Here is a 144,179-nt window from a genome sequence, read left to right on the forward strand (position 1 = left end):
TTTTTGTCTCTTGTAAACTCTATTGACTTAAAGTCTGTTTTGTTTGATATTACTATAGCCTTCTCTACTCTCTTTTGGTTACTATTTTCATGAAATATCATTTCCATCCTTTAACTTTTGACCCATTTGTGCCTTTGGATCTAAAATGATTCTCTGTAGACAGCACACAGTTGGATCATGTGTTTTACTCTGCTAATCTATGTGTTTTGATTGGAGAATTTGATACATTTACACTTAAAGTAATAACTAACATGTCTCTTTCCTGTGATACTAAAAAATAAAATAAAATAGAAATAATCACTAATTTTGTCATTTTGCTATTTGTTTTTTGTATAGCTTTTTGTTCTTCATTTTCTGCATTACCTTATTTTTTGATTCATTAATTTTATTGTAATGAAATATAATTCCTTCTCATTTCCTTTTGTGTATATGATATATCTACATTTTTGTGGTTACCCTGGGAATTTCATTTAACATTCTAAAGTTACAATGCTGTAATTTGAATTTATATCACATTAACTTCAATAACAAAGTAATCTGCTTTTTTTTTACAGCTCTATTCCCATCCTTTTCATTCAGTTGTTGATATAATAAAATCACATTTCTGTACATTGTGTTTCAAAAACATAAATTAATGATCATTTTGAAAAATGCATTAGTCTCTTAAATTACATAGAAAACAAAAAGTAGAGTTACGAATGGTAGTTATAATAGCACTAACTTTTATAACTGCCATGAATTTACCTTTACTAAGATATTTACTTATTATCAAATGTCTTTTCATTTCAAGAGGACTCTGTTTACCATTTCTTGAAAAGTTGGCTTAGTGGTTAAAAAAAAAAAAAAAAACAAAAAAAAACAACTCCCTCAGCTTTGTATATCTAGGAATGTCATGTTCGCTCCCTCACTTTTGAAGGACAGCTTTTCCAGATATAGGATTCTTGTTTTACTTTTCTTTTTAATCACTTTGAATAAATTATCACTAGAATGCCTTCCAGATTCAAAAGTTCCTGATGAGAAATCGGCTAAAAATCTTGTTGAAGGTCCTTTGTATGCAACAGGTCACTGATGTCTTGCTGCTTTCAAGATTCTCTCCTTGCCTTTCAATAGTTTAATTATTATGTGTCTTGGCGTAGGTCTCTTTGAACTCATTCTACTTGAACTTACTGGATGTTAGTATTTATGTTTTTCATCAAATTTGGTAAATTTTCAGCCATTGTTTTGTCAAATAAATCTCTCTTCCCTTTTTTCTCTTTCTCCTCTTTCTGGGATTCCCACAGTGGATATGTTGGTCCACTTTGTGGTGTCTCTCGGGTCCCTTAGGCTCTGTTCACTTTTCTTTAATCTCTTTTATTTCTGTTCCTCAAACTCAGTAATTTCAATTGTCCTATTTCCAAGTTTGCACATTCTGTCTTCTCCCTACTTCAAATCTGCTTTTGAATTCATCCAGTGAATTTTTCATTTTAGTTATTGTAACTTTATATGGAGTTACTTTATAACTCCATAATTTTTTTCATTTTAGTCTGGGTTTTCTATCTCTTTATTGATATTTTCATTTTATTTATCCATCATTTTCTTGACTTCTCCACAACCTCCTTTAGTTATTGAGAACCTTCAAGGGAGTTGTTTTAAAGTATTTCTCTAGTACATTCACCATCTATCTTTCTCTGGGACATCAGGAACATTTTCTGTTGGCTTACTTTTTTCTTTCAAGTGGCTACACTTTCCTATTTTTTCATATGCCTTATGTTTTTTTTTTTGTTGAAAGTAGGACAATTAATAATGTGGGAACTCTGGAAATCATATCCTCCCCTTCCACCAGAGTTTGCCATTTTTGTTTTGATTTTGATTTTTTAGGTTATCTCCACACTGAGGATTAGCCTGAGGTAACTTAAGGACTTCTCAGATCTTTTTAAGAGACTACAGCTTTCTACCGGAATGTACAGTGATGTTCTAATTTCCCCACATACATAATGGCTTGTGAATGTCTTTGTTTTTAATAATGATTAAATCTTTTTAAATTCCCTGCAAGTCACTGCAGTTGGAGGGAAGGAGCTTGCAACAATAGTTGCCCACCTTTGTGTCTGCACCTCTGTGATCAGACACAGCAATCAGTAATGAGGACACAGATTCCTGATTTTTATAAGTCATGGTCAGTACTGATCATCCTGGCTCCAAAAATCTGCATACAAGCTGCTTCAGAAACACATGTTTGGCTGCCTGCCATAGGGCTGAAATTGGGGGCTGGGTAACTACTACAGAGCTAAAAGTTGAAATTGACCCAAATTAACTGCAACTAACCATCCATGCCTTCCTCTGAAAGTTGCAAGTCTTCAATAGACTCCAGAGTTCTAAAATAATGACATCAGGCAGATTCTGCCACTGCAATTTTTATCTAAGTGGGGAGATAAATTTTTGATATTTCTTAATCCATCATCTATTTTTTTTTAAAAAATAAATTTTGAATGGAGACAATTCTTCCTGATATCTCATGGAATGATTGGCCCGCCTTTGCTTAAGCTTTCCAGTAGCAAGACATTTACTCCCTCACAAAGTAATGTGATGTGCTATTTATAGAAGCCTGCTATTGTAAGTGCCTAAGGGATTCACCTTACCTGCTGCCTAGACAGAGCTAATACATCAAGACAAGGGGAACTGCAATAGAGAAAGAGTAATTCATGCAGAGGCGGCTGTGTGGGAGACTGGAATTTTGTTATTACTCAAATTAGTCACCCTGAACATTCGGGGAGCAAAGATTTTTTTTTTTTTTCATTTTTCGTTGTTGTTTTGGTTTTGGTTTTTTTTTGAGACAGTCTTGCTCTGTCACCCAGGCTGGAGTGCAGTGGCATGATCTCAACTCACTGCAACCTCTGCCTCCCAGGTTCAAGCAATTCCCTGCCTCAGCCTCCTGAGTAGCTAAGATTACAGGCACATGCCACCATGCCCAGCTAATTTTTGTATTTTTAGTATAGATGGGGTTTCATCATCTTGGCCAGGCTGGTCTTGAACTCCTGACCTCAGGATCTACCCTCCTAAGCCTCCCAAAGGGGAACAGAGTTTTAAGGGTAGCTTGGTAGGTGGGGGGAAGCCAGTGAGCCAGGAGTGCTGATTGGTCGGAGATGAAATTATAGGGAGTCGAAGCTGTCTTCTTGTGCTGAGTCAGTTCCTGGGTGGGGGGCCACAAAACCAGATGAGCCAGTTTATCAATCTGGGTGGTGCCAGCTGATCCATCAAGTGCAGGGTCTGCAAAATATCTCAAGCACTGATCTAGGAGCAGTTTAAGGAGGGTCAGAACCTTGTCGCCTCCAGCTGCATGACTCCTAGAAAATTTTTTCTAAACCTATGGCTAATGTTAGTCCTACAAAGGCAATGTAGTTCCCAGGTAAGAAGGAGATATCCTTTAAGAAAGGGATGTTACTGTCTTTGTTTAAACTATAAACTAAGTTTCTCCCAAACTTAGTTCAGCCTACACCCAGGAATGAATAAGGACAGCTTGGAGGTTAAAAGCAAGAGGGAGTCAGTTAAGCTAGATCTCTTTCACTGTCTCAGTCATAATTTTGCGAAGACAGTTTCAATTCCTCTGATTTGGTTTTATAACATCTTAATCTTAAGGTGTAGGCTATGAAGTGGGAGGGAGAGTGAACCCCAAGGCGTGAAGACTGGAACTGCTTTGCCACTGTCAGCTTGCTCATGCAGGCCTGGCTGGGCTTTCAAGTCTTGCACAGTAAAACATTAGCACTTTTATCTATCATTTTACTACCATATTAAGTGAACAGCCTAGTATAAGGTAAATAATGAGTCCTAGGATGAGGAGTACAATTCCCAATTTTAAAAGCAAAGATTTGGGCCAGGTGCAGTGGCTCACACCTGTAATCCCAGCACTTTGGGAGGCTAAGGCTGGAGGATAATGAGTTCAGGAGGTCAAGACCAGCTTGGCCAATATGGTTAAACCCTGTATCTACAAAAAATATTAAAAAATTAGATGGGCGTGGTGGCAGGCATCTGTAGTTGCAGCTACTTGGGAGGCTGAGGCAGAAGAATTGCTTGAACCGGGAAGGCAGAGGTTGCAGTGAGCCGAGATCACGCCACTGCACTCCAGTCTGGGTGACAGAAGAAGATTCCATCTCAAAACAAAAACAAAAGCTAAGATTTGAAAGCATTAGTTTGGGGACTTCTAACTCACAAATCTAAGAATTTAGGATTTAGTCTAAATTGCAGAAAAAAATTCAAGAACAGGTATAACAACAGTGTCCTATAGTTTTTCTTTTGAAGGATAATTTTTCTCTCTCCAATCCCCGTTTTTATTAAAAAACAAATCATAATAGAACTGATTTGGAACTTCAGACATGGCCCTTGAGCATATGTTTGAGGTCTCAGGGGAAGAGGAATGAGATAAATGCTTGCTTACAGGAGGGCAGTGATGTTGAGGGCGTTACTGACTCTTACCTAGGGAAACAGTGTCAGAGACATTCAAAGCAGAGCGACTCCATCTTTGGAATAGGGGCTGGGTAAAACAAGGCTGAGACCTACTGGCTGAGGTTAAGGCATTCTTAGTCATAAGATGAGACAGGAGGTTGGCACAAGATACACGTCACAAAGACCTTGCTGATAAAACAGGCTGCAGTTAGGAAGCTGGCCAAAACCCACCAAAACCAAAATGGTGACGAGAGTGGCCTCTGGTAGTCCTTGCTGCTCATTATATGCTAATTATAATGCATTAGCATGCTGAAAAACGCTCCCACCAGTGCCATGACATTTTACAGATGCCATGGCAGTATCAGGATGTTACCTTATATGGTCTAAAAAGGGGAGGAACCCTCAGTTTCAGGAATTGTCCACCCCTTTCCTGGGAAACTCATGAATAATCCACTCTTTGTTTAGCATATAATCAAGAAATAACTATAAGTCTCTTTAGTCAAACAGCCCACACCACTGCTCTGCGTATGGAGCAGCCATTCTTTTGTTTCTTTACTTCTCTGATAAACTTGCTTTCGTTGTGCTCTATGAACTCACCCTGATTCCTTTTTTGCACAAGATCCAAGAACCCTTTCTTGGAGTCCGGATCAGGAACCCTTTCCTGTAACAGCAGTGCTCAGGAAAGGCACGGGAGGTGCAGGAACTCCCTGCACAGGGAGACAAGCATTTCCCACTGACGGTGAGCTTTGGGCCTGCTGATATGACCTGTGAAACACCCCTGCAAAAGCAACTCTTGGGACTCACTCCACCTTGTCCTTTGGTTTGTGCAGCAGTTATGTAGGCACAGACTGTTTTGCCTAACAACCCATAGTCTGAAATCTGGCTTAGCCCACACTTCTTGGGCAAAAACTTCTTCAGAAAAGTTTCAGGGCCTCTCCTTTTAGGATGACTAAAATATTGCTTGGCCAATGTTACTGTGCATAGAACACATGGAAATGTTAAAATACACATTCCTGCACCTCACTCCAGATACTCTGGTTCAGTATGTCTGAGGTGGGGCCTGAGAATTCGCTTTTTTTTTCTTGAGATGGAGTCCTGCTCTGTTGCCCAGGTTGGAGTGGATTAGCTCTATCTCAGCGCACTGCAACCTCTGCCTTCTTGGTTCAAGTGATTCTCTTGACTCAGCCTTCTGGGTAGCTAGGATTGCAGGAGCAAGCCACCATGCCCAACTAATTTTTGTATTTTTAGTAGAGACAGGGTTTCACAATGTTGGCCAGGGTGGTCTCAAACTCTTGCCTAAGGTGATCTGCTGGCCTCAGCCTCCCAAAGAGCCACCACACCCAGCTGAGAATTAGCATTACTAACATTCCCCAAGAGAAGCAGACGCCTCTGGCCCACCTGTCGCCCTTTTGGTAACACATATTTGAATTGTGTTTCATCATTAAAATCAGTTATATGGTGACCTTACTTTAAAATGTTAGTGAAAAATGGTCTGTGACAAATCCCAGCCTATTCTGTGATGTTTATAAATTGAAAGCCATGAGCTTTAGAATTGGGTGTATCTGGATTTCTCTGCTGTCCTGACTCTTACAAGCTGTGTGCAACTCACCTCTCCAGGCTTTCAAGTCCCTCAGTTTTTAAATTGGGAATAATTACTTACCTCTTAGGGATGTGGTGAGAATTATATGAGGGGGCAAGTGAAAGGCACAGAGCCCTCATAAGAGATAGACTTGGTATGTCACAGTAGATGCTTGATGTATACATTTTAGAAACTCATCCCCAGCAAATGTGCCCTGACTCCTCCTACCCACAGCCTTCTGTGCCATCTCACACACTCACTGTACTTCTAAGATGTGAAATCTAGTCAGTTTCAGTTAGCTCATCTCTCCCCTATCCAATGTCTTACACGGTGCCTTTGGGACATAGTTGATGATGAACAAATATTTGTTAATTGTGTGAACTACATATAGAGGCCGTATTAGTAGTCTTCAACCCAGGTTACACATAGAATTGCCTGGAAATTACCTGGGATATGCCCCAGAGATTCTAATTCAATTAATCAAGGGTAGTGTTTCTGAACCTTGGCTGCATATTAGAGTCACCAGGGAAATGTAAAACTGCACATGCTCTGGCCCCATCCCTGGCCAGTTACACCATAATCACTGGGGCTGGCACCCAGGCAGTAGTATTTTTGAAAAGTTGTGCCAGGTGACTCCATTATGCAGCTGGGATTGGGCACTACTGGGCTAGATGGGGAAACAATTTAAGCACATCAAGAGTGGACTATTGGGCGGGGCGTGGCGGCTCATACCCATAATCCCAACACTTTGGGAGGTTGAGGCTGGCAGATCACTTGAAGTCAGTAGTTCAAGACCAGCCTGGCCAACATGGTGAAACCCTTTCTCTACTAAAAATACAAAAATTAGCCAAGTGTGGTGGCACATGCCTGTAATCCCAGCTACTCAGGAGGCTTAAGCAGGAGAATCGCTTGAACCCAGGAAGCAGAGGTTGCAGTGAGCCCAGATTGTGCCACAGCACTCCCCCCGGGGTAAAAAGGGGAAATTCTCTCAAAAAAAAAAAAAAAAAAAAAAAAAGAGTGGACTATTAATGTGTTCTTGGGTCAGACAAATATGAAATTAGGAAGGGAGTGAGTCACTTTTGGCGTATGTCTGATAAAATCTAATTTTGTCCTTTCCAACTCTGTTGATTTAATTTAATTGCTGAGTGTACAGGGTTGTTCTCTTCCTGGTCCACTTCTTTATCCTTCTGGCTAGTTGCTGTTGCTGTAGGGTGGCTGTGCTGGGTTGAATAGTGTCCGCCAAAAATTTATGTCCATCTGGAATCTGTGAATACGATCTTATTTGGAAATAGGGTGTTTGTAGACACAATGGAATTAAGACAAGGTCATTCTTGATTAGAATGGGCTCTAATTCAATGGCTGGTGCCCTTATAAGGAGAGGGAAATTTGAACACATGTGTAAGGGAAAACTCCCTTACAGGGATCAGAGTGATGTGTCTACAAGCCAAGGAATGTCAAGGATTCCAGTAATTTTAAGAAACTGGGAGAGAGGCATTTAACAGATTTTTCCTCAAGCCCTCCAGGAGAAACTAACTTTGGCAACACCTTGAGGCACTTCTTACCTCCATAACAGTGAGATAACACATTTCTGTTGCTTTAAGCCACCTAGTCTGTGTAATGCATGATGGCAGCCTGAAGAAAATAACAGTGACTTAATGGATATTCATGATCTCTATAGCATCTAGGTGTCGAGTTTGTTAAGAAGATTAAGGTAATATTTCTGAAATCATTCCTTTATTTTGCACACACATAGCTGCTATTCACTGTACTTTCTCTAACTACAAGTCCATGCTGCCATGCAATGAAATGTGACAAATTCACTTCTTGCTTAGAAGGCTGAACTGGAAATTCATGAATGTGGTACATATTTAAACTTTCATAGAAGGCTCTAATCAACAAAGCAAAGCTTCTACAGCTAGAATGTAGATGTGTATGTTTGTCACCCTTGGGCCTGTCAGCTCCTTCCAGAAAGGAAGTTTTCTTTTCCAAACTTCAGAGATGCTGCAGATCAAGAATTTGCGCAGGTGCATCTGATTAGAAACTCCCTTCATCCAGTGTGAAAACGTTGGACTGAAAGCAGCATAATATAAAAAGAGGTTGTTCTCTGTCAGGGAGAAGTCAGCTCTAAAAACAAAAATAAAAAAAGCAAGGTATGTGAAAAATTCTTTGTTAGTTTTTATGGGCTGAGTGGTGTCCCTTCCAAAACCTAAAATCCTTAAATTGAAGGCCTAACCTCCAGTACCTCAGGGAGTGTTCGTATTTAAAGATAGGGGCCATTAAAGAGGTGGTTTAGGTTAAATGGAGTTGTTAGGGTGGGACTTCATCCAGTGTGACTGGTGTCCTAACAAAAGAAATGAGGACACAGATCCACACTAAGGAATGCCAGTGAGAAGGACGCCATCTGTGAGCCAAGGAGAGAGTCCTCAGAAGACACCAATCCTACTGACACATTGATCTTGAACTTTCAGTCTTCAGAATTGTGAGAAAACATATTTCTGCTGTTGTTTAAACCACCTAGTCTATGGTATCTTGCTGTAGCAGCCCTAGCAGGCTAATACAGTAGTCCTATGCAGCTTATCTGCCGGATCAAGATACTGTTTTAAGCTTCAGCCCCCTGCATGCATCTGCATATAAGCTGTGTATTTGTCCGTATCAATATGCGTAGATGGATGTCTAAATGGGTACTGTTCTAACTGTTCACATTGTTTACCTCTTTGTGGTGGGATTATGAGGTTTTAAAATTCTTTGTATTTTTCTGTTGTGTTTGAATTTTAAAAATGATTTGTATGTCTTATTTGTGGAAAGACCAAAAAAATCGACTTTTAAAAGAAAAAAAAAAAAAAGGACCTCTCTTCAATAGTAATTTATTCTGGCTTCAGTGGCCCCTTTTCTCCTCTGGGACAGATCTGAAATATTAAACAAGCAGAAAACCTCCAGCCCAGAAGAGCAGATACTAAACCAACTCCAGTATGACCCAACATTTCTTGCTGCCTGGGCATTTTTAGAAAAAGCCTTATTTGTTTTGTGGTATTAGTTATCAAAGTGCTTTTTATCAAGAAATCTGCTTTTGTCCTATTTTTTTACATAGATAATATAAAAAACCTCAGAAACTCTCCTTTTAAACTCAGAATGCACAAATAAGACTAGAACTCCATGTAAATGAACTCCTTGCTGGTGTATAAAATTAATGAAAAGTGCTGCATTCAAGGATAGAGATCAATCATAAGTCTTATTTCCACAAGAAAAAGTTTGGCCTTTTAAAAGCAACACTTCGGGGTTTGGGCCCAGTGGCTCACATCTGTAATCCCAGAACTTTGGGAGGCTGAGGTGGGTGGATCACGAGGTCAGGAGATCAAGACCATCCTGGCCAACACGGTGAAACCCGGTCGGTACTAAAAATACAAAATTAGCCGGGCGTGGTGGCACATGCCTGTAATCCCAGCTGCTCAGGAGGCTGAGGCAGGAGAATCACTTGAACCCGAGAGGAGGAGGTTGTGGTGAGCAGAGATCGCGCCATTGCACTCCAGCCTGGGCAACAAGAGCGAAACTCTATTTAAAAATAATAATAACAATAAAATTAAAAATAAAAAATAAATAAAAGCAACACTCGAGTTGATTAAATCTGTTATTATTAACTAGATTTTTTCTTCTGCAATGAAAAAAAATGATTAAAGTCTTTGAGAGCTGTGAGAAAGACTGAAGATTATTTGACTCAGACTTTCCTCCATGCAAAACATCCCCCCCACCCTAACTCAACTCTGTAGGAGGGGAAACAGAACAAGAATGATGAGGTGACACCTCCACTGTGACATAGCACCTCAGCCACAAACAACTGCAGCCAAGGCTTGGTGCAGTAGGAAACATCACCAAGCAGAATTCCAAACGCCTCAGTTTAATAGTGAGGTGGTCCCATTACAGGGAGATTCTCAACCTTGGCTGCACATTCAAATCACTTGGGGGAGAGTTTTAAAAGTACAGGCTCCTGGGCTACTATGTTGGAGACACGGTGAAACGGTCTGGCGAGGGGCCTGGGCATCAGCATTTTTAAATCTCCTTGTAGGTGATTCTTGTGCATCACCAGGGTCAAGTGCCTCCTGATGAGCCACTCATCTACTCTGCTCTGCAACAGACAGCCCCAAACCCACCCACAAACACATGCTGACACTGATGTGGTTGCAGCAGTTGTGAAAGAGCTAAAACACATGCTGACCCTCTGATGTGGTTGCAGCAGTTGTGAAAGGGCTAAGTGCCTCTCGCGTACTTTCTGTATATGAGTAAAGGAAAGGGTGTTACCTGTAGGGGTCTTTCACCTGTCACCCTCGGAAGAAGCTGATGAGAAAGGCGCACAGGGCCTGGAAGGGTTTCCAACAGTGTTCCCAGGGCTGCTTCTTTGCTTCCTCATTCCCTCCGGGCCTGGGTGCAGGCTGGGTAGCTTTGGCTGTGAGTTGGGTGGTGGGTTTGGCTTTTCCAAGCTCTTCCATCGAGTCCTTTCCCAGCTGTCTTGCTTCTGTGGGTTTCACTGAGGCCTTGGGACTCAGAGATGGTGTCCCAGCCTCGGGGTGCTGGTTGGGCACTGGGCTGCCCTTGAGGCTGGAAGTCACCTGCTGCATGTGGGCCTGGGGCCCAGCCTTCCTGCACACGGATGGCCTCAGCACCGGGGCCCCCTGGCATGCATGGTGAAGGCGCCTCAGCTCCTGCAGGGCTTGGTTCCAATAAGGTTTGGGGTCAGTAGCGAAAGCCTGGCACACGCTGGGCTGCCCCCTGTACTCACACCAGTACGTCTGATCTGTGTTGTGGCAGTCTATGCGAAGCCAGACTTCCCTGGCACCTTGCCCCAAGCTGCTGGGGCGCATAATGCAGGAATCTCTCCCTCCAGTTTGGAAATGGAATTCCTCCCCAGTGATTCCTTGCTTTTGCCTTGGGGCCTCACCCAAAGTCCCCAGGCAGGACAAGGTCACCAGCAGGAGGCATGGGATGAACTTCATGGCGATGCTCTAATTAACCCGCCTGCAACACTGCACCAGGAGAGAGAATCCAAGTGGGACGAGTCACCTTTTAAAGGGTGCTGCACAAAAGACTCTTTCTCTGCAAGGGTGGGAGGGTGTTTTGCAGCAAATGCGAAACATGACCACACCTTGGACACACAACACTTGGCAAGGCAGAGCAACCACCAGGGGCTGCCTACCACGAGCAAAGGGAATGGTTTTCCTGAGTGCATCAGAGAGCTCTGCCCCAGCTCTGTCACACACAAAGCACTACACACAGCTTTGGGGTTGAGGGTTTTACAGTTTTGCAACCATGGGGCGCTTGCTCTAAAATTGGCCCTTGTATGGGAACAGCCTTCTTTGTCAACATTTGGTGTATGCCAAGGTGTGGCAATGGAGTTCTGGAAAGAGAGGTTTGCAGTTCGGAGTCTGGGCTGCCTCGAGGCTCCCTCCCGCTCCCCATCTTGGGGAACCATGGGTTTAGTTAATCCAAAGGATGCCAGAGTTTTGTGAGCCTAGGTCTTATAAGATGGTCTAGCAAATGCAAAAAATAATCTGTGAGGTTTAAAAAAAATGAATTGTATGAGGGTGTGTGTGCTAAAGGAATACAGAAACACTTCCCCTCCCACCCACTGAGCTGAGACCAGGAAGACATGCAAATGTATGTTCACACTGGGATTCAGTCTATTTTAGACCATGAATTCTATTTCAAATTCAATTGAAATAACAGTTTTAATTATAGCACAGAAAAATATGATTTTAAATATTATCATTATTGTGCTAAAATAGGAAAAAAAGCAAAATAAATTGAAAATAACTTCTGGTTCTGTGTCAAGAATCATATTTGCTATGGTCCTAAGTGTCTTTTGGTGACCCTTCCAGAGGGCACAGTGGAGTGGATGAAAGGTGGCAATTTGTTGTTAGGGATAGGATTGACAGACACTGGGGGACTAGTTTGAATGTGAGGGATTTATCTTGGCGATCCCACCTTCAAGACAAATCAGTCAACTTGTCAGGTTAAGAAGGGATAAAGGACAATGTGTGTGTGTGTGTGTGCGCGCGTGTGTGTGTTCGGGATGGGGCCTCACTGTCACTCTGTCACCTAGTCTGAGTTGCAATGATGTGATCATAGCTCACTGTAGCCTCCAACTCCTCGGCTCAATCACACCTCTTGCCTCAGCCTCTAAAGTAACTGGGACTACAGGCATGAGCTACCACATCCAGCTAATTCTTAAATTTTTAGTTTTTAGGGACAGAGTCTCATTATATTGTCTAGGCTGATCTCAAATTCCTGGTCTCAAGCAATCCTCCTGCTTCCTTGTCTTCTGGAGTCGCTGGAATTACAGATATGAACCAGCTAAGGGTAGGTTGTTTTTTGTTTTTTTTTTCCCTGGAGACAATCTCACTTTGCCACCAAGGCTAGAGTCTAGCTCACTGCAACCTCCGCCTCACAGGTTCAAGTGATTCTCCTGCCTCAGCCACTTGAGTAGCTGAGATTACAGGCACTCACCACCATACCCAGCTAATTTTTGTATTTTTAATAGAGATGGGGTTTCTCCATGTTGACCAGGCTGGTCTTGAACTCCTGACCTCAAGTGCTGAGTTAGCCTTGAGGACTTAGCCTTCCAAAGTGCTTGGATTACAGGCATGAGCTACCGGCCTGGCCAAGGGCAGGTTCTTAAGGCAGGACCATGCTTCCCATAAAGGAGTGCTCCTGGAGGTCAGGTTTATGGACTGCTGAAATGTCAAGGGCAAGGAGGCAGCCATGAGAGACAGGCTGGAGAGGTGACTCAGGGTGGAGTCTGCAGCCCCAGCATCACTCCACAGGATCAATTCTGAGGCAGAGGTTTGGCTTTTGTGTGCTTCTGATTCAGAAGGCCCTGGAGTAAGCAGCACTGCAAGCCAGGCTCCAAGTCATGGCCAGAGGAAGGCGGGTGTTCAGCTGCAACCTGCTTTCCCCCACCCACCACAGTGTTTCAGGAAACAGCTCGCTAGACCCATCCAGCCGCCCTGAGTTCACGGCCAGCCCTTTTCAACGCCCTAGTGAGGTTGAGTTAACCCTGCAACGGGAACATACCATAAGAGTGCTAATCACGCTCTTCCACCTTTCGCTTTTGGAACAAGCCAATCCTCAAGACCCTTGTACTAGTTGTGCCCACTGTCTGAACACGGCATACCTGGTTTTTTCCTGCCACCTTCACAGAAACCTTCCCTCACTATACAATGCAAAGGAGCTCTTCTGTTCCTCTATCACTTCATCCTGCTTCAACCCTCTTGAAGGCAGTGATTTCTTTCTCATTTGCTTGTCCATCTTAAATGTGGAGTGTCATGATCAGATCTGCACTGTAAGAAACTGCAGTGTTGAGGAGGGATTGGTGGTGGCACAGGCTGTGCACAGGGACGGTAGTGGGCAAGGTGGCTGCGTACAGGCTGAGTTGCTGTAACAAAAAGACCCTCTCTACTATGAACCAGTCTTCCAGGTTCATGCTCAGCAGTTCTTCAGATTTAACACATGGTTTGTTTGATTGCTGCCATTTCCAGTGGAATAAGTCAAGGATCTGCAGTTTTGTCTTAGTAGATACTTCACTTACTTACCACTGGCCAAAGCCTAGTTACTCACCACACTTGCTGTAAGGGAGTCTGGGAAATGTAGTGCCCAAAAGATAGCCGTATGTCTAGCCAAAACTCAGGGGGCTGGAAGCGTAAAAGAAAAAGGAAAATGCCTCACTAGCCAAGAGACATTATGAAAACTTTAAGAGGGTATTGTCAGTGAAGATGGAGAAGCAGCTTGGTGACCAAGGGTGGATGGAAGGGAGAGGGAAGGCTGACTTAGATTCCTCTGGCTCCAGTGATATGATGAAGGTGGAGCAATTCAAGAAAGGGAACATGGCTAGGAGAGCTGTGGGGGTGTGCAGGTCAGGACAGTGGTTTAAGGCAGGGGCCATAAACTGTGGCCCATGTGGCCTGCTTTTGTAATTTTTGGAGAACACAGCAGTGTCCATTCACCTACTTATTGCCTATGGCTACTTTTATGCTACAACAGAGTTAAGGAGACATAGGCCACATGGCCCAGAAAACAAAACATATTCACCATCTGACCCCTTACAGAGAAAGGTTGCCAACCTCTGGTTTAAGGTGCATCTGGGTGGAGACATGTCATGAATACAGGGGTGGCTGGAGCTCTACTGTGACGAGAGAACCAAAGGGAGCAGGTGAAGCAATAAGCAAATGAAATCGCCCAAGGAAAGAGTAAGGGGTGGGCCAAGAGAGAACCTGTGAATGCCACCTAAATTTAAGGATTGGAGAGATGAGCATTGGAAGGAGACCGAGAAATAGACGGCCATGCTCCAGGAGGACACTGGAGAGAGATGCTTTGGGAGCCTAAAGGGAGATCTTTGTAAAGGGCTGTGTTCACAAAGGTGAAGTCCTCAATAACCCTGAAAGGAGCTCTTCAGGAGTGGTGGAGACAGAAGCCAGGTCACAGGAGCTGAATAACCAATGGAGGTGAGAAAGTGGATATAGAGATGTGTAGAGAATTCTTTTACAGAAGTTATTTGTGAAAAGAGAGGGAAAAAAGAAAACATGTTGTTCTACCAGGCTGAGTGTGCAGTGGGGTTGAGGAAAGACTGATTTTTTTTTTCTTTTTTTTTTTTTTTTTGTTGAGACAGTCTTGCTCTGTTGCCAGGATGGAGTGCAGTGTCACGATGATGGCTCATCGCAACCTCTGCCTCCCAGGTTCAAGAGATTCTCCTGCCTCAGCCTCCTGAGTAGCTTAGACTACAGTTGCATGCCACCACATCCAGCTAATTTTTGTGTTTTTAGTAGAGACAGGGTTTCATCATGTTGGCCAGGATGGTCTCGATCTTCTGACCTCATGATTCACCCTCCTCGGCCTTCCAAAGTGCTGGGATTACAGGAGTGAGCTGCTGTGCCCGGTCAGGCTGATTTTTTTTTAGGAAAGATAAGAACTTTAGGACCATATCCTTCCACTGTGTGTTTGGTGATTTGAGATACTGAAAAATAAATAGGTAAAAGTTGCAAGAGTGACACTACTAACTTGGCTTGAATAACTTGAATTATTTAAATGGGTGATGGAAAAATCAGGTTTTCAAAAAATGGGAAGAGATAATTTCCTCCAAAAGAATTATACACTATATAGTCTTGTTTAAATTGCAAGCTTCTTGTGTGTAGTTTTTAAAAAATTCATTTTTACTGATGTATGTTTAGGAGTGTTGTATTTGACCTGAGCGTAGAAAGTTATCACAAGACAAAAGTATGCCAGGTTGCAGGGTCATTTATTATGCCGGCGACCACAGAGGACTCACGTCTCTCCAACCTGTGGTGGCAACAGGAGGGTGCCACGATTTTTTATACCCGAAAAACCACCTTGGGAGTAGGGGTGAGGGGCAGGGATGGGGATGAAAAGGCTTCAGACATTCCGAGGGCCAGGGGATTCTGTAAATTACCTCCTGGGCAGAGATGAGGGTGGGGGTCCCCGGACATTCCAAGGGATGGGGACTTTTGTCATTCCGTTTGTTACTTAAGTGGTTTACAGAAGTCAAGATAAACATTTGTTTACACATTATCTGGTTAAGGTGGAAATCACAGACCTTAGTTACTTATTACAAGTCGCAGGAGCCAAGATGGCATGGGTTAGGACTGCTTGCCTGTCACATTAGGGCCACAGAGAGCAGTTACTGATAAGAAAAGGTAAGCAGCTTTACATAGTTTTGAAGAACAAACTGGCAGTTCTATTTACAGAGGCCAAGGACAGTAGTTATTGTGAGGAGAATGGGGCAGCCATTTCAACTTATCTAAAAACAGTTTTGCATTTTATAAAATAGTTTTGCTCTGGTTCTGGCTCTAGGCCAGCACAATATCACAGGAGTACATCAGGCAAAGTAGAGTTTGCCTAGAGTTGGTATTCAATTGTGTATATTGTGATCTGGACAGTTCCCTAAGAAATGATGACTTTAGATCTGAGAAAGGGAGGATCTGAAAAAAAAAAAAAAAATAGCCCGCTTTGACCATGACCTTGAATTACTTCTGTATAATGGGCCCTTTAACAATAAGAAAATAATGGAATGCATCACAAATAACATGTGCCCAAATTTCAGCATCTAAGTTGTGAGTCTCTGGATCTATTCAACGAGGCAACATACAGATCATGTTTTCCAAGATCGTTTTTATTGAAATAAATCAGAACTGCAATCTGCACATGAGAAGACGTGGGGGAAAGCCTACATCCGGAATTTCATTATGCCAATGTTAAATTTTGTCCGACCGGTTTTTACTGTTGATTTTTGATAATGACAGATCCAACATGAAAATCCTAAAGCAAATGGATATTTACCTTGTGCTTTCATGTATATTTAGGGACCAAACACAAAGGATTCATCCATGCTGGACACCAGATCTAAGAATTGTGACAGGATCTTCTCATATGTCATTTTAGAACCCTTGCCACTAATCAGGTGATATTCATGGTAGCTGCATTGCATTTAATGTTTACCCTAATGCAACAGAAGACTCTGTTAAAGTATACACTGTAATTGGCATCTGTTAAAACAACTCCACTTTTGAACAAACAGCATTTCTTTCTCTCAAGATCTCTCTTTCTATTCTGAATTTGCCAGATGGAGTTACACAGGTTTACCTGTGATTGCTTTTGCATGCCATTTCCAAATGGAACACAATCAACCTTTGATAAATAATAGAAGGAAATCTCTGAACAAAGAATATGCTGTAGATTTCACACACTTTTAGTGAAAATGGATTATTTTCAACAGCACCAAGAAGTCAACGGTGACTTATTTAGCTCATTTAGAAGAAAATCCTATAATACTCATTTGTTTAAAAAACTCTGTGGTAACAAAAGGTATATACACCATTTACTGCACACAAAATGCATCTTTCCTGTAAACCGGTGTGTATTTAGCACACTCCACACATGGCAGTATGTTAGAACTGAGCCATCACATTTGAACAGCGTTTTGACAGAGATGCATCCAATGGGAACAAACACCCCATATGTTGTAGTGTCTAAATAGAAACTTGGTGTAAAAAAGTAAAAAACAAAAATAGGGTGGGAGGGAGTCATCCTTGGAGAGTGATGGACTGTGGACTGTAAGTGTGATTGTGTTCATTCTTAAAGCACTACCCAGAGACCAATGGCACCATTTTCTTGGTGCCTGCCTGAGTCACTACGTCACCACTGGCGCTCCTCCTGGATGTGGAAAGTCCTCGTAGGCCCAGAAACTACCAAAAATCGGTGATCCTCCCCACTTTGAGTATCCTGATGCTGAAATGAAAGTTAAACAAAATTTTAGAAATTGTTTTTGAATTAATAAAAAGAAAACCAGGAATGCATAATCCTAAAATTTTCCCCACCAGGAGCCTAAGAACTAAAGAAAATATAAATTCTTTCAAGAGGCACAGAAATATGTTTGTTGTAAAACAATTTGTTAAAATATAGAAATATAGAAAAAAATTTGTGATTTTTGTTTGTTTGGTTTTTGATTTTGTTTGTTTTTTCAGATGGAGTCTCGCTGTGTCACCCAGGCTGGAGTGCAGTGGCACAATCTCAGCTCACTGTAACTCCGCCTCTTGGGTTCAAGTGATTCTCCTTCCTCAGCCTTCCAAGTAGCTGGGATTATAGATGCATGCCACCACACCCCACTAATTTTTGTATTTTTTAGTAGAGATGGGTTTTTGCCATGTTGGCCAGGCTGGTCTCGAACCCCCAACCTCAAGTGATCCTCCCACCTCGGCTTACCAAAGTGCTGGAATTTCAGGCATAAGTCACCATGCCTGACCAGAAGAAAAACTTTTTTTAAAGTCTATAATACTCAAGGTACATGACTGGTACACAGATTTCAAGATGTTTGTTGGTTTGTTTTTTAAGAGATAGGGTCTTACTACGTTGTCCAAGCTGGAGTGCATAAGTGTGTTGGCAATTCACAGGTATAGTCATGGTTCATTGCATCCTTGAACTCCTGGGCTCAAGCAATCCTCCTACCACAGCCTCCCACCTCAGTAGCTGGGACTACAGGCAGACACCAGCATGCCTGGCTTACTTTTTTATTCTAAAAAATCCTTTTTTTTTTTTTTTTTTTTTTGAGACGGAGGCTTGCTATATTGCCCAGGCTGGAATGCAGTGGTGCGATCCTGGCTCACTGCAACCTCTGCCGCCCAGGTTCAAGCAATTCTCCTGCCTCAGCCTCCTGAGTAGCTGGGATTACAGGTGCCCGCCTCCACAACCAGTTAACTTTTTTTGGTAGAGGCAAGGTTTTACCATGTTGGCCAGGCTGGTTTCAAACTCCTGACTTCAGGTGATCTGCCTGTCTTGGACTCCCAAAGTGCTGGGATTACAGGCATGAGCCACCACGCCAGGCCTTATGTTTTTACTCTTAAAAAAAACTTATTTTTACACTATGCACACACATACTCATTGTGTGTGTGTGTGTGTACATATATAAATACACACACATTTATATAGCAATGTATGTATATACAGAGAGAGTGATTGTATAGTATATATACACACAGTCGTCCCTCAGGATCCAGTGGGATTAGTTCCAGGACGCCCACGCACATCCTCCTACATACTGCATATCATCTCCAGATTACTCACAATACCGAATATAATGTAGGTGCCATGTCAGTAGTTGCTATGCTATATTGTTTTTCTAATTTTTATTTTTGTACTATTATTTAAAATTTTTTTTTAGAATATTTTTGATCCATAGTTGGTTGAATCTGTGGATATAGAACCTGCAGGTACAGAGGGTAGATTGGATATATAAAATCATCATGTCCAATATACTGATCCAGATTTCTCACTTAATGTATTAGGAATAGCTATGCCTTGATGTTCTAAAAACTAAAAACTATAGTCCTATAGATTCTCTTCAGTGGAAGCATGAAACTTACCTCAAGCAATTTCAACATCAGCTATCAATGTTGTGCTGGGCTAAAAAACAAAAAAATAAAGAAATATAATACCTCCAGTAAAGCTGTGGGTGGTTTCATCACCTTTGTGCTAAGGAGGCATGTGACTAAAGGTACAGATGAATGTAAACCACGCCCCTTAAAGTTTATCAGGAAGAATGTGTCAAACAAAACATTGGTTACTCTAGCTTCTGTTTGCATTGTCTTTAAAAAGAGGATAAAAGATAAAGAGGATAAACAGTCTATGAAAAGTGGAATTGTGAATATTCGCAATCTAAGGTTAAAAGTGTTAAGAGTCACTAAGAATACGTGTTGAAGACATTAGACCAGCAGCAACGCAGCAGTGCACGCTAGTCTACCACAAGAGCCTTTCTAAAGTCTGCTTCTAGGACAGAAGACAGAAGCAAATGGAAGTTCTGCAGGGACCTTATTATAACTACAAATTCCCGGGTGTGAGACCAGACAATACACATGTCCTCAAAGTGGCTCTCTGGGTGAACCGTCAACAGAAGCCCTAGTGTCATCTAAAGTGACTCTGTGATAATGGCCTTGACAACCAAAAAGTTATACTCTAGGGGGTGACTAGTGAGCTCCACCTGGAAGGTCTGCAGTTTCAACTCTTTCACCACCCTCCCCAAATGTGACTTTGGGAGGATCACAACCCCTCTGAACCAGCAGGATCCACCCCATCCCACTGCAGTGCTGCGTCAGACACATGAGGCTGGGGGAGGATGTGCACAGAGGACATCAGGGCACCTGCCAGGTAAGACATTCCTTGTAAAGTGTTTCACTTTAGAAACTGCACACGCTTGGTTCTGTGTGCCCCTCCTTTAACTAGTCTTTATGCTTTCTGTAAAGAAACAAATTCTTTATTGAAAGGGCTCAAAGGGCCCCTGGAAAAGGATACAGGCAGGGGCTGGCTCGATCTCTTGCTACTGTCCACATCATCAGGACCTGGAGCTGAACATTATGAAGGACTGTAGGCTCTGGCGATCATTTCTAATAAACACCTACATTTGCCTTATTGAGCAGAGGGATACTGGACACACTAACAAGATCACTGGTTCTTCTCCTCCCGCCTAGCAGTGCCTCTCCAGACAGTATATCTGTCCTATTCTGGAAGAGAAGGAACTCTGGAGACCTCAGAAGCGGAAAATGAGCAAAACAAACCAATTTAAGCAGTGTCTTAGTCTGTTTTCTGCTACTATAGCAAGAATACAGGAGACTGGGTAACTTACAAAGATAAAAGTATGTTTTCCACAGCTCTGAAGGCCACGAAGTCCAAGAGCCTGGTGTTGGCATCTGGCGAGGGCTTTCATGCTGCATCACCCCATAGTGAAAGGGCAAATGAGCACAAGAGACAGACAGGGAATGGGGTAGAACTTCCCCTTTTTATCAAGAGCCCACTCCCATGATAATGGCATTAATCCATTTATGAAAGCAAAGTTCTTATGACCTAGTCACCTGTCCAAGGTCTCACCTGTTAAAATAGTCACAATGGCAATTAAATCTCAACATGAGTTTTGGAGGGGACAATGAAACTGTAGCAAGCAACTAAAACTAATCCTGGAAGCTCCTGATGTGAGAGGAGCAATGGGCCTTAGATGTGACCATAACTGGAGGACACATTTCTTCAGGCCATTAGGATTTGGGCTCTGAATGATAACTTCCTGGTGCCCAACACAATAAAGTAATAAAATAAAGAAGGTCAATACATGACATCCAAGACTCTCCTCTCCCCAGAGCAGACATTACACACTGATGATAGCACTTTTCAGTCAGTCTGGATTAAACCTGCAGATTTCAATTAACACAGGGCTCTGGGCAGCCTGACCAACAGAGAAAAGGTGGCCCAGGAGGTGGAATCTGTTTGCCACTGATGCATTGTCCCCTTCACAGAAAAAGGAAGGTCATGGTCCCTGAAGAACCTGAAACATAACACAAAGGAAGGGGCTCCAAGCACCCTCTACAAGACCTATGTAGCCAGAACCTACACAGCTGAGGGTCAGCTATTGTTTATGTAGAATTCCCTGGGATCCATCTGCTTCCTCCTCCAGGCTGCAGAAATGCAGCCTCCTACTTCTATCTAAGAACCTGGCTGTGCGCAGTGGCTCACACCTGTAATCCAGCACTTCGGGGTAGATCACTTGAGGTCAGGAATTGAAGACCAGCCTGGCCAACATGGCAAAACTCCATCTCTACTAATAACAAAAACTTAGCTGGGCGTGGTGGTATGTGCCTGTAATCCTGCCTACTCAGGAGGCTGAGGCACAAGAATTGCTTGAACCCGGGAGGCAGAGCTTGCAGTGAGCCGAGATCACACCACTGCATTCCAGCCTGGATGACAGAGTGAAACTGTGTCTCAAACAACAACAACAAATAAGAAAAAACAACAAAAGAAAGAATCTACAGCAGAACTAGCAAGAAGATCCAATGTTAGGGCAACATAGGTAACTGAGAACAGCTGTCCTCTGATCTTGAAATTTTCAGTCCATAAATACACCCTGAAGCATGCTACACCATGAAAAGGAAGGCCAGTACATTCTCCAGGCAACCACACTGTCTACTCTCACCAGAGCACAGCTGGCTAATCGACACTGAAATCAATCTTCAACTCTGTCACAACACAGCACTCTAGCCTTGCATCCTGGAAGTATTAGATGAGATAAAGTCAATTTGCCATTTCAGAACTTTAGGATTATTTTTTTTTTATTATCGCCATTTCTGCTATGTGCTGAATGTTTGTGCACTGCTAATATTCACACATTGAAATCATAATCAAAGTAACGCCAATAGGAAGTGGGGCCTTCTGGGAGGTCATTAGGTCACGAAGGCAAAGCCCTCATTAGTCTCTCATTAATGCCCTTAGAAAAGACACCCCACCAAGTGAGAATCTGGTAAGACGCTGCCACCTACGGGAAAGTGGTCCTTCACCGGACACCGCATCTGATGGCACCTTGAACTTGTATTCCCAGCCTCCGGAACTGTGAGAAATAAACTCTGTTGTCTATAAGCTCCCCAGTTTAAGGCATTTTGTTATAGCAGCTGGAATGCACTCAGATAACTTCCCTTCCCCTAAATGGAAAATTATAATGAAAGTTATGAAGTTTTTACAATGTTCAAAGTTTTAAGTTCGGGAAGCCACTTATCCTTCTGAAAGGACCAATTTTAATGACTTTCCAGTTCTGTTCATCTTCAAATCTGACCAAGGTGGAGCATCAACTGTTATTAGATAATATTGCTTGAGATAAGGATGTGCCTGACTGGTAAGCAGCTTCTGGTCTGGGAGGCTTTAAATATAAATACCTAGTGTGAAGCCAAAGCTGTGGGCTTCTCTGAATGTGGGCACTTTTAACTGGATGACTCCCATGTGGAGCGTGGGCCTTCTAAGGTGGATCTGCCACCCCATGCACCAACATGAGACTAACCCTTTTTTATCTGAGACATCACTGTGGGGAGCAGCGGGGCGGGGAGCACTGGGGGGCCAGTGCATGGGTGTGGGAAAAACCATGCCCACTGAAGAGGATAGCCCACTGCTGCCCTGCTGCCCTGCACACTATGGCTCTACCTCTTCTGAGCAGATAGGTCCCTGGCTGACGTGTGGGTCTGAATTCTTAGCAGAATCTCAGAAGAGAACTGACCTCTGGCAAGCAAAGCTCAGAGTTACCTGACATATAACAGATCCAAAACCACAGAAGCTCCTTAATTCTAGAGAATGTAAATTCATGAAGATTTTGCAGGAAGAGTTAAGGTTCTTTTTCTGGTTGGCTACAGTTAATTTATAGGAAAGAAGGAAGAAGAAAGGAAAGAAGGAAGGAAGGAAGGAGGGGAGGAAGGAAGAATGGAGGGAGGGAGGAAAAATGAAGGGAGGGAGGAAAAATGAAGGGAGGGAGGAAAAATGGAGGGAGGGAGGGAAAGAGAGGGAAGGTAGGAAGGAAGGAGGGGGGAAGGAAGGAAGGAAGGAGGGAGGGAAGGAAGGAAAGGAGGGAGAAAGAGAAGAAGGGAGAGAGGAAGGAAGGGAGAACTTTGAAAACTGTAACTATTCAGTTTATTTGGTGCGGGGAAATTCTAAATGCAAGGTATGCATGCATTTAATCTGTAGCCATACACAGCAATTTAAGATGACACCAAATTTCAGTTGCTGAACAATTCCATTGTTTAGAAATCAGTTGAACATTTAAACTCATGGCATCATGGAAAGCTATGTAGAGCATGAGTGGAGACTAGCATTGATGAAGTATCATACAGAGAGAAGTGAAGGCATCAATAGCATGCAGAAAATTCAGTGTTGATCTATAGGAGATGAGACAGCTTATCACAAGATAGGCATGCACTTCCAGACTTTGCTTTACCTTGTCATAACAGGATTGTGAATACCATATAAATGATCTTTATGATAACCATTATTACCATTTTCCATACTGTAACAAAATAAATACACCAAAAACACCATGTTATCTCTAAGATGAAGCATTTACACCATGGATTACAAAGACAATGTAATGGTCATGAAAAGTAACAATTTGTTAAATCAAAAAAAAAAAAAAAAAAAAGACAAATGAGTGATTTACATTTTGCTCCTTTTAAACTTCGAAGACCAAATGGCTACTTTATAGATTAATAAACTTAGCATACAAAATTTTCATTAATTCATCAAGTATTTCTCGAGAACCTTCTATGTGCCAGCCCTCTTTTTAAGAGGTGTTGTAATTTATTTTTGTCCGGACAGATCTGTTGTTTCTATGTAATTTTAAGACGTTAATAAGTTAATCTTTAAAGTCCATTACATAATAATATAGACCTCCCCCATCCCACCTAGCAATATAGTTTTTTTAAAAAAAAAAGTCTTACTTTTTCATGGGTATGGTTTCAACACTATAAAATACAAAAAAAGGAGATGAAATTAATTTTTTAAATTATTATTAAAGCTCAGCAACTACATCCCCCACATATTTACTTTAACACAGATACTGACAGTGCAAATTCAGGAGAGACCCATGTTGAAAGATGAGTGAAGTGAAAAATGAGGCATACAAATTCACCAGACACAGAACGAGGGGCAGACTACCCAGCCAAAATGGAAAGAGTAAAAACAGTTATCATAAAGTGAAATGCCAGGTCCCCGAGAGAGAGGAACTGCAAACAAGAAATAAAAAGGCTGGTTAGGGAAGCTGAGAGGATAAAGCCAGAGAAAAAAAGCACTTAAACCGAGTACAGAAAAATCAGTACCAAGAAAAAAAAATCCACCTGAACAGAAATGACCTAACAACTTAAAAAAAAGGAAAGAAATCAAGTTTAACCTCATCAGAGCTCATCTTTAGCAACTCTTTGAAGACACTACCACCTAAAAAATGACCCCCATGTCCGTGGAAGCCTGCATACTTACTCATCGTACACATCCTCCGAATCCATTCTACGATAGTACTTCGCCAGTTTTACCGCAAAAATTAGAGCCGGAAGTAAAAATACAGTAGCTTTTCCTATGCCAAACCAAAACAAATTCTAGGAAAAAAAAATTAGGAGAATTAAATGTTTGAAGATGAGAAATGGAAAAAACAGTTGTTTGGGGAATTTTCTTTGGGATTTTAAAAAATGAATTGTCATTTATTCTTTAAAAGCATTTGAGAATGTTGTGTGAACCAGGCACTTTGTGAAGTACTACTCACATTGTTAGGATTCATTTCATATTTCTAAAAACCTTGAGTAGATCCTATTATTATGCTTATTTTATAAAGGAGGAGCAGAAGCAGCAAGTGGTAAAGCCAGGATGTGAATCTAGTCCACTTCAACCTAACTTCTAACCACCCCAGATGAACTTTCTTTGTTTCCCGACTGTCCAGGACTCAGAGCGTGGATGGCCAGCAGGTTTGAGTTTCAAACCCTCTTATGAGTTGTTTGTTACTAAGATGACAATTAACCTTTCTGGCTTTGCTCTGCATCTGAGCAGTTGGGATGCCTGCATCTTCATTCCATAACATTATTGTGTCAAGAAGTGAGAAGGAATGTATACTGCATAGGGTCTCAATCAGTGTTCCACGTTTAATTTAACCAATCTTGAAGGTAGATAGAAGGTAGATGACCATCTTCTGTCTAAAGAGCAATGTTAAAGTATCCTTTTTTAAATAGCTGTCAACATTTGTAAGTCAGATTTCACATGTAAACCTGGATTTACATCTTTTCTTGAAAAATCTTTAGTTCCATCTCTTAACATTGAGCCCTTGTTCCCACAAAGCAATTGTCTGGAAGTGGTTCTTCCTTCAAGCAGACATTTGTCCTCAGTGGTGACACAGTCTACACCACTCACTTCTGCCAAGTGATATTCCAGTGATTTAACATTATGGACAAATCAGGACAAACACACAATGCATAGATGTCATGGGGTGAATGCCACTCTGACCAGCATCCTACACTTGACCTGCTGTGTAAATCTACAATCTGCCAAATTACTATGTAAGTTCAAGTCTGCGGATATCCCTACCTTAGGATAATGCTGTCAGTAACACTAGAACAACTCTTTCCAGCCCACCATGAGGCCAAATGCCACTTGGAAATAACAGCTGCTTGACCCTCACAGCTAGACCCTGCATTTCTGCTTTGCTCCTGGCTGAGTTCAGAATTACAGAGGTAGCACCTCTTGGCTCCTAATTTCCAGTCAATTTGTTCTCCCTTCCCTCTATGTTCTGTTATTAGTAGATTTCTGTTTTCAACCTTGTTTTGAGAAGATTTATAACAACCCTATCCTTTTTCTGGAAGCTACCTCAATCCTTTTGGGAACAATCAAGATACAAAAGAAACATGTTAGCCAGTCCGCAGTCTATCTTATTGACTAATCGATGCCCGAGCTCTTCCTTATGATATAAACCATCTGCTAATAGCTCCAGCCTACGATCTTCCTGAGCAGCCTCTAGGCCTCCCTTCTATCCCTGGTGATCTGTGGAGAGGCAACCCGTACCTAGGTGGTTCAACTGAATGAGGTGGGTGATGGAAGCTGGGCACTGACCAGAGATATGTCAACGTAGAATCAAGCAGGTTGGCTCTGGGACTCCCCTAATGAAGGCTTTGGCCAAAGCTGGTGGCAGGGGCCACCAAGCACAGGGCACAAAGGGTAGTTGCAACAGGAAGGAAGCATCCAGGAAGCAGGGCCTAGGGTCTGTGTGGTGTGACAGGAACAGAATCCTTTTCACTTGGCCATGAAAGTCCCTCCAGTAGACAGATGGACAAGTGAACAAGGGAGATGGACAGACAGGCAATAGGGATGAACCTTGATGGAGAGCTACCTGACAATGCATCAGTGATCCTCTGTGCCAGGTATGATGCCAGACAACAGGGACACAGCCTTGAATGTGCTGGTAACTCATGGAGTGGAGAGTCTACAGTGTGCTGCAGGTACAGGTCTTCATCAAAGAAACATATAAATATATAACTGAGACAGCAATAACATCTCCAAAGGAAAAGTATAGAGTTCTGCAGGAATGTGGAAAAGGGAGCCCAACATAGTCTGGGGGATCATAAAAGGCTTCTTGGAAAAAAAAAAAAAACATGTTTGAGTGAAGACCTGAAGACTGAACAACAATAGTAGTGAACTTTCACTGAGTGTTGATGTTCCAACCAGGGTTCAGGGCTTTACAGGTGACCTCTCACTGAACCATCAAAACAGCCCCATGGAGGTGAGAAACTCAGAAAATTTCAATAATTTTTCAAAGTCACAGATTTCTGAAAATGTAGAAGTGGAATTTTAATTCAGAGTTGGTGTTCTTTACCATCGTGTTACAAGTTCTAGAGGAGTTAAGTCTTACAGTGGGGTGTGGGTAGGTGGGAAGGGGAAGAGGAGAGAGAGAAAGGCGTTGTGTGCCCATCTCCAGTCCAGACAGAAGAAATGGTATGTGCAAAGGCCCTAAGGTGGGGAAATTGGCAGGTATTTGATGAAGTGAAAGATGAGTATGTCTGGAGCGCAGAAAGAAAGGCGGGCAGGCAGAGAGCACACAGCGAGATCTGGAATGGGGAGGCTCAGCCATGCAGAGCCTAGTGTGGCCTATGAAGGATCCTGATCTTTATGTAGCAAGGGGAAGCCACTGAGGTACTTTCAGCAGAGGAAGGGAGAGGATTTGCTCACAAAGAGGGTCAGCATCTGTTGAGGAGAGAACAGAGCCGATGCTTAAGCCTGATTAACTGGAATTTACCATCCCAACAATCACATTTCCCAGGGCTGTATAATGACAAATGAAGTTTGGTGCAACTTTGGGCTTGTATATGCAGTTGTACTGAGTATTCTTTTGAAGATTAGTGATCTGCACACCCATGACTGTCTTTCTGATTATTCTGAACTAAAAGAGTTTTCTCCCTGCAGGTCTCCTGAATTCTGTAAATATAATCCCAGTGAGGAATGAAGATAAGCGCATAGGACTTTGACTTTTCTAGTCTATCAGCATCTCAATACATTGACCAAAATGTTAGATTTTCTGTTTTGGATTCTCTCAAGCAGAAAACAAATATCATAGTGTAATAACATAATCCAGAAAAACAACCAAAGATGATGGATTCATTGTGTCTTCTTTTGAAAGATGAAATCTTACCAAAGGGTCGATAACATAGCTACACAGAAAGACATCAACAGCAGTATCTAGAGCGGTGGCCACAGGTTTGCAGGATGCCACTTTCTCACGGATCTGGGGGGGTGGAAACATAGGCAAACATTAAGCCACATCCAAAAAAAATCCACAGGAATGAGATGTGCCAATTACTTTTGACTTGGTGTCACAAAAAGGATCTCCATGTCCTCCAAGACAGGGGTCCTCAACCCCTGAGCCACTGATGGACCAGCTGATACCAGTCCATGGCCTGTTAGAACCCCAGCTGCACAGCAGGAAGTGAGTGGCAGGTGAGCGAGCAAAGCTTCACCTGTATGTACAGCTGCTCCTCATCGCTCGCGTTACTGCATGAGCTCTGCCTCCTGTCAGATCAGCAGCAGCATTAGATTCTCAGAAGAACATGAACCCTACTGTGGAATTGCACATGCGAGGGATCTAGATTGCGTGTTCCTTATGAGAATCTAATGCCTGATGATCTGTCACTGTTTCCCATCACTCCCAGATAGGACCATCCAGTTGCAGGAAAACAAGCTCAGGGTCCCCACTGATTCTACATTATGGTGAGTTGCATAATTATTTCATTATATATTGCAATGTATTAATAATAGAAATAAAGTACACAATAAATGTAATGCCCTTGAATCATCCCAACGCTACCTCTACCCCTGGTCTGTGGAAAAATTGTCTGCCATTAAACCAGTCCCTGGTGCCAAAAGGGTTGCGGACCACTGCTCTAAGACATGGAACTGACAGCTGATTTGCATGGATGAGTTTTACTGCATGTACAGTTGCAGTTAACCCTCTGTATCCCTGAATTCTGCATCCATGGATTCAACCAACCACAGATTAAAACATATTCAGAAAAAAAAAAATGGACAGTTGCTTCTTTACTGAACATGTACAGACTTTTTCTTGTCATCATTCCTGAACCAATACAGTATACCAACTATTTACACAGCATGCACATTGTATTAGGTATTACAAGTAATCTAGAGAGATTTAAAGTATACAGGATGATGTGGATAGGTTATGAGCAAATAGCTATACCTTTTATATAAGGGATTTGAGCACCCAAGGATTTTGGTATCTGCAGGGGACCCTGGAACCAATCGCCCATGGATACTGAGGGACGATTGTATATATTTTAAAGCAAGATCCTTACTCTCTCTGTGCCTTGGTTTCCAGTTTTCTCATTTGCTTTGGAACAATAAGACCCAACCTACAAGACTCCTGCAAGATTTTAAAAGTTCTTGTGCCCAGCATAGTGTTTTAATTCAAATTTGCTGCCTGACCCCTTTGTTACCTGACAAAGGGGGTGGAAGAAAATGGAAGAATTGCATATGGCAAAGGTGAGTGAAGGGGACCCAGGAGGTCACTGTCCTCTGACCTGGTGGGCAGCCCCGGAAGTCTTGGTCCTGCACTTCAACATCCTCCTACCAAATTACAGGAAATTTCTTCCAGACTTTACCCTAGAGAATGGCTGTCCTAAAACATGACCCCCATTAATGTTCATAAGAGATAAACTACTTACAGAGAACTCGATCCACCGCAGATAATGTTCAAAATATCCTATTATTGTTCTCCCATACTTCTTAGTTTCCTGGAAAGACACAAAAGATTAGTAGAAAATGAAGCGAGCATACTTAAACATTATGCATATTTAATCTGTAACGTTCACAGGCCCACTTACTGACATGCTTATTTTAAAAAAGAAGACTTGCCTCAATAATAACGGAGGAAATATTGTTTGTGATGAAGTTCTGAGCAAAATCCAGAGAAGTCAGAATCCTGGTCACTTTCTCCTGAAAAACACAGCCACAGTCATCAGGGTATCAAGTCATACAAAGATTTAATCAGACAATGTGCATATTGAACCAAGTATTGTAACTCAGCCCCACAATACCATGACCTGGACCTGCTAGTTAAGAGGAAGACAGAACAGACCCAGCCCCCTGAAGGCAAGGAAGGAATGAGCTGAGAGGGAGCATTTACTCTGGGCCAGATACCGGGCTAGTCCTTGATAGGAATGGCCTTATTGGATATTCACAATGAGGCAGGAAGGAAGGTACCGTTTTTTAGGCTCCCTTCACAGATGAGGCAGCTGAGCCTCTTCAAGGTCACTATCCTGGGGAAACATAGGACAATGCTGGGATTTGCAATGAACTTTGTTTTTCACCTCAAAGCCCACGCTCTTTGCACCACGAAACATGCAAAGACGAGTCCTCTGCCAACCCACATGGCAGCTTAGTGCAAATTGGAAAAGGGGCCTCTTCTGTCCAGGGACCTCAGTGCACAGAGCCTGGCGAGTGAGTCAATGACCAGTTTCTGCCCCCACTGTCCCCCTTGGCTGGGCCCTTCATGAAAGGCCTTGCACCATTGCACACCATTGCCCTGTGCACAGAGGGAGCAAAGCACCTGCATATAGTCACTGATGTGTTTCCATGTTCCCCTGGCAACACACACACACACACACACACACACACACACACACACACCCCACTCTTATGAAATGGGAACTGTGATTAGAGGCATAGCGACGGTCCTGGAGAAGAGTAAACATAACCATCTTCATAGGCACTGAGCCATGATGTTGGTCTCACTGAGAAAAGTGGAAGGAGGAACATTTAGTTTTATCCTTTGGGGCTGATACCCAAAACTCATGGACAGGCTATTCCGTTCAATTAAAAAAAAAAAATGTCTGAGTTGCCTATTGGTACTGTAGATACAGATGAATATGACACAGCCTTGCAGCTCCCTGTCAGCTGAGGGAATGCTTGCAGCCCACAGGTGGCCCCTGGGGTAGATTGCATTAGCGGTTCAGAATTTTTGACACCCTCCTTGGAGTGGCTTCCCTGAGTGTGGAGTATACTTGTCCAGCCAGATGATGATGGGCATGATCATTTGACTTGCTTTGGCCAATGGAATGCTGGTGAAGGGGGAGGGTGCCCCTTCTGAGCTGTGGCTTAAAGGGTAACCTGTGCCTCCATTCATCCCCTGAACTCCTGTCCTCCACTATGAGGACATGAGGTGCCCTAGACAGGAGCTGCTCCTTCAGACTGGGTCTCTCAATGGGAAGATACGTAGAGAGGCCTGCTGTCAAACCAGCAGGGAAAATGAACATATATATTTAGAAGGCACCAAGGTTTAGGATGGTTAGGCAGCATTATCTCTGTAAAAATGACCAATGTGCCTTCTAAGCTTGCATCCTACACCTGAAAACACAGATTTCACCTACGTATCTAATAGCTTGCTAAGATGAGCTCCGCACTTATAGAAGTACATGTAGAAAGGAAATAGTAGGAAAACCCAATTTGGTATTTAAAATGGTTAGATAACCGAGACTTTTTGTTAACTTAGAGTACCTACAAAAATCTGCATTTCTGGAAATCTTTGTGTGGTATTTTATAAGAAAATCCCATGACAGAAAACAAAGTAAACCCTTACCAACAATCCATTGCTTGTGCGTTGAAGTATCTTGACACTTTGGTATACAGTGCTCTGGTGAACATAGATAATATTTTCAGAATTATTACATGAAGCAACCAGATCACATACCTTGTGTCCTCCCCTCCCACAAGACAGCCATCAAATCTATTTTTACACTGTAATGGTTTCATTCGAGAAAAAATAACCAACACAATTAATAGTGTGTACCTTATATGACTCTGGTGTAAGAAAACCTGAAGAAAAAATTCAGCATACATATCCTGAAGCTGTGAGGGACAGCAAATCACATGTGAGGCAGCCCAGAAATCCCTTTGAATTAGGTTTGGTCAAAGTGAAAGGCATTATTTAAATGCCCTGTAAGAGTGGTTAACCGGAATGGTTTAGACAGGACATTGGCAAACTTTATCTGTAAAAGGCCACAGTAAACACTTTAGGTTTTATCTGCCATCGTCCCAGCTACTCAATTTTGCCCTTGTAGTCAAAAGCAATCACAGAGAGTTTACAAATGAGTGGGCATGGCTGTATTCCAATAAAACTTTATTTATAAAAACCCACACACAGTAGGCTGAATTTGGCCTGCAGGTTGTAGTTTGCAGGGGCCCTAGTTTGCCAACCCCTGATTTAGATCATAGGTCACATGTACAAAACAATTTGCTTATTTGTGGTCAGGTTTTCCTAGCTCTGAAAAGGCCAGAGTCCTGTGTAGTTGGAAAAAAAACATTTAAGAAAAATGCAGGCTGGGCACGGTCGCTCACACCTGTAATCCCAGCACTTTGGGAGGCCGAGGTGGGCAGATCATGAGGTCAGGAGTTCAAGACCATCCCGGCTAACATGGTGAAACCCCATCTCTACTAAAACTACAAAAAATTAGCTGGACATGGTGGCAGGCGCCTGTAATCCCAGCTACTTGGGAGGCTGAGGCAGGAGAATCGCTTAAACCCAGGAAGTGGAGGTTGCAGTGAGCCAAGATCGTGCCACTGCACTCCAAACTGGGTGGCAGAGTGAGACTCCATCTAAAAAAAAAAAAAAAAAGAAAAATGCAAAACCAGCTTAAAATGTTAACTAATTTGTGTTAGGCATAAGCAAGTGTATAGAAAATTGTAAAGAGCACAGGACACAAATTAAGAAAATTCAGTGAGAGGACTTTGTGAATAGTCTAATCAATTAGGAAATCAAGAGAGAAAAAAAGAGTATTGGGAACTAGTTCTGGAAGGTTTGGATGTTGGGATATTCGGATGCTGGAGCTGAGTGGATTTACTTGCTTCTCCAAACCCGAGCAAGCTGATTTAGTAATGCAGGTTCCACACACTTCTCTCCTTGACGGCTACATATACGGCCCCCACACAAGTATAATAATACTTCCTCCTCTTTACTGAGATCCTCTGAGGTCAGGTCCTTCATCTTCATAAACAGGTAACGGCAAGGCAATTACTGATCCCATCATTTTTACATGAGGAAACTGAGAAGCTACAATAGTTTGGAGAGCTGGAAGCAGGATTTAAAAGCAGGTCTGTCTGACTCCAAAGTCCACGCTCTTTCTTTGCGAGAAAATGTTGTTTATTGCATTAAGGAAAGAAGCCAGAAGATGGTGAGAAGCAAATGGAAAGGATGGAAGAGACTCCCATCGAGACAGCAGACCAGGCTAAGTGGATGTACACAGAGAAGCACTTAACCTCATCTTCACTTATTTCTAGACAAAGTTTGGAGAAAAAGAATGGAAGAATAAGTGACAGTGAGTCCTCAGCCCTGTAGCTAAATGTGGGGCGTAGGAGGGCCTGCTCAGAGCAATGGAAACTAGAGCAAGGTGGAAGAAATAGCCACAGATTTTATCTAACTGTTCACACTCAAATGAAAAAAGGAAGGGAATAAGCAGAAGGTGGTGGTGCAATTTTTTTTGTCTAAAGTCCAGCTCAACTGCTGGGGCTGAGGCCAGTCAGCTGGGACTTATGAGAGATGAGCATGTGTCATAAGGCTAAGTGAAAGTCAGCTAGCTGCAGGAGATTTGCTCATGTCACAGTGAAATATAATGTGTTGTTGACTGTTACCAGTGATTGCTCTATAGGAAGGACGCGTTGCTGGTGAATCATTTTAATAGTCTGTGCATCTCTTTTCAGGGAGTTCCTCAAATTTCCTGGGGGCTACAAAAAGAATAAAAACAAAGATCAATACTATCTTTCCAGACTCAAAGTGCTCTCTCTACCCTCAGGGCTCTTTGTAGCCAAGAGGGATGCTATGACATGAAGCATACAGCCTTCCTTATGCCATGATGGTGGTGAGCGGGCATGGGGATGGTATAAGGGACAGTGCCAAGACACTCCTTCAAATCACAGAACCATGGGCTCTCAGCAATAACCCACACCCACCCATGCACCCTTCCTGAGTGCCAGAGGCTGTGTTATCTCCACCTCACCATGATACAGCCACATCAGTTTCCCATTTTATAGGCGAGAAAACCAAGGCTCCTTGGCAAAATTTTTATTTAACCCACACTCAGTTAGTATTTATTAATGAATAACAATCCTATGAGGTAGGATACCATTACCCCATTTTACAGATGAGGAAACTAAGGCAGAAGGGAGAAATAACTTGCCCAAGCTCCTATCATTAATAAGAGGCTGAGTCAAGACTTAAACCCAGGTCTTCCTCAAAAGCCTAGGTTCCTTGTCACCACGGTGTGCTGCTTCTTGGACGGGACTAATTAAGGCCAAGTAGTCACCAACCAGCAGAGGAGTTGAAAGGGGAAGCTTATGGGGCTCAGGTGGTATCTCTGCCTTCCCTCATCACTTACTATCGGTAATTCAAAGCAACACAAGACATCTTCCTCTCACAGCCCCAGGTACTAATCCCTACACTGCAGGAAAACAGCCTGTGTACATGGATGTGTGTACTTAGAAGTGGAGGGGTTAACAGGAGTGGAAACAGATCCAGAGCTAAAGCAGTGAGGGTGCTCAAACTCGGAGCAGAGGGTGGGAGGCTGCAGTCACCTTGAGATAGAAGGCAGTTGGGACTCTGGACCAGATTGAAGACTGGCAGAAACCAGGAAGAGAAGCCCAAAGTACCTCTCCCTGTCCATCACCATAAAGCATGCTCACCACAGTACCATGACATTTCCCATTGCCATGGCAACACTGGGAAGTTATCACTCATTTTCTAGCAACTGCTGAACAACCCGCCCCTTAATTAGCATTATTTTAAAAGTGGTTATAAATAAGACTGCAAAACTGTCCCTGGGCTGCTATTCTCTGCACACTGCCTATGGGGTAGCCCCGCTCCAAAGGAGCAGTCTCTAAGCTGTACCACCACCATCGCCTCAATGAAGCAGGTTTCACCTGTCTTGCATCAACCTGATGTCATCCTGGCAACATTCAAGGCTGAGAGAGGTTTGGGCCACATGGCAACGGCTGCAGATGGAAACTTAATGACACGCACAAGAGAGGTGTTCATGAACAAGGGATTACTCGTGATGTGAGGAACCTCGTCAGTAGCTTCCCTAAGAATGGTACAGACATTTGACATCTACAACTACTACAGTATTTAACCGGACAATTTTAACTCACCAAAGGATTTGCTTTTGCTTCTAGGTCATATGCAAATGATAAAAGATTCACTCCTGCAGGAGATTTACCAGTCTACAATAGAAGTGAAAAAAATTGTGTTATGGATATGGGATCTTTAAGTCTTAACAACATCTAGTAGGCAACAGATTATACATAGATTGATAGCCATAAAGTAATCATGTAGGGTCAGAAACTCCTGAACAAGTGGCAACATTTGCATTCTTATTTATACATATAAAGCCATATTTTTATTCCATTATATTATTCGACTATGAAAAGGAATGAAGTATGAACACGTTATAATGTGGATGAACTGCAAACACATGCTAAATGCAAGAAGCCAGATACAAAGGTTATACGTTATATAATCCTTTTTATTTTTTTAAATATCCAGACTAGGTAAATCCATCTAAAGGGACCACAGATGGGTGGTTGTCAAGGGTTTGGGAAGGAGGAAATTAGGGCAACTGCTTTGGGGTTTGCTTTAGGGTGATGAAAGTGTTTTGGAACTACATAGAGGCAGTAGTGGTGCAATACCGTGAATGTACTAAATGGCACTGAATTGCTCACTTTAAAATGCTTAGTCTTAAGTGAATTTCATTTTAATTAAAAAAAAAAAAGCAAAACAGAAATACACATCTGAGGCTCTAATTTCCCCCAAAGGATGAAGTATGAACACATGTGTCATACCTGAGCCAAATAGGTGTCATAATTCATTCTGTCTATTCCACAAGCAGCAAAATCTTGGAGGTTTTTCCTTCCTGCTGCACCCAACAGAAAGATATTGAAATTCACCTTCAGATTTTCCAATTCATTGCTTATGCTTTCAGTATGCTGTGAAGAAAGGAAGTTACAAATCAATCCCTTATCCTCCAAGAATGTCACAAACTGAATGCTTTAAAAGAGCAAGAAAAGCTGGACACGGCGGCTCATGCCTGTAATCCTAACACTTTGGGAAGCTGAGGTGGGAGGATCACTTGAGTGCAGGAGTTCAAAACCAGCCTAGGCAACATAAAGAGACTTTGTCTCTATGTAAACAACAACAACAACTTTTAAACGTACATTTAAAAAATAAATAAAAAAAGAGCAATCAAACCACAAAGGACAAAAAAAATACGTGAGCACTTGACTACTTGACTGGCATCTCTTTCTGGTATTTCCCATCCTGTTCTTTTCCCGTCTCTTTCTTTATGGGTCCCACGGCTTCTAAGTCCCCAGCTTTGACAAACAGAGATGCTGAAAGGGACAGGTAGGCTGTCATTCCAGGGAAGGGACCAGCACACAAAAGGGCTGGGAGTAGGAAGAAATGAGAGACACCATTTGGGGAATAGTGTTTAGTTACTTGGGCAGATTATGGAAATGTGGTGGTTGATTCAGGGTTGTGCTGATAGTCGGCAGTTTCCAGCAGCATGGAGTGCCTGCATGTCCCAGGCAACCCCTCCAACTGCTACCCTCCCACAGCACATAGAGAAGTGACCCACAGCATGACGGGCATCTGTTTAGGGTTTAGTTTCAAAATTATGTATGTTTAAAGTACATGCATAGAGTATTTAGAGAAGATGATAAACATTTTATATGCAGCTTTCAAATATAGCTTTTCACATTTGAAAACCATCAAGCCATCACGGCCTCATTGTAACTGTAGCCGCAGAAGGCAAGCTGTGGGGGCTTGGGAACAGCCTCCTCCCTTGGGATTCCTTTGTTTCTGCTCTCATTCTGGAAACCCTAAAGAGAGAGGACTCTCTAAATTCTTTCTGGCAGAAAGTCAGAAGAGGCCTCTAGATATGGGGAGTGGGGTTGGTCTAGGCAAACGGCATCCTAGGCCTGGGCAGCCGAAACTCTTGCTCTTTCTTCAGGCCAATGTGCTCCGGAACAGCCTTTCCTCCAAGTCTTAAGACTTAAGACTGGGGTGTGGGCTCTGGAAAAGGAGAAGAGGAGGTTCTGTTGGCTTCCAGCCTTTGTTTTACTTCACACTGGAGTCCTGGGGCTACCCTGTGACTCATAATGAAGGTGGATAGTGTGGACCATGCTCCTCCACGCTGAGTCCCCAATTTCAGAACTGGCAGAAATGGAGGCTGGTCTTGGAATGAAAGCCTTTGTTCCCATAAAAACGTCTATACTGTACTCAGCAAAATGACATCTTTCCCTGTGAAGTGTCCATAGTGAGGCCCCTCTAGAAGCCCTTGCATAATCCACTAGAAAAACTCAAACCACAAGAAAGACAGCTGGTCAGGAAGTGAGAAAACCTTTGGAACCAAATAGAGGTGAATGTTACACAGCCATGTAAATAAACCAAACGTCGCTTTTAAATAGTTGATTTTATCTTCTGCAAATTTCATCTCAATTTCCAGAAAAGAAAGACATCTGGATTTGGTAAAAGAATGTGTTACATCAATTCCATGACTAGTTCTCATTACCTCATTAATGTTGAGTCGTTCACTGATATTGAAGCTGTTCTCCAGGTGAAGAGTGCCATAAGTGCCTCTATTATTTTTGCAGTCACTGTGGGAATAAACAGAGAAATTAGGACCTAGAAAATCTGCTGCAGCTCCCTCTGTCCACTGCTAAAGATGATGAGAAAGGCTCATTGTTTCTCTTTGTTTAATCTGTGAACCCAGAAGTGGGCCTGGGTGTCCCCAGTGGCCACACAAATCCCCCAGCACCCACCACTTCTGACTTCTGTCCTTGATTTACTAACAGTCCTGTTCTTGGAAGAGATGCAATAGGATTGATAAATATATCTTTCCATCTGTCTCTTACATGCCGTAGTTCTGCTGTGGACAACAAGTTTGCAGATTGGGAAGAAATAAATTCTCATTAAAAAGAAAAACAATATTGCTAGAAAGAGATACATTGCAGATTAGATTACGAACTTCATTAAATGATTCTATCAAGCTCTTGCCAAGAACATTTCTCCTCTGTATTTCCAGGGCTGAGTTGCACTGACTAAATATACGCTTAGACATATATCCTCATGGTGAGGACAGAGATAGCGAGGAGCCGCAGACATCTTGATGGTCAGCACAGTTTGGCTGTAACGTAACTCAGCCCCCTGGGTGAAATGGCCTCACCTCATCATGCCTCAGTCTTATCTCTAAAATAGGAAAATTTGACTTTTTTAGGCTTGACTGAGCTAGGAAAGGCAGGCCTCACCGAATGTGTATTCCTGCCACAAAAACGGCGGCATCCAGGAATGTGGCATCTCTTCCTTGCCACAGCAGCCAGGGCCCTCTAGGCCGGAGGGATGCCTGGGAGAAGCAACCTTCCCACATCCCTAGGAGGTGAGATCCTTTCCTCCAGAGATCAAGTGAGTTGGTGTTGTTGGAACCTAGGGCCTGATGCATGAACCACCAGAGGTGAAACTGGAGAGCTCTCAGTAGCCAGGATCACAGGGAGCTGGCATGCCCAGCCAAGACACTTGGCTTTGTCCTCTCAGCCTAGGGATGGCAGATGAGTTTAATTGTGTAGAGAAATGTCAATGGATTGCTAATGTCTGCCTAGAGTATGCTGTCCAGAAGGACCCTGAGGTTCCCTGGGCTAACCAGAAGACTTCAATTGACTATCAGTGTCTACCCTGAGTGCAGGGGATGGGTACCAAATACTCATTAGTTGCCTCTGCCAGAGGCAGTGGAGAAACAGGCAGGAAGTGACACAAGTGCTTGAGTCATGTCACATGCTCGGAGGTTTGGAGGATGGAATGGGAACAAGGAGACCAGCTGGAAGCAGAGAGAGACAGAGAAGGAGACGATTTAAGAAAGATTTAGAAGAGAACGGCTACAAGTAGCATTAATAATACAGGTTTGGGATGAAGTTCATTCTGAGTGTTGTCTCAGTGCTCTGGAAGCTCTGGTAAAGAAGAGGAGGTTCTGTTGGCTTCCAGCCTTTGTTTTACTTCACACTGGAGTCCTGGGCCTACCGTGTGACTCATAATGAAGTCAGAAGTGGTGGGTGCTGGGGGATTTGTGTGGCCACTGGGGACACCCAGGCCCACTTCTGGGTTCACAGATTAAACAAAGAGAAACAGTGAGCCTTTCTCATCATCTTTAGCAGTGGACAGAGGGAGCTGCAGCAGCTTTTCTAAGTCCTCCATATGGCTCACAGCAGAGACCTGCCCATGGGTCCATACCTAAGTTCAGACATGTAAGACTACCAACCATCAGAGTAGGCCCATTTCACCACTGGGCCAACACACACAATGCACAGTGAGTTAAGAGAAATGGGAAAAATGCATCTAGGTGAGATAGATAGATAGATAGATAGATATAGATATAGATATATTTTTTTTCCTGAGACACAATCTCACTCTGTCACCCAGGCTGGAGTTCAGTGGCATGGTCTTGGCTCACTGCAACCTCCGCCTCCTGGGTTCAGGCAATTCTCCTGCCTCGGCCTCCTGAGTAGCTGGGTCTACAGGTACATGCCACCATGCCCGGCTAATTTTTGTATTTGTTTTTTAGTAGAGATGGGGTTTTACCATATTGGTCAGGCTGGTTTTGAACTCCTGACCTCAGGTAATCCACCTGCATTGGCCTCCCAAAGGGCTGGGATTATAGGCATGAGCCACATACCCAGCCTAGATGAACAACATTAAGAACAGGTATTGTTTATCAAATCCAAATGATATGTCAGGCACCATTTGAGTCTCATATATCTTACTTAACCATAAAACAACCTAAGGGTCAGTTTCCTATGACCATGACCCCTATGGAACAGAGAAGATGTGGAATTGCCCAGGTGACAGAGCCTCCAGGAGAGAGCTGGGGTCAGAGCCCAGGAGGCCTGACTGCCGACAGCTCTCCAACTGCATTGCCTTCATCCCATCAGGGATCCAAATCACTGAATCACCCACTCACTGAACTCTTGTTGGATGGCCTTTACTTAGGGCAACATGGCTCTTGAACAAGATTTCTCGTGGGGTCCCATTATAGGTCTCATCATAGGGTCACCTTAACTAGCGAGTTCCAGAGATTGCTGGAGAGAGGGACCTTGAAACATCACCATTCCAAGGTCTCAAAGGCTTTCAGCAGAAGGAATATCTTTTGGTCTAATTTCTACTGTGCCTTTAAAATACTATAGAATAGCTTATCTCTGAAACTGGAAAGTCATATAATTAAGATTTAAAAACACTTCAAATGCAAAATTCTCATTCTGGAAAAAGAATATTTTAAGTAGCAAAACGTATACTGCATATATTGATACCTGTAAACTTGTTCAAAAGTGAGCTTTATCTTTGATTTATTAAATAGCTTTCCAGAGAGATAGTATTCCCAGTCTTCATTTAGTAAGCGGGGGGTGTCCAAAACCTAGAACACATTAGGAAGTATTTTCAAAAAATCAGGTTTACACTAACATACATACAATATAATAAAATGAATATTCTGTTGAATATATTTTTGAAATTTTTCATAACCTTATTTTTCTGGCTGATTTCCAACTTGTAACTAGAAAATAATAGTATAATTGGAATAAATCAATTGACCACTGGGTAGCATCAATCAGAATTATCAAAATTACTTTTTTTGAAAACTCTTTTTTTTTTTTTTCTATTTCGAGATGGAGTCTCACTCTGTCGCCCAGGCTGCAGTGCAGTGGTGCAATCTCGGCTCACTGCAACCTCCACCTCCCAGGTTCAAATGATTCTCCTGCCTCAGCCTCCCAAATAGCTGGGACAGCAGACACACACCACCACTGCCCAGCTAATTTTTGTATTTTTAGTAGCAACAAGGTTTCACCATGTTGGCCAGGCTGGTCTTGAATTCCTGACCTCAGGTGATCTACCTGCCTCAGCATCCCAAAGTTCTGGGATTACAGGTGTGAGCCACCACACCTGATCAAGAACTCTTTATCTTAATAAAACACATTAGAAATAGAAGCAGAATAGACCATCTGATTCAGAATAGCTAATATACAGCTTGAAGTGGTGTACCCAGTGCTGCGCTATTTCTCTCTCTGGACAAAATATATTAAAATTCACACACTCTCTGCCTCTGCACCATACATATTTAAGATGGGCAAATTAGTGCATGATTGTGTATGTGCTTGAGCAGTAGAAATGGTTTTGAAGTATCCCCTACTTAAGAACAATTATCTTCGAATGATTCAGCACTCTACAGGAGACAACGATACCTGGCTTGATTTGTATCTTTTATCAAAAAGCCAGATGGAGATCATTTGGCCTGCTGGTGCTCTCAATATAATCTCCCTTGACCAATGAAATAACTAAGATACCGTCACGACAATATTCACCTGATTTCATAACAGATTTTAGGTGGAAAAATGTATATACAATGAAAGAGTGAAATAGGAACATATTTTAAAAATCAGAATCTGGAGAAAAAACGCGGAAAAGCCAAAATTAGAAGCCAGACACTTAGAACAAAATTTCCTCATTAATGAAGAAAGCAAAACTGCGAACTGCCCCCTTGCCCCGCCACGCTGTCCCCAGAATCTGCGGGAGTCGGACGAGAGGGAGAAAGCGAAGCTTGAATTCGTTTCCTGGCAGCCTCACTGGATGTCCACGGGGTCAGCCTCTGCCAGGAGTCATGCACTTATCTGGCTCTTTCCCTTTAAATTTAGGGCTCATCTGTGTGGACACCTCTGTCGCCTGAGAATCTCCCGGGCTGTGTGGGAGGAACCTAGGAGCTCACCTTCTGATGTTCTCGGCCACATTTAAAAACTACTGCTGAGGAAAATTCTATTTTCCCCAAATACTGCAATCCACATTGATAGGCAGGACTTAACCCATGGCCCTGATTTCACTTATGAAATCTTAAGTGCTTATATGTTTGCACTTATATATCACACGAGGTATGGAGAAATCCAAATTTCCTTTCATAGTGGGTAGAAAATCATAGTTACCCGGAATAATTCCTTGCTCACGTAAGGTTCACAGATCATTTTTTCCACATTTGCACCAACGAAAAAGGTAAGAACCACAATGATCATCAATATCCAGCAAAAGAGGAAACTTAATCCAACTCCCCTGGAAAAAAAATATAAAGTTAGTAATTCAACAAAGAATGATTCAATATTACCTATGAGTACTTACTAAATCTACCTATACTCTATAGAGCCTTCACTGTTGTTGAGGTGAAACAGATCAGCCCACCAGGGAGTGACACAGGGCCTGGGGACCTGGAACGGGCAGCTCCAGGGCAGGCGGGAGTGCACTATATAGGGGCCTGGGGCCTGGGAATGAGCAGCTCCAGGGCAGGTGGGGTGCACTGGATAGAGGCCTGGGAACCTGGGGACGGGCAGCTCCAGGGCAGGTGGGGGTGTATTGTGTAGGGTCCTGGGGACCTGGCAACAAGCAGCTCCAGGGCAAGCAGGGTGTACTGTGTAGGGGTCTGAGGACCTGGGGACGGGCAGCTCCAGGGCAGGTGGGGGTGACTGTATAGAGCCTGGGGACCCATAAGCGGTGGCCAATAAAGGGCTGAAAACACAGGAGGACCACAATGCGACTTCTCTCTGAACAAGAGCACTCTTGGCACAGTGTAAAGGACTGGACAGGTGCCAGCATGGATGGGACATCATTCAGGAGGCTGTTATCATGGCCCACGAGGGTAGCCTGAGGGGCAGGAGTGGTGGAGAGTTGATGGATGACAGTGATGTAATACAGGAGGCACAGGAGGCATAAGATAGGAGGCAGCAGGGCTGGGGAAGCCCTGGACACGAGAGGGGAGGCAAGGAAGGACTCCAAGGGCAATGCCAGGGAGCAGTGATGCTCTGGAAGGAAAGAGAAGATGGGCTGGATGTTTGTCTTATTGCCAGAGAGACACTGAGTGGAAAGACTGTGTAGGAGTCAGTATGTTTGAAGCTCAGGTATCTGGGTTTCAGGTGTACATTAGGGAGCCAGCAGCTTAGCCATGATCATTTATCCCCAGGGCTGGCTTGGAGAGAGAAGCAGCCTAGGGCTGGGTCTGGAGGATTTCAACATTTACAAAGACGGGTGGTAGAAGGGGCCCAGCAAACAAGACCAAGATGATGAGGCAGAGAAGTAGGAAGGCAGTCATGTGAGTGTGATGCCACCTAGGGGACAAAAGCAGTGTTTGCAGGAGGAGGGAGTGGTCCGCTGTCATCAGCCAGCGTGCTGTCTACATTATACAGAGAGTCACTGCCAACTTAAAACAAGTGCAGTGATTGAAGGTGGGGGGGGGGGACCAAACTGGAGTGGACTGGGAAGTCAGCAGGAGAGGAGGGACAGGCAGCAAGCGCAGATCACTCCTCTGAGGGAGCTGGTGTGGGGGAAAGGAGAGCTACAGGGGAGAGGCAGTGTGGGCAAAGGGTTTCTGCTTTTATTTTTAAAGGAAGAGAACAGAGCATCATTAAGTGTTGAGTGAAAGTCAAGGAGACAGGAAGAGAATAAAGACATGGAAAAGATAGGGGATGGTCCATTTTATTCTCAGAATCAGGGGGAAGGAATGGGATTGAGAATATAGCTGGCAGGATGAGCCTGATAGAGGAGGCATCCCTCTGCTTCTGGCACTGCAGAGAAGGGGTGGGTGCGCTTGAGAGCAGGTGTGTTTGGAAGTTTGGCGATGGGAGGTTTCAGGATGGCTTCTATTTTCTCTGAGAAGAAGTGGGTAAAGCCATCTGCTAAGAGAGGGGTGAATGAGGGGAAGATGGATGTATCAGAGTGAAAAGATTGTTGCAGAAAAGTGAGGGGGCTGTCAAAAAAAGAGAGAAAGGGAAGGAAGAAAGCGAAAGAAATAAAAGATTTGTCAGACTATGGCAGGTCCATTTGAGACAGGAAATCCTAAGTTTGTAGGGATACCCGATGTAACTGCTGCGTAACTTTTCTCAGCAGTGCTTAGCTGTCCAGGTGTAGACGCAGAGACAGAACAAACTTAAATCAATCTAGGTGCAGTTGCCAAATCAAAGGCCCTCACTGATGCACACTAGGAAGGAGCCTCAGAAGGGCATGGGCTTATGTTTGCAATCGCCACAGCGTGCCCTCTTAAGAGCATGATTCTCCCCAGCTGCAGACACCAAAGTCATAATTACAGTATTTGCACATCTCACTAAAATAAATAGCAAGTAAAGTTCACTGGAAAGGCCTAGGTGAGCCTGACCTCCTCTGACCTACAAGCCTCCTGAATTTGGGAGAACACAAAGAAGTGAGCGAGGGCCACGCCAGGGTCCCTGTCTGAGCATGTGTGTCTGTGTGTTGGACTTAATCAACTCATAACAACCAAGTCAGCTGTCTAAAAAGAGCACCATGACTCTTACTCTAAATCGCATACAGTTAACATCTCCAGCCTTTATTTTCTAAATATACACATTCCCAGATCAGGGGTAGGGAAACCACTGCCCAAGGTCTGTTTTTCTAAGGTTAGTGCGATGATGGCGAATGTGTACTGAAAATATGGAAAAGGAAGAAGAGGAGGAGGAGAATAAGAGTAAGATGAAAGAGCAAAAGAAGATGAAAAAGAATAATAATATGTGACAAAGACTGTATGTGGCCAGGAGAACCTAAAATATTTATTACTTGGCCCTTCTTGGGAAAAGCTTTCTGACTACCCCCAATTTGCAGTTAGGGTAATACACACATCATTTTCTGACCCCTTTCCAAATGCGTTATCTTAGAAACTTTTGTCAACAAATCAGCACAGTCACCTAGTTATCACTTCAGGGGCACGTGATCGTCCACGCATGGATGTGTCGTAACTTACTTGCCCACTCCTCTACAGCTGGACATGTAGGTGGTTTCCAGTGCTTCACTAACTAATACTGCAAAAACACTTCCCTGTTCATGATGCTTCCTTCATAGTTTGGTCTAATTCCTTCACCTATATTCTCCCAAAAATGGAAATTATTGGGCAAAGAGCACTATTGTCTTTTATAGCCCTTGCTATATGGCCTGACAAACTGCTTTCCGTAACCTCAGAAACTGCCACCAGTCATAGGAATGTGCCCAGTTTGTGATACCTGTGGCTGTTCTTAGCATTGCTGTCAATATCTAAAATGGAAAGTTTTATAAGGGGCTTCAAAACATGAGATGCTTGTGCCTTTGTTAGATCCACTTATTTCTGGGAAAGCCTCCTACACCCCCCTGCAACAGATAATACATTCACCACTGCATCCTATTCAGCTGCTAAATTGCTCCTGGGGCCAGGGTTAGCGGCTCACAAATGTAATCCCAACACATTGGGAGGCTGAGGCCGGAGGATCTCTTGAGACCAGGAATTCAAGGCCAGTCTAGGCAACAAAGCAACGCTGTCTCTACAAAAATAAAATAAAAGTAAAATGCTTCTGGGACCCTCTGAAGATACAAGATCAGAGCAGAGTCAGGGCTCTCTGACTTTCTTCCTTCCATATCTTTCACTGACATCCTTTTGGGAGACAAGAATTCCTGCTTGGTTTTGAAACAGACGATGCTCTTGATTGGATGGTGTCACCATTTTTAAAGAGCAGGTGGTGTTTTGGTTGCAGCAAAACTACGTATACTCTTTCTGGTTTCTACAAGCAAGTAAACAGTGTTAAAAAAAGAAACTGCGTTCTTTTAATTAGTCTGATTAGACAGATGACGCTCATATCATCTCCCCCTTTTGCAATTATCCAGTTGTTTACCAGATACCTCAAGAAGTAGAGAATTCTGCCAAGCACAGCAGAGCGCCATGCTGACTGGTGGCATTCAACAATAAAGAAATCATAGCCACCCTAAGTCTGCAGACTCCTTGAAATGAATCTAATAACATCTGACAGTTACCAGCCCTTCTCCTGCTACTGAGATGAATCCTATGGCCTCCACATCATAAGTTTCCATATCTATAGAATTAGTATATCTAAACTAAGGTAGTTTTTAGCCTCCATCAATTTCTTGATAATTTCTCATTTTGTTTTTTTTTTCTTTCAAGTTGGAGATCACATTTTTTGGTTGTATCCCTTTAAAAAGTGTGAATAAAATTTTGATGAGTACACCATTTTTCAGAGCAATTTACCCTTCAAGTAGTTTAAAAAGATGGAAATATATGTGTATATATACACACACCACCAAACACTGACAAACAGCCAAGTATCAGGGTTGTTAAATTTGTAACATTAAAATTAAAATTAATTAAATATTAAAAGCAATGGCAAAAATAGCAATTATTTTTGCACCAAACTAATCTTTTTTTTGTTTAATGTATTTTTGTGTATCTGTGTACATTTGAACAAAAAGGCAAGACAAATTCAGTTTTCCTTGCTGATGTGATTTCTTATTTTTTTCCCTCCCTGTCCAGAGGTACTTGCAGCTTTTCCTTCCTTCCTTCCTTCCTTCCTTCCTTCCTTCCTTCCTTCCTTCTCTCTCTCTCTCTCTCTTTCTTTCTCTTGTTCTTTTTTCAGAGTCTCACTTTGTTACCCAGGCTGGAGTACAGTTGGCATGACGCTCACTGCAACCTTTGCTGAGTTCAAGTGATTCTCGTGCGTCAGCCTCCCAAGTAGCTGGGATTACAGGCATGCAACACCATGCCTGGCTAACTTTTGTATTTTTAGTAGAGATGTGGTTTCGCCATGTTGGCCAGGCTGGTCTTGAACTCCTCGCCTCAAGTGATCTGCCTGCCTCAGCCTCCCAAAGTGCTGGGATTACAGATGTGAGCCACTGCGCCCAGCCAAATATAATTCCTTAAGCGTTGGTCTGTGAGCATCTAGGCTTCTTCATATGTGGATTTCTTTGTCCAAGTCATTAGCTCTAAGGTTATTTTAAGACTCTTGTTAATAAAGACCTATACCATACTGGAGCCTAACTATTTCAGGAAAAGGACTTAGAATCATAGCTTATAAGAAGACTCAGTTATTGTTCCAGTGACCCAAAGTTTTGTTTGTTTGTTGTGTGCGTGTGTGTGAAAATTTGGTTTGAAGACCTGAAGTCTTAAAAAGCAAATTAATCAAATTAAGGCACACCGTCTGCTCTCCAGCCCGCTCACTTGCAGCCCCATGCTAGTGACTTCAGTGGATAAATGAGAGAACATGACTCAGGTTTTGGTTCTTCACTCCCCAAAGGAATTGTTTCGAACCTTAACCACCGCCCTTGAGCGCCATCACACTCCCTACTGCTGATTCTTCATGATCTCATCAAAAAGAGAATACTGACTTAGAACCCACACTGCTTCCTCTCTGCGGAACGTTCAAAGCCAGTACACTACATCCTAGCTGATGTTTCTGGCTCAGGCTCCTGTTGCACCTGGCCCATGCCTGTGATACTTTGTCATACCCACAGAGCCAAGGTTTTTGCAAACACACGAACTTGGAGGTGAATGTCATTAAAGCAGGGACAGTTGCTCCAGTCTTCGGCTGCAGGCTTACCTCTCCCTGCTACCTCGCACCTGTTCTCATGCCTAATCTAGGCTACTTGTCTAAATCCTAAGAGATCTGGCTTGCCTTAGTTCTAAACCAAGTCTCTAGAATTTCAAGGAAGCAATACTGATGTCCCATAGGAGGTTGGCTCAGCCTCTGGTAAGTCAATGAATGAATGAATAAAAAGAAGGAACAACAGAAATCAAGAAAGCAAGCCTAGCTGCTTTTTTTTTTTTTTTTTTGAGACAGAGTCTTACACTGTCGCCTGGGCTGGAGTGCAGTGGTGCAATCTCGGTTCACTGCAGCCTCTGCCTCCTGGGTTCAAGCAATTCTCTGCCCCAGTCTCCTGAGTGGCTAGGATTACAGGTGCCTGCCACCACGCCCAGCTAATGTTTGTATTTTTAGTAGAGACAGCATTTCACCATCTTGGCCAGGTTGGTCTTGAACTCCTGACCTCGTGATCTACCCACCTCAGCCTCCCAAAGTGCTGGGATTACATGCATGAGCCACTGTGCCTGGCCACCTAGCTGCTTTTCAAAGAAGCCTACCATATACAAATAGTGTGCTTAAGCTGGTCTATCAAAATGCAGTTAATTTAGTGTTTTTATTTTTATTTTTTTTACTTTTTATGCTGGTTGAAAATACCCAAATCAAGAAAGGTCCAATCACAGCAAGATCTTTCCTCTTCACGACCTGCGAGCTGGAATCCCATGCAAGTGGCCCAGAGGGTGCCCAGTTCATGTAACACCAGAGTCTGCACTCAGTCTCTCTCCTGCATTCCCACCCCCACGTGACAGAGAGGAGCAGGCACTCACACCATGAGGAAGACGCCCCCGGTGTTGGAGACACAGCCTCGGGTGGTTGGGGTGGCATGCCTGTCATAGCCGCACACGCCACACAGTAAGCCCAGGTAGTAAAAAATCACGATGAGGGTCAGCAGAGAGCAGATGACCAGACCACCCAGCCACCTGGAGAGGAAAGCACAATGTTAGCAGACATGGCACAGGCGACGCCACTCTAACACAAAAGCTGCTGGACTAAGGCTGGAGCCGATGAGTTATTCTTGACCTTCTAAAATCAGAGTCTCCCATCAATTCCTCCAAGGGCAATAATGTTGGGTGAAAAGATCCCCTCCCACCCCTAATCCTCCAATTCAACCAACAGAGAAACGTTTATTTTCATCCTAGGTTTGCATTGTTCTCGTGGTCATGGTCATTGTTCTGCTTCCTTCCTTTGCCTTGACTCCTACAGGTGTCACACAGGGTTCATAAGCATGGCTCACGGAGCTTCTCCAAGGCTACTGATGAAAACGTGCTTAAGATTTTCACGTTCTTTTAAGGTTTCTGATGTTCTAAGTGCCTTTTATAATCTTGATGGCATATGGCTAGATCATCATTAGACTACAGATAAAGAAATACTGGACTACTTTCCCTGGCCTTTTTCCAAAATATTTTGTGGTTGCAGAAATCTTTGGGGCCACTGTGTTCTTTACTGAACCAGATTACGTGGCAGATGCATTGGGTGTTTAGAATTTTATGAGCATCCTAAATCAAATGCCTGCAGAATGCAAATCTCAATTTCATAATGGTCCTGCGAAACATCTTAGAATAATGTATCCTCAATTAGGTCTTACTGGCATTCCCGGAAGGTACAACAACCTTTCCCAGCAGCGAGAGGCATTCAAGGGTGGTAATGCTTCCCAACATTTAAGACACTAAAAAACCAAGAATTTACTTCTGGTGCCTCTTGACAAAAGTCGCCACTGAAGCTTTTCATTCAATTAAGAGCAGTCTCAGTAATTATAGTAATAGCCACAGGCAGCCGTTCTGGGGAGGTTTGTTCCAGACAGTGAGGGCACAAAATTAAATAAACCATGGAGTCTGGCCTCAGAAAACTTTTAAAGAACCATCTGCTTAGTTCAGCTTCTTTTTAAGATAAGCTCATGGGGCGAGGGCAGGGGGAAAAGGAAGGGAGACGGATGGCAGTCAGGTAGACACGTAATGGTACGTTTTCTTCCTGTTTGTGAAGCTCTGATGTCTAATGAGATTGTAAGCTCACTGAGAAAGGGCCTGCCTTCTGTTTGTCTCCTGAGACTTGCTGGGGTGCCCTAGTCCCACAAGGGAATCATGGCAGGTACCCCCTGGAGCTTATTGTTTGTGGGGCAATGACAAAAAGCAGAGTTAGATGGAGCTTCAAAACCCACCTCTGCCATATGCTAGCTAGCCTTAAGTCTCTTCACTTCCCTGAGCCCATCTCCTTGTTATAAATGGAACACAACCCAGGGGAATTTTGTGAGCATTAAAAGAAATGTGTAAAACGTGCTTGGTGGGCACACTGAAACTGACACTGAAACCGTCCTCTAAATGGTAGCAATTGTATTATTTACTTATCTTATGGTCTTGTATAAGAAATAATCCACATGAGAACGAGTCTCTGGACTCCCCATGGGCTTGGGAGTTACAAAGGGTTTAGTGACAGGTCATGGGGCTGAGCTCTTCCGGGAGACAAGTGCATCTTACATAACAGATGATCCTCTAAATTTCTCCAAGTCCCTCCCTCCCCAGGGCTCTGGCTGGGATGTCCACCACCCTCACCCAGGGCCACACCCCACCACTCACATTTTCTAATGGAACAACCAGTGGGCACCACAGTCACTCACCTAAGCTCTGGGAGCAATTCACTAGTTTCAAGGAACAGCTAAGAAAAGGATGCTCCTTCTTTTGGTTGGTTGGTAAGAACCAACCTCTGCATATTTATTTTATAAACCAATGTGAAAAGAATATTTTCCAAATGTCCTTCTTGATTACTTTTAAACTTTAAAATCTCATTACATGTCTCGTTTGATAATTATAACTAATATTCTAGAAACCACTAATGATATCAAAGTTATAAATTATCAAATATTTGGCTCATGAAGGTCCAGTCTTCAACTTAAAATGAAGGTGGAATGCTTTACAAATTTTCATATCATCTGTACACAGGAGTCATGCTAACCTTCTCTGTATTGTTCCAGTTTTAGCATATGTGCTGTCTGGTCAGAGCAAGCACTTCAACTTTTTTAATGAACATAAACTGGGGTTAACACATATCAGGTCATGGCCTCTTGCACAATTTGCTCTCATAAGATTATCTTGAGCTAATGTCAGATTTTTATCTCGTTCTCTATAGAGTTCACTCTCATAGTTCACCAGCTCCAAGGAGACACTCACCAGTATGAATCATACTCTTCCCATGTGGGTAAATGTCTTTGCATGTAACTTTCGGTGTTATTAAGGTAACCAGAGAATTCTGAGAGTATATCCTGAATAGGAAGACGCTGAGTTACATTGTTGATATCTGAACCAATGGAATTCAAGACCCTTTTGATACCTGAAAACAAAGATGCCTTTGTTATGCATTTGCAAACATGGAGGAAATGGAAACTTTGTTTTGGAACCCAACAGAAAAGCCTGAACCACTTTTAATTTTTCCCATGTTATGTATGTGTTTAAAATATGGTAAGATTTTACAACAAGCACAACATAGCCAAGACCACCGAAAAGCAATTACTTAACAAAACAGCAAGCTGTGAGTGCCGACTTTAATGAGATGGTGCTGAAGTCAAGCCAGTTTCCTTTTTCTCCTTACTTTATTTAAAGTAGATCAAGTGATTAAAATGTATGGTGTGCAGACTATGTGCCAGGCACTTTTATAAACGGTAACTCATTTATTCTACTGAGGTAGATATTCTCATTCCTCATTTTACTAACAGTGACGCTGAGGCTCACAGAGATTCAATTAATTGCCCATGGGTCTTTTTAAAAAGGCTCTGGTAATGGGATTGAAACTCAGGTGTCTCTGACTCTAAAGCCCCTGTGACATGCTTTTGGGAAAATAAATAATAATTCCTCCATCTAAGAAATGATATTCGGGGCTGGGCACAATGGCTCACACCTGTAATCCCAGCACTTTGGGAGTCCAAATTGGGAGGATCACCTGAGGTCAGAAGTTCAAGACCAGCCTGACCAATATGGCAAATCCCATCTCTTCTAACAATACAAAAATTAGTCAGGTGTGGTGGCACAAGGCTGTAACTCCAGCTACTCAGGAGGCTGCGGCATGAGAACTGCATCAACCCAGGAGGCGGAGGTTGCAGTGAGCTGAAATCGTGCCATCGTATTCTAGCCTGGGCAACACAGCAAGACTTCCTCTCAAAAACAAAACAAAAAAATGCATTCAGGAACAGAGTAATTCTCCAGGCCCATTAAAAAATAAAACAAACAAAAAACCCAAGTGAATCTGGGTGATATTTTTGTTAAAATTCTACCTGAACAGATTCAAATTGAGACTTCTTAGGAAGTACGTCTGTGTCTTTTCTATGTAAAAATCAATAGTAGTCTCAGTGGCCAAACAGTTTCTTTTGCTCTCAGTCCTAATTTCTCAGACAGGAGTTAAGTTCAAAGAAAACCAATTTTCTGGAAAGTGTCCATCACAACAGGTCCTAAAAATCAAACTCACCTGGGGTGCAGGGTTTCACCTGAACCAATGCTCACACGAGTTCTGAAGCTGGCTTTATCCAAGTGATTCTTTTTTTTTCCAAGTGATTCTTGATACAGACATACTAAGAACACACTAATCAGTTAAAAGTCCACTGATCCTGCAAGAGAGGTAAATCTCTTTGCAGCAGCAGAGACAAGATTAGCAGTTCTCGAAATGTTAACCTGATGCTCCCAGTGAACTTCAGGTAGAGGGTAGAGATGATAGTTTGGTCCAAAATGTAATCACATAAACATGGCAGGAAACTTTTTGTTTTCCTTTTGAGACAGGATCTCACTGCATTGCCCAGGCTGGAGTGCAGTGGCACGATCATGGCTCACTGTAGCCTCAACCTCCTGGGCTCAGGGATCCTTCCATCTCAGCCTCCCAAGTAGCTGGGTCTACAGGTGTGTACCACCATGCTTAGCTAATGTTTTATGATTTTATTTTTTGTAGAGATGGGGAAGTGGAATATCACCACGTTGCCCAGGCTGGTCTTGAGCTCCTGGGCTCAAGTGATCCTCCCGCCTCAGCATCCCAAAGTGCTGCGATTATAGGAGTGAGCTACCACACCCGGCCCTGGAAACTCCTTAAAGTTTGTTTTCCACATAGCTGTGACATCTAGAGATCAAAGACACAGAAGGGAGCAACAGAGTGCCTTCTCCAAATGGCTCATGTGAAAACACCTGAAGATCCTAGGCCAAAATGACTCAGTGGGTCTCTTGGTTACTTCTGAGATTTTGAGATCGGGAATGTCACCTTCCCATCTTCTAGGAGCAGCTCGTAGGGCCCCGGCCTGCTTCTCAGCCTGGCTTGCCCTCACGCACAACATGACTCTAAGACCTTGCTGCTCTGATGACTCTCTATGTGGTTGGTGCCCTCCCTCAACATCTACCCTCTTCAAGCCTCTCTCCATGTCCCCTTTTCCAGGTAGCCTCCCACTAGCATCTCCTCACCTCATTTCCCTGGCACATACCTGATCATGGTGCCAGAGTGTGACAACGTGCTTGCGTGCACATGGCTGGCTAAAGGACAGGCAGAATTCACACCTTATGCATATCATAGCCCGGTGCCTCGCAGAGCCTGGCACACAGTCAGCACTATGTAATTTGTTCAGGTTGGGATGAGACAACCTAAATACGAGAGCTAAGGACATGAAAGTAAACTCCTGCTATCCAGGCTGACAGAGCAGCACTGGCCCAGTCCTAGGAAAATGCTGGCTTGTGCTCAAGCATGACCCCATGCACCATGGGCCACACTCACGCGTGCAGCACACTTTGCTGCGTCAGACTTACAAGGAAGGGCTGCACGTATGGGCAGGAGAGGTCCAGAGAGGGGAAACCGAAAATTAAACACAGACATTAGTGAGCAGGTGGCTGTCTGATGTATAGCATGCATCAGCCTTCAGACATTAGCACACGAAAGTCCAAACCCTGTCCTTAGCATCTTAATATTTTTAAGCAGACTCTTGTATTATACAAAAGGAAACCCACAAAACATCTAAACAGTTATGTAGCAGGATAAAACACTTTTTTTTACTCAAACTCTTCATAGGTCAGAAAACACCATTAGGGAAAAATAATCAAATATCTCTAACATAATATCTTAAAACCACTTACCAGATAACAAGTAGCACTAAAAAGATTTTTACAAAGAAATAAATGATAGCCTTACACAGCTTCAGTGTAAGGCTATCATTTTTCTTTTCTTTTCTTTTCTTTCTTTTTTTTTTTTTTTTTTTTTGAGAGGGAGTCTGGCTCTGTCACCCAGACTGGAGTGCAATTCAGTGCCGTGATCTCAGCTCACTGCAACCCCCATCTCCTGGGTTCAAGCAATTCTCTGCCTCAGCCTCCCAAGTAGCTGGGGTTACAGGTATGCGCCACCACGCCCGGCTAATTTTTGGTATTTTTAGTAAAGACAGGGCTTCGCCATGCTGGCCAGGCTGGTCTCAAACTCCTGACATCAAGTGACCTACCTGACTTGGCCTCCCAAAGTGCTGGGATTACAGGCGTGAGGCACCGCGCCCAGCCCGGAAATTTCTTCTCCAAGCAAATAACCCAGGTTGTTTCCATCCCTGCACAAAGAACTGCTTCTACTGCATTCTCTCCCACCGTATGTTCACCCCAAACCCCATAACCTGAATGCAGCACGATTCAGTAATCTAGCAGAATCCTCTCCCCATTGATTCTGTCTCTCCAAAATTGTAAGCAACCTTAGGAGCCTAAAATACTATTACATCAGCATCAGTGGACAGATTAAAATCTTCCTAATAGACAAAATAAGTCTTTTTGCACAGTATTCCTTTAAAAAGTTTGATTTTAAGTTTGTCTAGAAAATACAATAATCTACAATTTTTTCTTCAGTGAAAATCAGAATGAGTCTCCAAACTGTGGCTGCCGTAGGATCTGAAGGCACACACTCTGGGAACCTGGAGCACACCGTGGCCCTCAACCATGTGGCAGCTGCCGGCAGGGCTGGATGATGATCATCAGTGTTCAGTAACACGTTTGTTCTTGTTTTTAAATCAATGTCACTGAATGAAGTGACGTGATTCTAAAGCTCTGATATTCATTTAGTTTTGATGGTTTTAATGTTAAACTGGTTTTTTTTTGTTTGTTTGTTTGTTTGTTTTTTAAGAGGAAAAGAACAATGCAATACTTGGTAATACATTTCTCCACACTGACCTTCCAATCAGAGAGACACAAAATCACCTCAAATTGTGAATCTCACCTGCTACGACAGACGTGGTTTGGCTTTGTACTCTGTCAGGTATATCATTAAGGGATTGATAGTCCTGAAAAAGATTTCAAAATAAATGGATGTATACAGAAAGTTGAAGACTAGGTGACTAGTCACTCATTTTGCAACTTGGTATGAGTAGAGAAGTAAAATAAAAATACAACATTCATCATAAGGCTGAAATGATCATTATATGGCCATCAAGAACCTAAAAGAATCCCCTTTAGAGAGCATTGTCTTTAAATTATTTTAAAGATCATGTTAGCAGTCAGTCACATCGATCGGCCCCATAATTTTAAAATCAGCATATTTACAAAGAGCCTGGGAACTATGATGGGTACATACATTTATACCAGTGGTTCTCAACTAGGAGAAATTTTGTTCTCAACTGGGGTACGTTTGGCAAAGTCTAAACACATTTTGGTTATCGCAGTTGTGGGGTGCTGCTGGCGCTGTGTGGGTGGAGAACAAGGATGCTAACGAATACCCCACCATGCACAGGAGAGCCCCCACCACTAAGAGGCATGCAAGGTATCAGCAGTGCTGAGGTTAAGAGACCCTGATCAGTACAATATGCCACGTGCAGACAGAAAGTGAATTTCTAAAAACAGAATGTTAGTCTCTAATTAAATATAAAATTAGAGGCTGGGCACGGTGGCTCATGCCTGTAATCTCAGCACATTGGGAGGCCGAGGTGGGCGAATCACCTGAATTGAGTTCAAGACCAGCCTGACCAACACGGAGAAACCCCGTCTCTACTAAAAAAATACAAAAATTAGCCAGTGGTGCATGTGTGTAATACCAGCTACTCAGGAGGCTGAGGCAGGAGAATCGCTTGAACCCAGGAGGCAGAGGTTGCGGTGAGCCAAGGTCACACCATTGCACTGGGCAACAAGAGTGAAACCCCTTCTCAAAAAACAATAATAATAATTAGAATACAGTCAAACAGAAAAAAAAATTATGTCCCAAAACATAGTTTACAGTGGATACAAATTGTGGTGAGGATAAAACAAAAACAAAAAACAACCGTGACAAGCAATAGGGCTTTGGGGCTAAACTTATGAGAGGGAAATATCATTATTTCCAAAGAATTCAACTAAACATCTAGCCTTCCCGCTGGAAGAGGTTTAGTGGGTGTTTCTTCACTGTCCGCCGGTATACTTAGCCATCTGCCAGGGAAAAGTAAAGCACTTTCAACCTTCATAAGATTTATGGCACCAGCCAGTTTCCACCTTAGCCTAGCTACATCAGATGTCACAAAATGAACATCCATGACTCTGTCTCCTCCAAGGAGACTAAGCTACTCAGCATACCAATGCTTGTGTTGGTTTTCTGTGTCTGGACTTGCAGATGTCATGGGGGATTTCGCAGCTGGAAGGTGTCTTACAGATCTCCTGGTTCAATGCCTTCATTTAACAAATGAAGTGACACCAGAGTGCAAAGGCCAAGAAATTTTGAATAACTTGTTCATGGGGCCACTTACTTTGTCAGTAAGTGTCTAATAAACACAAGTAGTAGATAAGTGTTTTACCCATTTATGCTGAAGGTTGCAAATTTTTTTGTGAAAAATCAGAACCTGGCGATGACGTTGGGCAGTAGGATATAAATAACTCCCACAGCTTAGCATTCCAATAATGGAACACTAGGCATAAATAGGTTAATAGAGAGTTGAGATTTTTTACATCCGTGCTAAAAGACAGAGTCAAAAATAAAACTATTCTCCCGTCTTCCCATAGGCCCTGGAACTCTACTGAATCATAAGCTATAAAGAAATACTCAGTATCTATTGGTTGAATAAACAGCAACATTTGGTAAGCTACTGGGGAAGTCAGGGTATTCCAGACCAATGCTGTCCCTGCCTTTTGGGGGGTTTACAGTCCAGTGGTGGGAAAGGAAATAATTACAGTTATGAGGAACTTAACAGAGAATATTTCCAATGCTGTAAGAATGTATTAAAAAGGGTTTGACCTAGTCAAGAACCCCAGGAAAGCCCTATTAAGAAGGTGACATATAGACCGGGCGCGGTGGCTCACGCCTGTCATCCCAGCACTTTGGGAGGCTGAGGTGGGTGGATCACCTGAGATCAGGACTTTGAGACCAGGCTGGCCAACATGGCAAAATCCCACCTTTACTAAAAATACAAAAATTAGATCGATGTGGTGGAGGTCACCTGTAAACCTAACTACTTGGGAGGCTGAGGCATGAGAATCGCTTGAACCCAGGAGGCAGAGGTTGCAGTGAGCCAAGATAGCGCCACTGCACTCCAGCCTAGGCAACAGAGCAAGACTCTGTCTAAAAAAAAAAAAAAAAAAAAAAAAAAAAAAAAAAGGAGAAGGATGTGATATATGAAGCTTAAAAAACTAAGTAGCAGCCAGGTGCAGTGGCTCATGCCTGTAATTCCAGCACTTTAGAAGGCCAAGGTGGGCAGATCACTTGAGGTCAGGAGTTCGAGACCAGCCTAGCCAACATGGTGAAACCCTGTCTCCACTGAAAATACAAAACTTAGCCAGGCATGATGGTGCACAGTTGTAATCCCAGCTACTTGGGAGGCTGAGGCAGGAGAATCACTTGAACCCAGGAGGCAGAGGTTGCGGTGAGCTGTGATTGCAACAGAGCGAGATTCCCTCTCAAAACAAAACACACAAAAGGGAGTAACTAGGCTACTAGGAGGGAGGAAAGAAGACAGTGCCAAGCAGAGGAGAGAGCATGTGCAAATGTGTGAAAGCGGGAAAGAATGACAAGAAAACCAGCATAGCTGACCCACTAGCAGAGGGGGACAGCATTTCTTAGTAGAATCAGTGTGGGGTTCAGCGTCACACCCACTACGTTCTGAGGCTTAGGAAAGCAGAGGTCATGTTCCTCTTGATCTCTCCTGGTCTTAGCGTGGCACTTTACACATAATAGGTGCTTAACAAAAATTTTGGGAACTGGAATGATGAACACAGTTGCCTGGAAGGTCATGACTATCACCCTTCTTAGCAACCCTTCTCTAGAATTTCACTGCTTTTTTGCTATTTCCTATTTTCTTAAGTACTAGACCACCCTTTAAAACTATATAAAATCAGTGATTATATTTATTCCAAATAACATACCTTTTGGACCAGGCCATCCAAATCTGTTCTAAGAACGTTATTCACGTTGTTAAGTTCTGCATCCACAAGAGGAAGCTGAAAATTTATGAAACAAAATAGAAGATGAGGTTGTTACCTTCAAAACAATTCCTCATGAAGAAAGAAGTCATTGTATATCTAAGTCCCAAAGCATCTATACTATAGGGTACAGTTGCAGTTTGTATTTATTTTTCCCAAATAATACTCTATTATTAGCCACGTGTGGTGGTGGGCGCCTGTAATTTTCTTCTATTTCAGTATACATTTTCTTCTATTTCAGTGTACATGGTTAATAGACTAGGCATATCATTTAAAATATTTTTTAATTCTTAAAAATAATACTCTATTATTTGGCAAAAACACAGCTCAGATCCTCCTTGGCAAGCACTACTTTTTTGATGTCTGGAGGTCTCTTGCTATAATCAGCTAAAAAAATGAGGCAAAGAAGCTGGGTATGGTGGCTTATGCCTGTAATCCCAGCACTTTGGGAGGCCTAGGCAGGTGGATCACGAGGTCAGGAGTTCAAGACCAGCCTGGGCAATATGGTGAAACCCTGTCTCTACTAAAAAATACAAAACTTAGCCTGGCGTAGTGGCATGTGCCTGTAGTCCCAGCTACTTGTGACGCTGAGGCAGAGGAATCACTTGAAATCGGGAGGTGGAGGTTGCAGAGAGCCAAGATTGTGCATCTGCACTCCAGCCTGGGCAACAAAGTGAGAGTGTCTCAAAAAAAAAAAAAAAAAAAGGCAAAGAAATTTAACACAGATGTAATATATAGGACCTTACAATTTCAAATACTAAAGGCAGTTCAATAAAATTGTAAAAAACTTTTTTAAAGTGACTTTTAAAATCAATGTAGTCAGTGTTTACACTGGTGAGTAATCTGGAATAGTTTTTCCACTTACAGCATTATACATGGATTTGAAGTGCTCTAACTCTTACCAATACTGGAACAAATTCATATGCCTCTGACATGATATCCAAGGACCTAATATCACTACTGTAATATTTCCCTGGCAAATATGAGTAACTTTAATCCCATACTGAAGATCATTCTACAAAATAAATGGCCCATTCAAAAACGTCTATGGTTGAACTAATTTACACTCCCACCAACAGTGCAAAAGTGTTCCTATTTCTCCACATCCTCTCCAGCATCTGTTGTCTCCAGATTTTTTAATGATCGCCATTACCAATGCAAAAATTTTGCATGTTCTTCACGTGTACCCCAAAACCTAAAATGCAATAAAATAAATAAATGGGGAAAAAAAAAGTCTATGTCACAAAAGAAAAGACACACTCAGAAACTGTTCCAGATTAATGTGAATGAATAGAGACATGGCAATAAATGACAATGTTTGATTCTGGGCTGGACCCGGGACTGGGAAAAAGAGAAGATAGTTTTAAAAGGCGTTGTTGGAAAGATCAACATTTGAGTGGACGCTGTGGGTTCAGTGATAGCGTCGGGTCAATGTTATATACCCTAATTTTGATCATTATATAATGATTATGTAAAGGTAGGAAGGTCACTGAAATATTTGGGGGTAAAAAGGCATGATGTCAACAACTTATTCACAACTTACCATTTGAGAAAAGAACAAAATGCATATTATTTTATGCATATTAAATGATATGAACAGACAGATAAACTGATACGACATGATAAAGCAAATGGAGCAAAATGGTGACCCTTGAAGTATGTGGCCAGAGGGTGTGAACAGGGATCCATGCACTCATCTTGCAAGTTTTCCACATGTTTGATAGAACATTAAAAATAAAAAGCGCCCCCCAAAAGGATCTATCTCAAACAACTCAGATGCAACTAAGCTCTAAAAAGCTCTTCAATCAAAAAATGATTACAGTGATATTCAGACATGAATATTCAGATGTTGCATGTGAAATGTTTGAAAAAAAAAATGGAATGAAGTGTAAATGTGAGAAACAGTATATCTATACTAAAATGTTATTTTATATAAAATGTGAGGCAGCCATGCACGGTGGCTCATACCTGTAATCCCAGCATTTTGGGAGGCTGAGGCGGGCAGATCACTTGAGGCCAGGAGTTCGAGACCAGCCTGGCCAATATGGCATAACCACATCTCTACTAAAAATGTGAAAATTAGCCAGGCATAGTGGTGGGTGCCTGTAATCTCAGCTACTCAGGAGTAGCTGAGGCAAGAGAATTGCTTGAACTCGTGGGGTTGGAGGTTGCAATGAGCTGAGCATGCCACTGCACTCCAGCCTGGGCAACAGAGTGAGACTTTATCTCAAAAAAACAGTGAGATGGATATCTAACTAAATAAGCTAGACATCATTAATAGACACGGTGATTTTATCTACATCTCAGAACTTTATATATTCAAGTTGTTCCAAATTCTTTTTAAAAAATCTTTTCTTTGGGAAAATGGGGGTATTTTCTTCTATTTTAGTGTACATGCTTAACAGAATAGGCACATCATTTAAAATATTTTTTAATTCTTAAAGGCCTACATGAATATATCCTGTTTCCTTTTTTCTTTGTAAAGCTAAATTAATTCTAATATGTTTCAATCAATGGTAGAGAACTCCCACAAAGGGGTTCCCTTTTACCCCTTTGCTCCTGCTGTGGTCCAATATGGTAATCAAATGACCCAGGAAGGCTGACAGAGGCCAGGGGCTAACTGTTCTTCAAGTCAGGTCACCATGCACTGCATAGGTCACCCACACTTAGTCCTGCCCGGCAGTCCCCAGCATGCTGCCCTTGACTATGCCATGCTCATGGCTGCTCACCTGCCTCAGTTCAGGGTTGCTATTCAACTGGTTTAGAGACAGTCTGATGCTGTTGCAGGTTTCACTTGTTGGACGCACAGAGCACAGAGGGTCATTGAGAGAGCCCCGCAGGCTAGTTTTCACGCTGGTCAGACTGCTGCTAAGCTGGGTACTTTGTTGGTGCAAGCTCTTCAAGGTGCTGTTCATGTTCTCCAAGGCCTCTTTGGTCTCTTTGATTGCTGTAGAAACACAGCCCGCTTCAGAACAGACATGCAAGTCCCTTCTCATCTACAAAAGTGTGTTTAAAGGGACTTGGGATGGACTGGTAAATGACTTCAGATGGCAGTGAGGGGGCACACTGCGAGGGGCAGTCTGGGAAGGGAATACAGGAGCATTGCTAGGCTGTTCTAACAGCTGCTCCCACCAGCTCCGCTCTCCCACTTGGGGTCTCTTTCTGACGAGAAGCCGGGGGCAAGCACCAACCTGGGAGTGTGAGGGGACACCTCAGTGCAGCAGTAACTGGCCAGCAGTGGCCAGCAAAGTCTTCACCACCCAGCCTCAGAGAGGTCAGTCCAAACGAGCCAATCCCAGCAGTTTAAATGCACATCAAAATGGATTACACATCCAGACATACTTTAACTTTGATTATTCTAAGAGATGAAATCAAAACTAGCACAGTAGTTAAGTGCATGGTTTTAGTTTCAGGCAGGTCTAGGCACGGATCTCAGCTTTGATATTTGCTGTGTGATTAAAAATAGACTCCTGATCTGCTCTGAGCCAATTTCCTCATCTTCAAGTTCTGAAACACCACCGTATTCATCATGAAACAAGGGGATTAGATCAATCAGATGCAAATGCCTCAAAGGCAGTGGTCTATCTATTTAAATTTGGAAGCCCCACCACCTAGGGCACATTCTCATACAGAAAGTCCCCAACTAACAATAGTTCAATTTATAATTTTTCAACTTTATCATACTGGAAAGTTATATGCATTCAGTTAAAACTGTACATCGAAGTTTGAATTTTGAACTTTCCCCTGGCTAGTGATATGGGGAAGGATACTCTCTTGCAATGGCAGAAAGCCACAGCTCCGTCAGCCATGTAATCAAGAGGGCAAACAAGCCATATTCTACAGTGTATTAAAAGCATCTTCAACTTATGATGTTTTTAGTTCACCTTGAGTTTATTGGGATGTGACCCCATTGCGTATGTGGAGAGGCATCTGTACTAGGAAATCCAGAATAAGTGTTTGCTGTCCTGATTTCTCTGGATGGTGGAGCTCCATACACACAACTAGGGAGGTAGGGAATTATAACTTTTTTCTACAGTGGTAAAGATATGAAATTTAAATTAGAGATTGTTCTTCTAAGCCAATAAATCTTCTTGGTCAGGGCTTTGCTCTGTGGCTCACAGAACAAAGCATGGAGGATCAAGCTGCAATTGGGTGTTTCAAGGAAAAGTATGAATGTCCTTAAAAACTGGCTTCCCACCCTTTCCTGGCAGCCACATAACACATAATACTTGAGGGTTCAAACCACACACAAACACACACACACACACACACACACACACACACAAACACACACACAAACACACACAGACACACACATAAACACAGAAACACACACACAGACACACACACACATAAACACACACACAAACACAGACACACACACACACAAACAGACACACACACACAGACACACACACACATAAACACATACATACACGCACACAGACACACAAACAGACACATACACACACAGACACATACATAAACAAACACAGACACACACACACACACAAACACACACAGACACACAGACACACACATAAACACACACAGGCACACACATTTTAAAAATGTTTGTGTTGAGTCTAGCCAAAAGTAGCCCGAGGTTGCATCCCAGTTTTGCTGGTACCTTGCTGCAGCACATTTGGCAGACTCTCACTTCTCAGGACCTCGATCTCATCTATAAATTAGGGAGTGGGTTGGGTCCCCTCCTGGTTACTAGAAGAGTCTGATTCTAGGCTGTGCCCTAATAGCTTCTGGGGCTGAGCTCTTAGGCGATGGCATCCCCCATGCTAACTAGGTACTGCAACAGAGCTAGTTTTGAGGATGTACCCAGAGAGCTGCGGAGGCTTCCAGAATTACACTGTATCCTCCTTGGCCTCAAATTTCTATCAAGTTACCTGGATAGAAAAGCTTAAAATCTGTTTCAAACAGTATTTTTTCTTGAATTTCAGTCTAATCATAGCTTAGCAATATTTAAGATGATAATACTTAGAACTACCGAAGAGTACCCTGCAGATCAGTTTTGCATCTCGCCCACCTGTCATCCAGTTTTATCGGGGAAGCATGAAGCCTGGTATCTGACTTTTAGTAGAAGCTCAGTAAATACTGATCACAGCCAAACAAAAAGAGCTCAGCTGCAGCCAGAACTACACAGAAGAATGCAAACAGCATGCTAAAACACACTTCACATTTTAATGTTCTGTGGTTTGCTCCTCACAGCCCTTTCCACTTTGACTTCAAGATATAAGTTATCTTAAGGCTAGAACCACCACCACCACCAACAGAGAATGACAGATGATGAAATGAATGCATGGCCCAGGAAATGTGTGTTAAGCGCTGTTCACAGACATTCTAGGCTATGGATAATATTCTGTCATGTCACAGGGAGGACTCAGAAGTAATAAATACATGTTTTCCAAAAGCTTCAAAGCATTTTATGTCTATGAACTATTAACTGGGTTGTAACTCTGAGAGTCCTTCCCGGCCCATGAAGATCATATATATTATGAATCTGAAGTAAGTAGAAAAGATATCTCAGATTCTCTATTTTAGTTAATTAACCTTTTACTAGCCCATAGCATATTTCCTTTATAGGTCCTAATCTGCAGTCCAAATATGATTTGCACACCGAAATGACTACATGTTTCTGCTCTTTCTAAAACCCACTAAACACATAGGGCTGCGAAGTACTTTTAGCAAAAAAAAAAAAAAAAAAATTGCTTGAGTAGTTTATTAAGCATGTTTTAAGAAGTTCTGGCAACACCAGAGGCTAAATTTTAACTTATTCAGGCTGAATTTTAGGAAAAATAAAACAAAAAAGAACTTTAATAATAACACAGGAGGCACTGAAGAGAGAAAGAAAATCTTTGAATTATCTTTTATCTAAAAAGTACTATAATTTAGTTGTTAAAAATTGCGAGAGCATTGGACAAAAAGTAAAGGTATGCATCAACCACACCATCATTCATATACTTTTGCCCAGCCTTCACCGTTACTTAATTTGTGGCTGGAAGAGATCTTGGATCTCCTCAATACGGGAACACAGTATCTGTGATCTCTTCAACATTGCAATCACGTAACATATGTGATCTTGGTGGCCCTGGAATGACTCCCAGAGTTACAACCCAGTTAATACATTATAGACATAAAATGCTTTGAAGCTTTGAAAAACGAAAAGATCTTGTTCAATATTCTGAACACACTGATGCACGAGGGTTCTGGGGTGCAGGGATGCTTGGCATCATCTGTGGCCATGTGAACACTTGAATCCCAGATTTCCAACTCCCCTTCCAAAGGTGCACATGTTGCTTCCTCATGGATGTCACCACAGCACCCTCCATCTTAACACCCTTCAAGGTACTAAGTTCCATCTAGGGTGATCCAGGTAACACAGACTTTGGCTAAAATGGGGTCTGAATCCCAACTCCACCACTTCCCAGCTGTGCAGTTGCTATGAACTGAGTATGAATCCCCCATCCATATGTTGAAGCCGTAACCACTAATGTGACCTTTAGAGAGGTAACTGAAGTTAAATAAGGTCGTAAGGGTGGGTCCCTAATCCAACAGAACTAATGTTCTTAAAGTAGAGGAAGAGACATCAGAGATGAGTGTCCCAGACAGGAAGTGAGACTGGAATGACAAACAGGGGCCTGGTGCACAAGGGAAGAAGGAGCGGGAGAGGGAGGGAAGGAGAGAGGAAGAAAGGAGGGAAGAAGGGAAGGAGGAAAAGAAAGGGATGGAGGGAAGGAAGGTGGAAGAAAGAAAAGAAAGAATGGAGAAGCCACATGGAAATGGCCAGAACAGGAAGGCAGGAGGCAACAGTCTCTGAGGTCACATCCCTTCTCTGGGCCTCAGTTTTCTTGCCTGGAAAGAAAATGGTTGGTAATGAAGAGAACAGATGTCTAGAGAAATCTAAGGCATCAACAGCAGGGGATGTTGTTCGTGATGTTGTTGTCAATGCTGAGAATGTTATTGTTGGCTGGACCCTTTGCATGGTCAAGGACAAGGAGAGGCCCTTCAATTAGTTAGGACTTATCACAACAACTCCTGGCCTGTTATGCACATCCCCGTTTCCGCACGTTTGTCTCAGTTGCTGAACTATAAGGAAAGCCAAAAGGAACAGGAATAATTTTCCAATTTCCATGCAATTCTCTTCTTTAAGGACTATGTTCTCAGGAATGCTAGCTCATGAAAATAAAATTCATATTGGCAAAATCAACATTTTACATAGATGTAATTGTCCTCTTCATTACGTACCCAGCAGGGACATTTCTCTCAACATTTGGAAGGGCCTGGGAGGTCTTTTTTCATTACAGTGGAGCACGCAGTTTATTAAAATCGGTACATCTGTCATTGTGTCATTGACCATGGAGGCTTAAGATATGTATTTATATTCCTTGCTTCTAAGTTTCTCTTTCAAGAAGGAAAAAGGAATCAATTGCCTTCAAATGACCTGAATGTCTATAGGTTACTTGTCTTCTTTATTAGGGGTCAACAAACTTTTTCTATAAAAGGCCAGGTAGTAAATATTTTAGGCTTTGTGGGCTATACTATGTTCCAACGACTCAGCTCAGCCATCACAGCACGAAAACGGCCACAGATGATATCTAAACAAATGTGTATGGCTGTGTTCCAATAAAACTTTGTTTACAAAAACAGGTGGTGGGCCCCTAACAAATTCTGCCCCTGTCATCTCAAATGGCAACAGCTTTGGCAGAAGCTTTAATAAAGAACACAATCAAGCTATTGTAACACAGCGTCTTGATCTGAACTGCCTGCATGGCCATGGACGGTGGCTCTCCCCAAGCCAGCTCTCAGGGAGCAAGGAAAGAGTGAGTGAGGCTGCCAAGCGCAGGGACTTCTGGGTGAAACTTTCTTTGGTCATTTTTGCCTGTTGCTTACCTGTTGCCATGGACTTAATCTCATCGAGAACAGGGATGATGTTGGGTCTCAGTCGGTCAAGAATTCCGCCGCCTAGCACTGAATTGATACCTACATGCAAATGAGCACAGGGACGGTGAGGGTGGCCTCTGCTCGTCTCTCCACCCCAACCTCATTCTCTCCACACTGCCTCAGCCTCTCCTGCTGCAAAACCCATCTGCATCCTGGACCCTGTCTAGGGGTGGACTCGTGTATGGAGATTTCTCTTCGGGGTCTCCGCACCAACTGTCCCGCAGGGAAAAATTAATCACTACAGACTCACAGACCCAGCATTCACTTATACCAGGAACATGGTGCTATCATCTTGCCCAGTATGTAACTGCCTGTGTCTCTGATCTCTTCGGCTAGACCGGGGTTCGCACTGGGACTGCACTCTGGGCGGGGAGGGGAGCTGTCGTGCGCATTATGGGATGTTTAGGGGCATCCCTGGCTTCAACATGCTAAATGTTGGTAGAAGTGTCCCCACCCCACCTTCACTGTGACAACCAAAAATGTCTCCAGATGTCACCAAATGTGCCAGATGTCACCCCTCCAGTTGAGAAGCACTAAGCCAAACCTTGGCCTTCAGGGTTGAGCCCTCTCCACCTGCCATTTCTGAAGCCACTGGTTTCTCTGAGGAGCTCGCTGTGTCTGTGCAGGGCACCTGGCAGGAAAACAATCTTTCCCTCATGAAGGAAATGGAGAATGGGCGCTTGTGACTACAAGAATACGAACGCCTTCCAATGAACGTAAAATGAAAAAACAAAAAGTCCTGCTGCCTGGGAAAAAGACGCCTTCGATAAGTGATAGATTCTAATCGCTGAGTAACAAATGGTATGTTGGCAATAAGGCTAGGGAATCATCTTTCTGTCTTCCCCCGACTTTCACATATGTAATCTCTTAGTTCATGTTCTATGAGAGATGAATTAAAACAAAGAAACAAAAAAAAATGTGAAGCAACTTTAAATTTTACTCACTGTTCAGATCTAAGAATGCCTTGTCCTTGGTCGTGTTGTACTGGGCCAATATATATTTGATTTGCTGAAAAAGAACATTATGTTACACCTCCCCTTCTAATGTCCAAAGGCAATACAAGGACAAAAAGAGATTTAATATACAAAAGTTATCCTGAATCAGAACATTTTGAGGCAACCAAGTTCTTAGAGACTTTTCTACTTTCTAACACGTTGGTACCATGAGCATCACAAATTTAGGCTGATTCCTGCCCAGACACTTTTTAAAACAATGTCCTGAATAGGTAAATTCATCAACATGCTTCTGGAATACAGAAAAATATATCTGGGGAAAAAAGGGGACGTCCTCTCCAATCCCCACCCTTCAACCATCCCATTGCCCTTCTCTAAAGACAATTTGTGTGTCCATGAGTACGTGTGCGTGTGTGTATGTGTGTGTGTGTGTGTGTGTGTGTGTGAGATAGACAGTGTGTGTGTGTGTGTCCTTCCCAAGAAATCTGACATACCGATGTAGACATTAGCAAATGGATGTTTATAAAGCTGGACGGTTTCATTACAAGCGTAACTTTGTACAAGTGATGGAAAGTTAACTGTACCACCAAAAAGAAAGGATAATAGCACCCAAACACTTTTCTTTTAAAAAAAAATCATGAGAGCCTTAAAATGATTAAGTACTTTTATAATACACATTGTGATGTTATATCTTAATAAAATAAAAACCCCAATTCTGAAATTGGGCTTTTGTACTCTCAAAAATCACTTTCTGGGCCTTTATTTATTCATCCAGGACATTAAAAGGTAACACCAGTCTACGCTGATTCACTGCGTTTCTAGAAGGTTCGAATGAGATTCCAAATATACAAAGGAACTCCAAAAAGCCAAAAATATAAAGCATCGTGGTACATACAGATAATGGTTTTTACCTCTGGAGTTTCATTCAGGAGAGTTCGCAAGTCCTTGAAATTGCTGTCTGCCAGTTTCCGACTTCTTTTGATCCGGGTCCTTACCTGGTGATTTGCCACAAAACCATAGAAGATGCCAGTGCTGCAGGAAAAGGCAGAGAGAAGGAAGAGCACTTATTGCGCGGTCCATGGTTCTCTGTCCAGGTCCAGGCAGCTGAGCAGGAGTAGGGAGGGCCCCACAAAGGACTGGCCTTTCCTCTCCCTGGGTCCTCTCCTGCCACAGCCTTCCCATTGCCATCCCACAGTCCAACCACCACCCACATAAAGGCTACAAAACAGGACTCAGTCCTCTCAGAGGAGGCAAATCTTCATTCAGTTCCAAATTACTCTCATCAATGGAACAATGTTTATAATACATTGTGGAGGAAATAGGTGCAAAAAGGTTATAAGGCAGCATGCATGAACCAGTCCCATTTCTGTCCTTAGGTGAATGTGTGTGCACACCCTCCCATATGTGCACGTGCACGCACACACACACACACACACACACACACACACACACACACTTCTGTTCCCCAACTCCCCAAAGAGGCCTATAGAAAAAAAAACATCAAAATGATAAGAGTACCTGAGCCTTCTAAGGTTTTTGGTTTCTCAAATTGTCGGTTAGCACCCTTATTGTCCAGGTTGGAAAGAAACATGAGTTACTTTAGCATCAAAATGCACATGCAACAGAGCACCTGTGTATTATTTCATCCACAAAAACAAGTGAAACGGTGGTGCTGGAAGTCCGTGGTCATGCGCGGAGGAGGGGTGGAACGGCAGAGTATTCTGCTCATGGGTGTATTCACTTCATGGACATTTATGCATATGTACTTGTGAAAAGGACACTTTCCTCCATGTGAAATATACTTCAAAAAAAGGTTCAAAAATGCCACATGAAAGGCATCTTGCAGGAAAGCCTTCTCTATGTGGAAAAAAAAAACGTATTTTTCAAGCCATCTAAAATGTCTAATGTAATACTTAAGAGCTCTTAATGTTGACTAGTTACTAAGAATCATTTGACTTAAAGTAATTTGGCCAACTGGCTTGTTTTTGTGCCAAAGCCTTTGAATATTAAAACGTTAAATCACAAGGTGCTAATTGCCAAGGTTCTGTTGAACTTGGCCACTAGATGGCAGTAAGGAAATACATAAACATAGCGGAACTATTTTACCTACAGAAGTAAGTAACAAACTTGTTTGTAATAATCCAATGGAAGATGTAGATATGGTTTTAGAACTAAGTTTTGCAAATAATAGACAAGCTTTAAAAAATCAGATGCAGAAAATTAATACAGTGCCTCTTCAGCAAAAGCAATGCCTTGAGGCATTGTTTGTGCATATATTTACAGGTAGGATGACTAAACATCCCATTTTTGCACCTAAAATCCCATGTTCCCAGGAAACTTCTCCTTCCTGGGTGAATGGGAACAGTTATTCACCCCACTTATGGTATAAATATATAAATACATTCCAAGGAGCATTGGTTCATTACTGGTTTTGAAACATACTTTCCCCTAGCAGTATAATATTGGTCCATTAGGTTTCCCAAAATGATCCAAAAAAGTCTACATAATACAATGTTGAGGAATATGTCTCATGGTTAACAAGTTGCAGTGTACTGAGTACTAGACTAGGAGCAAAAGATGTAGGTTCTAGGTCTTGTCCTACCACCACCGCACTGTACAAGCCAGAGAAAATCACTTTCCTTCTGTGGGACTCCAGTTGGTATCTCCAAACTGAAAAGATCAGTGTAGATCTCTAGGTCTAATCAGGTAAATTAGACCCAATCTAACTTAGATTAGATAAGTGCTTCTCAAGCTGTAAAGGAGAGCAGCACTGGATGTACACGTTCTCTAAGACTTTAAATTTGGGTTAATTCTGATGATAATCTTTTAAAATAAATATTAACAATATTATGTGCCATTTGGAATGACTGCCTTACAATTTGTCCTAAATTTGCATTGGTATTTTAAGCCAATGCACTATAGCAATAAGAGTTATTAAATCAGACACACCTGCCAAAAGAAGTCAAATGATTCAAAATAATGATTTTGGAGTTTTGTGAAGAAGCGCGCGCACACACACACCACACACAAGCACAGAAGTTGAGTCACAGCAATGCACCTGGAGCTTGCTACCATGCCAAATTCAAAACATTCTAGACCATGATGAGTCAGGATCACCACCTGAACATACCCGATGTTCACAGTGGGGTCCCTTGCTCGCTCTTCCCAATGTGTCCAAATATTTTATTCACTCATCAGCTTCCAGATATAAGAAGTCAAAGTGAACTTGGGAGAAAAGAACCAGTCCAAGTCCACTTGCACTTGACCCTCACTGACCCCTCCACCCACCCCCAGAAGGGAGAAGAACCTCCTTGCCTTGAACTCCCAGAGGCTTTCCCTTCAATTCTGATGGGGCATGTCTCACTTCACACTCCAATTTGTCTTTATTCTTATCTATGTTTAATTTTCCTAAGAAGAGGTGGGAACTACTTCTTTGTTAACTTTGCATAATGCAGTCTTGTTCACACTGGGTGCTCCATGACGGTGAGTTTAAGGGTCGGGCTTTGGTTTCATTTGGCCTATTTAGAAGACTGGCCATATGTCTGGAGTGTGAGTCAGAAACTGTCTTTGTGCTTTATTGAATAAATGTCCTTACTTACAGATCACCAGTCAATGAAATGAATTACAATACCACATTTCAATACAACACTGAATTTCAATGCTACACATTTTGAAAGGCCTATATTTCTACTAATCAATAATAGGTCTAATTAAAATTAAAGCATTGATTAAAAAAAAAACTGTACTAAGCTGGGTGTGGTGGCATGTGCCTGTTATCACAGCTACTTGGAACATGGAGATGGGAGATTCACTTGAACCCAGGAGTTCAAGTCCATCATGGGCAATAGAGCAAGACCCCATTTTAAAGAGAAAAAGGAAAGAAAACTGTACTAAGCATAATTATAGAGTAGAAGTTAGTGATTTTCAAACTCATGCACAAAGTAAATTTTGTATTTAAATTCAAATGCCTATGTAAGAAGGCAGAATGCATTAAGGAAAACTTGGGTGGCATGGGGCCATAGAAGCCCGGAGATCAAAGGTGCACCAGAGGTCTCAAAAGTGCCACCACGATGGCAGATAAGTATCACCATATCTTCCCATTATCCACAAAAATCTGGGAATCTGGATTCTTATGTGAAATCTCCCAATTTTTAAATATTAGCAACTAATCAAAAAAAGATTTAAATACTTTGAAGACCAACTGATGGCCTCCATTTGCAATCTCAAATTTAAACCTTTTCAAATACAAATAGAGAATAAAGAAATTATGCTTTGTAGTATTGATTTAGACATTCCCTGTTGCTCTATGTCTTTTTTGAGCAAAAAAATAGTATGTAAATAAATATTTTTATTTTTAACAACCCCCAATTACTAGAACATAAAGATACTAAGAGACATTTACCTAACACAAAAAGGAAATAAAATTTCAGTGAATGTCAGTTCTCTGGCATTTGACATAAATGCCTTTAGACAATCAAATACGTGCTTTTAAGCAGTACAACAAAATCTCTTGGAACTTTTTAGCAGAAGATAGGAATTTTTATTTTTCTGGCCTTACATCTTCTATATTTTATTATAGAAAATTCACTTTTCTCAAATATATACTTACAAGTAAGTAAACTTTTTATAAAGTAAGACTAAACCTTTCTTTTAAATCTTAACTTTAAAACTTGTATTCTTACCAATTTCTACTGATTCAGTAAAATTAGTCAAAGGAAGCCAAATAAATGCTTTCAGTCTGTAACTGGTCTCTTATTTAAAAAAAATTATTTTACATTTAAACTGTAAGTAACCAGACTTCATTCTCATGAAGAAAGTTTCATGATTTTCAGGACTGCTATTGTAGCTCAACCTTTTTTCTACAACCTTGCAGTCTCCCAGTCAGGAATCAGCAATCACATCCTAATATAAAATGAACTTCGAAAATAACCAGCTTCCTGAAAATGGCTCACATTCAGTTCTCTATGGGAATTATTACCAAGTCTGGATTATCATGCTCAGAAACTTAGAAACATACAGAGGAAGTCAAGGCATCGTTGTTCTTTTTTTTTTTTTTTTTTTTTTTGAGACGGAGTTTCACTCTTGTTACCCAGGCTGGAGTGCAATGGCGCGATCTCGGCTCACCGCAACCTCCGCCTCCTGGGTGCAGGCAATTCTCCTGCCTCAGCCTCCTGAGTCGCTGGGACTACAGGCACACGCCACCATGCCCAGCTAATGTTTTGTATTTTTATTTTTTTTTTTTAAAAATAATAATAACCTTTTTGAAAAATGCAGCGGTGACAAGCAAAAAGAAAGAAAGGAGAAGAAACTTGGCTTTTTCTGTAGTAAGACCCATCTGCTTAGCAGTCTACAGTGAGATGTGGAGATTCGATCTTGTGCTGATGGTCAAACAGACTGCATAAACATATGTCAGTGTATACGGAATTCTCACATTTCACCGCTGCTCTGGGAACGCTCCGAGAAAGAACATGCCCACATAGATTCCACATCTGCTAGAGAATCTTTCTCCTTAACACTTATGATTTCCCATCACCCCCTTCAAAGAAAAGTTTAAAATAAAGAAGGGTGCTCAAAATTAACTTGAAAACTAACTTCGTTTAATTGTAAACATTTTGAACCACGAAATGAAATTGAGTCCAATAAAGGGCAGATGAATTGCTCTGGGTTTCCAAAAGAATTTTTTAAAAATCATACACAAAGACTACTTCTCAATAGTATCCAATCTCCGCCGAGGTCAATGTCAGCTACAGGCCCTGCATTAAACGAGAGAGAGTCCACTGTGCTAGCTTTCCTTTCTGCCTTCCAATTTTATTGACATTCTTTTCCTTCTTCTTTTTATCTAATCTTCTCATTTTGTTGACATACTTTCTTCTCTTGTCTAGCTACTCATAATACAGAAATCTTAACTTTCAGGTCTTTAATCCTCCTGGCTAGCTTTGATTACTTGCAAACAGTATGTAGGTATTACTCAACTAATGATGTTTGAGATCTAAACCAGTGGGAGTTTCGAAAGGAAGCCATCAAAATGTCATCATAAATCAAAAAGTTCATCAGAATTAAAAGTGAGAAAAAAATTCACATACTATTCTCATTTAAGCCTATTTATAATTTATATATCAATTCAACTTGCTACATGAAATCAAATTAGTTTTAGTTTTGTCACAATCTCAAACAGTTGATCAACTTTGGTTTAATTATATTGAAATCTAAAATTACAAGTTTCACATTAATATTTTACTTGGGTGGGAAAAAATTGTTTTAACTGAATGTATAGGAGGCTATAGAATCACAGCACGCATTTTTTAAAAGAATTTTCTAAATTAAAATATACTTAGAGAAAACACTGATTTGATAGGTCTCAATTCTCAAGAATTAACAAAATGGTAGCTTTCTTTTTATATATAAATGGAAGTCATGTTTATTTTTTACTTTGTAGCTTTATTGATGATATAATGTAAATAACTCAATCAGCTGAGAGTTATAACTATAACAATCATAACACATAATTATATATAACACAAATGAAAGTTCAGTTTTTAAAAAGAAACCCAATGTCATGGCTAGGCACAGTGGCTCTTGTCTGTAATCCTAGCACATTGGGAGGTCAAGGAGGGCAGATCACTTAAGGCCAGGAGTTTCAGACCAGCCTGGCCAACATGAGGAAACCCCGTCTCTACTAAAAATACAAAAATTTGCTGGGTCTGGTGTTGCACACTTATAATCCCAGCTACTCGAGAGGCTGAGCCATGAGAATCACTTGAACCCAGAAAGCGGAGGTTGCAGTGAGCCAAGATTGCGCCACTGCAATCCAGCCTGGGTGACACAGTGAGATTCTGTCTCAAAAAAAAAATAAAGAAGGAAACCCATTATTACACATGTAAACATTTATTCAGGTAAATATATACTACATTCAATAAAGAATTTTCCTGAAATTACACTATATATATTGACATCAAGTGAAAATTATTAACCCGTTTTTTTTTAAGTAATCACTCTAACAAGAAGTCCTAAGGGCAGTATTTTCAGATGACACTTTCATACCTGAATCTCATCTCTGAGGTCCAGGATGTACGGAACGGTAACACGGCTGTGCAAGTGTCCAGACAAATGCGGCCTGTGAGTTTCAGGCTTATAGGAAATGCACAGGGATCCCTGGTGGGCCTGACAGGTTTCGGGGCTGTAACTGACATTCTTCTGGTAGCCGGAAGGAGGGAACTACCCCTACAGCTAGGGGTCTGTGCATTCCTTAGAGCATCAAATGCAAAGCAGAGAGAGACAGGGACATCTGGAATGACCACTGACCTGATCCCAAACTGCCTCTCCAGATCAAATGTGAAAAAAACAGCAAGTATCAAATGATTTTTGGAGACTCAGAGAAAGAGACAGTGACAGAAAAATACAGAGGGACAAGGAGAGACAGTAAAGAGAGAGACTGACAGACAGAGATGCCCACACCCCAATCTCGTGGAGAGAAAACAAGTAATTCTCGGGCCATCCGACAGTGCATGAAGTCAGCTAACACATTCACTTGGATCCTGTTTTCCCACATATATTGTTAAGGTCTATTATTCCACTATTAACAGCAAAAGTGTGTCTTTGCTTAAACAATCACTGCCCTGGACTAAGTGGAAATGCATTGGCCTTTATCTGTTGTGAAGAATTTTTTTGTCATTGTTCAAGTTTTAGTTTAGTTAATTCAATAGGTAATACCCAAGCCTGGTATATATTCAAAAGAGACAAAAAGCCCAGCTACAGCAAGAAGTGAGTTTCCTTCCTTCCCCTCACAACCCTCAATTTCCTTTCCAGAGGCAACCACTATTGCCAGTTTCTTGTCAACCCTTTCACATTCCATCCGCTCTATAAAAATATGACCAAGTGCTTGTGTCTCCTTCGTGATCTTTTTTTTAACATAGCTATCGTGTTCTGCACATGGTCTGCAACCTGCTTTTTTCACTTCATCTATTTTGGTGACTGTTTGGTATCAAGTCCAGAGCTGCCCAATCCTCTCCAATGGGGACACTACATTCCAGTGAGTAAGCCATGCATCTTACCAGACCCCTGCTGGTGGCCACACTTAAAGCCTCTCCTTCTTGGGTTTGCAGCTGGAACTCTAACTCATAGCACTTACTGTTTTCTACTAAAATTCCTGAATATCACTTCCTTAGTGAAATTGAAAAAATCTTATGGCTACTGAGCACGTGAGGTCTTTGGAGAAACAACAAAGAGAAGCTGTTGGCCAACGCTTGCTGTGCCTTCATGCCACAGGAACTTTATTTCTGTCCCTGCATAAAACGGTGAAATGAGTGAGGAAACGTGGAACGATAACCAAGCATCATAACAAGGGAACGCTATTGTGGTGCACATTCTTCAAATGAGCAATCTAATCTGGACTCGAAAAATTGTCATCTTAAAAGCAACTTATTTCTGAACAGCCAGTCAGCTGGAAAACTTGAAAGCAGCAGAAGCTGCAGCAGAAACACCCTAAATCGTGAAGTGTGCTCCAGACTTCAAGAGAGGGTAGTGGATTAACAGCAAATATGAAAAAAAAATGGGTTTATTATTAGAAAGTCAATTGCATTCTACAATATTCTCAGATTTCCGAATTCAGGACTCCATCTGTCCATCAGGATTCCTCTGGAATCAACCAGCAAATCAACTCGCAGATCCATCCCCTTTCTGCATGCTGCCTGTCTGCAAACAGCGAATTAAGAGGAGTCTGCTGCACTGGGAGGTAAATGCTTTCTGCAGTTCAAGATTTCTCATAATATCTTCAAGAGGAAAACAATACCAAAGGGCCAGCTCACCAGCTCAGTTAGGGCAGCTTCATCACAATGCTGATGTCTGGTGATAATGAGATCCTTTGGAAACACTCTGGACAAGCACTTGTGTTTTCCCTTTCTTGTTTTGTGGGGTTTTTTTCATTGTTGCTATTTTGTTTAGTTTTAAACTCATGGTTTAACAATTAAAATATGAGACGTTCTTCATCAGCCTAAAACACAATCAGTTGTTGTCCCAGATTCTACTTGCCTTATTATTATACAAATCACCAAGAGGGAGATGGCAAAGCATTTCCTCAGGAAGGGCCCATTTTCCTTCTGTCGCTGGTGCATTTCTCCACCACATTTGTTACAGCAGCGACACATACAAAAGAAATACCCCACCAGAGGCATCAGAATAATAAACAGCAGTCCCAGGAGAGAGCACAGAATAATCCCTGCTTCATAGTAGGCAATCTGCAATTCAAACAGAAGAAACAGCACATATTGTAACACGAAATAATAAGTAAAACATTCCACGGTGTACATGGCTCCTTTTTTTTTTTTCCTGAGACAGAGTCTCACTCTATTGCCCAGGCTGGAATGCAATGGTGCGATCTCCACTCACTGCAACCTCCACCTCCTGGATTCAAGTGATTCTCATGCCTCAGCCTCTGAGTAGCTGGGATTACAGGTGCCCACCATCATGCCCAGCTAATTTTTGTATTCTTAGTACAGATAAGGTTTCACCATGTTTTCCAGTCTGGTCTTAAACTTCTGCCCTCAAGCAATCCACCTGCCTTGGCCTCCCAAAGTGCTAGGATTACAGGTGTAAGCCACTGCTCCTGGCTATGTTTCATTTTTTTAAACCTATCTGCTATCACTAAGTGAACCTGAATGTGTGTTTTGTTGTTGTTGTTTTTGCATTTTGAAGTCTTTCTTGAAACAGAGGAAGCAGAGAATTGAGTTATTAAATATAGGACCAAGAGGTAACTGGAAGATGTCTTTCAGCCCCTAGGAAGATGTCTAGATGCTAGGTTGAGCTGCAAATGGTTTAATTTCAACCCCAAAGGTATTTTGTTTGTTTTTAAATGGTTCAATAAATCTTGGCAGGAGTACTTGCATAACAAATAGTCTACATATAAAGTGCTTTACACCAGGAAAACTGCACAAGTAGACGTTGTTAAAAATTCAAAGCACTTTGGATTGGCTGGCAAACAGTTACAGAAGAATCTGGAATGTATCTTAATTTAGAAAAAAGGCTCAGACTCTAAGTCAGGCATATTAAACACAAGCCAGTCACTGGGTTTCTCCATTGATACACCAGAAATAATAATACGTACCTTGACAAGTCACTGTGAAAATGAGCAATAAGGCACGATTAGAAATAATGTGACAAAGTGCCAGGCACTGAATAGACAATAAAGACGCCTCTCTCGCCAGCCCAGGAGCCAGATCCACAGTGAAGGACCAACCTCGGCAGTCCATGTCTCAGACAATTCCTAAGCTTCGAGGAACAGCACAATTTCTAGATACAATCATGTGACCTAAACATATTTTCGTAATCACTGCTGACTTTATTCCCGGATAAACAAAAATTAATGCAACTGGATGATGAAACTTGATGTCATTCCAATTCATGCATGTAGTTGCTTACATTTCTAAAGAATGTCAGAAAATTGCAAGTTGGCAGTTTGGAACTAAATGGACAATCTAGACAGCTGCGAATTCTGAAGCCAAGCTGAGCAAAGAAAAATAAAACTCAAGTTTTGTTCCTGGGAGCAAATAGGATGTTTTGGAGGAGAGACCTGGTTTACACCCCAGCAGGGGGCTTCCAGGTCCCTAAACTGGATGGTGTTACATTAGCATTAACCTCATAAATATACTGCAAGGGACAAATAACTAAATGACTGAATGTGAAAATAACTAGCCAAGTGCCCAGCACACAATTGATACTCAGTAAATGGTAGTTAACTCTATGAGCAAATGCTCAAGACTAGTAAATCTGGTGCATCTGGCACTTGAATATTATCTAGTTCCATATTAAAATTAAATTGCTAAAAAAAATGGCTGAATCTTGCTTTATTTGTCAAATATCTGCTTGTGCTTAAGCTAACCCCCATCCCATGTCCACGAAGAGGCATTATTAGCTGACTTAACCCTTCCTCAAGGACCAATATCACTTGCCAATTAAGAAACCAGCCCAGACATTCCAAACTTTTCCTTACGTATTTTTCCATCATTTCTCAGCAAATCTTCTACATTATTTACTCTTTTAAAGAAACATAAATTCTTTCTGAATTCCAGGAGACACTGAACCCAACCCCAGGAGAGTAGATTGAAATGTTTTAAATGCACTAATTTTAGCTTTAAATAGAATTAGTACGTTTGATACGTAGCCTTTCTAATGTTACTGACTAAATATCAGGCAGTATCAGGAACAAGATAGGGCATTTCTGGAGTCCACTTCTAGGCTGAATAGATGCAGGCCGGTCAGTACTTAAACTGTTTTTTGATACACCAAGATCTTTGACGACTTTGTTGATTATTTTGAAGATCAACATCTAAATATTGAAGATATGTCTTTCTTAAAAGAGAGGGTTAAAAGTGTGGTAAAACAGAAATGAAACGGATCATTTAAAAATCTTCACAGTGAGAACGTCAGTGAAGAACAGAAAAGCTTTCAAAGAGCAACTGGAAACAGCAGACGAGGACTTTACCTTCAGACCTAAGAGTACAGTTTCTGGCTGTAGAAGTCAACGCAGGTGAGGAATTTTGGCAGAGGCGGCATGCATCAAGAAAACAGACAGAAAAAGTTATGAGTGATCAACCATAACCAAAAACATTAATATCACACACGGAGAAAATTGAGTGATAGAAGGATAAACACAAGAGAGGAATATAAAACTTGAGAGCAAATTCAAGAAACGGCGTATTAAGTTGCTTCAAGTTCTGAAATTTACATTTGCATTTACATTTGGAGTTCCCAAAAGGTTCTTAATCAGTATGCTAATCAGTTATGAAATGGAGAATCAGAGGGGGAGTTACAAATGCTTAACACACTAACCATGAGATCTTCTTAAAATAGAGAATCAGGCCTGAGAACTCCAGAACCAATGGCAGCATCTTCCAAAGTTCCTGTTCTAAAGTTATTCTAAAATAAAAATCTGATGGTGCTATTCCCTTGCTTAAAGCGATCAATGGATTCCCACCATTTTTATTCCAAACATCTCAATGTTTAATTTTAAATGTCCTTTTACGGCAAAATAAACTTAGGTGGCTCTATGCCATTTTCTAGATCATTTTTTTTTTAAATATTCTGGTCCTGAAAATCTAAAAGGTTAGAAACTATTGCCTTAGCTGGCAGATCTTCACAGATCTGAGGGAACATTTGTGAAAAGAAACACTTTTAAATGAGGCATCCAAAATACTGGGACTAGGGGCCAGTTCAGATATACCTGCCTCTGGGGTCACACTGGGCATCTTAAATAGTCCCAGTCTCGCTTTCTGGGGGAGGGGCATACAAGCTTGTTACCAACCAGGGCACAAGCTCCCAAACTCACCAGACATAAAAAAAAGCACCTCACAGTTTGTGTTCAAAAAAATAAAACACTGACTCCTGGGCTCCTCCGCTAGAGCACATGAGTCAGAAGATATGGGTAAGACCAGGAATCTGTGTTCCCTGTGTCTCCCAAACAACTTGACCTGGAGTCATTTGCTTAGGATCTGCTTCAAGGGGAAGGAACCCAACACACCCAGCCTTTATCAGACTAAATCCAATCAGAAAGCCTTCCTCCAGATGCGGCCTGGCTCCTTTGGTATCTTTGCTTTAACTAAACCCCTATCTTTTAGAAAGCGTGGTCCAGTTCCGCATCTAGAGGAGGATTCAGCTCATTCATGTGGGCTCAGTTCTGCATATTCTCTCCACTCACCCTCACCCAGAGGTTTTACTCATTTGCAGAGGCAAGGAAAGAGAACAGGAGCTGGGGTATAAACCAAGGTTATGGGACTGCTAAATCTAATATCGAGTCAAGCACAAAGCAGTTGTCCAACTAAGACCCTGTCAGGGACAGTGGCAGCCCAGGGACAGTGGCAGCCCAGGGACAGTGGCAGCCCAGCTCCAGCCCAGAGTCACAGGTTCGTCAAGGCCACCTAGCAGTCTCAGGACCTTGTCTTCCAAGTCCTGGATCCCACTGAGGCACTGCCCCCTACTTCCATTCCTTGGTTGGCATTCAGGCTGGCTACTAATGTTATGCTAATTTGAATATAAATATAAAAGCAACGGTCATTTTCTTCCCCCCAGAGATGCCGGCCGAGGTGGCAATCACGTTTGGGAGATATAAATGAAGCCTGTGGCACTGAAGAATGAAAATGCTTTCCACGGTGCTTGGGAAAGCTGTGAGCCCTGGCAACAGCTCAGTTCGTCTTCCAGGCAGTCTTCCCTTGCTGGATGCAAATGGTCTCCAGACAAGGCTTTCCTCTTCAGCTTCTGCATTTACTTTTCTCTTGCGTATAATTTTCTTGCAAATTAAGAATAGGATGAGGCTCTTTGTAACTACCGTATCTGAGGCAATGATTCACTGGGCAAGTTAACGGCCCTCCCCCCAGGCCAGAAACACTAGCATTCAGATTTGTTGTGCAGGCCAGTAAAACACATCCACCTATACATCTGCTTATTGGAGCTGGATAACCACCTTCAAACCAGGAAAGGAAGGAACAAAGTGCTTTACTTACCGAGAAAGACTGAGAACCTGGCAAACACATTTTACTAATTTTTATTACCTTACATTCAATGCTACACACTTTTGTCTGTCTGTTTCATGGGCAACCTACACTCATAACACACCAAAATCAAAAGACCATTTTCGGTTTAGGTAGGTGGCTGCAGACGAGTGCGTTGACAGCACCATGGGTAACAACCAGAAAAATGGAAGGAGCCTTGATACTTTCGGAAAATCCTATGGACTCACTTTGGAGAGGCATTCAAGACCCTCCCATGATCAGATCCCAATTTATCTTTTTTTTCTCTCCCTCCGGCTAGGGGCCTGCTTCTTTCATACCTTGACCTCTTTGCTCACATGGTTCCTGAAGCCTGGAATGTGGGCAGAGAGAGTGCCCACCCCTCTCACCGGCTCCAGCCCTTGTATGATCCTTGTTACTTATTAACTAGACATTATCCCTGCTGTTGTCTTCTAGCCTCTTGAGACCAAAGGCTATCATCCTCATCTCCACCTTCCTCCAATTCTAGCCAACTACTCCCACAGCAGGAGCTTCATAAGCCTTGTGCAAATACAAACCTACTTTTTAACAAATGATGTTTTATAACAAAGTGCACAGTCACCGTTTCTAGGAATTTTCAAACAATTCTACTTAATGAGGGAGTTCTTATCCCTCAGCTAAAGGAAAAGTAGCGAAATATTTCTTTTTGAAGAAATTTTAGTTTTGAATTTCTGAATAACATATAACTTGAAAGGTTTTCTTCAAATGCTACTTTTGAAACTTCTGCTATGGTTCAAACGGGATCTGTAAGGTAGTTCAACATTCCATAAAAGTTCTTAGTCAAAAAAGGTTACTAAAATTGCAGATTGAATAACTGGTTGTTTAAAGATTTACTTCCAAGTCAGACAAAATTTTTCTCATACTTCATATTTTTAATAACAAATACACCAATGAAAAATTACCTCGTCGTAATTAATTTTGGACCCAAGTGCCTTCTGTATGACTTTTCTCAAAGTATCTGGAAAAAAAAAGCCACAAAATAGCAAAATTATTTTTTCAGCAAAAATATAAAATGCATATTTAGAAAAAAAGAGGTCTATATATGCTTACAAATTATTAATACCTATATTTCCATTATTATTTTATTCCTATTTCTTAATGTAGATAAATAATGACCTCTAGCCAGAAGCCAAGAATAGAGACAAATACTTCTGATTTACCATTTGCCAGTGACAGAATTAGAGTTGTTATTTTTAAGTAATTTATCATAATATACCTTAATATTTACCAGCAAACACGTGTAGCTTATTGATAATCATTTATAAAAATTATGCTGAAATTGCTAATTCTTAATTATCTGGAAACACAATGCAATTTATTTTTCAATAATTCTACATTTGCATATTAATATTTTACAAAGGAATGGATTTAAAAAAATCTTAAAATTAACCCAAATTGGTCGGGCACCATGGCTCATGCCTATAATCCCAGTACTTTGGGATGCTGACACAGGCAGATCACCTGAGACCAAAAGTTTGAGACCAGCCTGGCCAACACGGTGAAACTCTGTCTCTACTAAAAATACAAAAATTAGGCAGCATGGTGGCACATCCCTGTAATCCCAGCTCGTCAGGAGGCTGAGACGGGAGGATCACTTGAACCCAGGAGGTGGAAGTTGCAGTGAGCTGAGGTTGCGCCACTGCACTCCAGAGTCCATCAAAAAAATAATAATAGTAAATAACCTAAGAGTTCTGAACATGGAAATCCTTCTCTTCCTGTCTCAAGCAGTGCACAAAAATCTATGCAATGCAAACTTAAACTTTTCCATAGATATTTATTTAGGGCATTTCAAATTCTCACATAGGTCTGGGACCAAAAATGGTTAAGAGCCACCTCTTAACCCCAAGCCACCATCTAAGAATGATATGAGAGAACTGAGACACGGACAGAGAGGGTGACATAGTGATTCGTGAGGAGGCCAGACCAAGACCAGGTCTTCCTTCTCCTGTGCAGGTGCCTTCCCGCCACCCTGGACGCTGTCTCTCATCCCCGGAAGGAGCTTCTGCAGTGCTATCACTATATCCATCACACCTGAAATGTACTACTGGAGGGCAAAAGAAACCCCACATTGACTCCTTTTTTATGCAAAAAAGTTCAGATTAACATACAGGAAAACGAAGCAAGCACTTTCCCGCATGGCTTTCCGCAAAATAATTGTTCTATTCTACAACTCAGAGATATGGGCTGATGTTTAAAGATTGTGCTGCAGGAACAAGGGATTTTTCAAACTGGTATATACCCCGGGAACCACAATAGTTCCTTCACAGTACCTCGGGGGCTGCCCAGGGACCAGAGGGACATTGAGGCTGTCCAGTCCCACAGGCTCCCTCCCTCTTCAACCAGTCAGCATTGCTTTGGCCTGTTTTACAGATCAGGCTTCTGTTTAAAATGCCATTGGATGAAAGAGTCTACTGCTAATTAAAAAAATGAGAAATCATCTGTTTATTAAAATACATGTAGTTGCACAGCATAAAATACAACATATTGCACAATATGTTGCAATTTGGGATCCTGATCTAGTAAGGATTTAGAAGGGAATCCACCACTTACTGGGTGTCTAATTTTAGGTGAGTAACTGCTACAAACATCCTCATCTGCAAAATAAGATGTCCTTACTCTCAAAGGACCACTTAGGGTGAAGTGAGAAAACATTTATGAATAAAATAGCACCAGGCCTGGCACACAGTGGGCACTTAGTGTATACCTGCTATTATTACATGAAGGGATTTAAAGAACGCAGATTACAGAACAGTGTCCATGCAGTGTGGAAGACTGTTATTGTGGCATTCAAGAACCATTCACTTTTCTTTTCCTCACAAAATAAAACAAACAAACAAACAAAAACAAAATGAAAACCTTTGGGTTTCTTTTGGGGAACTGCTCCTTCCATCCTCTCAGGTCACATGGACTGAGGAATCTGTGAGTCCAGCACCACAAAGGTAGATCCTTACTGGTCTAAACCAGCAGGTCTCCAAGCATGGGCTGTGGGAATCCCCAAGATATGTTCAGGATTTCCATGAGGTAGAAATACAAGATGTTAATTGCTTTTTTGTTGTGTTGACATTGCACTAGGATGCAAAGACAGTTGTAGATAAGAATGCAGGTGATTTAGAACGAATCAAGGTTGCAGCTAATACTCATTATATTCTCTGCCATCATGCATTCATGTTCAATAGTCAGTTACACTTAAAAAGAGTCTTGATAAAGCATTAAAAATTATTTTTATTAAACCTCAACCTGGGAGTACAGCTTTTGTGTAAGAAAATGGCAACTACACATACAGTTCTTTCATGCACATCAAAGTATAATGTGCAAAAAGCATTTGTGCAAGTGTTTTAAGTTGTGAGCTCAACTAGCCACAGCTCTCATGGAACACCATCTTTACTTGGAAGAAAGGTTGATGGCCAGACACGGTGGCTCATACCTGTAATCCTAGCACTATGGGAGGCCAAGGAGAGAGGACTGCTCCAGCCCAGGAGTTTAAGACCAGTTTGGGCAACTGGGTAACATAGTGAGAGGCTGAGATAGGAGAAACATTTGAGCCCAGGAGTCCGACTAAGCCACTGCACTCCAGCTTGAGTGACAGGGCGAGACCCTGCCTGAAAAAGAATAAAAATAAAATAGGCAGGGCCTTGTGGCTCACGCTTGTAATCCCAGTAGTTTGGGAGGCTGAGGTGAGTGGATCACCTGAGGTCGGGAGTTTGAGACCAGCCTGACCAACGTGGAGAAACACTGTCTCTACTAAAAATACAAAATTAGCCAGGCGTGGTGGTGCATCCCTGTAATCCCAGCTACGTGGGAGGCTGAGGCAGGAGAATCACTTGAACTCGGGAGGCAGAGGTTGCAGTGAACTGAGATGGTTCCACAGCACCCCAGTGTGGGCAACAAGAGTGAAACTCCGTCTCAAAATTAAAAAATTAAATAAGAAAGGCTAAGAGACAAGTTGTTACTTTTCAGATTGCGTATACCCAATCTCCGCCTTTAATCGTGGTTCACTGCAGGCTCAAACTCCTGGGCTCAGGTTATCCTCCCCTCTCTCCTCAGACTCCTGCATAGCTAGGACTACAAGTGCATCCACCATGAGCAGATATTTTTTAAATTTTTTTTGGAGGGATGGAGTCTCACTATGTTGCCCAGGCTGGCCTTAAACCCCTGGCTTCAAATGATCCTCTCACCTTGGCCTCCCGAAGCACTGGGGTTACAGGCGTGAGCCATCATGCTTGGCCAGCATTTTCTCTAAAATGAAAGAAGTGGAGCTTGTAAGTTTAAGAAGCCACTGACAGGATTTGTTGCCAATGATAAAATTGGAGCTTTTAAACAAAAGTTAGGATTTTGCAAAATTTGTATCCACCACCATGAGTTTGACAGCACCGCAGTACTTATGCCTTTCTAACGTCATCAGTAAGGATATTAAAGAATTTTTGATACTATGAAATGAAATATGTCCACATTTGGGAGATGTGCAAAACTCAGTTAATGAATATTTTCCAAATGATTCATGCATCATGTCACAAAATCCTACATGGAAAAAGTTCCATTCAAAGTGGAAGACAGAGAAGTAGGAGGAGAGCAGATGATGAAAAATGACTTAATGGGTACAGTGTACATTATTCAGGTGATGGATGCTCTAAAAGTCCTGACTTCATGACTATGTACTCTATCCACACAACAAAATTACACCTGTACCCCATAAATTTGTACAAATTTAAAATTTTTAAAAATAAATACAGTGGAAAACAGACCAGTGGATGTTAATAGATCAAAGTTTGAAAAATTAATTCATATGGTTCCAGATTCCACGTTGCAAATAACCTTTAAAAACTAGCACTTGTACAGTTTTAGTGTGGTATTAAAGAAAAATAGCCACAATTATCTGAAGACACTACTAAATTACTGCTCTCTATTACAACTGCATATCTCAGTGAGAGCAGACTTCACATTCTACATCAACCGAGCCAACACCCAGTACCTCAACAGGACGAAATCAGACACAAATATGAAAATCCAGCTGACTTGCACTAAGCCAGATGTTCAAGAGATTTGCAAAAAGGCAAAAACTAATGCCGCTCTTCTCATGAGTTTTGCTTTTGGAAACTGTAGTTATTTTTAACAAAATTATTTATGGGAAGGGTTTATTATCATTCTTTTAAATGAATTGACAAATATATGTTAAAGTGTTCTCCATTTTATCTTCAAATATGATAAATATTGATAAACAAAAGGGACCCTAAATAATTTTTAAGAGTTAAAGGGGATTTGAGACCCACAGTGTGTAACTGACACCTCCTGGACTGAGCCAAGTAACATATCCCCACAGCCCCTATAACTTGCTTTGGGATCCAACTTCAGCCAGTGAGACACACTCAACAGACTCAAACTTGGATTTTCTTGTATTTTGTTTGGTTTGTTTGTTCGTTTGTTTCATAGAGATGGGATCTCGTTCTGTCAGGCTGGAGTGTCAGGGCACCCTCATAGCTCACTGCAGCCTCCAACTTCTGGCCTCAGCCTCCAGAGGAGCTGGGACCACAGGCGTGCACCACCACACCCAGCTAACCCTTGGCTTTTTCAGGGGAGGAATGCTCACTAACACCACCCTTCCCCAGGCCCGTGGTGGACAGGACGTTGGTCTGAAGCCAGCGCCACAGTCCTCCAAGCACACGGCAAGAGACTGAGAATTGAAGCCCCATCTGAGAACCAGTCCCGGCAGCATCACGGAAGCCCCATTTTGAATGGACACGTGCTGATGAGGTGAATGAGGTGGCAGGGATGTGTACCGTAGCCCAAAAATACAGAAAAACAAGGGCAGCCTCCTCTTGAGGGCACGTGGGTTGCCCCATGATGCTGTCTGGGACGTGGTTCTGTGCCTCTCCATCCACTGCTCTGTCCATGGCTCTGACTGCCAGCCTCTCCAGGGTGTGTGGCCTGGGAAGGAATAGCCCTGACTTCAGGATGGACCTTCTGTGGCCAGAAGCCAAGTCTGTGCAAATGAGTTCTGGAACTCAGGGCCTCTCTGTCTGTCTCTCTCTCTCACAGACGCTCCGCGGTCAGGATGTCTTCAGCTTCGTAGGATTCTTATGCACTTTCTCATTCCACTTCAACAGGCCTCTATCAATAGCACAGGCAGCAGGAGCTTCTCCAACAGGCTGCGCGCGTGATTACGTGTGCGATTTACGAGTTTTGTGATGTCTGAGCCACAGAAGTAAGCTAAAATAAGAAACGTGCCTTGTACAGGACCCATGAATTATAACAGATCCACCTTCTTTGTTAGTCAAAACTCATCTTTGACTAAGATATTTCTGTTCCCAAACTGGCTTCTTTTAATACATATGTAGATTCTGGCCCAAGCTGGGCCTAGTGAGATTCCATCTCTGTAATGTTTTCTTGTAAAACGAATAGAGAACCGAAAATCCCCCGTTGTTTGCAGTAGATTTATCAGACTTTGCCAAGCTTAAGTGCTCTTGGAAAGATTTTGCTGATAGTATCTGTACGTCAGCTCTCTTGGGCACTTGTGTGTACCTAGAAATGTGATTAATTGAGAGCATAACTAGGGTTAAGTGCCTCTCTGTGGAGAGACCACAGAGTCCCTCTTTTACCTTTGGTGGCCCTGTGAAACACACATAGTTCAGGGGTTCTCACATGTGTCTGTGTGCTAAGAAGGATTTAATATGTTAACTCATACATTAAAACAACACTGATCAAAGTGAAAGAGATTATTCATATCTTTTGAAAAGACAGAATAAAATAATATTCAAGTTCAACTTAGAGACTTGCAGAAACTAGGTTTGAACATGCATAATTTTAGTAAATTAAATGTTAATTTAAAAGCAACTATAATTATTTCTTTCCAGGCACAAAAAACTTTCTGCAGGCACTTACAAATAAATTTGACAACTTGCCCCTATCTAGACCAAATTCCTAAGGGGACGAGGGAAGTAGCAAACTAAGTAGAACTGACAAGCCCAGGAAAAATACAAATCTAGACAGCTCAAAAAGCGGTGAGTCTCTGGATTGCTGGCATTACACAGGCCATGGAAGATCAAAAGGCATCTTGCCCCAAGAAAAGTGTCCAGCACAGTGTTTGGTATCTAATATATGGAGCGCTACAGATGCGGAGAGACATGTTAGCATCTCCCACCTCCGCTCTGGGATCCCACAGCCTTCAACACTCCACTCTTCCCTGCTGGCCCTCAGCAAGTGGCACAGAATGAAAGCGTCCCGTGGCATCTATGTGTTGTCTCTTCCTCCCTAGCCTGCAGCCTGACACTATTCCCCTGCTCCCTTGCAGCTACCAGGGACCAGAGGCCTTGAGTTCTGGCCAGCGGAACACAGTTGGATGTACACGCACACCACTTCCAGGCCTCACCTCTGAAACCTCCCAAAAACCCTGCATGTTTGCCCTCTTTATTCATCTCTCAGCCAAATACAGAGGATCCAGTGGAGAATTCCAAAGCCCAAGGGGTTGGTAGAACCATTAGGTAGAGTCTCCAGATCACACTACCCAACTCACGGCAGCTTCTACGTTGGACTGAGCAGTGAACCATAGACATTTTGCACTGAGACTTGGGCTTGTTTCTCTTAGCAAAGGGTGTTACTTACCCTAGTAAAACATGCCTTACTGAATTAAGACCCCCAACATTTTCTAATTACGTGCCTCCTCTACCAGTAGCCTATCATGACTGCTTTGACTAAACAAAGAATGAGAAAAAAAAACAAACTTATTTTTCTCAGCAGAAAGTATACATACACATGACACATGCAGAGACTCAGTGAAGCTTATAAACCAGCACCCACATAAAGGGAGATTTCTAAGACATCTTCATTCAATGATATGAATTCCTGTATTCATAAAAGATAATGCATAAAAAGGTACTTGCACTTATAAAAATCACTACCAAATACAGTGGAGGATAGCTTAGATGAATTACACTTCCCGCCTGTTTCTCATTTATGGTCTACAAAGCTTGGAGAGTCACCCCGGGCCTGAGACACATCCAATGAGCCTACCAATGGAATTGTTCTAACTGACAAAACACATGTTCATAACCAGTTTAAACCACCAATTCAAACAAGTCTCTACTGCCAAAATACTTAAGGAAAATGTTCTCAGGTGACAGTGTTATCCTGGGAATAGCACGTCAGATAGGGGTCAAGGCTAAGTTGGCTTACGTCTTGGTAGCATCTCCAAGAGTTATGAGCACAAATGGCTGGCAAAATGAGCTGGGAGTACCAGCTTCCAGGCTTAAGGCTGCCTTTTCTAGAGAAGAATGCAGATTTAACTCAAGATGCAGAGCCAATTGGTGAAAATATAAACATTTATGTGTTTTATATGTGGCCACCAACACTTTCTCCAGGGCTCCTATACAGAAGGGATCTTAAATTATAAACAGAGGTAACACTGCCTCTGAGTCTTGAGCTAAGCCTGCTGGGTTTTGTTTTTTTTGCTTTAGAACTTCCTGATTCCGATTTCTAAAATGAAAATTTGCCTTCTCTTGACGACAGGAAAGTACCTCATGACTTTAGACAAATTCAGAAATGTCTGCATAACTTAACTCAATTTACCTTTTATCAAGGAAAACAGTGTTTAAGGAGCCAATTCATTGTGTGAAAATGTTGAAATCTACATTGAATCAGTATAGTAGATATCATCAATTCTAAAAGGTTGATTGGAAAGAAAAAGAAGGAAAACAAGCCTTCGATATTTTGTTTTAACTTAAGACATACAAATACACATGCGTTTCCCTATCATGTGGTGCAAAGCCAGTCACTTCAGCTTCAAATCACAAGCTCAAGGGAGAAGAGAATGACCCCATCGATTCGCTGAGTCACGCTGTCTATTCAGAGTGGGTACTTCAGAGACAGCGCTCAGTCATCATAGACTCTGTCTCAAGATACAGGTGACCTTGTTCACTTGATTCTTCAGTGACTAGAATAGGCAGAGGGCTAGGCTTTCCTCCAACTACACACTCCTTCCCACCCTCATTCCTCATTCCCAAATATTGGGGATAACTGCCTGTGTCTGTCCTCATTCTCCAACAAGAGACAGTAGTACAGATATACAGAGACTTGTTCTAAGGAACTGTGGGGGCTACCAAGTCTGCGATCTGTAGGAAAGGCTGGCAGGCTGTAAACTCAGTGGATGCTACAGTCTTGAGGCAGGATTTCTTCCTCTTCGGGAAACCTCAGCTTTTGCTCTTCAGGTCTTTCAACTGATTGGATGAGGCCACTCTATCAAGGGTACTGCCCTTCTTTTTTTTTTTTTTTTTTGAGAGTCTCTGTCACCCAAGCTGGAGTACAGTGGGGCAATCTCAGCTCACTGCAACCTCTGCCTCCTGGGTTCAAGTGATTCTTGCCTCAGCCTCCAAAGTAGCTGGGATTACAGGCGCATGCCACCACACCTGGATAATTTTTGTATTTCCAATAGGGATGGGGTTCACCATGTTAGCCAGGCTGGTCTAGAACTCCTGAACCTCAAGTGATCTGCCCACCTCTGCCTCCCAAAGTGCTGGAATTACAGGTATGAGCCACCATGCCTGGCTGGTACTTACTATGCCAGGCCAGTACTGCCTTTCATTTAAAGGTTACAATTAGTTACGTTAAACTAGTTGCAGATTTCAACAACAGTTACAAAATACTTGTAGCAGCAACCCTAGATTAATGCTTGCTTAGGTCGTTGTCTATCATCTGCTATAGCCTGGACTAAGTCTACTCCAGCCAACTGTTGCTCCTGCTGGAATGGTTACACCCCATGGACGCTGGGGCAGAACATCTCTGAGCAGCTCTGTTTCAGAGCAGGTAGAGAAACCATCATTAATGACAACTGCTGACAACCTGAGCCCCCTACCAAGCAAAGGGCAGCAATCGGGGCCCAGTGAGCACAAGGGCAAGAGACCACACACAGTTTCTGAGGACAAGGATCTTGAATGAGGAGCCTTAACCACCCCCCAAAAAAAGTTGATTTATATTTGGTGTGCACTCAATTCAAAGGCCTGAATTCAAATAAATGCCTTTTGAAAAGGTTTCCATGGAAAATACTAGAACTGAAGAAGTTTGTCACTTGAAAGATTATGTGTGGCTTTTCTGAAAAATATACTTATCAACTCCACCTTCCAGCACCCCATTTGGTTAAATGTGTTCATGATCATTTATAATGAAATAAATACAACCTGTCCACTCCTGGGCCCATACATTCCCATGGCTGGATGGGTGAAACTGAGACCAAATAAGTGATTCGGGGGGAACCCAAACAGCACAACGGCCTCGGGTCCTGGAATTCACCAAATTTACTGACAGCCCGTTTCTTTATGCTGTAGCTGAGCTGCGCCTGTCTGAATTTAGTACCTGATTGATACACACTGAAACAACCATTTCCTGCTGCAACAGGGATGTACTTTTCAGTTTCTCAGCACACTTTAGTTAAACCCTGCAAATCCTCACATCCACATGCCTAAACTGTTCAGTTTGGTTTTTGATAAAAGGATTGAAGCTTCAGACTTTTAGAAGCCAAGCTGTATTTATTAGACTTATCAAATGTATCCCTGCTGCCTCCACATATGTAGCAAAGTACCCTGGAGAGGGAGAACTCCTTTCCTTTATTTAAAATACAAGTTGAGGCAGGGGGCAGTGGTTCAAGCTTGTAACATCCCAGAACTTCAGGAGGCCAAGGTGGGCAGATAACCTGAGGTCAGGAGTTCAAGACCAGCATGGCTAATATGATGAAACCCTGTTTCTACTAAAAATATCAAAAATTAGCTGGGCATGGTGGCATGTGCCTGTTATCCCAACTACTCAGGGGGCTGAGGCAGGAGAATTGCTTGAACCTGGGAATCGGAGGTTGCAGTGAACCAAGATCGCGCCATTGCGCTCCAGCTTGGGCAGCAAGAGTGAAACTCCATTTAAAAAAAAAAAAATACAAGTTGAACATCTTTGGGGTGGTTTTTTCCAACATCAGTTCCTCTCCATTAGCTGACTGGAGTGGCTTCTCCCTGCAGGACTGACACACATCGGCTTTTACTAGAATTAACAGTGGCACGAACTCACTCTGTGGGTAAGGAGCTCGGAAAACACGCTGCCTGGGAAGCTATTCCTGTGAAAACATCTGGACCAGTCTGGCCCGTTTAGCTTTCTGGCAGCCATATGCTCAGTTGTGTGTGGGCTGTGATTTTTACTTTACCTGGATGTAGCATGTGGTACAGCCCAGCCTGTAACTGGGAAGATCATTATGTCCAGTTCCTTTAGAGGAAGTGAGTACTCACGTTGCACAAGGCGAAGTCTCCAGAGGTTTCCTGGAGCCTGGAATCCTGGCCATTGCGGAGTGACCACCCTGATGATGGGGCAGCTAGGCTGGGGCTCCTCAACAGTGCGCTGGGCCGGGCCCCTGTGCTGCCGCCTCTGGCGAATCCAGGGAGGTGGGAGTCGGGGGGCGGTGGTTAAGGACCACCGCCAAAATATTTGTGGATTCCGAAGGCATTTCCTTCCCTAAGACATTCCTGGAAAGCCTAATTCCATTTACAGCCTTTGTCTTTGCTGCTCTTGGGGGAAAGTTTGCTGGGAGGACCTTTAAAAGGAATGTTATTTGAATCACATTTTTTGGTCTGTACGGAGGTCCACGCGATATCACAGATACTGCTTGTGAGAACATGAATCAGCCAAACCCTAATTTGTTCTATGTGAAAAAAGGCTCAGCTGTCAACAATGGCTTCCCCCAGAGAGACAGCAAGATTAGAAGTAGTATGAAGGGGAAATTCTTTTCTTTGTATATAGTTTGAGCTCAGGTAAATTTGTTTTAATTAAATGTCGAAAATAAAATAATTTTATTAATCTACTCCTCTATCTCCCTCTTCCCCCACCCACAAGTAAGAAGTATGAAACACACACTGCTTGACAAAACAAAGTTAAAAATGCTGTGTAAATCAGATGTCACCATATTCTAGGATATGTGACCTAGAACCATTTTTACAGTATTTCAGCACGTAGTATTTGTGATTAGAAACTTACCAACTGCCAGTTGTAATTGTACTGAATAAGAGGGCTCTGGTCTCCTTAAATTTATATATAGAAAAAATATATATAGTTTATTATTATATTCAATAGGACATGAACAAGATTAATTTTTTTTCTTGTAAACTGATGTGCGTGGTCTGCCACTGCAGGCTTTATCTTCAACGTTGTCTCATTCCTTCTTAAAACGAGTTGCCCATTTGTAAACTGTGATTTCTTTGAGGCATTGTCCCCATACACTATGTGTAAAGCATCAATTATTTCACTATTCTTCCACCCAAGCTTCCCCATAAATGTGATGTTTGGGCCAGGCACAGTGGCTCACACCTGTAATACCAGCATTTTGGGAGGCTGAGTCAGGCAGATCACGAGGTCAGGTGTTCGAGACCAGCCTGGCCAACATGGTGAAACCCTGTCTCTACTAAAAGTACAAAAATTAGCCAGGCGCAGAGGTGGGTGCCTATAATCCCAGCTACTCAGGAGGCTGAGGCAGAATTGCTTGAACCCAGGAGGCGGAGGTTGCAGTGAGCTGAGATCATGCCACTGCACTCCAGCCTCGGTGACAGAGCAAGACTCCATCTCAAAAAAAAAAAAAAAAAAAAATTGATGTTTGTTCTTGCTTCAGTTTTAGGATTCATATTGCACTGATATAGGGTGTTTGTTTGGGTTTTTTGAGACAGGGTCTCACTCTGTTGCCCGTGCTGGAGTGCAGTGGCATGATCACGGCTCACTGCAGCCTCGATCTTCTGTGCTCAGGTGATTCTCCCACCTCAGCCTCCTGAGTAGCTGGGACTACAGTCACATGCCCCACACCTAGCTGATTTTTGTATTTTTTTTTTTTTTTTTGTAGAGATGGGGTTTCGCCGTATTGCCCAGACTGGTCTCAAACTCCTGGACTCAAGAGATCTGCCCACCTCGGCCTCCCAGAATGCTGGGATTATAGGCATGAGCCACTGTACCCAGCCTAATCCAGGCTATTTTAAAACTGATGTCTTATCCTTCCTAGTGAATCAAACTAGTACGTATTCAGATATCTTAGAAGTTAATATGTTTATTTCGATGCAAAAAAAATTTTGAAATCCATGCAGAGTTTTTTTCATATACACATTTTCCATGAACATTTTAAAATCCCTTCATCTATTTAAGGACGTTGTCAGACTATATTCTCAAGAATGCTTAATAGGCACACATACATTTCACACTCTGCTGCATTCTAAGGATACAAGGATGAAAGAATGCAATCCATGCTGTTAATAGGCTTACTGTCTACTGGGAAGACAGATCAGTAAACAAAATACAGTCTGTATACTCTGTGGGGAGATGCAGGCATATAAGGCTCGGCATCAGCTGGCTAGGTTGAGAGTTATGAGGGGTCAAGACTTACTAGAGCAGATGATATTTGAGCTGTGTCTTAGGAGTGGAAATATCCAACTATTAAATGAAGGGAAAAACTCCAGGGACAGGAATGGCATGTTCAAAGTTATGCAGACGAGACAATACAACAGGCTTAAGGAACTGCAACTAACTGGCACTGCTTAAATAAAAATGCCAAGATGGGAGACGAGGAAAGACAGGCAATTATCATAGGACTGAGGAGGAGAGAACGCCAGCCCTGCTGTGTGATGGGTGTGTGGCCTTGGGCAGGTGACTTAGCAACTCTCCACTTTGGAGATGAGGAAAGACAGGCAATTACCACAGCAGTGAGGAGCAGAGAACTCCAGCCCTGCTATTGAATGTCTGTGTGTCCTTGGGCAGGTGGCTTAGCCACTCTGTGCCTTGGTTTCCTCTTCTATAAATGTTATGTTATTATTATCATTAACATCTTTTTGAGTGCTGGGGAACATTAACAAATGATTAGCTGTGAACTCTCTAGCCACTCTAAATATCCAACATCCTGTGAAGCTGCGAAGGCACCCATTGTGTGCCAAGCCCTCACTGAGCACAGCATGAGTTGATTTTATGCCACCAGATGCTGAGTGTGGGGTTTTGGCCACAGGTTGAGTGGGACATGCAAGGCCTCATCAGGATGTGCTTTGGGAGTTCAGACTGTAAAGTCCCTTCCCCTTTGTGCCAAAGCAGAGCCACTGTGGCTGCCTGATCAGGTAGTGAACACCCAGACTGTCTTTGGACACGGAATAGTTTTTCTCCCAGCTGAGCAAGCTGGGTCCGGGTTTCTGACCCTAGTTTAATGAGCCTGGCATTTTAACAGAGTCTTCCAATTATTCATCACAGCTGAGAGCAGAGTCACAGACTCCAAATGAGACTGGGGTTTGTAAGAACTCATTGGCCCTCCAAGAAACTTCCTAGAATCCAATACAAACATGACATCTTTTCATTTTCTTTGAATCTCTCCTACATAAAGTTCTACATGTCAGAAAACAAAACCTCAAATGAAAAGGAAGGGAATGAAATGCCCAAAGGCCACCTTCTTTCAATTTAAACACAAAACAAACCAGCTTCTCTGTTGGATCTGTATTTACGCCTGTTTATGAGCTATGGGATTGGAAACCCTGCAGCCAGTGAGGAGATGAAGAGGAATGCTTTGTGAGAGCCGAGCCTGAACACTCCTGAACCCCCGCTGAGAAAGCCAGGCTAAATAAAGCCTCCTTGGCAACTGAAGAAGCAGCCAGCCTTTCCTCCCTACTGCTTCTACATCTCCACGTCTCCAGCCTTACTCACTGCACTCCCACAGAGTCCACAGCCCTGAGCTCTGTTCTGGCCACTCAAAATCACTATCAAGTTCTTGGGAAATACTGAAACAGGCAGATTTCCCCATTTCTATAACATGGTATCAGAATGCTCCAGATACAGCAGAAAGCCCGCTAATAAATGGAAAAGAAGTGGCGGAACACCACCACTTTACAGCACTATTGTTAAGTTTTTTATTTTTTATTTTTTGAGACAGAGTCTTACTTGGTCACTCAGACTGGAGTGCAGTGGCGTGATCTCAGCTCACTGCAGCTTCGACTTCCCTGGGCTCAGGTGATCCTCACACCTCAGTGTCCCCAGTAGCTAGGACTACAGGTGCACACCACCAACATGCCTAGCTAATGTTTGTATTTTTTCTAGAAATGGGATTTCACCCTGTTGCCCAGGTTGGTGTCAAACTCTTGGGCTTAAGTGATCCGTCCACTTCAGCTTCCTAATGTGCTGGGATTGCAGGTGTGAGCCGACAGGCCTGATGATAAATAATTTATTAAGGCAAGAATAACCTATAAATGCTAAAAGCTCTAGGCAAATGATTGTTGGGGAACAGGATAGTATATGGAAAAATCTGGAAGACATTATGTTAACCACATTGTTGATTTCACCAACAATGGGACAAACTGACATCATGAGCCTCCTAATGTGATACAGTGAGAGGACATGTCATTTATGTCATACCACAGAAAAAATATTTAATTTGAATAAAAACTATTAAAAATAATATAAATATTTGAGAAATGTAAATATGAACTGTCTAGGTAAAATGACACAGAAGTGTTATAATAATGCTAAATGTCCTGCATGCCATATTTGCATGTGATCATGTAGGAAAATGACCTGAGATGCATGCTGAAGTATTTAACTATATGGCAAAATATTAACAACTGATGAATTGAGGTAGAGGATAAATCGGTGTTCATCTGTACTACTCTTGCAATGTTTTTAGGGTTTGATGTTATTCAAAATGAAAAAAGTTCTTGGACCTCCTTTATATTTTTTTTTTAATGGAGTCTCGCTCTGTCACCCAGGCCGAAGTGCAGTGGTGCAATCTCGGCTCACTGCAGCCTCCGCCCCCAGGTTCAAGCGATTCTCCTGCTTTAGCCTCCCAAGGGTGGTCTTGATCTCCTTACCACATGATCCGCCCGCCTTAGCCTCCCAAAGTGCTGGGATTGCAGGCATGAGCCACCACGCCCGGCCTCTTAGACCTCTTTCTCTGCAGTCAATTCCCCTTTTCCAAACTTTAGCTCCTAGCTAACCAGTTAACTAATTTTTCTTGTTTATCAAGCTCAAAACTTTTTGACTCAGTTTTGGAGAAAAAAGAACAATGTTTAAGAGTTTCTTTTTCCTTTGTGATTCTGATTCAAGGGAAGGAAATAAACAGTAAAAAAGATAACTGAGAAAATGTGGTCACTACACTTAATGATGATACTTAAGAGTAAAATAATTAGAATTCTTATTAACTTTGGTAATTTGGTAATGGCACTAGGAATAGTCAGTACTCTTTAGAAATGCACGCCGTGGTGGGAGGGAAAATGACCTTATGTTTGGGTTTGCTTTAAATGCTTCAGCAAAGAAAAATGGAAAGAAAATGCAAGGAAAACATACATAAAGCAAATATGACAAAATCAAATAATTTTTTTCTGGACCACTGGCATATGGGGATTCACTGTATTCTTTCTGGTTTTGAGTAGGTGTGGAATTTTTCATTATAAACAATTTATAAGCCCAGGTGTGGTGGCTCACGCCTATAATCCCAGCACGCTGGGATGCTGAGGCAGGTGGATCACTTGCAGTCAGGAGATAGAGACCAGCCTGGCCAACATAGTAAAACCCTGCCTCTACTAAAAATACAAAATTAACCAGGTGTGGTGGCGAGCACCTGTAATCCCAGTTACTTGGGAGGCTGAGGCAGGGGAACCACTTGCACCAGGAGGTGGAGGTTGCAAGATTACACCACTGCACTCCAGCCTGGGTGACACAGCAAGACTCTGTCTCGAACAAAACAAAACAAAAAACAATTTCTAAGATGTCTTACCTCCCTTGCATTCCATCATCCAATTCAGATCTCCATCACGTCTACCCTACTTGCAATGAAGTCACCCATTGATTATCGTTTCGGTCTCTCCTCTTTCTTCTACTCCATTCCCTTCTATACAGTGCTGTCAGGTTAATCAGTCTATAACCCCTTTTACGTGGCCTCCACCAATTGTCTTTCAAGCTACCCACAATGTAACCCTACCATTCCAATTCAAATCAAAGTGAAATCAGGCTTTGGAGTCAGAGTGACCAAATGCATATCTCGTTTGTCCAGACAGCCCTGGTTTACATCTGCTGTCCTGGCACAATCATTACCAGCGCTCTCTTCCGTTCCCAAAAAGTGCCGGTTCAAATGACAAATATATGGGCACCATAAATCAAGTGATCCTGAGTTCAAATTCCAGATCCTACACTAATTGCTGTGCGACTTTAGCATATTATTTAAATCCCCTGGGCCTCAATTTTCTCTTCTGTAAAATGAAGGTAATGATACTCATCATTAAAAAATAAGGTGTGAAAATCTTAGCAAGATGCCTAAATACATACTGAGTAATTAATAGAGTCGCTATAATAATGTCTCCCTTCAAACGAGACCTCTTCACTCCAGCAAGATCCCTGGCCTCCCAAAGCACGCCTTGTTCATGACCCCTCTGAGGTCTACGAATGCTATTTCCCCGCCTATTAAACCCTACCTATGATAGTACTCAAGTTGCAGTACCTTCAACTCATAACTCACTTGTTACATGTAATGATCCACTGGCTTACATGTTCCCTGGACTATTTATTCTATGTAAATACATTTGTCTCCTTCACTAGAGAGCCTGTTCATTTCTTAAAGCAGAAAATGTGCTCTCTCCCACACAAATCCTGTAACCCCTAACCCAGTGCTGTCCACCTGCCGCAATTGCTCAGTAAAACTTGCATGCCCCAAGTAAAACATATAAATGAGATCTAAGAACCCAGCATTCACCTAGGCAAGACTATTTTCCTTAGAGAAACAAAATCTGGATTCGTAATCACAGTATTATTTTTAAGAAATTGTGGGGGTCATGGTGGCTCACGTCTATAGTTCCAGCTACTCCAGGGGCTGAGGCAGGAGAGTCACTTGTATGCTGAGATAACCTCCCAGGCAAAGATTCCCCTTGTCCTCTTTCTGGCTTAGTTATCCTACCAGATCTCATTTGGCTGCATGGTCTTAAATATGCAGGCTTCCTCTACCTGAGACTTTGTGTTCTCATCTATAAAATGGAAGTGGGGAACTGAATAATTATTTCTGATCGGAAGATCTCCCCTAACTCACAAGTTCCCTAAAACCAAATAACTTAATATCAATTCACGGTAAATAGCCTCGGCAAATGGTTTTCATCTGAAGAGAGGCTGTTATGGAATCAATAATAAAAAGACTAAGACTCTGCTACATAGCTAGGAAGAGGCATTTCACAGACAAATCCCTTAGAAAAGAAACAGATGTAAAAGCAGTCAACCTCAACAGTAATGGGAAATACATATTTTTTAAAATGCAGTGTCATAGCCTTTACCGTTCCATTTTCTCTTTCTCTCTCTCTTCCTTTCTTCCTTCCTTCCTTTCTTTCTTCTTCTTTCTTTCCTTCTTTCTTTCTCTCTCTTTTTTTTTGAGGCAGAGTTTTGCTCTTGTTACTCAAGCTGGGGTGCAGTGTCGCCATCTCAGCTCACGGCAACCTCCGCCTCCCAGGTGCAAGCAATTCTCCTGCTTCAGTCTCCTAAGTAGCTGGGATTACAGGCACGTGCCACCACGCCGGCTAATTTTTTGTATTTTTAGTAGAAATGGGATGGGGTTTCACCACGTTGGCCAGGCTGGTCTCCAATTCCTGACCTCAGGTGATCCGCCCACCTTGGCCTCCCAAAGTGCTGGGATTACAGGCGTGAGCCACTGCGCTTGGCCTAGCACTCCATTTCCTAAATGCCCAACACATTACTAGTGGTGGCATAAACACTACAAACCTGCTGGTGGACTGATAATTCTTTCAAAAACTTGGAAATTAATCATATCTTTTGGCTAATAATGTTCTGGGGGAAAGAATCCTAAACACAAACAAACAAAAATGTTTTCTGCATATCTAACCCTAGCAAAAGCCTAGAAGTAAAAACAGGGAGGAATGAGTGAGTTTGCACGTGATTCCATCCATATTCTCCATGAAGAAGAAGGTCTCTAGCTGGCAGAGGAGAGTTCAGGGTAGAGATTTGAGAAGAGCAGAGGACGTGTGTAAGCAGGAGGTTAGGAAAGGGGATTGGCTGAGAAACAGGTCAGAGCTGCCACAAGCATCCTCGTGGGGGCTGTGGATATTCATTTATGCGAGCCCAGTTGTTGCTAGGAGCAGCCAGCTGCTTGGGTGTAGGTCTGAGAAAGCGGAGTAACCAGAAAATGCTGCAACCAGATTTAGGATTTCACCAAACAACAATCATGATAGGAGAGGAGGGCAAGAGGATCTTTATAATACAGGACTGTGGGTGCTCACAAAGGGACGAGGAGGGGGGCCTGAGAGGATGCACAAGAGTGTATCCACTCATGTATGCAGCAATTACGGTGCACTTGCTACGTTGCGGGTACTGCTCCAGATTCTGGGGCTATGATATGGAGGAGTGAACAAAATCAATAGAGCCCCCCCGCTTCAAGATGCTGAGGGTCTATCAAGTGAGATAAACAAATATTTACTGTAATACCAGAATAAAAGCAGTAAAGAATAATGAAGCAAGGTGAGGGGTGTGGGGGATAGAAGATGGTCTGACCCTCTGAGATGACATTTGAGCAAAGACTGGAGTAAAACAAGAAACAAGCCATGAAAAAGAAAAGGAAAGAAGAAAGAAAAGAAAGAGGAGGGGATGGAAGGAGGGGAGGAAGGGAGGAAGGGAGGAAGGGAGGAAGGGAGGAAGGGAGGAAGGAAGGAAGGAAGGAAGGAAGGAAGGAAGGAAGGAAGGAAGGAAGGAAGGAAGGAAGGAAGGAAGGAGCCATGCAGAAGAGTCGTCCAGGCAAAGGGAACAGGAAGAGAAGCAAAGGGGCTGAGGCTGAGGAGCGTTTGGCGTGTTCCCCGGAGTTGGCTGGCCTAGCTGTTACTGGGGCTTGGGTCTGTTACTACTCGCAGCTGCCCATTCTCTCTACACATTAGGAGGCCCTGGCCCTGTTCAGGGGACTGGCAGCCTCCGCTGCGGGAGGGCAGTCCTGGTGGTGAGAAGGGGATGGATTTGAAATACACTCTCACACGAGAGCATGTGATTTCCATGCAGGCAAACTAGTCTTCAGGAAGACTGGCCTGCTCCTGTTTTTGCAATGCAAAGCTCAGGAAGCTGTCATTTCTGAAGTCAGGGAGCTATTTACTTGAATTTCAGAAGGAGATACTCATTTCAACTCAGTTTTATTTCTATGCACAAGTTATATTTGGATTGGCTCTTTAAAGAAATGCAATTTCTCGCCAAGCAGGCATCCGGGTACTCAGTCATTTATACACAGATCTGTCACATAAAACACAGAGCATGTCACAATCAATCACCCTCCTTCAAGCCTGCTGTCCAAATCTCACTAGGCGGAGCTTCTGGGTCAGCCAGTTTCCAAGAGGATGTATCAATGTATACAACCTCCTCTTTCCCAGGTTTCAGTCAGGTTTGAAGAGAGCCTTCATCTCAATTAGTAAACATGTCCTAATGTCATCAGTGACAGCATCAGCTTGAAACATTTTAAATCATAAATCAGGAACTTAGAGATTCCTTCACGAAGTAACCAATGCCAAGAAAATAACCAAATGTGAATAGTCGCATCACCACCTCCTGGCTCCCAGAGTAGACTAAGAAGTTTCTTCTCCACGGGGCTTATTAAACAGAATCTTTGCCTCCCCAGCTGTTTTCTGTAAACTAATTACCACTCCCCTTGCCAGGCTAGAGAAACTTCTTTCATCCAGGTTGGTGGGGAAAACAGATCTTCTCTATTTCCCTTCTCCAGTTTTAAATTATCAACTCTTCTTATTTTAATCCCACTCAAGAAAGATGAGGATTTTAATTTTTTTGCATATCTACCTAGGCTTACAGAGATACATATAGAATTATGATAGCATAAATAAGAAGAAAGAAAGCCAAGCCCAGGGCCCCAAGAGGAAACAGGAGCTCCATCGAGTCAGATGCTCCCTGACGCCGGCTGGTTCCATCCCCCACACCATTCATTTCTTACCTATTTGTTGAACAAGGAACACGCAAAAGGTATACCAGAATCCTATGCCTCTGACGAAGAGTGATTCACTGTTTCAAAACTTCCCGGCAGCAGCCACCTGAAACTGTCAGGTACCAATTGTTCAGGAAAAAAGACTAGAAAGAAGGTGTTTTTCCAAGTGGTCTCACAAGAGGAAAACCGAGACATAATCAACAACTGCTTCAGCAACCTTAGTGGAAGGAACAGGTTTTGTTGTGCAGTTCCAGAAAACAATGAGCAGAGAGTGAAGAGGCCTTATGAATTGCTCTAGGCATCTGGCTCACAGCTCAGGACGAAGCCCAAGTGGACCTCGGAACATAACCGTTGAAGACGTTAACATTTTTTACTGAACTAACTAAACAACTCATACTTTAAAAAAAATCACTGCTTTTCAGAAAGATAAAATTTATTCAGTATTATTAACCAAATGGGTATAGAGGGGAATCAAAACTCAAATTATGAACTATTAGAAATAAAAAAAGAGACCAAGGCAGGCAGATCACCTGAGGTCAGGAGTTCAAGACCAGCCTAGACAACATGGTAAAACCCCATCTCTACAAAAATACAAAAAATTAGCCCGGCATGGTGGTGTGTACCTGTGATCCCAGCTACTGAGGAGGCTGAAGCAGGAGAATTGCTGGAATCTGGGAGGCGGAGGTTGCAGAGAGCCAAGATGGCACCACTACACTCCAGCCTGGGCAACAGAACCAGATTCTATCTCAGAAAAAAAAAATGAGAACACTGCATTTAAAAACCTACGGGGTGAAACCAAAGCTGTCCTCAGGAGAAACTTTACAGAATTAAATGTATTTATTAGAAAATAAGAATAAAAATAAAATAATTTACCTCAAAAGGCTAAAAAAATGAAATAAGCTTCCAAAAATAAAATGGAAGAATTACTAAAAATAAGCTAAACAAAGGTCATTTTATTTCAAAGGCACATTAGAAGCCAGTAAAGCCCAGCTCTTAACTGTGAAGTCTATTGATGTTGTAGCAGGGAAGACACACTTGAGAAAGAAGCAGTACCATGTCCAGAAAGATAACGTGGAAATGGGCTAAAATCCACTGAGTAACACCTGGACAGAACCTTATATCAAATGTTCAAAATCATTCCACTTGTTCTTCCGGTCCAGACAGCTAAAAAGTACTGGAACTTACAAAGCATTTTCCATGGGATGCATTGTTCAGTCCTCCTAAATGTATTATGTAATAGCCTCGTTTAAGAGGATAATGGAAAAACAACAACAAGATTCTGAAATCAATCAGGTATGAGTTCAGATTCCTGCTCTGCCCACTCACAAGCTGTGTGACCCCTGGCTAAGTGAGTTACCCTCTCTGAGCCTCCATTTCCATATACATAAAATAGAAATGATGTCCATCTGACAAGACAGTAGACATTCAGTGAGTTTTTCTGCATTTTCTGATATATAAGTAAACTAGTTCAATGTTTATGGAGTGCCATTAGGCAGTATCTATCAAAAGTGCAATTGGCCAGGCTCAGAAATACGCATCTATAATCCCAGCACTTTGGGAGGCCAAGGCAGGAGGATGGCTTGTGCCCAGGAGATCGAGACAAGCCTGGGCAACATGGGGAAACCCCATCTTTATAAAAAAGTAAAAAATAGCCGGGTTCGGTGGTGCATGCCTATGGTCCCAGCTATTGGGGAGGCTGAGGTGGGAGGATCACTTGAGCACAGGAGGTGGAGGCTGCAGTGAGCTACGATTGTGTCACTGCTCTCCAGCCTGAGTGACCCTGTCTCGAAAGAAAAAAAATGTGCAAGTTCACAAAATTATAAACTGACCTGGTAATTCTATTTCTAGGAATTTATCCCATATATATACTTGCATGTTTGCAAAATAACTAAAATAATTTATAACAATGTATATAACAGCAAAATGGTTGAAATTAATTGATATAAAATACAGCAATAAAAATGGTAGACTGTTGGGGGTAGATCTAAAAAAATAAGGATGAGAGGGCTCTTTATGTGCTAATATAAAATAATAACCAAGCTGTATGTTTAAAAAGAAAGCAAGGTGCCAAATAATATATGCAATATTTTATCACTGATGGACACAAGACCATATACACCTGTTGGCTTCTAAATGCATAAAGTAGGTCTGAAAAGACACAGACACACACACAAACCCTGATAACAGTGGTTGCCTATAAAGGGAGGTGGGTGGCTGAGAGTCAGGAATGAGACCGAAGCGTCACACTGCATATCCTTTTGTACTTTCAAATTTTCAGTCATATAAATAGGTTATCCCTGCATTTTTTTTCCAAATTAAAGAAAATGCATGACTAGAATTATCTACCAGATATGTTAAGTTTTAAAAGCAAGGGACAGAGAGCACGTCAAGTAATTCCTTTTTTTTTTTTTCCTTTTAGACAGAGTCTCACTCTGTTGCCCAGGCCAAAGTGCAGTGGTGCAATCTCGGCTCACTGCAACCTCCACCTACCTCCCAGGCTCAAGCAGTCCTTCCACCTCAGCTGTCCATGTATCTGGAACTACAGGTGCGTGCTACCACACTCGGCTAATTTTTGCATTTTTTTTTTTTTTTTTTTTGTAGAGACAGGGTTTTGGCATGTTGCCCAGCTGGTCTCAAACTCCTGGGCTCTCAAGCAATACCTTTTTAAAAAAAAATGTGTGTGTGTGTGTGTGTGTGTCTAAAACATTTTGTGGATGTTTATTTCCCAGAGCTTAAAACAGAGCCCAGCACTCAATACGCATCTACCGAATGAATGAATGAGTGCGCTCAAAACTTTGTAATCATTAATTACCCTGGAGAGCGAAGTGGGGTTATTTTACTTTTCCTTTTTCATCCTTTAAGTGGTATTTGCATTTTTCCCTACATATACATATACTGTTTTTAAATTTAAAATAAACTTGGTTTGAAATTATTTTAGCAAATATTGTATATGAAAGCAACATACATAATTGAGCCCATTTGATGATTCAGATTTAATTCAATACTGTGTCTTCTCATTTCAGCTATCCCTAGGAGCCCTGTTACCTTTGGTCTACATCAAACAAAGTGTTTCTCATATCACAGTTGTTGCTTGCCCCTGGGCTCTTCACAGATATTTAATTACTGTTAAGTAGTTTCTATGAAGCTGGGGACTCCTGTTGGCTAAAATATTATAAACTTGATTTTTCCCATGGAAGTAATAAGCAGTTATCTTGGAAATAAATAATTAAGTCCCTGAAATATAAATAGCTATCACAAAATCCATGCACTTTGAATTCTACAGGAAAAATGGAGCCACCCACTGGAACTCACCCAGAGACTTGAATAAAACGAATCATTAGGATTTTAAGAAAAGAGAGATGCATTATCAGCTGACTCTAGAGAAACAGCAACAGCAGAATGTCAACCCTGAGAGGAAGGGCTTCTTCAGCTGAATGCTATGTGATCTAGCTGTAGAACAGTGAAAAGAATCATGTGTACTATTAAGCTATTTCTCTTTCTTTTCCTTTTCAGCACATGGAGTTGACCCTTCATGATTAAATAGATAATGTGATTCAGATGTATGTATGGAGATTAGAATATGTAGTTACAGACCCCAGGAGCTAAAGTCCACTTTCCTAGCTGATTAGATGACATGGACATCAGTTCCATCCCTCAGAAAACAGGGCTGTGCTCTGTTCCTCCCCATGAGGTGACCCCTCTGTCCAGTGCCTTTGACCCTCTGCAAATACCAGCTCATTTATCCACTTACAGGTGAATTAGTTTGCCGGTGCTGTTGTAACGAAGTACCACACTGAGTGGCTTATACAACAGAAATGTATTGTCTCACAGTTCTGAAGGCAGGAAATCCAAGATCAAGGTATCAACAAGGCCATGGTCCCTCTGAAGGCCCTAAAGAAGGATATGTTGTTAGAGGCCTCGCTTGGTTTCTGGTGGTTCCTTGACTTGTGGCAGCGCGATCATCACTTGGCATTCTCCCTGTGTGTTTGTGTTTACAAATTTCTCTTTTAAAAAGACACTAGCCATATTGGATTAAGGGCCCAGCCTGCCCCAGTACAACCTAAAAGCAACTAATTTCATCTGCAACAACACTGTTTCAAAATAAAGGCACATCCTGAGGTACTTCAGGTTAGGACTTCCACATATAAACTTTCGGGAGACACTATTCAACCCATAACATTGGGTTTGCTCCCAGGCCTCTTTCTGTGTAACAAGCACAATGATTAATGAATAATAAATAAATACTACACAAACTGAAGAAACATGAACATAAAGAGAATGAGCATGAAAAATCCAAGTCAAAGGTTCTATAAAGACTTATTAAAGGCAAGTCATTCAAATGAAATTACATGTGAGTAAATTGTAAAAGTCTGGGGAGAAAAACTAGAAACTAAAAATCTAGAACTCTGAACTCCAAGTATTTTAGTTTTTGCTACACTTCAAAGAAACCAAAACAAAGAAACCACAAATTATAAAGGATGCATTTTGAGTATGATTTGTATCAGAAACACTAATTTTGAAACTTCAAACAATTAACTCCTAATAAAAACAAATTCTAAGCCTTGGCTCTACATCAAAAGATTGGTGAATGTTTTAAGTTCCTTGCTTAAAAAACCTTCTTAATTTAGGCAACACCCTATTAGGAACACACATGGAAAGATGCCCATGATGTAATGTTAAGTGAAAAGTTTAAGTTACAAAATATGTAAAGTGTCTCCCTTTTCCCCTAAAAAGGTGCAATATATTTGAGAGCATGTTTGGGAATGATTTTGAAAGGATTGGCCCCATTATGAATGAATAAATCTAAACAGTGATCATCATCGCTGCAACATCAAAAAAGATACAACCAGAAATTATCCATCTCCAGATGCAAATGTATGACATTATCTATAAATGTGCTTTTCCCCAGAAATGAAGCTGAATTTGATCTCTAGAAGTACTAGTTCACAGGAAATATGGAAGACAGGGGAACATGAAAAAAGAACACCATAAAGATGCAACCAGCAAAATGCAGCCTAAAGGAGATACTGTAGGAAAAGCAACTTGGTTCTTCAACAAATAAATTGCAAGAGGGAAAAAGACATAAAGGGGCACTGTATAAATAAAAAATAGATGTAAGGAGGCTGGGTGCAATGGCTTACGTCTATAATTCCAACACTCTGGGAGGCCAAGGTGGGTGGATTACCTGAGGTCAGGAGTTCAAGACCAGCCTGGCCATAGTGAAACCCTGCCTCTACCAAAAGTACAAAAGTTAGCCATGCATGGTGGCACATGCTTGTAGTCCCAGCTACTCAGGAGGCTGAACCAGGAGAATCACTTGAACCCAGGAGGCAGAGGTTGCAGTGAGCCCAGATCTTTCCACTGCACTCCAGCCTGGATGACAGAGTGAGACTCTGTCTCAAAAAAAAAAAGAAAAGAAAAACAGATGTAAGGAGATACATCAACCAATTGCAGTGTATGGGAATTATTTGTATCCTGATTCAAACAAAAAAACTTTTAAAAATGCATCTAGAGAAAAATCAATAAAACTGAACATTTCCTGAATGTTTGATTATAATGAAGATATACTGTTAACTTCCACAGCATGATAATAGTATTGTTCTTGTTTTTAGAGACATATACTGAAATACTGACAGATGAAATGACAGAACAACTGGGATTTGCCTCAATGTAAAGGAAGGGGGTAGGAGGAGTGAATGGTATAGAACCAAAGTAAGACTGGTCATAAGTTGAAAGTTACTGGACCTGAGTGATGGATAAATAGGGGCTCGTTGGACTCTCCTCCTACTTTTATACATATTTGAAATCCTCCATAATAATGTTTTTAAAACATTTGCTGGGTATATGCACTTGAGAAAACTTTTTGGTACTATTACTAGACATGAAAAAATGCATACCCCATGCTGCAGCAATTCATTCCTAGGTATATCCTCAGCAGAAATGTGTACATATAGTCACTGAAACCCATAGGAAAAATCTTCATAGCAGGACTAAGCATGATGGTCTCAACCAAAAACCCTTCAAATGCCAATGCAGCAGGAGGATCAACAAACAATGGTATATTCACATAATAGAAGAGTACACAACGAGAATGAAGATTTACAACTACAAATTACAATATGGATTAATGTCATAAAATGTTGAGCAAAAGAAGCCAGAAACCAAAGAGTATATATTGTGAGATTCCACCAGGAGTAATCTATGCTATTGAAAGTCAGGTGGGCATTACCCTTGGGAGGATGCAGGAGACAGTGACCAGGAAACAGGAGGCAGTTCTTCCGTGGGATGGTTCTTTTTCACGATCTGAGTACTAGTTACATGAATGCAATTTGTGAAAGTCATCAAGTTGTAAGCTTACACATACTTTTTCCATATGCATTATACTTTATCATTGAAATTTTTAATATTTTTTAAATTTTAAAAAATAGAAAATTCTGATTTAGTGAAGTATGGGATGGAGCCCAAGAATCTGCATTTCTTACAAGCTCCCTGGTGATGCTGATAGTGTCGACCCCAAAAGCCACACTTTGAATAGGACCGAGCTAAGCCACTAGTATCCAAATATACACAACAATTTCCAGAAACAAACTCAGTGGTCAATGCACGCTCCCCCTGCTCTCCTTCATGTCACTGTGGACAGGGTTAGAGGTTTTCTTCTGACTGATGCCCAATTTCCACTGTCTGCAGCATCCTGAAGGCATGACAGTGCAGAGCCTGTGTGCCATCTGCTCCAAGCTACTCCCCGGTTCATGTCCTCACAACCTGCCAGACATGCAGGGAACCAGCCTCACTGTTCCCCAGGTCGTGTCCTATAAGCCCATCTAAACTTGCATCATTCAGACCTCAGTTCCCTCTGCCTGGAAAGCTGTGTCTTGAACTCTTCGAAACAGCTTAGCTCAAATGCTGCTTCCTCCAGGAAGCCTTCTCTTACTGCCTCCACCATGACCAATCCCTCCTCTAGACAGCTGTGAACACTATTCATACCTCACGGTAAGCACGGACCAGCCTGCCCTGTGTCACAGCTGCCTGTGGAAATGGAGGTCTCAGCTGAATGTCAGTTTTTTGAGAGCAAGGGAAGCCAGTCAACGTCATCCACCTAACAGCGTCCAGTAGATACTTGCTACACATCTGCAGAAGTGAAACAAGCACTTGGAATCAGACAGTCGGGTTTCAATCCAGTTCCATCATTTTCAAGAAATATGACCTTGGGTGCAAGGCTTAATATCACTGAGCAGCACAGGTTACTTGGAAAACGAACTAAAATAAAATATAGCAGGAGTGGCAGGCTGAGTGGTGTTTCCCAAAATGATGGCTCCAAGTCCTAACCCCAAGACCTGTGAATGCTGACTTTACCTGGAAAAAGGGTCTTTGCAGACATAATTAAGTATCTTGAGATGAGATCATCCTGGACTTGGGACTGGCCCTAAATCAGGTGGCAGGTGTCCTTAGAAAGGAAGAGGCACAGAGATGGCCCTGTGAAGACAGGCAGAGACGACAGTAATCCTGGCCAGGCCAAGGAACACCTGGAACCATCAGAAGCTAGAATAGGCAAGGTAGATTCTCCGCTAGAGTCTTCAAATGGAGCGTGGCCCTGCCCACACCTAGATTTTAGACTTCCTGCCTGCAGAACCACAAAAGAATACACTTCTGCCATTTGAAGCTACCTGGCTTGCGATAATGTGTTACAGCTGCCCTAGGAAACCAATAAAACGAAGGCCAAATAAATACTTCTTTTTTGGCCATGTCATCACCAAGACCTGAGATTAATTTCAAAGCCTTTAATAAATATGGATTTTATATATTCATATTTCATATTTTGTTTGATAAACACATATATAACAGTGTCTACCAAGTGCTATTCTAAATGCTTTATAAATATAATTTACCTAAATAAATATTAAGATGACCTGAAAAGCAGGTACTGTTATTATCATTTCTACTTTACAAAGGGAAAACTAAGGAATAGAGATTATTAAGTAACTCGTGCAACAAGGGGCTCATGGATGTCAGAGTTAGGGTTCAAATCCAGGCAGTGGCTCCAGAGCCACCGAGTATGGGGCTCCTTCCTGAATCTTGATCCTGGGCGCAGGCCATCTGTGCCATCTCTCCTGGAAAAGTCATCCTGCACTAGGCTCTGACCTGGCACCACCCTGCAGACAGACCACACTTTCCTGCCCTTCTCTAAGGGTAAATTTCAAGACTTCATTTCTGCTCAAGCCCAATGGAAAAATGCTATTTAATACCACGGTGGCTTCATGCAGCAGCTGCTGGTGGGGCGGGGGTCAGGGAGGCTCTCTGTATTTACATTCATACTTAATTGTTTCCTGCAGGTATTGAAGGCCTCCTGAAAGGATGTCATCGCTGAAGATCAGCAGAGCAGGAAGCTTTTCTTCTGGTGTCTTTTGCTGGACATTTCCCAGCTGTGCACAGCCTGTCTCAATGATTTATGTAGGACAAGATAGGAACCCATTTCAGAGGAACTTTGCAGGCTAGGTAATAGGATAAAAGTCTCCAGGACCAGTTTTTCAGTTTGGTTACAGAAGACTGTCCTATGAAATTCAAGACACACAAGGAAAATTAGGAGTGTCTATTATAATCTGCAGACACGTCACCTCCCACTCAAAACCACCCACGCACAGGTCACTGGAGAGATCAAACAAAATCTGTGCAGCAGATCTTCTCCTCCATTGAGGCAACAGGGTGCAGTACAGAGGGAGGAGCCTGTGCTTGGGAGGCACAGGGCCCTGGTCTAACCCTTAGCCTTCATGGTGTGTGACCCTGGACACTCCGTAACCTCTGAGTCTCGCTCTCCTCATCAGCAAAAGAAAAGTGGCAATGATGAACCTGGCTTGCCTGGATTCAAACCCTGCCTCTGCCACTGATGAGCTGTAGGTCCCAGGACAAGTTATTTGATCCTCTGAGCCTCAGCTTCCTCCTCTGTAAAATGAGATAATAATAGCACTCAGTTCCTGGTGCTATTGACTCGCCTAAATCCCTGAAAGCGGGCATACAGTGGTGCTTACCATTCTGACTGCTGGGATGCAGCTGTAGGCTGCCCAGCAGAGTGACTGACATGGAGGAGGAAGGATCAATAGATATCAGTTCATTCCTCTGTGACCTAATTTGTGGCTAGGCCCATTGCCAGCATGAGTCACACGTTCTAAAGGCGACAATGCTAGCTTTGTCTGAATTAAGTAAGGACACGCAGATGTTGGAGTCTGATTCTTCATGGACATGGGCATAGACACGGCGATTTGGCTGCCCACTCAGCCGCCCTTTTCCTGGGCACTGCTTCTCTCTGCCTCTGAGACCATGGTGACAGTGAGGGCCCACAGCAGCCAGGCTCACACAGATAACCCCAGCCATGTGACTCAGTGGCTCCATGGTTGGTGATTGGTTCAGGTGAGCCAGAGGCCCTCCCTGGGAATTGAGAATTGGGATAGAAAAACAAAGAACTCCCAGTCACTCTCCAAGAACCTGGCCTGAAACCTATGATGCTGACAAGCTGGTTCTCCACCTCATGGTGGGGTGCAGGCAGCCAGTGGGAGAGGGGTAGGGGAGGAGGCACAGTGTAGATGCACAGAGAAGCCAAGATGGGAGGCAGGGAGAATCCGAGTGAAGGCTGGCCCCTCCGTGGTGGCACATATGTCACTTAGAGCACTGAGACAAACTGGAGTCCTGATGAGAAACTCCCTGTTTTCGACTACCTTGGCTACATTAAATAAAAATGATAGGAGGCCGCTGTTTTGGACTAAGCTCCTGTACTAGGCCCCAACAGAGCAGAATAAAAATCAAAATGGAGTCACCCATGCCAAAGTCACCAAACAGAAACTGAGTTGCTATCGGGCCTTCCAAGAAATCAGGAGAGACAGATAACGGCCTATTTCCCAAACAGGCCAGTTTCTATTGGCATGATAATGAAGCTCCCTCCATTTTCGGTCCTTAACCTGAAGTCACTTGATGTAACCAGTTATTTCCCTCTTGCTCTGTCTCCATGTCCCTGCCTTATAAGGAAAGTAACTTTGAAATGACCAGTTCACTTTATGTTCTTTGTTTCTGCTTTCTTCAGCCCTTTTTCTGACTAGTAAGCTAGGCTCTGCTGGACTCGCTGCAACACTTCGTCAATTTTACGGAGTAAAGTGTTGTCCAATTCTAGAATTGCAAATATAGCCAATTGAGATCTATACATTAAATTTGTTATAATTTTGTCCTTACAGCTAATAGGATTCTGTTACCCGCAACAGAGAGAGATTTTATACACACTATAACATCCTGATGGCCTCTCAAAGTCCACGGAAACAAGGCTTACCTCTCCACCTTTACCACTTCTACCAACTCACCCAATTTCACTCCCACACGTGCTAAATCCCAGGAGCAAATCAGATTCACCTAAAATGTTTTTACAAATAGGTCGACCATCTTAAAATCTAATTTTAAAAACATACCAACACCAGGCATGGTGGCCCACGCCTGTAATCCCAGCATTTTGGGAGGCCAAGGTAGGTGGATCACCTGACTTCAGGAGCTCGAGACCAGCCTAGCCAACATGGCAAAACCCATCTCTACGAAAATTACAAAAATTAGCCCAGTATGGTGATGTGTGCCTGTGATCCCAGCTACTCTGGAGCCTAAGGCAGGGGAATTGCTTGAACCCCGGAGGCGGAGGTTGAAGTCAGCCAAGATCACGCCATTGCACTCCAGGATGGGGAACAGAGCGAGACTCCATCTCCAAAAACAAAAACCAAAAAAACAAAGCAAAACAGGGCAGAGAATAATTTTAGAGAGCTTATATAAAACTAACAACAGAGGAGATTTTTTTCTTGCTTGCTCCATTAGAATAGCTCAGATCTGGGTCAGAACTTACGCCAAGTTCATCACAGCCACATACAATTGAAAGTGGCACTACTCATCATCCACATCAGACAGCCTTTTACGATGCACACTTTTAACGTGCAAAAATTACTATTTTCCGTACTAACCCATGGTCATGTTAGAAGCATCATAGTAAAATAAAAGAAAAATACACACAAAGCACCTGTGTATTATAGGAGAAAAAACTAGTCCTAGAGATGAGAGTTTCTCAGTCTGCCACAAGCTAACGTGTGCTCCTAGGGATAACATTACTGTTGTAAAGCCTAAAATCAGTGCTTGAGATACTTTGCAGACCCTGTGTTTCCATGCATCAGCTGATGCCACCTAGATAGATAAGCTGGCTCATCTGTCTTGTGGCCCCCACCCAGGAACTGACAGAGGAAGACAACAGCTTCTATTCCCTATGATTTCATCTTCGACCTGACCAATCAGTGCTCCCCACTTTCTAACCCCTCCCCCAAACAAATTATCCTTAAAAACCTTAATCTGTAAATTTTCAGGGAGACCGATATGAGTAACAATAAAACTTGCATCTCCTATTAGCTAGCTCTGCTTGAATTCAACTCTTTCTCCACTTCAATTTCTCTGTCTTAATATATCGGCTCTACCTGGGCAGCAGGCACGAAGAGCCCATTGGGCAGTTGCATGCTTCAAATGAAAGGATATACCTAGGAGAGAACAGCTTCTATGCAGACATTACTTCACAGAGGACCTGCCCTGAAGTCTTGTGTCTGGTTAATGTACTAAGGTATTCAACTAATAAACAATATACAGGACTCAATCATGCACACACTCTCACTCCTTCTTTCTCTGTTTTGTTTGTTTTTTTGCATATTGGATTATGAGGCATCTATTTATGATTTGGTGCTTGTGAAACACGCTGGCCCCAAATGGAAGAATAATGATTGTCTTATATGTGTCCTCTACATTGCAAAGCACCCAGTGGGCACTTTGAGACTACTAGGGAATGTAGTAACTAGGTGAAAGAATACAAACACATGGATGATGGAAGAAAACCAATACCGCAAGATTCATCTGTTAAATACAATATTATATTATTTAAGCAACCTAATAATTTTTCCTCCCAAAGGGGTAATGCTGGTGTGCCCTGGTCTACGGTTGAAACTTGAGAATTTCCTTCTCCAAGGAATAAGTGTTGATGAAGGTTAAGAGACAAACTAGGCTAATACCCTCAGATTACACTAGGATTACAATTCTTCAGTTCCCTCCTTCAGTCTAACAATGTTGTTGCAGTTAAAAACCTTGTAATGCTTTGGAAGTTGTGTAAGCTAAAAGACATCTTCTAACTTGATTACTAGAAGGAAGACCTTAAAATATACTGCTTTTGCTTATTTAAAAAAAAAAAAAAAGAAGTATGAAACCTTCCAATCGAATCTAAAGGGACCAAAATAGAGCAACATATGGAGAGACTATGAGATTAACTAATTACATGATATGCCTTAGAATGAGACATGGGAAGCTTTCCAATCTTTTTGAAGAAGTCATTGTAAATTCATATTCAATGACTGAATTCTATGCCTTTTATATTTAAAAAAAAAAAAAAAAGAAGCAAAGACTAAAAACACTAGTAGGAAAATAGTTTAAAAGAATGAATAAGACCTAGTATCTGATAGCACAACAGATGACTATAGTCAATCATAATGTAATCATACATTTCGAAATAACTAAAAGAGTAATTGGATTGTTTGTAACACAAAGAATAAGTGTTTGAGGGGATAGATACCCCATTTTATATGATGTGATTATTATGTATTACATGTCTTTATCAAATATCTCTTAAACCCCATAAATATATATACCTACTATGTACTCACAAAAATTAAAATACATTTCTTTAAAAAAAAACTAGTAGGTATTTTATTCAGTAACACATATTAAGTCTCCAAATAAGCCAAGAGATATCTATTTAGAAGAGTAAATTTGAATCCAATGTTAATAAATAAACTTAGCTAATTTTCTACTTCTGTGTTTTGGATTTCCAAAGTTAGTATTTTAACAGAAACATAAACAGTAAATAGCATTAATTCAGAATTCTCTTCAATGAAAATAAGCATTTAAAGTGATTTGTTTCAGTGAGCTGAAATTTAAACAAGCAAAATATTGACAACTATACTTCGATCTATTTTAATTGCCCAATCTAAGACAAATAAGTGTTAAAGAAATCAATGAAAATGTATTTTAATGAAAATCTATAAACTCTCCATCATATAAACAAGTGATGAGGCTCACTAAATACATTCTCTCTTTTCTTCCCTCTCTCTCACACACAGGCAGGTACACACACCAGTAGCCTCTTACAAACAGTAGTCAACCAGCTAATGAAAATGATAAGAAAGATTACTGCAAGTTTTATGATCAATGATTGTATTCAAATCTTTGTAGCTAAAAGAACAGGCTTAGGACAGACTTAAGCCAATCAAAAATTTAGATGCCAAACCCTAGTAGCAGACATTTCCCACAGACTATTTTTATTTTCATGATCCCATTTCTATGAATACATATCCTAAATTCAGAAGAGTGGAGAAAACAACAAACACTCAGAAGGCGAAAGCGGCAAAGAGCACTGTGTGTGAAGAATAACAGCACTGTGGCGTGAAGATTCTGGTAAGTGCCCATCCTCTTCCTCACACCCAAGCTCTTAGCACTGAAGAAAACAGATGATCAGGTAAACATGTTTTCCCTACCCTAAACAATGTCAAAATTTGCCTATTGTGGTGGGCAGAAGACAGTTAAATTTGTAAGCACTGAGGTTGCCATCAGATGCCAGATAATTATTCATTTCTCCTTTGATGATACACAATTGCATTTTTACCCCAACTTGAACTTTTACTCTAGCTTCACTCTTACTTTTTACGCTAACCTTGCTTTTACTTTTACTCTTTCACTTTACTCTAAGTCCCTTACAATAATTCATTGCTCTAACCCAAACAAAGCAAAACCAAACCAAACCAAAGGTAAAGACTTGGAAGACCAACACAGCAACATTGTTTGCTTCCATTTCTTACAATAACATTCCTCACAACCTGTTTAACCTGGTAGAAGTCTTCTTAACCTCTGTCTAAATGCTTTCTGCTTCTGTGCAAAGCAATCACTAAAATACTGAATATAGCATATATTGATTGCATTGACATTAAAAAACAGTACCGTAGGTGTGTTTGGGGATAAACCCTATCTTTGCCCGCCATGGGCACTTACCTTCCGGGAAATCACGCGGCTGTACCACATAGAGAAAGATATGCACCAGTTCAAAGAGAATGCCAATGGGTCCAGCTTTATGGGAGTCCTGGGTCTCATAATTTGTTGCAGGCAATTCATAATTCCAAGCCTTCGGAGCATCTGTGGATGAAGGCTGCCCTCCCGAAAAGGTGTTTCCGCACAGCCCCAGTAGCAACAGGGAGCCGAATACGAGGGCCATAGCTAGCAAGAGCCTCCAAACATGAGGTAGAACTGGGTGCCTCCTGCCTCAGAGCTTCTGGGAGCCTTGGGGAAGACAAGTGTGTTCCTGAGCAGAAGAGGAGCAGCAAGCACTGGATCTGCTGAATCTTCGTTTACTGGCTGGGGCTGGCTTGAGGTGAGGGATGTAGAAGAATGTTCTTCAAGGGGTTCATTCACTCAAGGCACCATCCCTGGCAGGGAGAGAAACAGCAGGAGAGTCATCAGTGCATGTAACCTGCCTGCACCTGGAGCTGCCTGGGGAGGAGGCTGCAAAGCTTTAGAGCAAGGCCTTTAGCCTAATCCGGATGGATCAGTGGAAACCAAGCACACAGCCTGCTCCAGAGCCGCAGGGCAGGCACTGGCATCAAAGCCATGACTCAGAGAAGATCCTCCCTCAGGAGGGCCACACTCAAAACACAGACCCTTTTTGGGTTCGGGAAATACCAGGTATTGTAGAGAAGGCTTGGGACCTTGGAAACTAACATTTATTGAGCACTTACTATATTCCAGGCACTGTCCTTCATGCTTCACAGATAGAAACAAGGTCCTCTTTGTTTAAGGCATTATCTCATTTTGCAGATGAGGAAGCGGACACAGAGAGAATTCACCTGTGACTTGCCCAAGGTCACAGGTGAGTAGCCATGTAGCGAAGATTCAAACCCACTAGTTTGCCTTCAAAGTCCAAGATCTAACAATGACCTCAACACACTGTCCCTCCCTCTCAGACTCTAGTAAGAGCCACTGAGGCCCCCACAATCGAGTATACGCTTATTTCTTCTCCAAGTGTGTACTGTTCTCCTTGACGCTTATATATACCTTACTCTGCTTCTATTCTACTTGGTTGCTCACTAATCTCATTTAAAACACCCCTCTCTCCACTTTGCCCCCAGTCCAAACTAGAAGGGCATGGCTTCAAGGATAAGGACCACACTGTTTGAGGCCGGACACATGTGTGTCACTGGAACCTGTCTTTCTAATAAGCTCACCAAGTAATCCTGATGGAAACCTTCAGCCTAAGACACCACCTCGACAACTAGGGGTCTCGCAGATGAAAGGCACGGCAGAGGGAGAAAGACAGAATCCTAAAGCAGCTGTCGCTCCAGCGTCTGTGAAGGGAATGGGACAGAAAGTGCCTCCACGGTGGACCCTGTCCTACTCGTCTTTCAATCCCCAGACCTTAACACCGGGCATGGCACATCGTCGGTGTTTAGTAAGACCCTGATGAGCAGCTTCTTTCACTAGTGGCACCAACCCTGGCAGGCAAAGAAATAGCGGCAGTCACCAATGCAGGTAACCTGACTGCACCAGGAACTGCCCCGGAGAGGAGGCTGCAAAGCTTTAGAGCAAGGCCTTCAGCTAATCCAGGTAGGTGGGTGGAAACCAAACACAGCCTGCTCCAGAACCACAGGGCAGGTGCTGGCATCAAAGCCAAAATATGCTATTTCCTTGTGCCATTTCATGAGACTAGGCAAATCAGCATAGAACCTGGAAGGATCTGGAATGTACCACTCTTTCTGTCTGTATTAAGTGTTCTGGGGCAAGAGCAAGCCACTGTCATTTTGTGAGCTAGATACATATTTACTAACTTTCTAGATAAGTACAGGGTGCTCCTGAAACACACACTGTGAGAAAGGGAAGGGGGATGAGGAAGAAAGTGACATACTTTACAAGAGGCCAGAGGACCCACTAGCAATATTCCAAGTCAAAGAAAACTTCGTACAAGAGATGGGATTTCATGAGCTATTTGAGCAAAGATGTTAATTCCTATCTGATCCCCTCCATTGCCTCATCTTCTAAGTCCTGTCTCACTCCAATTACTCCTGCACAAAGCTACCAATATAGTGGCCCTAAACTCTTCCTTTGTCAAATCATGGGCTGCTGGCATCCCAAGTGGCTGCCAGTACTAACCTCGTGCCCCACACGTCAGGTTCCGCCTCCATCACACTCACAGTAGACACCACGGCCCTGGTGTTTCCAAAGGGCTCCCTTTGAACATGTACTGCAGGTATACACACACCACGTGTACTCTGCATCTTTTTTTTTTTTTTTTTTTTGCTACAGGACAGACAGAGAGCTAAGCCTCCAGCATAGCAGCTGGAAGGATTAAAGGCTCAGATGCTGAGAAAGGCTCTCTTTCTGGTAATGCCACCAAGCCTCGGCCCAGAGAGAAACTTCCCAGGGAAGAACTATGAGCAAACAGGCTTTCCAACTCCCTTGGTGACAAAAAGGAGAAGGGAAATTTCCAGTGAGATGAAACACAGCTGCTCCCTGCAGCAAAGACAGGAGACAATCATTTGAGATCGACAGCGACTAGAGTTGTACTTCCACATTTCTCTACATCTTGCTCCAAAATGTAGGTCCCTAGGAAGTTTTAAAGTACATATTAAGAAAATATTAAAATCTCATTAAGAAACATTGGAAGCTGATTAAAGTCAAGTCAAAGAGGAAGTTTTTCATCTCGGGTTTAATAGGTTGTGCCAAAAAGAGAAGCTCTGAGTCTTACCTGGCAAACCCCACTAGGTCCGAGAACCACTGAGAGCAGCATCTGTCTCAAGCATAAAACGAGGTGTTTACTTGAAATGCAGATTACTAATGCACCTAATTTCTGGGATGAAGCCCATTAATCTGCATTTTTAACAAGCTGTCCTGGGGACTGATTGTTCACAACTAAAGTCTGAAAACAGTTCTGTTCCTGGAGTACTCTGATCCTGGAGTATCCACCTAGCCACTTCATGCTGCTTTCCAAGGACACTTCAGGCTTCCCAAACATACTGCAGAATAACAGATATAAGGTGAAATCTCCCTAAATGTCCCTTTGATGTTGCTTTGAATTGATCTATCCCAGATGCTGTGCAGGTTCCTGGCTTATTTCTGTACCCCCAGGGCCTGGAACACAGCTGGTACTCAAAGAAAGGACTGCTACCTGCCTGGGCAACATACTGAAGCCCTGTCTCTACAAAAAAAAAAAAAAAAAAAAAAAAAAATATTTAAATTAGCGAACATAGTGGTGCACAACTGTAGTCCCAACTACTCGGGAGGCTGAGGCAGGAGGATTACTTGAGTCCAGGAGGTTGAGCCTGCAGTGAGCCATAATCACACCACTGCACTCCAGCCTGGGTGACCTAACATGATTCTGGAGTCCAGAGAACTGCATTTCAATACTGGATTAAAAGCAAATACGGTGATCAATCACTTTCTTTTCTTCTTTCAATGGAACCTCTCAGAATCTTTCTTTTTAAAAAGGATCTTTGTTGTGGACTTTTGTCATCTAGGGTGCTTTTTGGAGGCACATGGGGGCTACGCAACTTCTGATGCCACCTTTGTGAGTTGAGTGGGAGGCACCTCTGCCTTGGATTGTGAGGCCAGCAGAAGTGCCCAAACTGTGTCCTGGTGGGGCTGAGCCATGCTGGGCCAATCAGAAGCTTTCTTCTGGGCCTGGGCCTGCACACTCTGAAGCAGGACAGTGTCTAATTCATTCTAGCCATGATGGCAGCAATGCCAGCAGCCACATCCAGGGTCCTGCCCTGGCAGCCACAGCCATCCACCCATCAGGGGTCCCATGGAGTGTCTTGGATTCCTAAGCCTGGCTAGCCAGCCTTCCTGCTACTTCCGTAAGTCACCCAGGGCCCATTCTTCCAATAAGTCCTTTAATCGACAAAATTACCCCAGTCTCAGCTTCCACTGTTTTAACCAAGTATCCTGACCCTTAACCAATCTCAGAAATAGCTCTTTGCTTCCCGAAAAACCTATTTCCTTTATATTTTAAATAGTACCAACAAAACAACACTTGGTTTAAAGTTTTCGGCTTGTCCTTTGACGCATTTGTTTATTTCGCTGTACTAAAACACAAAGAAACTGTCTCGTATAAAAATCAGAAGGAAGTTTAGAAAAAAAGTATGGAACACATTAAAAAAAAACAAAAACGAATAAACTAGAGGGCACTGCTGAATAGACAATAGCCCAAGCTCTTGAGATAGGGCAGGGGGCTCTGGTCCCCCTCACTAACTCTGCCAAGATGACAGTTGTTTGCATTCTCCAACCCTTCTTCTGCTCATCTGTCAAAGGGGGATTTCGCACAAGGTTGGCTGGCTAGTGATCTACTAGGTAAAGCACCGGGCAAGCAGCTGGGAGGCTATCTGGGGCCTGTCTGCTTCTGCTAGCATCAATACTCTGATCTCAACTCCACCGGGGCTCCTAGGATCACCCTGACAGACACGACGGCGAGAAAAGAAAAATAAGTACCATCACAAGAAAAATAAGTGACAGCACACAAGTTGAATCTTATGAGGTTGACGATATTCATATCTTCCATCCAAGAAACCGACAATTTCATATGATTCAGCTCAACATATCGCCGCAGTTGTTCGTGTCGCGTGAGTCTTGGGGGGCACTCAAGAACTAGGATCATGCACTTGCTTATCTTAACAAAGAGTAGCTGCCTCAAGAACTCCAGCAAACCTTTCTCTAGAAAGGTCAGTCCCCATCACGGGCTCCGGGAGCAACCTGTTGCAGCAGGGAGCCTGGGCCGCCGGCTTTCCCGCCCTTTCCCTCCAAATCACCTCCAGGCCAAGACCCCTCCTGGCCTAGCTCCCTTCTGGGCAGAAGCCGCTCGCTAGCTGCGGGACACAAAAGAATGAGCGGCGGGGCGGGCGCGGGAAGCCGGGAGACTCCAGGAATTCTCCGCCGCGCAGGGGAGGAGGTTGCCAGAGAAACTTGGCTGCCCCGAGTGGGTCGGCTCCAGTTCACCGTCGCGGCCCCTGCTGGGCACAGATTGGGGGCGATCCCGCCAGAGAGAAAAGATCAGAGGGAGCTAGTTCCTCCCTCCGATCGGACCCCCTGCCCCTCCAGACGCGGGCTCACAGGGAAAGTGATCCCGAGCCTCCGACTTTCTACAGCTGTGAAGCTCCTTGTCTGTCCACGCTCCTCTTTGTTGTCGGGTCGGCGCGTTCTGGCGGAGTGAGCCGTGAGCACCCCAGTTCTTCATCTAGCGATAGCCGCGGGTCCACGCGCATGCACGCGGAAGAGCCGTGGGGCGGGGGGCTGGGAAGGTGTTTCCAGCCAGGAGTGCAGGCGCTCCCCACGGACGCGGGGAGACGGCTTCACTTTGCACCCCCATATCCCTCCTCCGGCTGTGGTAGGCTGCACGGTATTGGCCCCTTTCTGCACTCAACCGAGGAGGCTCAGCGCCTCACGTCCTCGGGGCCATCCCTAGGGCTTCCATAACCGAAGACTCGTTCCCAAGCCCCTGGCGAGTCTCACCTCTATCGCCCTTCTCACCGAGAGCGAGTCCGAAGTCTCTGGGGCTCCGGCCCGGTGCGCGCACCCACCTCCTAATTGGGCTCCGGAACCACAGCCGCCGGCTACCCCTACCCGCCCCCTCAGCCCCGGTGGATGGAAGGAAGACCCAAGCGGGGCGGCCCGGGCCTCCACTCCACCGAAAAAGTTTGGGGTGGCCGGGCACTGGGACCACGACGCGCTCCCCGCAGTCCCTCCGGCCCCCAGCGGCTGCCGCGGCCCGCACCGCCTGCTGCGGGTCCAGGGAGGCGGCGCAGATGGCCAGGGTAAGGGGGACGCCGAGCGAGCCCGTCCACTCCTCACGGCACACCCCCAGTACAGTGGAAGAAGTGCGCTCAGCCCCGCGCCTGGACAGCAGACGCCTCTCTCGCTCCGGGATGAGGACGCAGCTACTCACCATGCACCCGGCTCCAGCTCCTGCTCCTGCTCCTGCTCCTGCTCCCGCTCCCGCCCTAGTCACCGCTGTCGCCGCCCTTCCTTTAGCTCGCCAGGCCCCGGCTCGTGAATTATTTATGACCCGGCTTCGGGGACCACCGCGATGGCTTTCGGAGAGCCCGCCCCGCTGGCCCTCCCGCTGACCGGGAAGGGGCTCAGGCTGCGCTGCGGCCGGACTCCCCGGACGTGGTGGGAGGCCGGAGAGTGAGGCCCAGGTGCCGGGGGCGGGGGGCGGGGAGACCTGTTGCGGCTTCCTCTGTCCCGGGCGGGGACCTGGGTATGGAGCCGCTGTAATGGGAAGGATTCCTTAAATATACTCACGGCGGTGGGAGAGCTGAACGCGCGGCCAGGTGCCGCGTGGGGATCTGACTCAGTCACTTAAAGATCGCGAAACCCGAGCTCTGGACGCACTCTGATTGGACCGGCTGAGCTGCTTCGCCACGTTGTCCCTAGGTGACCACCAGCACCTGGACAGCATCCATTTCCTGTAGGGGTGCCTGGTTAATCCCCCACGCCCTTCTTGCAGCGCTCTTGCCTCTTTTACCCCAGCAGAGTCCCTTACTTGGAATGCAGCTACCCTCCTAAAAACTCTCCTCTCCCATCCCTCACGCATTAGACCCTTCTGCTGCCTAATCTCAATGCAATTAAAAAAAAAAAATCATTTGGATCCTTAGTGTGCATCAGTTCCAATGAGAGTGGCTGAGGCGGATGAAAAACGGCATAAAGCAATACTCGCTCCCACGTGTACACACCAGCATCTGCTATGGCATGAAGCCACTGAACCTTCTTTTCTCACAGCATATTGGTCTTCCCGCTCTGTGAGTTGCAGCTCACCCCCGGAGTCCTCACCTTGCTACTTACCTGGGTGGTGAAAACCTGTCAGAAGTAATCACTCCCTCCTCTAACTGTCCTCAAAAATTTGTACCTCACCTCACTCTTATTCACCACTTCTTACCTTGAATTGGGAATACTGTACTCTCTGGTAGGCAAAATAAGACTTAGGGAAGAAAAGCACCTTCAGGATTGTGTCTTACATACAGTAGGTGTTTAATACATGTTTGTGATATTGATAGACAGAGGAAAGGATGGATGCACAAGCTACAAATGAATGATAGGTCAGTATCTTTTTCACTTACCCCAGAATCTAACATAAAACAGGTACCGGAAAATAAACCTGTGTTTTGTTTTGTTTTTACTAGTTAAATTGATCTTAACTGTGCATGTTTCTAGACAAGAAATGTTAGTTTAGAAGACTTCCAAAAATTACACAAGGACATGGCAAGGTAAGTTGGTGATATGATTTAGCTCTATGCCCCCACCCAAATCTCATATTGAATTATAATTCTCAATGTTGAGAGAGGGACCTAGTGGGAGGTGATTGGATTATGAGGGCAGATTTCCCCCTTGCTGTTCTCATGATAATGAGTGAGTTCTCATGATACCTGCTGGTTTAAAAATGTGTGGCACTCTCCCTTTGCTCACTCTGTCTCTCCTGATGCCATGTGGAGATGTACTTGCTTTCCCTTCACATTCTACCATAATTGAAAATTTCCTGAGGCCTCCCCTGCCATGTCTCCTGTATAGCCTCTGAAACGGTGAGTCAATTAAACCTCTTTTCTTTATAAACTACCCAGTCTCAGGTAGTTCTTTATAGCAATGTTAAAACAAACTAATATGGGTGGAAAACAAACCTAACCAGGCCTGCAGATTTCCCTTCTGCAGCCCCTGCAGGTCAGAGGCCTCCGGTTGAACATCTCCTGGGGCCCCATAAACCTGCTCCTAGTTAGCACTCTTAGGCTGGAGCTAGCAAGAAAGGTGAGTTCTCAGAGGAGTTGGCCCTGATTTCCATCAAAGATTGGTCATGCTTTTTTTTATTGCTGTGACTTTGGCTACTTAATATTTCTCTAAGCCTCAATTTCCTGGTCTGCAAAATGAAGACAATTATAACTCACAGGGCTCATTTTCATTCCTAACAATATCAACTACAATAAAATCAGTAAAGAGAGATGAAGCAAGACGGTCAAATAGAAGGTTTAACCCTTCCACCCTGCCAGGAACCCAATTTAACAACTATCTATACACAAAAAAAGCACCTTTGTAAAACCAAAAATCAGGTGAGTAACCACAATACCTAATTTTAACTTCATATTGCTGAGAGAGGCACTGAAGAAGGCAGGAAAGAGTTTTGAATTGTCAATGCCACCAGTCCTCCATCCTCCAGCGGCAGCAGCCTTGTGGCTTGAGATAAGGAGAGTGCAGTAATTGTACGATTTTGAATTCAGTGCTGCCCTGTCATAGCAGAAAGCAAAAATTGGGTTGAACTCAGCCGATGCCTCCCCATGGAGGGAGCATTTAGACAAGCCCTAGCCGGAGAGAATAGCCCATCCCAGTCATCAGACTTTGAGTTTCAGCAAGTCTTGCCACCGTGGGCCAAAGTGCTTGGGAGTCCTAAGTAACCTTAAAGGCAGTCTAGGCCACAAGGACAGCAACTCCTAAGCAAGTCCAAATGCTGAGCCCAGAGCCAGTAGACTTGAGGGGCATGTGACTTACTGAGACCCCAGACAGGGCAACTAAGGGAGTGCTTGTGACACCCTTGCCCCGACTTTAGGTAGTGCAGTTAGTGGCTTTTCACCACTGCATGCCTTTTTCTAGCACTCACGCCTCTTTTACCCTAGCAGAGCTCTCTACTGGGAATGCAGCTACCCTACTAAGAACTCTCCTCTTTCAGAAACTCTCAGCCGCATTAGACCCCTATGTTGCCTAATCTTAATGCAACTTGAAAAAAAAAAATTTAGATCCTTAGTGTGTGCATCAGTCCCAATGCTATTGGATAGAGTGATCAAAAACATCATGAAGAAACCATTTCCTCTGCTTGAAGAGAAGAGGAGGTAAAGAATACATCGTTACCTTGGATACCAGTTTAGCCACAGTAGGATAAGGCAGTAGTCAGAGTCATCAGGCCCCCATCCCAGGCCCTCACTTGTGGATAACATTTCTAGACACATCCTGGGCCAGAAGGAAAGCTGCTTCCTTGAAGGGAAAGGTGTAGTCTAGGCAGGACCCATCACCTGTTGGTCAAAGAGCCCTTGGGTTCTGAATAACCAGCAGCAAAACCCAGGTAGTACACTGTGATTCTTGGGTGAGACTCTGAGATCTGCTGGTTTCAGGTGAGACACAGCACATTCCCAGCTGTGGTGGCTACTGTGAGAGACTCCTTCTGGTTGATAGAAGCAGAGGGAAAAGTAAAGGGGATGTTTTCCTTCCCCTTAGGTACCAGCTCAGCCACAGGGTGGTAGAGTACTAAGCAGACTCTTGGGGTAGTCTTCAATGCCCAGACACCAGTGAACATCCATAAACATCCAGACCATCCAGGAAAACATGACCTCACCAAACTAAATAAGGGGCCAGGAAACAACGCTGGAGAAATAGAGATACATGACTTTTCACACAGAGAATTCAAAACCGCTGTCTTGAAGAAACTCAGTGAAAATTAAGATAACACAGAGAAGGAATTCAGAATTCTATCAGATAAGTATAACAAAGACATTTAAATAATTTAAGAAATCAAGCAGAAATTCTCAAGTTTAAAAATGCAGCTGACATAATGAAAAATGTATCAGAGCCTTTTAACAGCAGAATTGATCAAAGACAAGAAATAGTGAACTTAAAGACAAGCTATTTGAAAACACACACTCAGAGGAGACAAAGGAAAAAGAACAGCAACAAAACAATGAAACATGCCTACATGATCTAGAAAATTACCTAAAAAGCAAATCCAAGAGTTATTGGCCTTCAAGACAAGGCCAAGAAACAGATAGGGGTAGAAAGATTATTCAAAGGGATAATATCAGAGAACCACCAAACTTATAAAAAAGTATCAATATCCAAATATAAGAATTGTATAGAACACCTAGCAGATAAACTCAAAGAAGACTACTTCAAGTCATGCAATAATCAAATTCCCACAGGTCTAGGATAAAGGATCCTAAAAGCAGCAAAAGAAAAGAAACAAATAACATACATTGGAGCTACAACACATCTGGCAGCATACTATTCAGCGGAAACTTGACAGGCCGGGAGACAGTGGCCTAATATATTTAAGCTGCTGAAGGGAAAAAACTTTTACCCTAGAATAATATATACAGCAAAAATATTCTTCAAACATGAAGGAGAAATAGACTTTCTCAGACAAACAAAAGCTGAGGGATTTCATCAACACCAGACCTGTCCTATAAGAAATGCTACAAGTAATTCTTCAATCTGAAAGAAAAAGATATTAATGAGCAATAAGAAATTATCCGAAGGTACACAACTGCCTGGTAATAGTAAGTACGCAGAAAAACACAGAATGATATAACACGGTAACTGTGGTGTGTAAACTACTCTTAAGTAGAAAGACTAAATGATGAACCAACCAAAAATAATAATTACAACAACTTGTCAAGACATAGACAGTACAATAAGATATAAGGAGAAACAAAGAGTTTAGAAGGAAGGGGAGGAAGTTAAGGTATAGAGTTCTTATTAGTTTTCTTTTTGCTTGTTTATATAATCAGTGTTACATAATTACTAGCATAATATAGTGGGTTATAAGATAGTATTTGCAAGCCTCATGAGAACTTTAAATCAAAGAAACACAATAAATATACAAAAATAAAAAGCAAGAAATTAAATCATACCACCAGAGAAAATTATCTTTGCTAAAAGGAAGAACGGAAAGAAGAGAAGACCCCAAAACAATCAGAAAGCAAATAATAAAAGAGCAGCAATGAGTCCTTACTTATCAATAATAATATCGAATGTAAATGGACTAAACCCTGCAATCAAAAGAAATAGAATGAGTGAATGAATTAAAAAATAAGACCCATTGGCCTATTGCCTACCACAAACATACATAACCTATAGTGACACAAATAGACTGAAAATAAGGAACAAAAAAAGATATTCCATACCATATAAGGAACAAAAAAAGATATTCCATGCCAATGGAAACCAAAAAAGAGCAGGAGTAGCTGTACTTACATCAGACAAAACAGATTTCAAGACAAAAACTGCAAGAAGAGACAAAGGTCATTATATAACAATAAAAGGATCAATTCAGCAAGAGTATCTAACAATTGCAAATGTATATGCACCAAACACTGGAGCATCCAGACATAGAAGGCAAATATTATTAGAGCTGAAGAGAGTGATAGCTCTCAATACAATCACAGCTGGAGACTTCAACATCTCACTTTCAGCATTGGACAGATCTTCCAGACAGAAAATCATCAAAGAAACATCAGACTTAATCTGCACTGTAGAACAAATGAGCCTCATAGAAATTGACAGAACATTTCATCCAATGCCTGCAGAATACACATTCTTTTCTTCAACACATAGATTATTTTCAAGGATAAACCATATGTAAGGTCACAAAGCAAGTCTTAAGACATTTTTAAAAATTCTGAAATAGCATCAAGCATCTTCCCTGACTACAGTGGAATAAAACTAGAAATCAATAACAAGAATGATTTTGGAAACTATACAAACACATGGAAATGAAACTATATGCTCCTTAATGTTCATTGGGTCAATAAAGAAATTATGAAGAAAATTGAAAAATTATACTACAGGCTATAGTAACCAAAAATGGCATGTTACTGGCATAAAAACAGACATATAGATCACTGGAACAAAATAGAGAACCCAGAAATAAATCCATACATGTACAGTGTATGCATTTTTAACAGAAGAAAGGATAGTCTCTTCAATAATGGTACTGGGAAAACCTGATATCCATATGCAGAAGAATAAAACTAAACCCATATCTCTTGCCAAGACTCAAATAAATAAAATCAGACATGAAAAAGGAGACAGTACAACTAATACAGATATAGTATTTTCTGGCACAACAGAATAACTAGAGTTAAAAATAATTTAATCAAACCAAAATGGACAAACGACTGAAATCTAAAACCTCAAGCTATGTAACTAGTACCAAAAAACATTGAGGAAATTCTAAAGGACACTGGATTAGGCCAGGATTTCTTGAGGAATATTCCAAAAGCATAGATGACCAAAGCAAAAGTCACAAATGGGATCACATCAAATTAAAAAAACTTCTGAACAGCAAAATAAGCAATCAACAAAGAAGAGACAACACACTGAAAGGGAGAAAATATTTGCAAACTACCCATATAACACATATATATAACTAGAATATATAAGGAGCTCTAACCACTCTGTAGGACAAAAAATCTAATATTCTGATTTTTAAAATGGGCAAAGGGGTTGAATAGACATTTCTCAAAAGAATACATACAAATGGCAAACGGGCCTATGAAAAGGTGCTCAATGTCACTGATCATCAGAGAAATGGAAATCACAACTACAATGAGATATCATCTCACAACAGTTAAAGTGGCTTTTAGATGGCAAGGATGTGGTGAAAAGGGAACCCTTGTACATTGTTGGGAGGAATGTAAACTAATACAACCATTATGGAGAGCAGTTTGGAGGTTACTTAAAAAAAGCTAAAAATGGAGCACCATACGATCCAGCAATGCCACTGCTGGGTATACACCTAAAACAAAGGAAATCGGTCTATCAGAGAGATACCCACACTGCCATATTTGTTGCAGCACTTTTCACAACAGCCAAGATTTGGAAGCAAACTAAGTGTCCATCAATATATGAATAGATAAAGAAAATGTGGTACATATACACAATGGAGTACTATTTAGCCATAAAAAAGAATGAAATCCTGTCATTTGTAATAACATAGATAAAACTGGAGGTCATTATGTTTAATGAAATAAGCCAGGCACAGGAAGGCAAACTTCACATGTTCTCACTTACTTGTGGGACCTAAAAATTAAGACAATTGAATTCATGGAGACAGAGAATGGAAGGATGGTTGACAGAGGCTGGTGGGGTAGTGAAGCAGTGGGGAGGAAGAAAGGGTGGCTAATGAGTACAAGAAATAGAAGGAATGGATACAATACAGTATTTGCTGGCACAATAGGATAACTAGAGTTAAAAATAACTTAATTGTACATTTTAAAATAAAAAAATATAACTGAATTGAAAGATAAATGCTTGAGGGGACAGATACCCCATTTACCCTTATGTGCTTATTACACATTGCATGCCTATACCAAAATATCTCATGTAACCCATAAATATATATACCTACTCTGTATTCACAAAAAATAAAAATAAATAGTAGTGAGAGTAACACCCACACTTAATGAGCATTTACTATGAATGAGGCGCTGGGCCTAGTGCTTTAAATTATTTTATGTAATCTTAGCAACAACAGCAGTTTGAGATCATATTATTATCTCTGTCTTAAAGAAAAGGCTAAAATAGGTTCAGTAACTTGAGGACACCCAGGTAGTAAGTCAAGCACTAAATTTGAACTCAGATCTGGCCCATGATCACGGATGCACCAGAAAATAACATAAAACCCTTTCAGGCCACTGACACATTGGATCAAAATGGGTGGCTACCTGCTTTATGGTAGGGCACCGAATGCTTCAACTGTTTTCACTCATTTCTGTATCATATCCCAACATCTCTGCCTGGACCATTGTGGTTGTGAGTGAATTAATAAATGAGTGAATTAATAATAAAAATACAACACAATATTATAATCTAGTCTGAGCAGCCTTATGCAGGCAGTGACAGGACCTAATGATTTGTTCCATTCAATTCCACGTTTCTACAATCCTGCAATTTAGATCAACTGAATGCCTATGTCATTTGTTACTTCTAAGGCTAGAGGGTGAGATGTTTATTCCCATACACACACTCAGAGTTATTACATGCAAAAACTTAGATCTCCCTTTCTGACGTTACTGCTCATTTTTCATGCCCAAATGAATTGTACGACCACTATGGAGAGCAGTTTGGAGGTTACTTAAAAAAACTAAAAATGGAGGACCATATGATCCAGCAATGCCACTGCTGGGTATACACATAAAACAAAGGAAATCGGTCTATCAGAGAGATACCTGCACTCCCGTGTTTCTTGCAACACTCTTCACAACAGCCAAGATTTGGAAGCAACCTAAGTGTCCATCAGTACATGAATAGATAAAGCACATGTGGAACATATACACAATGGAGTACTATTTAGCCATAAAAAAGAATGAGACCCTGAATCATGAGATCCTAATCATGAAGTAGCATGATGTTCTAGAAAGAGAACTGGACCAAGAGCCAGGAGATTCATTCAGGCTCCGTCAGCTGCCAACATAGCCCCTGGCAAGTTACATAACCTTCCTGGGCCTCACACTCCTCATCAGCACAATTGCCATGCTCAGTGACCACATGGGCTGGTGGCTGAGGAAAGGTTTTTGTTATTTTTCTCTGAGTCACTAAGACTGAAACAAAATAGGTTTGTGAGCAAATTATTCCAGTAAACCTAATAATTTCTACTATGAATAACCATGCTTTAAAAAAATTATGTGTTTGTATGACCAACAAGCATGGCAGCCTATGACCCTGAAAGAAAGAGTGTTGTGTCATTTCAGTTGACTGAAATTTATATACGAGACAGTCAAGGAGAGAGAGAGAAGGAAGAAGAGGAAGGAGAAAGGGCCGGGGTGTGGAGGACTGAATAGCTTCATTCAAGCCACAGTTGTCCTGTAAATATTTAACTTCACGATTTCCTGTTCCTCTTGTCTTTTTTTCTGTCCCTTGCTCTGGACTTGGATACCAAAATAGCATTGCTGGCATTTAATAACCAAAAGCCAGGAAAACATTCCTTTTGTACTTTAAGCACCTTCAGGTATGATTGGTAACTTGTCATCAAGCCCATTCCACACTAACTCAAAGGCAGAGGAAGAAAACTTCAATCCAGCTTGAACAACGGGGAAGAAAGAGCAAGGTGGAGTCAGGCAAGGGCAGTGCCTCAGAGCTCGGATTCTGAATGTGAAAACTGGGGAGCAGTTGGAAAACTCAGTCACACTTTGATGGGGCTATGAGGAGTAGTTTTATCTTTCATGAGTCAAAATCTGCTTTTCAGTGATCATTTCAAATACAGGTCTTATCACTAGAGCCAGCTTTCATCTGTGTGTTTCCCTCTGACATCACTTTTAATATGTGCCAACTCCAATGGGACTTTGTAACTACCTTTAGCAACCACGTTGTTAAAAGGGGAGCAGCATGAAAAGCATCAGGGTACTTTCTCTCACTCGCTCCAGGAAGGGGAGGTCCATCCACCTAAGTGCTACGGATAGACTGCTAAAGGAGCCAGGCAGGAGAATTCCATAATTTCTGATTCTATAGTTGCCAATTTTTATCATAACCCATAAATGGTTCACTCAACAACTTACAATTTGTACAACAGCAAAATACATGTCTATGATAAGCAATGTTTTACCTTTCTGGGAATAATTACTATGACTAGCTTTCTCTAAAGAGTTACTAGGCTGGGAGCAGTGGCTCACGCCTGTAATCCCAGCACTTTGGGAGGCCGAGGCGAGCGGATCACAAGGTCAGGAGGTCGAGACCAGCCTGGCCAACATAGTGAAACCCCATCTCTACTAAAAACACAAAAAAATAGCTGGGTGTGGTGGTAGGTGTCTGTAATCCCAGCTACTTGGGAGGCTAAGGTAGGAGAATTGCTTGAACCCAGGACAAGGAGGTTGCAGTGAGCCAAGATCACACCACTGCACTCCAGCCCAGGCAACAGTGTATGACTTCGTCTCAAAAAAACAAAACAAAAGGTAACAAAAACAAGAATTACTAATTTGCACGTATTCTTGTCATCTGAAAGTACTTATTCAGCATCTGTTAGTCAGTCAGTCATTCCTTCAGTAATATTCACTCTGTACCCACTATAGGTTGGAGTTAGGGAGTCTAGTTACTGAAATGCCCTCTGACCCAGCACATACATACGAAAATAAACCTTTTTATCAAATGTTGTCTCTTTTTCATATTGACACCTTGCATATTTACCCCATGTGAGACATGTTTCTTAAAAGCAGTCTCTGCAAAATTCTCTTCTGCTTCATATTTTATCTGCTACCTAAGCTATAATCAGATGTTTATTTTAAACCCAGAAAACTTCATGCTAATTGAAGCACTCTTCCTTTTTGCCAGAGCAATCAAAGTGTTAGATTATAGTCCGAGCCAGCCACTTACATAGAGAAGGGACAAAGAATAGCAATTTTTGTATAGTAGGAAAAGCATGACATGTGGAGGTCAAATAGACCTGGGAAAGGGTTCCAGCTCTGCTACTCCGTTCATTCACTCATTCATTCATGTATTCATGCATTCAACAGATGTCGATTGTGTTGTTTCTGCAAGACAGACTGACCAAAGAGATATAGCAGAGAAGAAAACAAAGCTCCCTGCCCTCACAGAGATTACCATCTCACAGGTGGCACTAAACAAGCCACCAAATCTATAGGCATGGTCACTGTGCAGCCTTAAATCAGCTCACCTTAAATATTTCACCTCTCTCAATTTCAGTCTCCTTATCTATAAAATAGAAGTTTTGCAAAGATTAAACGAGGTTATATATGTGTAATACCTGGCACACAGTAGATAATAAACAATAGTTATTACTTCTGCTATATTTCTTTGTCAAATTCTCTCTCACCCCCACCACACCCTTTTTAAAATTTTTTTCCGGTTTCCTAAATTAAGAGTACAAGGCTATTGAATCCACAAGATAAATCTTCATTTCACAAATATTTACATATCACATCTTGAGAATTTGGAAGGTTCCAGGCCAGAAAGATCTAAGGAGCTAGACACAGGCTGACCTGTAAGTGGGATGATCTAAGAGAATTACTCTCTGTAATTACCCTCTGGGAATTACTGGAGTCTAGAGAGGTGAGTGCCTTGATCATATTCCGATTGGCTAGGTTATATTTCAATTGGCTAGGCTCTATTACAGTTCGGCAAGAGTCAAAGTTAAATTGTAGAAGACCAATAGCAATGCAAATGAATGTTCTCCGGGAGATATCAATTCACCTCTACCCTGTAGAAAAAAATCCCAAATACATCATTTTATTGCCCTGTAGGATATTGAGAAATTTTACATTTATTAGAAAATATTCATTTCAGGGGTGGAACAAGATGATCAAATAGAAGCCTCCACTGATCGCCCCACCACAGGAACACCACATTTTAACAACTACCTGCACATAGAAAAGTACCTTAATGAGAACCAAAAATCAGGTAAGCAATCACAGTACCTGATTTTAACTTAATATCACTGAGAGGCACTGAAGAGGGTAGTAAAGACATCTTGAATCACCTATGCCATACCCCACTATCCCCCAGAATCAGCCATGTAGTATGAAGAGAGAATCTGCACATGGGGAGAGACAGCACAGTGACTGGGGGCTTTGCATTGAACGCAGTGCTGCAGAGAGCAAGAGCAGAGAGGAAAACCATGCTGAACTCAGCCTGAGCCCACCCACAGAGGGAGCATTTGGACCAGTCCTAGTCAGAGGGGAAGTGCCCATCCAGCAGTTGAAAATTGAGTTTCTAGGACAGCCTTGCTACTGCAGGCTAACACGCTCTGGGATTCCAAGTGAACCTGAAAGGCAGCCTAGGACACCAAGACTGCAATTTTTAGGCAAGTCCCGATGCTATGCTGGACTTAGAGACAGTGGACTAGGGTAGAGCATGACCTAGTGAGACACCAGGAAGGGTGGCTGGGGGAGTGCTTGCTTCACCCCTCCCTTAACCCCAGGCAGCATAGCTCATAGCAACACATGTGATTCTCCTTCTGCTTGAGGACAGGAGAGTGAAGAGTAGAGAGGATTTTGTCTTGGATCCTGGATACCACCTCAGCCACAGTAGGACAAAGCAGTGGGTGAGGTGTGAGGCTCCCATACCAGGCTTTAGCTCCCACATGACATTTCTAGAAACACCGTGAGCCAGAAGGAAACCTGCTGCCTTGAAGGGAAGAGCCCAGTTTTCACAGGATTCATCACCTGCTGATTAAAGATCTCATAGCCCTGAATAACCAACAGTGATATGTAGGTAGAAAATCTGCTTCTTGAGTGAGACTCTGAGGTTTGCTGGCTTCAGGTATCAGCTTGGTCACCGTGGAGGAGAGCACCAAACAGGCTATTCGGGTACCTGAGGCCAGGCCTACGCACTTGCACAGCTTTTATGGACCTGCCATGGGCCAGGTGAAAGCCCACTGCCCTATTGGGCAGTACTCACCACAGCTGAATGAAGAGCCCTTGGGCCTTAAGTGAACATCACTCATGCCCTGGCAGAGCTCCTTGTGGGGCAGAGATGGTGGTGGCCACAAGGAGAGGTTGCTCTGCCTCTGGAAACAGGAGGGAAGTGGGAGAAGGACTTTGTCTCATGGTTTGAGTACCAGTTTAACTACAGTAGAATAGAACACCAAATAGATTTCTAAGGTTTTTGATCCAATCTCTGGACCCACCCAGGGCCTGTGGGAGTTCGTTGCCCTGAAGTAAAGGGCAAAAACAAGGCTAACTTCACCAGCTGAAGATTGTAGAGCCTTGAGTAAGTATAAATGGTATCCAGGTAGTGGTTACATTAGGCAGTGGACAAGGCCCAGTGCAGTCTCAGTAGATGTAGCCATGGGAGTGCTTGTGTCACACCACCCCCAATGTCCAGGCAGGTCAACACAGAGAAAGAGAGACAGACTCCATTTGTTTGGGAAAAAGTAAGGAAAGAGATCAAGGGTCCCTGTTAGGGATAAGAAAACCCCCTCCACGCAGGCTGACCCCTTCCCCTCCGTCTGATTGCTCTGCAGCTCCATTCCTAAACCCCTACCTAGGCACCACATCAAGGCTGCCAGACATGCTACAATTAAGCAAAGCCTGATGACAACCATCCAGGCAGCTCGAGGGAGGACAGGGAAAACATATGTTGGTATCCATACTTGTAAATTTCTGTTTGACATGTATCTGTAAAAAACTCCTGGTTTCTCTCTTTTTTTTAAAGATTGCCGCCACAAAAGTCACAGGATAATGTATTGTAGGTCTGTTACAAGTTAACAAACTATCTCTGTGCCTGTTACCAGTGGATAGATTATGCCCCTCTCACCTGATATAAATCCCTCGTTTCGTAAGCTCATTCTTAAGCCCCTCTCACCCTATATAAACCCCTCGTTTTGTAAGTCCTGCCTCCTCTAACTGTTATGGAGCAGTGTGGCAGGTTAATAAAACTTTCTTGCTTGACTTTGGGTCTATTCCCCTTTCTCTCAGCTATCCTTACCGTCCCTGCATGGTAATCCAGAGAATTCTTCCAGATCTTATACAAGACCATCAAGGTGGTCCTTCTACAAGTCTATAAGAACATTACTGGGCATGAGGCCCAAGTCATTTTGAATATCTGGAAAGCCTTCCCAAGAAGGGTGGACACAAACAAGCCCAGATTATGAGGACTACCGTAAACACCTAACTCTGATGCTCAGACACCAATGAACATCCACAAGCATCCAGACCATCTAGGAAAACACGACCTCATTAAACAAACTAAATAAGACCCCAGGGAACAACCCTGGAGATAAAGAGATGTGTGACCTTTCAGACAGAGAATTCAAAATAACTGTCTTGAGGAAACTCAAAGAAAATTGAGATAAGACAGAGAAGGAACTCATAATTCTATCAGATAAATTGAACAAAGACATTGAAATAATTTAAAAGAATCAAGCAGAAATTTTTAAGTTTAAAAATGCAATTGTCATACTGAAGAATGCATCAGAGTCTTTCTATACCAGAACTGATCAAGGAGAAGAAAAAAATAGTGAACTTGAAGACAGGCTATTTGAAAACACACAGTCAGAGGAGACAAAAGAATAAAGAATAAAAAACAATGTGCAACTGCCCAAATTTGTAACAACCCAAGGACTTTACCTTGCCTGCCACCTAGACAGAACTGATTTATCAAGACAGGGGAATTGCAATAAAGAGGAATTCACACAGAGCTGGCTGTGCAGGAAACTGGAGCTTTATTGTTACTCAAATCAGTCTTTTCAAGCACTTGGAGATCAAAATTTTTGAGGATAATTTCATGAGTAGGGGCCAGTGAGTTGAGAGCGCTGATTTATTGGGTCAGAGATGAAATCACAGGGAGTCAAAGCTGTCTTCTTGAGTTGAGTCAGTTCCTGGGTAGGGGACCACAAGATCAGATGAGCACTTACATTGATCTGGCTGGGTGGTGCCAGCTGATCCATTAAGTGCAGGGCCTGCAAAATATCTCAAGCACTGATCGTAAGTTTTACAACAGTAATGTTATCCCCAGGAGCAGTTTGAGGAGGGTCAGAATCAGAAGGCTGAGGCAGGAGAATAGCTTGAACCCAGGAGGCAGAGGTTGCAGTGAGCCAAGATTGTGCTATTGCACTCCAGCCTAGGCAACAAGAGTGAAACTCTGTCTCAAAAGAAAAAAAAAAAAAATACAATGAAGTTCCAATATATCTGGCAGCAAGCTTTTCAGTGGAAACCTGAGAGGCCAGGAGAGAGTGGCATGACATATTTAAAGTGATAAAATAAAAAAACTTATACTCTATAATAGTATACACAGCAAAAATACTCTTACAGTATGAAGGAGTAATAAAGACTTTCCCAGACAAACAAGAGCTGAGGAATTTCATCAACACCAGATCTGTTCTACAATAAATGCTAAAGGGAAGTCTTCAGTCTGAAAGGAAAGGTCATTAATAAGCAATAAGAAAAATCATCTGAAGGTACAAAACTCACTGGTAATAGTAAGTGCACAAATAACACAGAATATTATAACTGTAACTGTGGTATATTAACTACTCTTAGGTAGAAAGACTAAATGATGAACAAATAAAAAATAATAATTACTACAACTTTTTAAGACATAGTCCATGTGATATAAAGAGAAACAAAAAGCTAAAAAGCCGGGGGTGAAATTAAGGTGTAGAGTTTTTATTAGTTTTCTTTTTGCCTGTTCGTTTGTTTATAAAATCAGTGTTAAATTGTCATTAGTTTAAAATAATGGGTTATAAGACAGCATTTGCAAGCCTCATGGTAATTTCAAATGAAAAAACATACAACAGACACATAAAAAGTAAAAAGAAGGGAATTAAATCATACTACCAGAGAAACCTGCCTTCACTAAAAAGGAAGACAGAAAGAAAAGAAAGAAGGAAGAAAGACCAAAAGTAATTTTTTTAATAAAAATAAGAAAATTGCAGGAGTAAGTCCTTAATAATAATGTTGAATATAAATGGACTAAACTCTCCAATAAAAAAATCATAGAGTGGCTAAATTAATTTTTTTAAAAGAACCTATAGTCTGTTACCAATGAGAAACACACCTGACCTATAAAGATACTCATAGACAGAAAATAAAGGGATGGAAAAAGGTATTCCACACCAATGCAAAGCAAAAAAAGAGCAAGAGTAGCTATACTTATATCAGACAAAACAGATTTCAAGACACAAGCTATAAGAAGAGACAAAGAAGGTCATTATATAATGATAAAGGAATCAACTCAGCAAAACGATATGACAATTGTAAATATATATGTATGCACCCAACACTGGAGCACTGAGATATATAGAGCAAATATTATTAGAGCCAAAGAGAGAGGTAGACCTCAGTACAATAATAGCTGGAGACTATAACACCCCACTTTCAGCATTGTACAGATCTTTCAAACAGAAAATAAACAAGAAACCATTGGACTTAACCTGCACTATGGAACAAATGAGCCTCATAGATATTTACAAAACACTTCATGCAATGGCTGCTGAATATACATTTTTTTCCTCAGCACATGGATCATTCTCAAGGATAAACCATATGTTAGGTAGCAAAAGAAGACTTAAAACATTAAGAAAAAAAACCCTTGAAATAATATCAAGCATTATCCCTGACCACAATGAAATAAAACTAGAAATCAATAACAAAAGAAATTTTGGAAACTATACAAACACATGGACATTAAACAATATGCTCTGGAATGACCAGTGGGTCCATGAAGAAAGTAAGAGGAAGTTGAAATTTTTTTTTAAACAAATGACAATGGAAACACAACATACCCAAACCGCTGGGACACAGTAAAGCAGTACTAAGAGTGAAATTTATTGTCATAAGTGTCTATGTCAAAAAAGACGAAAAACTTCAAATAACCAAACAATACCTCTTAACTAGAAAAGCAAGAGCAAACCAAACCCAACATTAGCAGAAGAAAATTAGTAATAAAGATTACAGCAAAAATAAATAAAATTGAAATGAAGAAAACAATGCAAAAAATCAACAAAAATGAAAAGTTGTTTCTTGGACAAGATAATCAAAATGGACAAATCTTTGGCCAGACTAAGAAATAAAAAGAGAGAGAAGACCCAAATAAATAAAATTAGAGACAAAAAAGGAGACATTACAACTGATACTACAGAAATTCAAAGGATCGTTAGTTGTGCTATGAGCCACTATATGCCAATAAATTGGAAAACCTAAAGGAAATGAACAAATTCTTAGACACATAAAACCTATCAACATTAGACCAGGAAGAAATCCAAAACTTTAAAAGATCAATAACAAGTAAAAAGATAGAAGCTGTAATAAAAAGTCTCCCAGTAAAGAAAAGCCCAGGACCCAATGACTTCACTGCCAAACATTTGAAGGACTAATGCTAATCCTACTCAAACTATTCTAAAAAGTACATGAGAAGGGAATACTTCCAAACTCATTCTATGAGGCCAGTATTATTCTGATACCAAAACCAGACAAAGACACATCAAAAAAAGAAAACTACAGGCAATATTACTGGAAAATATTGTTGCAAAAATTCTCAACAGAATACTAACAAACCAAATTTAACAATACATTAAAAAGATCAGTCATCACGACCAAGTGGGATTTATCCCAGGGTTGCAAGAATAGTTCAACATACACGAATGAATCAATATGATACATCATATCGACAGAACGAAAGACTCGTGATTGTTTCAATTGCTGATGAAAAGCATTTGATAAAATTCAACATCTATTTGTGATTTAGAAAAAAAAAAAACCTTTAAAAAACTAAACATAGAAGGAACATACTTCAACATAGTAAAAGCCATATATCGCAGACCCACAGCTAGTATCATACTGAATGGGGAAAAACTGAAAGCCTTTCCTCTAAGATCTGGAACAACAAAAGGCTATACATTTTCACCACTGTTATTCAACATAGTACTGGAAGTCCTAGGTAGATTAATCAGAGAAGATAAAGAAATAAAGGGTGTCCAAATTGGAAAGGAAGAAGTCAAGTTGTCCTGATTTTCAGATGATATGATCTTTGGAAAAACCTAGACTCCACTAAAAAACTACTAAAACTAACAAATTCAGCAAAATTGTAGAACACAAAATCAACCTACAAAAATTAGTAACATTTCTATATACCAATACTGAACAATCTGAAAAAGAAATTTAAAAAAATTATATTTACAATAGCCAGAAATGAAAATTAAATTTCTAGGAAATCACAGAAGAAGTAAAGGCTCTCTACAATGAAAACTATAAAACACTGATGTAAGAAGTGGAAAATAGCACACAAAAAATGGAAGCTAATCCATATTCATGGATTAGAAGGATCAATACTGTTAAAATGTTCATACTACCCAAAGCAATCTACAGATTCAATGTAATCTCATACCAATTACATTTTTCAAATAAATAGAAAAAACAATCCTAAAATTTATAGGGACCTCAAAAGACTCAGAATAGCCAAAATTATCTTGAGCAAAAAGAACAAAACTGGAGGGATTACATTACCTGGTTTCAAATCATACTACAGAGATATAGTAACCAAAATGGTATGATACTGGCATAAAAACAGATACACAGATCACTGAAACAGAATAGAGAACTCAGAAACAAACCAATATATCCAAAGGGAACTTGTTTTTAACAAAGATTTCAAGAACATACATTGGAGAAAGGACAGTCTCTTCAATAAATGGTGCTGAAAATACTAGATATCCATATGCAGAAGAATGAAACTAAACTCATATCTCTGGCGATACACAAAAATCAAATAAAAATAAATAATTAAAGTTAAGACCGCAAGCTATTAAACTACTATAAGGAAACACTGGAGAAACTCTGTAGGACATGGTATTAGACAAAGATTTCTTGAGGGATATCCCACAAACATAGACAACCAAAGCAAAAATGGTCAAATGGGATCACATCAAGTTAAAAAGCTTCTGCACAGCAAAGGAAGCAATCTACAAAGTGAAAAGACAACCCACAGAATGGGAGAAAATATTTGCAAAGTACACATCTGACAAATAATTAATAACCAGAATATATAAGAAGCTCAAAACACTGTATAGGAAAAATATCAAATAGTCCAATTAAAAAACGGGCAAAATATCGAATAGTATGGGTGATGGCTCATGCCTGTAATTCCAGCACTTTGAGAGGCTGGGGCAGGTGGATCACTTGAGTTCAGTAGCTTGAGCCCAGCCTCAGCATCATAGTGAAACCCTGTCTCTATTTCTAAATAATAATAATAAAAAGATCTGAGTAGATATTTTTCAAAAGAAGACATATAAATGGCAAACAGCCATATGAAAAAGTGCTCAGCAGTGCTGATCATCAGAGAAATGTGAATCAACACTACAGTGAAATATCATCTCAGCCGGGCACGGTGGCTCACGCCTGTAATCACAGCACTTTGGGAAGCCAAGGCAGGCAGATCACAGAACACAAGGTCAGGAGATAGAGACCATCCTGGTTAACAAGGTAAAACCCTGTCTCTACTAAATACAAAAAAAAAATTAACTGGGTGTGGTGGCATGCGCCTGTAGTCCCAGCTACTCGGGAGGCTGAGGCAGGAGAATTGCTTGAACCTGTGAGGCAGAGGTTGCAGTGAGCCGAGGTCGTGCCACTGCACTTCAGCCAGGGAGACAGAGTGAGACTCCATCTCAAAAAAATAAATAAATAAAAGGCCGGGCGCGGTGGCTCAAGCCTGTAATCCCAGCACTTTGGGAGGCCGAGGCGGGTGGATCACGAGGTCAAGAGATCGAGACCATCCTGGTCAACATGGTGAAACCCTGTTTCTACTAAAAATACAAAAAATGAGCTGGGCATGGTGGTGCGTGCCTGTAATCCCACCTACTCAGGAGGCTGAGGCAGGAGAATTGCCTGAACCCAGGAGGCGGAGGTTGCGGTGAGCCGAGATCGCGCCATTGCTCTCCAGCCTGGGTAACATGAGTGAAACTCCGTCTCAAAAAAAAAAAAAAAACAGAAAAAGAAAAAGAAAGAAAGAAGGAAAGAAATATCATCTCATTCCAGTTAAAATGGCTTTTATTTGAAAGACAAGCAATAACAATTGATGGTGAAGACATGGTGAAAAGGGAACCCTCATACACTGTTGGTGGGAACGTAAATTAGTGCAACCATTATGAAGAACAGTTTGGAGGTACCTCAAAACACTAAAAATAAAGCTATGACATGATCCAGCAATCCCACTGCTGGGTACATACCCAAAAGAAAGGAAATCAGTCTATGGAAGAGATTTCTGCACTCCCACGTTTGCTGCAGCGCTGTTCACAATACCCAATATTTGGAAGCAACCTAACTGTCCATCAAGAGATGAATGGATAAAGAAAATATGCTACACACACACACACATATATATATTATATATATATATATATATATATTATATGCATGCAGTGAAGTACTATTTAGCCATAAAATAAATAAGATCCTCTCATTTGTAGTAACATGAATGGAACTGGAGGTCATTATGTTAAATGAAATAAGCCAGGCACAGAAAGGCAAACTAATGTTCTCACTTAGGTGTGAGAGGTAAAAATGAAAACAATTGAACTCATGGAGATGGAGATTAGAATGATAGTTAGCGGAGGCTGAGCAGGGTAGTAGAGTCAGGGGGCGGGGGGGAGGGGGTAAGTAGGGATGGCTAATGGGCACAAAAATTAGAAAGAATGAATAAAATCTGGTATTTGCTAGCACAACAGGGTGACTATGGTCAAAAATAATTTAATTGCACATTTTAAAATAACTAAGAGTATAATTGGATTGTTTGCAACACAAAAGATGCTTGAGGGGATGGATAGCCAATTTACCCTATGTGATTATTAGACATTGCATCCTTGTGTCAGAGCAGCTCCTGAACCCCATGACCATAGACACCTACTACGTACCCACACAAATTAAGAATTAAAAAATTTAAATATTCATTTCAGAATCCTCAATTGCCAAGATAAATGTTTGTTCTTCAAATTGCCCTTTGAACCAGTCCAGTCACAACATCTTACTGGTTCCTTCATTCATTAATGAGTTGAGTAAAATCTTTGACTTGTGTTCAGTATACATTTGCATGAAAGTCTTCTCTGTAATTCATTGAAAATTATAATTTAGAAGTCCTAATGGGGCTTATTGTCTCTAGCGATGCAAATAGCAAATTTTAAACATTTCGCAATTAATTTGTAGTTAAAAATTGAATAAACACTGGGAAGGTGAAATGCACAGCTACCTCTAAACCTTTCAAGAGACTCTCATATTGATCTGGGATTGTAGTAGCCCATTAGCTGGGACACAGATGCTGCCAGCCTCACACCAAAGATTCCTGTCAAGTTTTCTTCTGAACCCCTTCCAACAGCAATCCCATTTAGAGCAAGCTTTGACTCAAGGCTCTAAGTAACTGCTAGAGACAAAGGGAAATATTCAAAGAGCTAGATTCTAATACATTCCTTTTGACTTTTGAGAGCAATAATTTGTTGTTTCTTAATTAACAGGGACGAGGTTCTTGAAGATCAAGAAAAGTGTCTGGGAAGTAAGTTCAAATGTTGATAAAACATCCATCCTTGGAATTTGAATAGAACCACCCTGCCCATGAAGATCAAGAGCAGGGGGCATTAAGGCAGGGTTGGCTGGATGGGGTATATTTGCAGAAGCTGTGCTTGGAGAGTGAGTCAAATAGTGAGACTGCCTAATGCATTCCAACCTGGGTAAAATTTGAGGGAGATTTCCAGAACACTTTTCATATAGAAGGAAGAAGAATTACAAGTTAAGTCAGAAAATTGTTCTAGATTGGAGTTTTTAAATCTCAGTACTCTTGACTCTGGGGGCTGAATAACTCCCTGCTGTGGAGGGAGGTTGTCCTGTGCATTCTGCCATGTTTAATAGCATTCCTAGATTCAACCCCGTCAGATACAACATCCCTCACTCCTGATTGTGACAACCAAATATGTTCAAAACCTAGGGTTTGACTTTTTTTTTAAGTCATAGGTGAAATGATTGAGTTCGGGCAGAAAATTATCAGATATATTAATCAAGGAGTCCCTGGTAGGAGTCTTGGCAAACGCTAAGCACTATGGTCATGAATTGAAGCCGACTTACCTGTGCCTCCACCCTACTTGACCCAGTTATGGTACCTACCTGGCCCTGTGGACAGGGGAGTTTCTTGTGGTTACAGGATTTTTACAGTTAATAAATACTTATTTTCTCCTGTAATCTTCAAAACAAGCCAACTGGTAGATATAATTAGTCCATTGGGCAGATAAAAGAGTTGAGGTGCAGAGAATACACGATTTGCTCAGAGTCACAGAAGGGGCAGACCAGTGCTCAAAGCTTTCAGAATCCTCATCAGGACCCTTCCTACTACAACACAGAAGAGCGGGTTTGTACTGCCCAAGCGTGAGAGAAAATCAAGGCTACTGTGGGAAACTTGGACTTCACGATGGCGGGTAATTAAGCCTCTAACCATACAGACCTCTTAGTTGTACACCCTCACAGCCAAGACAACAAGAGTAAGAAGTTCATAAGGTTGATGATGGGGAGTTCTCACATTTATGTAGTATCACCCCCAGTGACAGCCTGCCCCGGGACAATTACAAAGTGAACTGTCTCAGGGAATGTACTCACCTCCTTGTATTCTTCACTTGGATGTTTGCAGCACATGGGGCTGGAGGCTCGTTATGAATATAGACCAGCATTTGCCAAAACTCCAAATTTTACTCATAAGTTTGTGCATAGAAGCACTTAGAAAAAAGAACAGAAGGACTATTAATAAAATATCCTATGGACTGAATGAGAAATTGCTTAGCAGATGATAGTCCTCAATAAATCCCAGAGGAAAGTAGAGGCAATAAAGTAAAATTATAAGCTCTTTAAGCAGACAAATAAATGTAGCAACAGCAAAGGCTGTCTAAAAGATCAATGAAATATATCCATGGGGTAGTTTCATGTCCATGTTGCTGCCATTTGTTGACTATCTACCATCTCTCAGGCCCTGAGTGAAGTAGTTTCCATACATTCTGTTATTTAATTAAACCCTCATGGGGAGGGCATTTTAATCCCCATTTTCCAGAGAAGGAAATTGAAGTTCACAGAACCAGGCTCTACACTCTTACTTCCATTTGTCCAGGCAACTACTACTCTAAGCACCTTACACATATATTTTATTTAATGTTTAAGACAATCCTAGGAAGTAGGTATTACCCAGCAGACTAAACAGAAGCACATTGAGTATGTTATGCACCAGGATGGTGGTGGATAACACCACCTAAGTGGATAACACCTGCTAAGTGGTGGGAATACACCAGTAAACAGTCCCTGCCCTCATAGAACTCACAGTTTAGAAAGAAAAGTAGACATGAACAAACACGTCCAGATGCGTGAGTGTTACATAAGCAGGCATATCCATAGATGTTATGAAACCATATAAAATGGTGTCTGTATTCATTTCCTGGAGCCGCCATAACAGAGTACCACAGACAAGCGGCTTAAACAGCAGAAATGTATCGTCTCACAGTCTGGGGGCCAAAATCGAGCTGTCAGCAGTGCTGGCTCCTCTTTAGATGGAATACTCCCTGTGTCTAGCCATCATCTTTCTTCTGTACCTGTCTGTCCCTGTGTCCATTTTTCCTTCTTTTTAAAAGGACACCAGTCAGAATAGATGTGGGTCCACCCTAAAGACCTCGTCTTAACTTGATTATCTACAAAGAACCTATTTCCAAATAAGGTTACATTCACAGGTACTGGCATTAGGACTCTTAATATCTTTTTGGCGTACATTATTCAACCCGTAACAGTGTCATTTTTACAGATGGAGTAACTGATGCTCAGAGAAATTGACCTGCCTAAGATCACCCAGCTGGCAAGTGGTAGAAGTGCAATTCTGACTTGGGTCTGATCAGCCCTGCAGGCCAAACCTTTAACCACTATGCTAAATCAGCTCTCAGGAACACAAGTCTTAAGAAAGTGCTTCAGAAATTCTTGCTCAGTGATTATGTCTATAAGACACAAAATCATTCATTCATTATTTCATTCATCCAACAAATAGTTATTGAGCACCTGCAGTGTGCCCAGGCCAGGTTTGGCGCTAGCACATGGGACCTATCCATGGAAAAAAACATTATTATCCCTGTCTTCAACATTTACACACAGTTGTTAGAAGTCAATAAGTGCTCTAAATATAGGGAAGAAAAGAATGAAAAAGAGAGCCTTGGAAGCAGCAATTCCAGCAGGTCTCACTGAGAAAGCGTTTCAGGTTGAGTCCTGCAGGGGGTGAGGAGTGAGCCAGGTGGTGAGGACAGAGGACAACCAAAGCCAGGCCCTGGGGCAG

The 144,179-nt window shown here is 42.2% G+C and overlaps 2 protein-coding genes and 1 non-coding gene across 21 annotated transcripts; all 3 read right to left on the reverse strand.

The window, feature by feature from the left end:
- Positions 1-7,505: 7,505 nt before the first annotated feature.
- Positions 7,506-11,676, reverse strand: FGFBP2 (fibroblast growth factor binding protein 2). The gene is made up of 2 exons (XM_032272965.1): positions 10,289-11,676; positions 7,506-8,119 (listed from the first exon to the last, which is right to left on the reverse strand). The coding sequence occupies exon 1, from the start codon at positions 10,978-10,980 to the stop codon at positions 10,309-10,311; it is 672 nt and encodes a 223-aa protein (XP_032128856.1). The 5' UTR covers positions 10,981-11,676; the 3' UTR covers positions 7,506-8,119; positions 10,289-10,308.
- A 4,472-nt stretch (positions 11,677-16,148) lies between these two features.
- Positions 16,149-121,365, reverse strand: PROM1 (prominin 1). 19 transcript variants are annotated; one of them, XM_032272984.1, is made up of 29 exons: positions 115,959-116,261; positions 115,767-115,772; positions 114,660-115,090; positions 80,548-80,603; positions 77,587-77,613; positions 75,138-75,343; positions 67,022-67,142; positions 66,102-66,165; positions 65,107-65,196; positions 59,931-60,148; positions 57,145-57,219; positions 54,044-54,107; positions 50,008-50,167; positions 47,614-47,766; positions 41,381-41,504; positions 39,722-39,825; positions 36,940-37,024; positions 35,213-35,356; positions 34,523-34,594; positions 33,011-33,103; positions 30,963-31,016; positions 29,240-29,320; positions 29,050-29,118; positions 27,504-27,596; positions 24,317-24,432; positions 23,782-23,805; positions 23,283-23,351; positions 18,913-18,952; positions 16,275-17,281 (listed from the first exon to the last, which is right to left on the reverse strand). In XM_032272984.1, the coding sequence occupies exons 3-28, from the start codon at positions 114,877-114,879 to the stop codon at positions 18,937-18,939; spliced, it is 2,598 nt and encodes an 865-aa protein (XP_032128875.1). In that variant the 5' UTR covers positions 114,880-115,090; positions 115,767-115,772; positions 115,959-116,261; the 3' UTR covers positions 16,275-17,281; positions 18,913-18,936. The 19 variants fall into 19 exon arrangements, with proteins under 19 accessions (XP_032128878.1, XP_032128925.1, XP_032128921.1 ...); XM_032272979.1 differs by lacking the exons at positions 115,767-115,772; positions 115,959-116,261 and adding an exon at positions 120,951-121,365; XM_032272982.1 differs by lacking the exons at positions 115,767-115,772; positions 115,959-116,261 and adding an exon at positions 120,592-120,683.
- On the reverse strand, positions 49,735-49,846 carry LOC116548899. The gene has a single exon (XR_004267609.1). It is a non-coding gene; the product is annotated as a U6 spliceosomal RNA (small nuclear RNA).
- Positions 121,366-144,179: the final 22,814 nt, after the last annotated feature.

This window comes from Sapajus apella, unplaced genomic scaffold (assembly GCF_009761245.1).
Source record: "Sapajus apella isolate SASKATOON/1434 unplaced genomic scaffold, GSC_monkey_1.0 scaffold5, whole genome shotgun sequence".
NCBI classification, from domain to species: Eukaryota; Metazoa; Chordata; class Mammalia; order Primates; family Cebidae; genus Sapajus; species Sapajus apella.

What these genes read in the sequence shown, in the direction of transcription:
- FGFBP2 (XM_032272965.1), bottom strand. Translation starts at nt 10,980, where the DNA reads ATGAAGTTCATCCCATGCCTCCTGCTGGTGACCTTGTCCTGCCTGGGG.
- PROM1 (XM_032272979.1), bottom strand. Translation starts at nt 114,879, where the DNA reads ATGGCCCTCGTATTCGGCTCCCTGTTGCTACTGGGGCTGTGCGGAAAC. An exon ending in GGGGGCGTCTTCCTCATGGT is followed by an intron (nt 41,505 to 47,613) that starts GTGAGTGCCTGC and finishes TTTTTTTTCCAG; the next exon opens with GGGAGTTGGATTAAGTTTCC. An exon ending in TCGGAGGATGTGTACGATGA is followed by an intron (nt 23,806 to 24,316) that starts GTAAGTATGCAG and finishes TGTATTTTATAG; the next exon opens with TGTTGAAACCATACCCATGA.